The 140426-nt window shown below is 42.3% G+C and overlaps 1 protein-coding gene across 1 annotated transcript; it reads right to left on the minus strand.

Moving 5' to 3' along the window:
- Positions 1–6879: 6879 nt before the first annotated feature.
- On the minus strand, positions 6880–108687 carry LOC114840301 (NLR family CARD domain-containing protein 3-like). The gene is made up of 11 exons (XM_034294927.1): positions 108584–108687; positions 94124–94240; positions 93583–93699; positions 91214–91298; positions 90873–91101; positions 87318–89106; positions 86634–86807; positions 20591–20764; positions 7869–7878; positions 7604–7616; positions 6880–7463 (listed from the first exon to the last, which is right to left on the minus strand). The coding sequence occupies exons 1-11, from the start codon at positions 108664–108666 to the stop codon at positions 6907–6909; spliced, it is 3348 nt and encodes a 1115-aa protein (XP_034150818.1). The 5' UTR covers positions 108667–108687; the 3' UTR covers positions 6880–6906.
- Positions 108688–140426: the final 31739 nt, after the last annotated feature.

Raw genomic sequence — 140426 nt, forward strand, 5'->3', positions numbered from 1 at the left:
AGGAGAGGAGGAGACGCAGAGGAGCAGAAGGAGAGATTAGGAAAGAGAGTGAAAGAGGAAGAGAGGAAGTAAGGAAGACAGGAAGAGAGGAGAGAGGGCAAGGAAAAGAGGAGCAGAAGGGGAAAGGAGTGGGAGACAGAGATAGGAGAAGAACAGAGGGGGAGACGAAGAGATGGAATAGAAGATGAGAGGATGATGGAGAGAGGAGAGGAAGAGAAAGACTGGGGAGGTGAATAAAAGAAGAAAGAGGGAGAGGAGCAGTGGAAGAGAGGAGGAGAGGATAACAGAGAAGAGAGGTGGACATTAGGAGAGGAAGTGAGGATGAGGAGGAGAAAGGGAGAGGAAGAAAAAGGAGAGGAGCAGAAGGAGAGACGTGGAGAGGGACAGGAGAGAAGAGGAGGACACGAAAAGAGAAGAAAAGGAGGAGACAGGAAGAGAGGAGCACAGGGAGAGACAAAATGAGAGGAAGCAAGGAGGGTGAGCAAGGGAGAAAGACAGGAGGGCAAAGAGAGGAGGAGAGGAGATGGGCAAGGGACTGGGGGAGTAAGAGGAGGATAGGAGAGACAGAGGATGAGGAGGAAAGAGGACACAGGAGGAGAGGAAGAGAGAAACAGAGGAGGAAGAGCAAAAATAGCAGAAGGGGGAGAGGAAGTGAGGAAGAGAAGAGGAGAAAAGGAGAGGAGGACAGGAGAGGGAGGTGGAGAGGAGACACTGGATCAGAGGGGACAGGAGAGGGAGGTAGAGAGGAGACACTGGATCAGAGGGGACAGGAGATGGAGGTAGAGAGGAGACACTGGATCAAAGGGGACAGGAGAAGGAGGTAGAAAGGAAACACTGGATCAAAGGGGACAGGAGAGGGAGGTAGAGAGGAGACACTGGATCCGAGGGGACAGGAGAGTGAGGTAGAGAGGAGACACTGGATCAGAGGGGACAGGAGAGGGAGGTAGAGAGGAGACACTGGATCAGAGGAGACAGAGAGGGAGGTAGAGAGGAGACACTGGATCAGAGGGGTCAGGAGAGGGAGGTAGAGAGGAGACACTGGATCAGAGGGGACAGGAGATGGAGGTAGAGAGGAGACACTGGATCAGAGGGGACAGGAGAGGGAGGTAGAGAGGAGACACTGGATCAGAGGGGACAGGAGAGGGAGGTAGAGAGGAGACACTGGATCAGAGGGGACAGGAGAGGGAGGTAGAGAGGAGACAGTGGATCAGAGGGGACAGGAGAGGGAGGTAGAGAGGAGACACTGGATCAGAGGGGACAGGAGAGGGAGGTAGAGAGGAGACACTGGATCAGAGGAGACAGAGACACCCTGAAACACAGGAGAAGATGTGTGTGTGTTTTCTATCCATGTTTCTATCAGGTTCTGTTCACCTGGGGTGCTACATGGTTCTCTTTCTTCATGGTTAGTAGATCAGTTATCTGGAGGAGGTTCACTAAGTTTCTGTTGTTGGACGGTCAACTGTCACATCAATCCAATGGCTTTGGTGGTCTGTGTTTAGTCAAGTATTTACAGCATTCTATCTGTACACACACACACACACACACACACACATTATATATAAAACAATCCTAAATAATATGTTTTAACGAACGAACTGCATTGTGGGATTATTGACGTGCTGTACTCTGCCTGCTGTTACCTACCTGGCTACCTGCCAAACTTTTTCGAATTTACTCGATATAAACTAATTGGTCAAAATTATATTTTAGAGTTTTACCAACGCAACATTTATCTGTTGACCTCTTACCCAACTTTTCTACACCGGGACTCTTTTTGGACATAATTAACAGAACTACTCACCCCTGAACACCTGAGGCTAAGTATCATTACAATGCCTTATCACTGTAATTGTTGTAGCAACAACACGGAGGAGAATGTTCGTCTTAAGTTAAAGATAGCAGAGTTAGAGGCTTGGCTTCTGACGCAAATGCCAGGCAAGGATTATGCTAGTGTAGAAATAGAAAAATCTGCGTCAGTGCCACCAGGTAGAAACGATAGTTTTGTTAGCCCCCAGGCACAGCTCCTGCAGCCGGGCAATAACTTTCTCTTGGTCACTGGGAAGAAATGCCATCAACCAGTTAAACCTGAATCGTTGCTAAAACCAACTGAGACTTTGAACAGGTTTTCCCCACTGGAGTCGGAGTCAAGGCCCGAGCCGTCTTCGGAGGGGAATGATCGGCAGGCATGTTCTACCAGTGGACTTGAAAAACTGAAAACTTTAGTCATTGGCGATTCCATTACCCGCAGTATTAGACTAAAGAATCAGCCGGCGATCGTACATTGTTTACCGGGGGGCAGAGCCACCGACGTAGCCGCAAATCTGGGGTTGGTGCTAGCGAAGTCTAAAACTGGCAAGTATAGAGAGTACAGAGATATTGTTATCCACGTTGGCACCAACGACGTTAGGATGAAACAGTCAGAGGTTACGAAGGAGAACATAGCATCAGCGTGTAAACTAGCTAGAAAGATGTGTCGGCATCGAGTAATTGTCTCTGGCCCCCTCCCAGCTAGGGGTGGTGACGAGCTCTACAGCAGACTTGCACAACTCAATCGCTGGCTGAAAACGGAGTTCTGTCCGTCGCAGGAGGTAGAGTTTGTAGATAACTGGCCTTCTTTTTGGGACTCTCCCAGAAATAGGGCCAGGCCTGATCTGCTGAGGAGCGACGGACTCCATCCTAGCTGGAGTGGTGCTCTTCTTTTGTCTAGGAACATTGACAGGAGTCTCACTCCTATAGCTTTAACATGAGATAGGGTGCAGGTCAGGCTGCAGGCTGTTAGCCAGCCTGCTAGCATAGTGGAGTCTGTCAATAGCATAGCCAGAGTAGTTAGTACAGCTTTACCTATTGTCACTGTGACTTGTTCCAGGCTAAGAAAAGTTAAACAAGGTAGTGCTAACAAAAACAACCTTATTAAGATAAAGCCTTCCTCCACCTCGGTCAAAAATAAAAATAATTGTATCACTTCACATCTCAAAATGGGACTCCTAAATATTAGATCTCTTGCTCCAAAGGCAGTTGCAGTAAATGAATTAATCTCTGATCATAAACTAGATGCTATTGGTTTATGTGAAACGTGGCTAAAGCCTAATAAATTCACTGCCTTAAATGAGGCCTCTCCTCCTGGCTATACTAGTGATCATATCCCTCGTGCGTCCCAAAAAGGATGGGGTGTCGCTAATATTTATGACAGTAAATATAAACTTACTCTCAAACATATCACATAGTTTCATTCTTTCGAAGTTTTACTCATGAAAGTTAACCAGGCCGATAAATCATTTTACATAGCTACTATTTATAGGCCCCCCGGGCCATACACATTGTTCCTCAATGAGTTTCCAGAATTCTTGTCTAACCTTGTAGTCATGGCAGATAGTATTCTAATTTTTGGCGAATTCAATATCCATATGGAAAACCCCAATGATCCTCTTCAAAAAGCCTTTCAAGCCATAATTGACTCAATGGGTTTCATCCAACATGTCTCAGGTCCAACACATTGCCACAATCATACCTTAGATTTAGTCCTGTCACGAGAAATAGATATTGTAGATCTAATAATTTACCCCCAAAATCCTGGATTATCGGATCACTGTCTTATTACATTTACCGTTAAAACAAGAAATCCACTTGCCCCCCAAACAATGAGTTTCAAAAGCCGTACTATAAATTCTCGGACTACAAATAAATTCCTTGATATTCTTACTAGTTCGCTCATTAATGACAGAGTAAATAAATCTGTAAACGATCAAATCGAGGATCTAAACTCAATACTGCGAAATACATTAGACATAGTTGCACCACTAAAAACTAAAGAAATACGCAACAAGAAACTTGCTCCTTGGTACACCGACAATACTAGAGCACTTAAGCAAGCCTCCAGAAAATTGGAGCGAAAGTGGCGCTCCACCAAGTTGGAAGTATTTAGACTAGCCTGGATAGACAGTACACTACAATACCGAAAATCACTCATGTCTGCTCGATCAGCTTATTTCTCCAACCTGATTGAGGCGAACAAAAACAATCCAAAATTTCTCTTTGATACAGTTGCAAAGTTAACAAAAAAGCAAAGCTTAGCAAGTGAAGTGGGTCTTCACTTTAGTTGTAATGAATACTTTGATGAAAAGATTGTCACCATTAGAAAACAAATAACTGAATCCTTAAATAGTTATGGTCCTCAAAATCTCAGTTGCCCAAAAAATTTCCGGAACCTCCATGATCAGGTGTCAATGGGGACACTTGAATTTTTTGATACCGTATCGCTCGACACATTTACAAAATTTGTAATGAGTTCTGAACCCACAAACTCTCAGCTTGACCCGATTCCTACAAAATTACTTAAGGAGTTATTTCCTGTGCTAGGTCAGCCAATGCTGAACATAATAAATTGCTCCCTTTCCTTCGGATGCGTACCAAACTCAATAAAAATTGCGGAAATTAAGCCTCTTCTAAAAAAAATCGAATCTAGATCCCGACATATTGAACAATTATAGGCCAATATCGAACCTCCCGTTCCTCTCAAAAATCTTAGAAAAATGTGTTTCCCAACAACTGAATGCCTTCCTAAAGACAAAAAACAATTATGAAATATTCCAGTCCGGTTTTAGATCCCATCATAGTACTGAGACTGCACTCGTGAAGGTAACAAATGACCTTCTAATGGCCTCAGACAAAGGTTCCGCATCCGTCCTGTTGCTTCTTGATCTTAGTGCTGCTTTTGACTTTATTGATCACTCCCTTCTCTTAGAGAGACTGGAAACCAATATTGGGCTACGTGGACATGTTCTAGCCTGGTTTAAATCTTATTTATCTGAAAGATATCAGTTTGTTAGTGTGGATGGCATATCCTCTGACAAGTCAAAGGTATGCTTTGGAGTTCCTCAAGGCTCGGTTCTGGGCCCATTACTTTTCTCACTATACATGCTCCCTCTGGGCGATGTAATCCGAAATCACAATATTAACTTTCACTGTTATGCTGATGACACACAGATATATATTTCAATGAAGCATGAAAGGCCCCTAAATTAGCTATTTTGGAAGCATGCGTTTCAGATATTAGGAAGTGGATGACAGAGAATTTCTTGCTCTTAAACTCAAATAAAACAGAAATGCTCCTTTTAGGACCCAAAAAACAAAGAGCGTTGTTAGCAGATCTCACTGTGCACCTCGACGGCTGCATGGTCGTATCCCAAAAAACTGTAAAAAACCTTGCCGTTACCCTTGACCCTGACCTCTCCTTTGAAGAACATATAAAATATGTCTCAAGAGTTGCTTATTTTCATCTTCGAAACATTGCAAAAATTAGAAACTTTCTATCAAAAACTGATGCAGAAAAATTAATCCATGCTTTCGTTACTTCTAGATTAGATTACTGCAATGCTCTTCTCTCTGGTTATCCAGACAAATTAATAAATAAACTTCAATTAGTGCTGCACACAGCTGCTAGAATCCTAACTAGACATTGGCTGCCTGTTAGGGTTAGGGCTGATTTTAAGGTTTTACTCTTAACCTATAAATCAATACATGGACTTGCTCCTACTTACCTTGCTGAAATGATCCAGCCATACATACCTACACGTAACCTTAGATCGCAAGATGCAGGCCTTTTAATTGTACCTAGAATTTCTAAACAAACAGTTGGCGGCAGGGCCTTTTCTCATAGAGCTCCACTCCTGTGGAATGATCTGCCAATTAAGGTTAGAAATGCAAACTCAGTGCATACTTTCAAGTGTCTACTAAAAACTCATCTCTACAGCACGGTTTATAATTAGGTGTAGCCTGGCCCGGGGGCGTGAAGGTGACCAGTAGGCTTGATACTGTCCGCCCTTGCTGTCTTGCCAGGTGGGCTCTCGTCGCCACTGGGATGCCCTCCCTCCAATGCCTTTCGGGGGAAGAGTCACTGGCTTGTTGTTGACTCTCTGTTGCGCACTTGTGCAATTAGGCTGTACGCTGCTAGCAATACTCGGCCCTCATTCAGTGGGGTTGCGGTTGGTGGGTGTCCCTTTGGTTGATGCCTGGCAATGTGGTTGGATTGATTTCCTGCCTGTTGGGCCCTGTCCGGGGCCTCCCCCGGGTAGGGCCACAGTGTCACCGGACCCCCCCGTCTCAGTTTCCAAGGTGTTACGCTGCTATATTATTGTGCTGGGGGACATGAGGGATGTACTACTAACTTTTCTCAGTTTCCTCCAGTTTTAAATTTTAGAAGGAGATGAGGTCCTGGTCCACACCTGCGGAGTACCTGGTTTGGGGGGACCGTTGCTGTTCCTGTCCTTGTCCACCTGGTCATACTTCTGACCTAGTCTAAAATCGAATATACTCTGGATTTAGCCCAGAGAAATGTATTTATTATTCCAATTGGACTCTTAATATCTCACTGGTCACCCCTCTGAGCCTGGGTCCTCTCTAGTTTTCTTCCTAAAATTCGACCTTCTTAGGGAGTTTTTCCTAGCCACTGTAATTCAACACTACTGTTGTTTGCTCCTTGGGGTTTAAGGCCGGGTGTCTCTGTAAAGCACTTTGTGACAACTGCTGTTGTAATAAGCGCTTTATAAATACATTTTGATTTTTGATTGATTAAAACACCTTTTTTATTCTGTCAAATCTGGGAGACTGAAATTAATATACAGAAGCAGGAATGTTTTGTCAACAATTAAATAAATAAACATTCTACAGACATCAATGTTTACAACACCAATGATAAACAATAACAACCAGATGAATGATGATGAGGTTTTATAGACCAGTGTGGTGATTTATTCATTGATTAATGACTCTAGTTTACAGGTTAAATCTTCAGTGGTGAATAATCGGGAATATTTACAATCACATGATATATTTACTCACTACTAGAGAGTTATTGTCAGTGTTTTACTACAGTGTCCTACTGAACATGACCATAATTAGAGTGAAACATCATGTTGTGTTTGACACAGGGACCATCTGACACAGAGACACTGAGGAGTCAGAATAATAAACCCCAAACCCTGGATAGAGAGGCTCAGTGAATGTGCTGTTGAATGTGTACAGGTGAGTCAGTGTGTCAGAGGAGACCCTGTAGAAGGACATAGTGCCGGCTGGCCAGTCCAGATACACTCCTACTCTGTGGGAGTCTGAGGAGGTGACAGGTATGCCAGTTGTCTTATTATTGTGACAGACAGAGTAACGTTCATCATAACATGCCAGACTCCAGGACTTGTCATTGTGTCCAAGACAAGAGTCATCACCATATCCTCTCCTGTTGATTCCTTTATATGTCACTCCTATCACAGCCCCTCCCCCACTCCACTCTACCTCCCAGTAACAGCATCCAGACAGACCCTCTCTACACAACACCTGTGACCAGTAGTCAAATCTCTCTGGGTGATCAGGATACGGCTGCTTCTCTCTTCTCCATGTCACCTTTCTGTTCTCCTCAGACAGAGAGAGGAGTCTGTTTACTGTGTTTGAGTCCAGTGTGAGATCACAGACATCTGATGGATGAGACCAAGACACAGTATTACACATCATCATCATTCATATTATACACACACATGCAGAATGAAACAAATATGCACAAACGTACACACACACACACCAGCTGTATTTGTGTTCTGTATAATAAATCACTTACATTTCTTCAGTCCTGATTTCAACCTCCACTCTCCACCATGATCCATACTGTGGAAGAAGCAGAGGAGCAGACTGTCATTCAGTGACACACAACCTGTCTTACACACACACACACACAACCCCCCTCCACAATCACACAAACAACAATTCCCTTTTCCCATCACACACCCAACACAACCCAACGTTTTTGAAAATGTCTAATCATAATTGTTTCTGCAATCACACAAACACACGCACAATATGACTTTTTCATTTTTTTATTAAACATCCTCCATTCTGCCAGAACATGTACACACCACACAACCCCACAATCAAACATAAACACAATACACAACCCCCCAATCGCACACAATACACAACCCCCCAATCACACACAAACACAATACACAACCCCACAATCACACACAAACACAATACACAACCCCACAATCACACACAAACACAATACACACACCCCCAATCACACACAAACACAATACACAACCCCACAATCAAACATAAACACAATACACAACCCCCTAATCACAGACAATACACAACTCCCAATCATACACAAACATAATACACAACCCCCCAATCACACACAAACACCATTCACCCCCCCCCCCCCCCAATCACACACAAACACAATACACAACCCCCCAATCACACACAAACACAATACACAACCCCCCAATCACACACAAACACACCACACAAACCCACAATCATACACAACTCCCAATCATACACAAACACAATACACAACCCCCCAATCATACACAATCACAATACACAACCCCCCAATCATACACAAACACAATACACAACCCCCAATCACACACAAACACAATACCCCGAAAACACACTCACACCTCCTCCCAACATACACCATCTAATAACACCATACTCAACCCCTAATCTAATAACACACCATACACAACCCCTCCTCCAATAACACACCATACACAACCCCTCCTCTAATAACACACCATACACAACCCCTCCTCCAATAACACACAATACACAACCCCTCCTCTAATAACACACCATACACAACCCCTCCTCCAATAACACACCATACACAACCCCTCCTCCAATAACACACCATACACAACCCCTCCTCTAATAACACACCATACACAACCCCTCCTCCAATAACACACCATACACAACCCCTCCTCCAACAACACAACATACACAACCCCTCCTCTAATAACACACCATACACAACCCCTCCTCCAATAACACACCATACATAACCCCTCCTCCAATAACACACCATATTTATTTTTTAAATAGTGAGGTCTGTTCTGGTCATTTCCACCACAGTTCCCACGATGAACAATATGATTTCTGGATTATGAGTTTAGGAAAAATATACAATAAGACATTGTTAGAATTGGGGAAACTTTCCTAATCATTACCAGTTTGGTGTTTAGAGTTTGGATAAGTTTCGGTATAAAGGTTAGGTTATTGAGGATTACGGTAAGGTTAGGTTTAGGTTAGGTCTCAGTTCCCCAAAGGAATAGAAGAACAAGTTTATGTGTGTAAGTGTATGTAAGAGACTAATCACAAAACAACATTCAAAATATAGAAATCCACTGATTACCCCAAAATGTCCCCATAAAAAAACAAAATGCTTGATTAGATACAATTGACACAATAGAGCAAACCTCCCAATCACTGGAATTCATTTCCAATAATGTACATCCGGTTACTCTTCAAATAGTTCATGAGGTTTTAATGTTTGTTCAAAAACAGTGAATAAACTATCCATAATGACTCTGTTGATGGAATTGAGGATAGATGAATGTTTGCTCACAAATTTGCTGCTCTTTCCACACATAAATAATGGTGATCAGATTTTGTATGATCTCTAAAGTCATATGACACAAGGCTTTTTCCAGTTCCAGGATCCTGACTTTGATAGAAAGGAGAACCAGGAACATTGGGAAGGGAAAAGTGACTGCATGTGTCACACTGACAGTGGTCATAAACTGTATTTGTGTTAAAGAGCATTTTGATTTCTACCTTACTTGCCTTAAAGGGTTCTGACTTAAAGGGAGGTAGAGACTTGGTAGTCATAAATAAAAGACAACTGGGGTTTGACCACTAACAGGTGAAGTGAAGAACACTGATAATATATATAAATATATACACCAATCAGCCATAACATTATGACCACTGACAGGTGAAGTGAATAACACTGATAATCTATATAAATATATACACTGATCAGCCATAACATTATGACCACTGACAGGTGAAGTGAATAACACTGATAATCTATATAAACATATATACCGATCAGCCATAACATTATGACCACTGACAGGTGAAGTGAATAACACTGATAATCTATATAAATATATACACCGATCAGCCATAACATTATGACCACTGACAGGTGAAGTGAATAACACTGATAAACTATATAAATATATACACCGATCAGCCATAACATTATGACCACTGACAGGTGAAGTGAATAACACTGATAATCTATATAAATATATACACTGATCAGCCATAACATTATGACCACTGACAGGTGAAGTGAATAACACTGATAATCTATATAAATATATACACCGATCAGCCATAACATTATGACCACTGACAGGTGAAGTGAATAACACTGATAATCTATATAAATATATACACCGATCAGGGATGTTTTGGTGGCAAAATGTGGACCTACACAATATTAGGCAGGTGGTCATTATGTTATGGCTGATGGGTGTATAAAACATGTTGAACTATAACAAAACCAGTTGATAAGTGAACATTCACTGCCAGACAAGGTAAGATACTAAGACAGGCCTGCGTCGGAAGAGAGCAGACATTTTTCTCCTTAGGATGAGTTTGTGTCTGTTATATATCCAACACAATTTAGAGACAATTAACCCTCATGTCGGTACATTTTTGGACCAGATCTGGACGACCTTGGATCCAACTCGGATTGGGTGGTGATTTTACAAAAACGGAATTTCATGAATATAGTAAATGATGAGTTTTCCTCAAATTTATAATTATTGTTCATGTTACACAAAATAATTACAGGTAGGCAGGTCTGTATTTGACACATATTACATGATGCAAAACAACATGACATCTTAATACCACATTACTGATTACTGATAGAGAAAACATCTACAGGACTTACTTGAGTTTCTCCAGTCTCCAGTGTGGATCCTCCAGTCCAGCAGAGAGCAGTCTGACTCCCAAGTCTCCTGGGTGATTGTAGCTCAGATCCAGTTCTTTCAGATGTGAGGGGTTTGACTTCAGAGCTGAGACCAGAGAAGCACAGCCTTCCTTTGTGACCAGACAGCCTGACAGCCTGCACAGAGATTATCATTTATTCACAAAATACTCACATTAACAAAGTCTCTGAACTTTCAAGTACTGAAGGGCAACCAAGGCTTTTTAAGATTGGAAAAAATAAGATAAAATAGTTACTAAAGATTAATTTAGTTATTAAATAGTTTACAATAGTGACATCTACTGATCAGCAATCATCTCAGGTTAGGAGTCAGAATGGGTGGGTTGCCTCCCAGGTAACCATGTATTTTAAACTGTTTATCCATAGTAATGTTTAGGATAAAGTGTCATAGCATATATGAAATGAAACAAATCATTTAGACATTATGTGATAGTGTCTCATGTCACTGCCTGTAACTCATAACCCCAACACTAACACATTATGTTCATAAAATGGTGAATTAGGTGTCGAGGTCAGTGAGTCAAAGCAACTTGGCAACAAAGACAGAACTGGGACCATTTTACAACAAGGTTTAAAAAGGCATGTAATCAAAGATTCAGACATCATTGATCACAAGGTTTTGATGAAGTAACTACCCATTTTGAAACTACATTTTTGAATTCTTTGACTAAATCTAACAACCTAGCCTTTGGTAATTAAATCTCAATTGGAAAGAAGCCACGTTTACAAAAGAAAACTCTTTACAAAACACGATTTCAGCTGCCACTCTGCTATTGTTGATCAGGAGATTGAACTAAACTCTCCAATCAAGGGTTGCTTTGAAATGTCAACCCATTCTACTCCATGTTAAAGGGCTGAGTCTTGTATTGGTGTAATACCATGTGATTGATGATGTACGAAGCCTCGTTTGATCACATGCTTTTTCCAAATCCTCTTGTAAAATACATGCTTCTATGGTTGTTTGGTGCCTGAGACTTTCAAACACCGCCCTCTACTGGTCACCTTATTTAGTCATTTATTTGTTGTTTGCATTATAAGTCCATCGAAGCCCCAGTGGGTAGTGTCACCGACTCTCACTCTGTGACTTGTTATGGTGCCAGATCATGATTAACTTTTTAAAGTTCAAACGATACTGTTTATTGTTTTTAAATATTTTTTTTTTATTTATGTGTATCTTATGACACTCTTGTCTTTATAATGTAAAACATTACAATGGATGCATAATTGTGTTGTCTGGAAAGGCAAGAAGAATATGGATATGAACCAGGCATTTTAATTTCCCTTGGGAAAGCACGTGCCTACCCACTGCATCACAAAATCATGTTGGAATCTGCAGACGATACACTCACCTAAAGGATTATTAGGAACAACATACTAATACTGTGTTTGACCCCCTTTCGCCTTCAGAACTGCCTTAATTATACGTGGCATTGATTCAACAAGGTGCTGAAAGCATTCTTTAGAAATGTTGGCCCATATTGATAGGATAGCATCTTGCAGTTGATGGAGATTTGTGGGATGCACATCCAGGGCACGAAGCTCCCGGTCCACCCCATCCCAAAGATGCTTTATTGGGTTGAAATCTGGTGACTGTGGGGGCCATTTCAGTACAGTGAACTCATTGTCATGTTCAAGAAACCAATTTGAAAGGATTTGAGCTTTGTGACATGGTGCATTATCCTGCTGGAAGTAACCATCAGAGTATGGGTACATGGTGGTCATAAAGGGATGGACATGGTCAGAAACAATGCTCAGGTAGGCCGTGGCATTTAAACGATGCCTAATTGGCACTAAGGGACCTAAAGTGTGCCAAGAAAACATCCCCCACACCATTACACCACCACCACCAGCCTGCACAGTGGTAACAAGGTATAATGGATCCATGTTCTCATTTAATGTTTACGCCAAATTCTTACTCTACCATCTGAATGTCTCAACAGAAATCGAGACTCATCAGACCAGGCAACATTCTTCCAGTCTTCAACTGTCCAATTTTGGTGAGCTCGTGCAAATTGTAGCCTCTTTTTCCTACTTCTGCTGTTGTATCCCATCCGCCTCAAGGTTGTGCGTGTTGCGGCTTCACAAATGCTTTGCTGCATACCTCGGGTGTAACGAGTGGTTATTTCAGTCAAAGTTGCTCTTCTATCAGCTTGAATCAGTCGGCCCATTCTCCTCTGACCTCTAGTATCAACAAGGCATTTTCACCCACAGGACTGCCGCATACTCAATGTTTTTCCCTTTTCACACCATTCTTTGTAAACCCTAGAAATGGTTGTGCGTGAAAATCCCAGTAACTGAGCAGATTGTGAAATACTCAGACCGGCCCGTCTGGTACCAACAACCATACCACGCTCAAAATTGCTTAAATCACCTTTCTTTCCCATTCTGACATTCAGTTTGGAGTTCAGGAGATTGTCTTGACCAGGACCACACCCTTAAATGCATTGAAGCAACTGCCATTTGATTGGTTGATTAGATAATTGCATTAATGAGAAATTGAACAGGTGTTCTTAATAATCCTTTAGGTGAGTGTACATCTATATAAACATTAAACATGTGATTTTTATTCCTGACCAGCAGGTGACACCACTGTGCATTGAGTGTCAAAGCCTTGAGAACAATAAGATTTTGAAAGCCTCAAACACTTCAGAAAGCCTTGGTTGCCCGTAACACTAGATTCAATATAAAATAATACATAGACAACGTATCAAATGTTGAAACTAAGACATGTTATGTTGATGCCAGCAACACATTTCAAAAAGCTGGGCAACAAAAGACTGGAAAAGTTGTGTAAAGAAAAACAAACCTGGTGAAAGAGTATACAACTAATTAGGTTTATTGTCTAATTACATGATTGGGTATAAAAAGAGCATCCCAGAAAGGATGAATCTTTCAGAAGATGGGGAGGGGTTCACCACTCTGTGAAAGACAGTGCAGGCCAATAGTGAAACAATTTAAGAATAATGCTTCTCAACGTTAAATTGCAAAGAGTTAGGTGATTTCATCATCCACAGTACATAACATTATTAAAAGATTGAGAATCCAGAGAAATCTCTGCATATAAAAGGGACAAGGCCGAAACACCAATATTGGATGGCCGTAATCTTCGGACCCTCAGGCTGCACTGCATTAAAAACAGACAGGATTCTGTAGTGGACATCACTGTATGGGCTCAGGAACCAGGGACAGATTATGGATAATTAATTATTTATTATAATTAATTAATAATAATAAATAATATACAGAATTGTCGCATTTCGACAAGGATGGCATTTATCGACAAGTTAATCTAATTTTTAAACTTACAAAAAAATCTGTATTACAGATCGACTCACTTGGCGGCAGTAATGACGGGTTATTTCTTATAGACTAAACAAATCTGTCTAACAGCCAAGTACAGGAAATGATCACGACTAGTGAAAACATACCTGTACATTCTGGAAACATCTGTACCGGCTGAAAGGGTTTTCTCTCCTGCAGGTTTGAAAGTCTACAGACTAATAAACCTTCTCGTCTAGCATGTGGACATGCTAATTCTACTGAACAAGAATAAATTGTCATAATCATATGGACATTGCCTAATGATTCTTTATATTTTTGTTAAGATTTAGCATTCATGGATGCGCTAGCCAGATTTGGTTTATGTTCATTCATTATATATAATTTATTCCTATTAAGATTCCTTCCAAATATATTTGTTTATTCACTGGAACACATCGGTAGGTTTGTTTGATTTAATGCAGACTGAAATGTAACTCTATTAGTCTATTTATTAAGTGTAGTTTCATTTAGAAAGTATAGTTTCAAGGGAATGTATGTATAAAAACAGCTGGCTATATGGTCCAATAATTTTTTTATTTTGTTGTTATGGCCAGAAAACATTGGCACAAAGGCATTAGCTTATGTAAGGTAATTCATACATATCTCTGCGCTAATTCATGGGAGAAAATGCAGGCTTTTTGACAACGTTTATAGTTCATTTGTATTGTAATTAATGTAAAAGCTTTTTATAAAATACTAACGGTTTGCCAGGCCTATGCATTAGGTTATTTGATGCTGTTGTGTTTCCTGAGTAAAAGTATATCTAGCCTAATTGTTTATATTAAAACATTATTGAGATTGTTAACTACATTTTTAAATAAAAGGTTGAATTTATTGTATAACAAATTACAGTAAACATAAATTTTTTAGGGGGTGGGGTCGACAATTCGATAACAAAAGCTGAGGAATTATCAGTAGTGAAAATATTTGTCATGCACATCTCTAATCAAATTATCTTTTATGACCTGTGGATGCTGAGACAAGGCATTATGCTGCATTATGCTGCCTTGTCTCAACATCCACAAAGAAGTTACGGGATGGTCAAAATTAATTAACTAGATTGAGACATATTTTATAAGCATATCTAATCACACTGCTCACTTAATCGAGAAGTGTTTATCTGATACACGTGTGCTTGAGGGTAACACGTTCCACAGCTTTACAACCATGACTGAGATTAGTCAGACACTCTACCACAAGGAGTCGCTAGAGTGCAACATGACAAGGCAGCCCTGTGTGACACCCACCCATCCACCCTGGCAGAACTGAGACAAATTACTCTGTACTATGATGGATCCCTGTGCAGCATCAGTATGATGTAACCAGACAATTCATTAAGAAATGTAACAGAGGGGAAGTTCAAGTCTCTATGAGACAACATGGTAGAATGAAGGGATGTCTTCAATAAGAAAGAGTGTAACTATAAAACAGTGGGAATGAATGGTGGATCAGTGGACATCAGAGGGGTGGAATGAAGATTAGTTCTAATGTGTGATATACTTGGACTAAGTGAAATTATTATTTATTATGTAAGAATATGTTTTTGTTTGTAATGGTGGTCCTGTTAGTTGTGGTGTGTTTCCTTCCAGGTCTGCTGGGATGTCTGACAGGGTTTGGTCTTTACCAGGGATGGAGGCTTGGTCCTGCTGGTAGCTCAGAGCAGGTAGAGGTGGGAAAACAGAAGATGTTTGTACTCCGCTTTTGTTGTGTTGCCCCTCTGTTGTGTTGTTGTCAATTACTCACCTCAGAGTCTCCAGTCTACATTGTGGTTCCTTCAGCAGAGCAGAGAGCTTCTCCACTTCTGTATCCCTCAGGTCATTGGTACTCAGATCCAGTTCTTTCAGGTGTGAGGGGTTTGACTTCAGAGCTAAGACCAGAGAAGCGCAGCCTTCTTCAGTGATTCCACAACCTGACAGTCTGGAAAGAGGTTATCATGATGTCAAACAGAACAACAGTTCAGAATAACATTAGAATATCCTCTATATCAGACCTGGGCAAGATAAGGCCCCCGGGCGATACATCCAAAACATTTAAAATAATAAAACAATAATAATACCTGACGAGGTCCGCAGATTACGTTACTTTATTTACTGTTGCATATTTATTTATTTTCAAACTAAATGTCCTGTGGCACTCCCAGTAATAAGTACAGCAGTATCATATTGTCTGTTTAAAATACCTTTAAGTTGAAAGGTATTTGCATTGCTATGATACATAGGGGTTTTAACCCTTAATGATGCCCGATATGGTGCAGCCGGGGCCCCACCCTGGAGCCAGGCCCGGGGTTGGGGCTCGTTCGCGAGCGCCTTGTGGCCGGGCCTTTCCCCACGGGGTCCGGCCGGGCTCAGCCCGAACGAGCGACGTGGGGCCGCCTTCCTGTGGGCTCACCACCCACAGGAGGGACCATGAGGGGTCGGTGCAGAGAGGATCGGGCGGCAGTCGAAGGCGTGGGCCTAGACAACCCGATCCCTGGACACGGAAACTAGCTCTAGGGATGTGGAACGTCACCTCGCTGGCGGGGAAGGAGCCTGAGATCGTGCATGAGGTTGAGAGGTTCCGACTAGAGGTAGTCGGGATCACCTCTACGCACGGCTTGGGCTCTGGAACCACACTCCTTGAGAGAGGATGGACTCTTCACCACTCTGGAGTTGCCCATGGTGAGAGGCGATGGGCTGGTGTGGGTTTGCTTATAGCCCCCCAGCTCTGCCGCCATGTGTTGGAGTTTACTCGGGTGAACGAGAGGGTCGTTTCCCTGCGCCTACGGGTCAGGGATAGATCTCTCACTGTTGTTTGTGCCTACGGGCCGAATGGCAGTGCAGAGTACCCAACCTTCATGGAGGCTCTGGGAGGGATGCTGGAATGTGCTCCAACTGGGGACTCCATCGTTCTACTGGGGGACTTCAACCAGGGACGTGCGGTCAGGGTAGGCAGGGTAGGCAGTGCTTCACGAAAGGAAATGTTGGCATTACATTTATTAATTCCAAGAGCTTCATTAATTCACCGCATTATTAATTTCATTTATTTTATTCAAAATATGAATTTTTGTAACAAAAATGTTCAGGAATACATATAAAATACTAATTTTGCCTCTCCTAAAAACTATTGTTTCATGCAGGAAGGCTATGGCCATTGAGGCAGAGGTTAGCAGGTTGGCAGATTCTGACAAACCATCCGGCGCCTCAGGAGAGGGAAACAGTGCCCAACCAACGCTGTTTACAATAGAGGTGGGCAGCTGTTGACCTCAACTGGGGGTGTCGTCGGGCGGTGGAAGGAGTACTTCGAGGATCTCCTCAATCCCGCTGTCACGTTTTCCATTGAGGAAGCACGGGATGAAGGCTTAGAGGTGGACTCGTACATCACCCGGGCTGAAGTCACAGAGGTAGTCTAGAAACTCCTCGGTGGCAAGGCACCGGGGGTGGATGAGATCCGCCCTGAGTACCTCAAGTCTCTGGATGTTGTGGGGCTGTCTTGGTTGACACGCCTGTGCAACATTGCGTGGCGGTCGGGAACAGTGCCTCTGGGATGGCAGACCGGGGTGGTGGTCCCTCTTTTTAAGAAGGGGGACCGGAGGGTGTGTTCCATCTATAGGGGGATCATACTTCTCAGCCTCCCCGGGAAATTCTATGCCAGGGTTCTGGAGAGGAAAATACGGCCGATAGTAGAACCTCGGATTCAGGAGGAACAGTGTGGTTTTCGTCCGGGCCGTGGAACACTGGACCAGCTCTATACCCTCTACAGGGTGATGGAGGGTTCATGGGAGTTTGCTCAACCAATCCACATGTGTTTTGTGAATTTGGAGAAGGCATTCGACTGTGTCCCTCGCGGCATCCTGTGGAGAGTGCTTCGGGAATATGGGGTCCTGGGTCCTTTGCAAAGGGCTGTCAGGTCCCTGTACAACCGAAGCAGGAGCTTGGTCCGCATTGCCGGCAGTAAGTCAGACTTGTTCCCAATGCATGCTGGACTCTGGCAGGGCTGCCCTTTGTCGCCGGTTCTGTTAGTAATTATTATGGACAGAATTTCTAGGTGCAGCCAGGGGCCGGAGGGTGTCAGGTTTGGGGACCACACAATTTCGTCTCTGCTGTTTGCGGATGTTGTTGATGGTGTTGGCCCCTTCAAACCAGGTCCTTCAGCATGCACTGGGACGGTTTGCAGCCGAGTGTGAAGCAGTGGGGATGAAAATCAGTACCTCCAAATCCGAGGCCATGGTCCTCAATCGAAAAAGGGTGGCTTGCCCACTTCAGGTTGGTGGAGAGTGCCTGCCTCAAGTGGAGGAGTTTAAGTATCTAGGGGTCTTGTTCACAAGTGAGGGAAGGATGGAACGGGTGATTGACAGACGGATCGGTGCAGCTTCTGCAGTAATGCGGTCGATGTATCGGTCTGTTGTGGTGAAGAAAGAGCTGAGCCGCAAGGCGAAGCTCTCGATTTACCGGTCAATCTACGTTCCTACTCTCACCTATGGTCATGAGCTTTGGGACAAGATCCCGGATACAGGTGGCCGAAATGAGCTTTCTCCGCAGGGTGGCTGGGCAATCCTTTTAGAGATAGGGTGAGAAGCTTGGTCAGGAGCTCAGAGTAGAGCCGCTGCTCCTCCACATCGAGAGGGGTCAGCTGAGGTGGCTTGGGCATCTGTTTCGGGAAGGTGTTCCGGTCCCGTCCCACCAGGAGGAGACCCCAGGGAAGACCTAGGACACGCTGGAGAGACTATGTCTCCCGGCTGGCCTGGGAACGCCTTGGTGTCCCCCTGGAAGAGCTGAAGGAAGTGTCTACGGAGAGGGAAGTCTGGGCATCTCTGCTTAGACTGCTGCCCCCGCGACCCAGTCCCGGATTAGCGGAAGATGATGATGCATAGGTACCAGCACCACAATCCACGTGCGGGAGTTATCATTTGTAAGTACTATACGCAATCGATGGCTGGCTATCTCTGGAAATGAGCCTAAGAAAAGTTGATAACAAAAGCCGGGTATTTAAAAATGTATTGACAGGAAAATATTTATTTGCAGATGTTGCAGGTAAAGAAACTTGCTTCATATGTTATGCTACCGTCACAGTTTTTAAAGAATATAATTTGCAGAGGCATTTTCAGAGCAAGCATGCAGCGAAATACAAAAACGGTTATCCGATGCTACAATTCAACAAGTCCAAGCGCAGATGCAACTTCACTGATGAACATCTTGCAGCAGTACCACACACTGCTTAAACAGAACCGCACACTTCTTAAACAGACCCGCACATTGATTCAACAGAAATGACTCCTGATTTCACCTCACTTGTCAACGCCCATACGAGGCTCTCCTGTTCATTTTGAGTGAGTAGCCCTAAAAGTTGATTTCTTGGGTCTGGGCTGCTGGAATCGCTGTCGTTAAAAGCATGTAGTATACTGTATGAAGTTAGATGACGGCAATTATACCAACATTTGGTTTGAGTGAAAATCTTCAGAAGTGATTTAATAGACTTATGTCTGCCCTAATAACTATTATACCTATATAACTGTTATACACTATACCTTATGTAATGTAGCTTACTCTGTTGAGTGGAAAGTTATGTTTTAAGGCAAATATGTGTTGTAACATTTCTGTTGAGGATTTTTTAGGCCTTTGCCTGCTATAATAACAATTGTTTACAGAAAATTACAGAAAGTTGAAGTAAATTAAGTTCAATTATGAAAACGGTGTTGCATGGAAAATAAATATGCATAAATGTAAAATGCAAGTTTTTAGGCATGTTGGTTAAAAAAGTAATCTGGCCCACGATGCTCTCTGGCATTTTCAGTGTGGCCCCCCAGTGAAAAATATTGCCCACCCCTGATCTATATATTATATCTTGTCATATGTTATGGAAATTTTGAACTAAGGTACATTTGAGAAATGTCTGTCTTTCCATTGGCTAGTATGCAAATCCTTACTTTGATTGTGACACAGGTCTGTATAATATCAGAGGATTATTAGGTACTTTTGACCATGTCCTCCTGCTTGTGGACCGGCTGCGAAAAGGGTGAGATTCAGGGTGCCCAGATTTGTGGAAGTTGATAGATGGATTTGAGGAAGTATGGTAATTAGAAGTTATATTTGGGGTATTTTAGTTATAGCACCTGTTTTGTTCCTTGTCCTGACAACCATTCCCATGCAGCTAACCTGTTGCTGGGTGATTCATGCAGGATGTTAAGCAGCTCTCTGTTGGTGGAATTGGTTTCTGTGCAACTGTCTGCGTGGAATGTGAGAAGGGTGTCTCGTTTGTGTTTGGACAGTAGGGGAATTGGGCCCCTATGTCTCCTTGTACGGCCTGTATTGTAGGTAGGGGAGATTCGGTCCCTGTGGGTTAGCAGTGCGACGACCTCGGATTGAATTCCGGCGATACGGGGGGTCGAACCCTGTTGCCGACAGCTACCTGGTGCAACCCGTTACGTATCCGTGTTGTGGGGCACTCAGGCGTGTTTATTGTTCTGTTGTCAATTGTGTTACTCACCTCAGAGTCTCCAGTCTACAATGTGGGTCCTTCAGCAGAGCAGAGAGCTTCTCCACTCCCGTATCCTTCAGGTCATTGTTACTCAGATCCAGTTCTTTCAGGTGTGAGGGGTTTGACTTCAGAGCTGAGATCAGAGAAGCACAGCCTTCCTCTGTGATTCCACAACCTGACAGTCTGGACAGAGATTATCATGATGTTACAAACAGAACAATAGTTCAGAATAACATTAGAATATCCTATATATATTACATCATTGTCATGTCAACTTTACTTAAGGACATACTTTTAATACTGACATTGCCAATAAATGACACTAGAATGTATAGAAATCCTGTATAGAAAATCATCGATGTTCTCAGTCAATAAATATACAGTACTGTAGTTCCAGGAAGAGTAAGTGTGTGTGTGTGTGTATGTGTGTGTGTGAATGTGTATGTGTGTGTGTGTGTATGTGTGAGGGGAGGAGTAGCAGGAATTATAATAAACAGACAAAGAGGGGTGGATCTATGGACATCAGAGGGTTGAAATGAAGATTAGTTTGAAACGGTTGATAAACCTGGAAAATAGGACTGTAACGATTATTAGACTACCGTATTTCCCCCAAAATAAGGCGCAACGGATTATAAGGCGCATCAAATAGAAGATACTGCAGTCAAACGTTTGACTGGGGTTGCATACTGACTACGGTAGCCGTAATGCTGCAAGCGGTGCGGCATTGTAGTTTACCAGTTGTACTGAAACATTTTATTATTATTAAATAGTTTTTATTGGTTTTTCATACTGAAACATTTTGACAGAGCGCCTTGAGCCCCGTGTACATCCAGTGTGGATCAACTAATTAACCAATTGATCCATATATAAGGCGCTCCGGATTATAAGGCGCACTGTTGTTTTATGAGAAAATTAAAGGCTTTTAAGTGCGCCTTATAGTGCGGAAGATATGGTAAGTCAACTTACTTATCTAGTAAAATCTGTTCTGTTACGGCCTTTGATTAGTCAATTATATTTCCTATTAAAATAAATAGAGTATATTTGGAAACTGAACACAACAATCTCACACATTACCTGAAATATTTCTGATCAAACAGGCAACAGTGAAATATACTTTGACCCAATATGCAGGCGAAAAAATCTAATATATATTCATGCTGGTTTAATTATAGAAGAGCAGTGAACATTTATATTGTACCAGTGAACAGTGGACTGCTGGGAGCTCAGGGCTGGTGGAGGTTCACCCATTGACAACAACAGCTGTTTTTAGTGCCTTTTTGTAGAGCAACCACTTTGTTGTATTATTATAATGTTAAAGATCCATATGTCATAATTACATTTAAAAATAAACTACTCTTACTCACCTCAAAGTCTCCAGTCTACATTGTGGATCCCTCAGCAAAGCAGAGAGTTCAATCACTCCTGAATCCTCTGGCTGATTGTAGCTCAGATACAGTTATTTCAGGTGTGAGGGGTTTGACTTCAGAGCTGAGACCAGAGAAGCACAGCCTTCCTCAGTGATTCCACAACCTGTCATTCTGGAGAGGGATTATCATCATGTTACAAACAGAACAATAATTAAGAATTACTTTAGAATATCCTTTATATATTCAATCTGGTCTCAGGACACTATGTAGACTATTTTACATAAATCCATGGCATCCGATTTCGTATATGATATGTGACGTTACGTTAGATTACATTACAATGTGCCACCAAAACGTATGAACATAACAAAATTATTTAAACGTAATATATCTTACCAACGCTGTTACAACATATCAAATATTACGAGCGTTATTAAAACGTAAAATAACATACGAACGCCAGACAAACTTATGATATTTATAAACGCTATGTAAGCCGATTTTTTTACAAAAAGTTGGACCTGTGTTGGGAACCGGGGACATTTGGATGAGAAGGCAGTCAACCTTCCGACTGCCCCACACTGGATATGTGGAGTTAAGATGAGTAACAGCAACACCAAGGTCCCTAGAATATGTTATAAAAGCATTTTATCGTCAAAGTAAGGTAAAAGTAAGGTATCACAGCACTTGGGTTAAGGTTAGGGTTATGGTTTGGGTTAGGATTACAAAGAAAATCACTTTTAACATATTGATGTTGTGTCACCAACACTTGCCCTTGCTGGTTTCAGGTTCCTTACTGGAGCAGTGAGTAGCGCACCTGTCTGGGATTCGGGAGGTTGCCGGTTGGAAACATGTTTTTTCTGATGTTTTTTCTCCATTCCAAGTCTAACGTAATTTTACTGAACGTAATTTATCTTAAGAAATCCCCTGGATATTGGGTCAAAGTATATTTCACTGTTGCCTGTTTTGATCTGAATAGGCAGCAGTGGCTGGCCCTGATGTCATTGAAGGAACCAGAGAAGATGCCCTTCCTGAATGCTCCGCTTCAGGAGGACGCCCTCTTTGGTGCTTCTGTCACCGAGGCCTTGGTGCGACAGAAGAAGGAGAAGGAGGAGCGTCTCCGTTTGGAGGTCGCAGCCCTGCAGGGGGAGATTGCGGACCTTCTGGAGAAGGGGGCGGTGTCCCTAGTCCCGTTGGGGCAGTGGGAGAGAGGGTTTTACTCCCCATACTTCCATCTTCTCTGACAGGCTGGGGCGCGACGTGCCAGTCGCGCTCGGTCAGGGGTGTGTGGCCTCCTTCGGAGCGCCACATCAACTGGCTGGAGTTAGACACGATCCGGCACGTGTTGCTACACTTCACACCGGCCCTATGGGGAAGGGACGTGCTAGTGTGGTCAGACAACCGCACGACGGTCGCCTACGTGAACAGGCAGGGCGGGGTCAGGTCTCTACCCCTCCACCTGTTGGCGGTGTAGATTTGGGAATGGGCTCACGTGCACCTCAGGTCTCTGAGGGCCCCTTCACATTCCCGGAGAACTCAATGTGGGCGCAGACCTGATGTCCCGGGGGGGGCCCCGGGACGATGAGTGGCGTCTTCACCCCGACATTGTGGCCGAGCTCTGGAGGCGCTTCAGGAGGGTGCGGGTGGACTTGTCCGCGTCCCGGGAGGACGCTCATTGTCCCCTGTGGTACTCTCTTCGAGCGCAGGACAGGCCCCCGTTGGGCATGGACGCGTTGGCTCACCGGCCGTGGCCGAGAGTCCTGTTGTACGCTTTCCCCCCTCTACAGTGCATTCTCCCGGTCATGTCTCGGGTGCGGTCGGAAGGGCTGTCGCTCATCTTGATCGCCCCTTTTCGCCCGGGGGCCCTGTGGTTTGCGGAGGCGGCTCAGCCGATACTCTAGCCGATAGGGTGCCTTTGCCCGCTGGTGTGAGGACAAGGGTGTGGACCCCCTCTGTTGTGACGTCGGCAGTGTCCTGTCGTTCCTGCAGGGTCTCTTTGAGCAGCAATGGTCCCCTGGCACGCTGAAGGTGTACGCGTGTGCCATTTCGGCGTGTCATGAGGGGTTCAATGGCGTGTCTGTGTTTAGTCACCCCTTGGTTAAACGGTTTCTGGCCAGGTCCCGCCGTCTTCGGCGCGGCGGACGTTGCCTCAATGGGATTTAGCGTTGGTTCTGGAGGTACTGTGTGACGCGCCGTTCGAACCTATTGACCAGATACCTTTGAAGATGCTGTTGCTTAAGACGGCCCTTTTGTTGGCCCTGACCTCTGCTAAGCGGGTCAGTGACCTTTGTGCGTTGTCGACGCAGCCTGGCTGTCTTACCATCAATGGTGATGGCAGCAGGGCAGTGTTGCTCCCTAACCCGGAATTTCTGCCCAAGGTGATCAAGGCGTCGTTTCGTTCCATGAAGATGGTCTTGTGGGTGTTCTCTCCCCTTCCCCATGCGAGTGCGAGGGAGGAGAGGTTGCACCGTCTGTGCCCGGTCCGCGCTTTGGCACAGTATGTGCTACGCACGGCCGCGGTGCGGACCGCGCCACAACTCTTTGTGTGTCACGGTGGCCCTAAGGTGGGCCAGCCGTTGTCGAAACAGCGTCTGTCTCATTGGTTGTGTGAGGCGATTGATCTTGCCTATTCGTCACGTGGTGTCCCTACGCCTAGTGGGTTCAGGGCCGACTCCACGTGTGGGGTGGCGGCCTCGGCCGCACTGTTTAAGGGTGTGGGGGTGGAGGACATTTGTGCTGGGTGTGAGTCGGATGGAAGCGGCTCAGTGGTGTGGTGTCCACGACTGGGCCGTCCTGTTTGGTGCTTATCTCTAGGTGAAGTGGGTGCCAGACAGGGAGTACATCGTGGGCTCGCTCGCTTTGCCCTGAACCAATAGGAGCGAAGCCCCTATGGGCAAAGCTTCACGATATAGAACGATGGTTACTTTCGTAACCCCAGTTCTATGAGTGGAGCGTCGCCCATAGGGTTCGGGCCCTGATCTGTCACTGATTGCTTTTCTCGTGAAGAAAGGTATGTCGGGAGGCTGATTGGGGTCTGTGCACTGCTTTTATAGCCATAGGGCAGGTGGCTTAGAGCAATGCTATTTGCATATTTTCAGTGACTGCCTATTGGCAAAGAGGGTAAACCAATAGGAGCGAAGCCCCTATGGGCGACGCTCCACTCATAGAACTGGGGTTACGAAAGTAACCATCGTAATTAAACCCCGCAGCATCCACAAAAGTCAGCTGTTGTATCAAGCGTGGAGTATATCGTTTCGGTTGTAAGTACAAGTTATGCAAATACAAACAAGACATTTGAACTTTTTAAGAATGTGGAAATCAATTTTATGATTGCGCAATCCATTCATTTTTAGCTGTCTTTCATATTGCCTGTTTAAATCTCCGGTTTAGGTTGAGCGGAATTAAACACTGACCGTGTTTGGGTAAACACATTTTTGGACCTCCAAATCTTGGTAAGTAGACTTTTGACATTATTGTTAATCAGCTTTAATTTCCTGTATACGCTTGTTAGTCCTATTTGTATTTAGTCCAAGTGACCAGCATCTGCGTCAGTTGGACTGGTCGGTCAGACTGTGATCTTGCACAATACTTTTTTGTTTAGTCTTGTTCTAAAGTGTTATTAACAATTATGACTATGCATACTGACCCTTGGTACAACAATCTATATTCCAACAGATTGAGGACAGCCGGGTGATGATACAAAGTACATTACCACAATGGGGTCAGTTACGGACACCCTTCCTTGTGGCTGCACAGCGTGAGGGGATTTTTGTTTTGTTTTCTTTCAGGCTTGAAAGCTGAAGGTAATACAGCCAACTCTTCAAAACTGTGCTGTGTGTAAATGTTTGTTTTGAGTTAGAATATTTAAACCTGAAAAGTGGATTGTTATTTACACGTTAAACCAGAGAAATGGCGAAAGATAATGCTAACAACAGACCAGACATGGAACAGCCAACAATCTCTACACATAATCAATCGACCACATCCCAAAGTACAAATGAACCAAACATCTCTTTGTTACACAGCGATGCGCACAAAAATCCTCAGATACAAGGCTTGTTAACCGAGCTTAGTAGCCCCCATTTTTCACACAATCTAGTTGGCACTCCTTCGAGCTCTCTGATGCAAACTCAGTGCAGTGATGGCGATGTTAGAGTTATACAGCGTAATGCGTTTGACAATGTTGAATTACGACAGTTGATCAATTTACAAAATACTGGTGAAGTTGGTGATTTTGGCACATTCTACGCAAGTATTATGGCAGGCTTGGATACTTTGATTGTTAGAGCTTCAGACTTTGTACACGGGCCTGGTGATCGTCTGCAGATTGAGTTGATTGGTGAATCTCTGATAGACCCCGTACATGTGACCATGAGAGCGGATGAATATAATGAACACACGTTTGGTAATTTACTTGAAAGTGTTATGCAGAGTAATGCCGAGATTATGATTGATGAATCACTAGAACTGGTGGTACAAATTGTCAAAAACCGTGAGGGTGGTGCCCCACGACGTAAAGCTCAAACATTGTGGATAGATCAGATTATCAATAAAAAAAGAAGACATTTATATGTGGCTGTGAATAATGATTCTACGTGTTTTTCTGTTTGTTTGATGGGTATGTTGAACCCGCAGTACACATATCCCGAGGCCCTGGTTAGTGGTCGTGAGCTACATAAGGGGGCTGGTTTAGCGTTAGATGAATGTGTGTCATTCACAGATATTGTTCGGTTTGAAGAAATGACAGGGTGTAAAATTGTTGTCTTTCACCGAACACGGGATGGTCACTTTACCAAGTTTCAAAACAGCGAGGAAACCCACCCTAGAACTGTCTTTATGTACTTACACGATAACCATTTCTACGGTATCATGAATCTGAAGGGTTTTCTGGGTGTGTCTTATGTTTGTGACTGGTGCTATACCGGTTTCAACACACGTGGTGATCATGGTTGTAAACATAGCTGTAGTGTCTGTCTTCATGAAGATTGTCATACCCAACCCCGTAACACAAAGCAGTGCCTTGACTGTAAACGGATATGTTATTCAGATTTTTGTTATAGCCAGCATAAACGTTTGAAGCACCACAAAAGTGTGGATCGTTGGGTTAGCAGGTGTGACCAGAAGAAATACTGTGTCGATTGTGGTCGCTATTACAATGTCAGTATTACCAACTATAAAGCACACCGGTGCATTGCTAACATGTGCCCCAATTGTAATGTGGATCTGGCTTTTGAAATGAATCATCAGTGTTTTATAAAACCCTCCAAGCCCGAGGACCCCAGTGAGCGCTACATATTTTATGATTTTGAGACTATTGCCAATCCGGTGAATGGTGTACACACTGCAAATTTTGTGTGTGCAATAAGCTTTGATAACAAGACGTGGTGTTCAGCCGGAGATGGTTGTGTCACTGCTTTTTTTCAAAAGTTTAGGCAACCAAAATATAATGACTACACATTTATAGCACACAACTCTAAAGGTTTCGATGGTTACATCTTGATGCAATACCTTGCTAACAATGGTATTGGCACGACACTTATTGCTAATGGTAGCAAGCTCATGATTTTTACAGACAGCACATTCAATCAGAGATACATTGATAGTCATTGCTTTCTACCTATGAAGCTGTCAGCCTTGCCACGTGCTATGGGTTTTAAGGATTCGAAAAAAGGCTACTTTCCTTACAAGTTTAACATCAAGGAGAATGAGAACTATGTTGGCCCCCATCCGGAACCGCATTACTATGGTGTGAATACCATGATGGCTAAAGAAAAAGATGAGTTTTTGCAATGGTATGCAACTGTTTCCGCAGACCCCTTTGTCATGCAGGATGAAATAAAGGCTTACTGCATGAATGATGTGGTCATCTTGAGAGAGGGTTGTATGCGCTACAGACTCGAGTTCCTAGAGTGTGGTGGTGTTGACCCATTCCGGTCAATTACGATTGCTTCGGCTTGCATGAAAGTCTTTTGCAACAGTTTCCTCACCAAGGACACCATTGCATTGGTCCCCTCAGACAACTACAACCGTTGTCAGAAGACATTCTCAAACAGCTCAATCCAGTGGCTTGAATATGTGGCCTCCGATAAGAATATATCAATACAGCACGCCCTGAACAGGGGTGAAGTGAAAATCGGTGCCTACTACGTTGATGGATATGCTGAACGCGATGGTTTTAGCACGGTCTATGAATTTCTATGTTGTTTCTGGCACGGTCACCCAAAGTGTCATTGTTCGACAAGCATCAATCCAATGACAAAGATTCAGTATGGGTTGATGCACCAGCAATGGTTGACAAAGCTAGAGGCTTTGAAAGAACAACACAATGTACATGTTCAATACATATGGGAGTGTGAGTGGAACCGGCTTAAAAACACATCCGCAGATGTTAAAGCTTTCTTGAAGACCTTTGGTGCTCCAGAGCGCCTTGACCCTCGGGATGCTCTTTTTGGTGGTCGTACTAATGCGATTCATCTGAAGTTTACGGCTCGAGAAGGGGAGACTATTCAGTATAACGATGTCTGTAGTCTTTACCCATTCTGCAACAAGACAAAGACTTATCCGATTGGGCATCCAGACATAATCTTTCGAGATTTCAAACCACTAGACAACTACTTTGGTATTGTTAAGGCTACAGTGTGTCCACCGAAAGGCCTTTATCACCCCGTTTTACCACACAGGGTTGGCGGTAAGCTGTTCTTTCCATTGTGTAGATTATGTGCAGAGTCTGAAAACCAGGTAACTGATTGTTCACATACTGATTCAGAAAGATCTTTAACCGGTACCTGGGTTTCTATTGAGCTGGTTAAGGCTGTTGAGAAAGGTTATCGCATTGTGGAAATATTTGAAGTCTGGGATTTCACCAGGACATCAGATGATCTTTTTGCAGATTACATGAGAACATTCCTGAAGCACAAGCAGGAAGCTAGTGGCTTCCCACCATCTGTGGTTGACGATGAGGATAAAGACCGGTGTATCCGTGAATATCATGAAAAGGAGGGTGTGCAGCTTGACAAGGAAAACATTGTTGTAAACAGTGCTAGGCGATCTTTAGCTAAATTGGCAATGAATAGTCTTTGGGGTAAGATGGGTGAGCGGACTAACCTTATGAACACAATGTTAATTACAGATCCGGAGGAGTTTAGCCACTACCTTTTTTCCAGTGAAATAGATGTTGGTTATTTCTCGTTCATCTCAGACACTGTTGCGATGGTACAGTGGCGTTACACAAAACAGACACCAATCAAACCACGTAACGGCAACATTTTTATTGCCGCGTTCACAACCGCTTATGCTAGACTCGAGTTGTATTCACTCTTGGAGAAGTTGGATAGACGTGTACTCTACACAGACACTGATTCCGTGATCTTTGTCACAAGCCATGGGGATTGGGTCCCCCCACTGGGCCCGTTCTTGGGTGACTTGACCGATGAGTTACCGGATGGTGACAGCATAGCTCAATTTGTTAGTGGTGGGCCAAAGACATATGGTTACAAAACCGTTAAAGGTCTGACCTGTCTCAAAGCAAAAGGCATTACGCTCAACAGCTACAACACAACCATTGTTAATTTGGAGACGCTGACACGACTGGTTGACAACTTTGTACGGGGTGAGGGCGGTGATGATGATCATGTCCTTGCTAATGCAGACACAATTGCTAGAGATAAAAGAACATTCACGTTGAAAAACCGAGTAGTGTCTAAGCGTTTCAGAGTTGTGTACTGCTCCCTGATTACAGCACAAGGCCTTATGGGTACTAAGCCACAGTCTAGGATGGATAGCGGTTTTGACCCGCGACTACAACACCAGTTCAGCTGTGTCATTAGTGGCCCCAGTAACTCTGGTAAAACATATTTTGTGAAGATGTTGTTGGATAATGCAGAGGTTGTATTCTCCAAAGAAATTCAAAATATCGTCTGGGTTTATTCATGTTGGCAACCGCTGTATGACGAACTGTTGAAAGTAAGGGAGATTACTTTTATAGAAGGTCTACCAACATCGCTGTGTGATGACAATCTGCTACCGATTCAGAAAAACAACCTTTTAATTATTGACGATTTAATGAAAAGTGCATCAGAGTTTGGAGATGGAGAGTTTTCACACAATATTCACACCACCGTAACCTGAGTGCAATTTACCTCGTCCAAAACATGTTTGTTAAAGGCAAATCTAGTTGAACTATTAACTTGAACACAAACTACCTCATCTTGTTTAAAAACCCCCGCGACAATCAGCAGATTAGTATTTTAGGCAGACAGATATACCCCGGTCTTTCTCGATTCTTCATGGAGAGTTTTAAAGATGCAACACATCCACCTTTTGGTTATTTACTTATTGACTTTAAAGCTACAACACCAGAAGACTACCGTCTGAGAACAGGGTTATTTTCAGGGGATTGGCCTGTCGTGTACGTTCCTAAGAAAGTTTGATCATGTCTAAACGCATTCGTAGAAATTTACCACTTTTGAAAATGATATTTAAGGCACCGGCAAGTCAACGAAAAGTTATTTTAGAATCAGCATCCACCGACCTCATTCTATCACTCTGTGAAATAGCGCTTAATCTAAGGCGTGGTAATATACCCTTAACCGAGTCGCAGCTCCGAAAAGTAAAGAGACAAAAAGCCAAAATTATATACATGTCTAGAAAGAACACTTCTGTTGCACGGAAAAGAAAAACCATCAACCAATCTGGAGGTTTTCTACTGCCGTTACTAAGCGTTGCAGTTCCATTCTTAACCAGTCTAACTGCATTGAGACAGGGTTAAACAACATGGAGCATGCTCAGAAAATGTTTCTGGTGCCACAACATCAGTTAGAAAAACTGCGAGAATCCAAAACGACTAGCACCGATGTAAGACAGTCTGTTGAGAATGATTTGGACTCATCGATTCGCAATATACTGTTGAAGCCTGATATGGGTTTACATGAGAAAGCTAAAAGATACTCTGCCATTTTACAAAGATTTTTGACTGTTGTGCGCCAGGGGGAGCTTGATACAAACACCCTGACTTTAAGTCTACCCGGGTCTGAGACCGGGTCTGCTGTAGTAAACGTGACTGAGAATAAGCAAACTGTTGACCGAAATGTTGACCTTGTTGATGAAATTTTGGATAATGTGCCTGTGAAGCGTAGAAAGAATGTTGAATATATTCTTGATAGAATGCACAGGTCTAAAGATTTGACTTCATGGAATTCAAATGGTGAATTTGTTTTCAAAGGAGAGATAATCAAGGGCTCGCACCTATTGGATCTTGTTAAAAGTGTGACAGCTACCAATAAAATTGCTGACGATAGAAGACCGTTGGGGTGGGGTGTGTTTTTAGAGGCCATGGCATGTCTCAACATGCCTTTTACAACTATTCCAAATGCGCATGTAAGACGTAAAATCAATTTGTATAAACAAAAGTCTGGTGACACAATGGTTGATTTAGCCACACCACCAGCAACTGGTTTTCAAACAACCAAAGCTTTCTTTGTACCTCATACCACGGACCCCGCAAAATGGCTTCCATTTTAATGTGTTTTTATTTTATTTGTGGTACATTGTATGTTTGTTTTATCTTGAATAAATGTGTAAACATGTGAAAAATTATATGTAAACATTGATGTGGTTTTACAAATGTTTTTATTTTTGAATAATAAAGTTGACATACACGTGATTGGCTTTTCTATTTCTTCAACAACCATGGCACAAATTAAACGTTTCACAAGATTGAGCATGTTGTATGCAATTAAACATTTGCTTATCACGCTTACTCTGGTACATCTTAGCTACAAACTTTGAGACTAGGGCATCATTTTCTCGTAAATCATCAGCATAAAAAGACATAAAATCTTTATAACTCAGACCTTTTGTCATTAGAAAGAGAAAGAACAAACAATGCTGTCCACACGTGGTTGAAACCAGGTCCTGTACTTGTTTTGAACTGTATTCCACATTATCACAGGTTTTCAGAAAGGCCTTGATTGACTTGGGAAAATATGTAAAATCCGGGGGGTTTCCAAAACTGTCATAAAACCTTCCAATGCCATCATCCGTTATGTAAATAGCCAGCCAGTGCTCCCCAGGTCGATTGCTTGGGTGTGTATTAACAATCATCATTGATGCAACATCTCGGACAGGCACCCTAGGTAGTTGGTCACTTGCCAGCACACCATAGAAATGGGTCCTAGATGAAAATTGGTTCACCACACTGGTCAACTCTGCGGTATTCATTTCCACACAGTTCTCCTAATAGTAGTCAACCATGACTTGTCGCCGGTTTGACACTTCGATAATGGAGTCAAAGATTGAATAAACAACTAAATTAATTGTGTGGGGTAGCGGTTGTCTGAACCTCATCTCAAGTCGTACATTCCCTGACTTGATCAAGGATATGTGCTGACCACATTCCTCGTCTGGCGCGCAGTTGAATGCATAAAGGGCATAGCCGTGTAAGAAGTCCGACCTGTCAATAGCCAAGGCTTGGTCCTTTAGGTGTTTTCCTGAAGCTAAGGCCAATTGGTAAAATTCACGCACTGCTGACCCTGTTGTCTAATTTGGTTGGAATGGTTTGCTAGGAAATTGCTGACCATCTACATACATAGCCATAAACTCCAAATTATAATGTTTGAAATTAAATGGATTCTTTGTGTAACTTCCGGTAAAACTGTCATTGTCCACCAATCCGATTACAATACATTTTGGCAGAGGTCCTAAAAATAGGTTTTGCTGGTTACAAACACGACCCCCAGCCGGTAAACTAAATGTCTTCATACACACTCTTTCAATTGGGTACTTGGCATTGGTTGAGAGTAGCGCTTGAGCGTGTCCAAGTTTCACGGCTGGTGAAACAGACACTTTCTTGACAAATAGTGATGCTGATAGTATATGCAAACGATAACGCACATCCCCGACCCCCATAAGGCAGAACTCATCTTTACCGCGCACCATCCTAACCTTTATGTCAACACCGTTTAACATAAGTTTCTCTTGAAAGAAGATATCGCTATGAACAGGGCCGATCATTTCAAATGTTGTGCTATCCGCCAAATAGGCGGCCCTTTTCGTAAGTCCATCGTTCTCGCCTGCAGGGTCCGTAACATCCATGTGACCTGCGGCATCCTTGTAAAACAGCCCAGCTGAAAACTGTGTCTTTAATGTATCACATCCATAATTCAGAATGCTCTCTATAACGGCTCTGTAGGGGTATGTGTTGCTACTCTGGCTAATTTAACGATCACCCAAGGAGACATCCACTTGTGAAAATAGGGTGGCTATCGGATAGTTGATAACCCCAACACATGCTCCGGCATCAATATTAGTTCCGTCCGGTTTAGTGACTTTTACACGTAGGTACAGCAAAGTATTGTTTAGATCAACGTAGTCTTCGCCATTCCCGGCAATAAAGAACTCCAGAGGGGCTGCGTCTGATATTGCTGATAGGGTCGGTATTTCAATGTATGTATTTTTCTCAATAGATGTCTGTGTGAATGGAACTGTGAATAAATCCAACTCTGTCTTCATACATTCGCCAGACATACGGTGTAGGAGTACCATCTTTCTAAAATATATTCTTGATCAGCTTTGTCGTGTTCCCTTTGAGTGTCCTCCGGGGTGAATGTCCTCTTTTAACCTTGGCTCTTGTTTTTGTCTCATTCTTGCGTTTTTTTACTCTTGGGTAGGCTCCGCCTACCAGGTGGTCTCTTTCTAACACCTCGAGACATAACCATCAATCCAGAACCATCTTGCTGTTTTGTTTGTCGTGACATAACACTGTTGACAACATCGCCGACTATATTCCTAGCCGCACTCTTCAGATGTGGTTTTGCTATGGAGAACCCGCGCTTCAACAAAGGTATTGCCATCCGGAAAAGCCCTCGGAAAAGGCCCCCTAGACCGGCCCCATACATTGCTGAGCTACCATGATACCCTGGTAAACCGTTACCGGCCTGTGTTGTGTAGTATTCAACATACCTTTGAGGATCATCATAGAGCTTCTGCGGCTGCATCTTAAACTCTAAAAGATTGTTTGACGGGTCTGAAGTGTAATTTTGCAATCACCTTCCCCACTACAAATGAAACCAGCTGGTTTTGATCCGATTTTACTTCAATACAGATCTCATCAAATTGTCTCTTACTAAGAGGTACGTAGTGTGGCTTGTCGTACGTCACTGTGACAACTTCGTTCTTTCTCCCTGTAATATGTACAGTTCGCAGTAGTGGGACATGACTGTCACCAACACATTGATAATCAATTATATCTGTGTAGATGTATAGGGTGTTAAACCCCGCCAGAATATCTGTGGGGTATGTTCCGTACCATGTGGTGGACCACCGCTCGCCTGGTTTTAACCCCAATATCTGTTCCAGTTTTGCGCAAAATTTCAAACTAAACTGGGGCTCACCTTTTAGAAACACTCTATTTTTAAATTCATCGTACCCCACCGATAAACCATGTGTTTTTATATGACTGTTGAGCTCTATCACTAGTTTTAATATGCTGCTGTAATAACCGGTGTCGAGTTCATATTTCCAAGTTTTGTCGTTTTTCAAGTCATGTAGTTCAAATGCGTTTTCGCCCCGTGTAAAGGTTTTCCACGTATGCGGGTATTGGAACTCTATCAAAGATACTTCCCAATCGCCTTTCAAATCTATACCTTTGGCAAATTTAGTGGTATAGCACGAACTTGTGTTGCTTGGATAGACATGTCTCGATGAGTTACTGGGCAGCGTTATGTAGAAGCCGCCGTCACCCATGCTGATCGCAGTCAATGTAAATGACGTGATCCTGTAAATCCTGGAGTTTTATCCAGTTTCTAAGTCAACCACTTGTTCCGATGGTGTCCAGCTGTTGAATTTCTCAGGCCAACCAAGCCACTTCACAAGACACATTTTCCTCCCTTTCTGTACTTTCTCATTCAAAACTGCTTCCACTTTAAAAGTTTTATCCTTAGCCACGATTATTTTCAGCAATTCCTGTTCATAAAAGGTCCCAACTATCACATCACCATCGTAATCTTTTATTCTATATACAGGAGGTACCCGAGGAATGCATTCTGTTATTGTAAAATATTCATCTGTGTACCCTTTTTCATAGCCTTTTGTAAACGCACCTCTCAGCTTTGAGAGTCTCACAGTATCCCCAACCTGGAACTTGTAGCTTTGATTACCATTTCTCGTTAATGTTGTGCCATACAGGTTCTTGAGAACTAATCTAACATTTTCTTCACAAACGTCAGCAGGCTTCATCTTAATAGACCGATGGTAGCTATGTTTGTACCCACGAACTAAATCTTGAATAACCTCAACATAGCGGTGAGTGTTGGCTGCTGTCAGATACCTCCACATTCGTGATTTAATTGTTTTATTATTAAACCTCTCAACGATACTCACTTTGACATCATTTCCAGTAGCAAAATGTTTTATGTTGTACTTCTTCATCAACATTTCAAAATGTGAATTAAAAAACTCCTTCCCCTTGTCCGTTTGGACTTTTTGTGGTGTTCTTCCTTCTTTTAATATGTCTTCAAATGCTCGCTTTACATCTATAGCGCTTTTATTTCGCAGCACGCCAATCCATGCGTATTTGCTTAATACATCTATGCATGTTAACATAAATTTCATTTTATCGTTTTCCACACTGTAAGCACTCATGTCAACCAAATCCAGCTGAAATTGTGAATTTATATCATGAACAATAACTCTATTTCTTTTAAAATGTATAGCCACAGGCCTGTGTAGCGTGTATGTATCCTGGGCGAGCAGCCAGCCATCGGCCTCACCATTTTTGAGGATCTCCCCGGTTTTTTCCAAGTATGCTCTTTTCAAACCCTCTCTACCCACATAAGCACCAGGGTTTGCCGGGTCATAGTAAATACTTTTCATAACCTGTTCAGACATCGTAGAGTGTTCAAGCAATAATGAGAATGAATACATGTTTAACATTGTTTTATTTGAGTTTTCGAAATTACACAACCAATATATTCAGAAAAGTTACACAAACATTCAGATTTCTCATAGCCTTTGTTTATATACATGTTAACATGAGAACTGAAGCTACCCTGGCCTTAGACAACAGACTCTTTGCTTTCATCACACCATGACCCCGCTGCGTCGCATACAACATCCTCATTAAATTTGTCCATGTACTCTTCCCTGTTCTCACTCAGTCTCTGTGTGATGTTCGGCTCCAACTTGAGCTCGTGCAGAAAGTTCTCGGCGGCCTCGTGAACATCAGTCATCGGTGTGTGAAAACCAGATGTGTTCAAAGCCTTGACCAACACATGTTTCAGTCGCGGTGGTAAAACTGTCGCCACAATGTCATCATAATGGGCCTCAAAAAAATACTCAGGCGGTTCGAGACATGAATGTCTTGTCTGGCTCGGGTCTTCACTTGCGATGCATGCTTTGTGTAGAATAGCCCCAACAACGTTTTCCAGAATCATACCCATTGTTGCTTTGATGATCTTTAAAATTTTTGGTGCAAGTTGTTTGTCCATTTTGTGATAACTCTTGTTAGCATTTGAAAGGTATGTCAGGTTAAGAGGACCTAGTTGATCACCAACCCTGTCAATCCAATGGTAGTTTCTTGTTGGGTATGCCGGTGGAATCGAGCTGTCTGGGTCAGGGGTTCCGTAGAAGGCTTCAGCGTTGTCATCCCAGGCGTCACACAGCCAGTCCTCAGCCTTGGGTTCTTCAATCACCGCTTGGTTGTAATCTTGAGACATGTTTCGTAAATTCTTCCTACTGCTTGAATGTCACCGGCGGTCTGTCGGTTTTTATGCTGTGCTGATGAAGGTGTTGGCTTAAGGCGGGGCTTCTGGGGTCTTAGGTCAGTCGATCAGTCCGCAGTCACAAACTAACGCCGATATTTTCCGAAAATAACTCCAATCTGACAGAGTCATACTCTTTCAGCCCCTCGACAACTTTAAACAGTACATCCACTGTATTATGTGGGCCTTGTTTTGGCCCCAAATAAAACACTTTTCGAAAGGTGCCCCATAAACTGGCATTAAAAACCATTTGATCAGTCACACCAGCCTTAAACACTTGGCCTTCGGGTAATTCATAAAATGCCACCTCCGGTTGCTCTGGGTTGAAGATGTATCCCCCGATCCGACCATCGTCCAATTTCCACTCCTGTGCCACCATATCCGGGTGTAATTGATGGATTTGGGTTAAACTCTGCATCGGTTTCTTCGGGGCTGGCATGTTGATTGCATCTCTGCGGTCCATTTGCAATTTCTTACCAAATCGCTGAGCCACGTTTAAGCTGTTAGCTTTCACTGGTGTTTCACCCAAAACATTGATAGCAGCACAATCCTCCATGTTTTGTAATGTGTAGGTAAGTTCGCTCAGGCAAGACTGAATGACCAACCCCGATGTCGACATGGTTTAAATACACATATCACGCCAGTCAACCCATAAAACATGAAAGGTTAACAACCACCGTTTGTATGCCAGCTGTTGGAACACTTGTCAGAAGATAAAACACCCGGGTTTTATATTTGTCGAACACCATTTGCTGTACACCAAACACCTTACCGCTGACACAACACTTATTTACTGCCTGGGAATTTAACATTCCGGAACCCTAAGCCCCATTTGTTAATCATCAAACATAACCCACCTGTTATAACACTAGTCTGGTTTGCTCATCAGACGTTGTAAAACATCAAACACTGACACATCAATGTAATCATAAATCACAAAGTCACCGGACATGCATACGTCACTCCTGAAGTCCCACCCTAACATACGTCATACCGGAAGTCCCACCCCAACATACGTCATACCGGAAGTCCCACCCTTACATACGTCATACCGGAAGTCCCACCCTAACATACGTCATAACGGAAGTCCCACCCTACAAACCGGATGCCCCGCCCACCTGTCACATCAATATGGAAGTCCCGCCCCCCCCAGGGCCATAAATCACCATTCTGACACATTATACCCTACACTAACTACTGATAAGTAAAATTGTCTAAATATGTGAAAACAATTAATATAATTCCGTTTTGGTCTACACATGGGCTACATCTCTGAAATTGAATTGAAATTGTTAATAATTAACTCACTGTTAATTATTTAAGATATACTACATAAAACTCCTAGGTTGAAGGGCTACTCCTACGGTGTTCTGTATATAGCCCAGGCCCAGCCTATGCATATTAACACTAGAACCGCCAAATGGCTACGCCAATTGGTGTTTGAGTTTGTAATTAAAATAAAACTGCCATTTTGAAAGCTACACCCTCCTTCTTCCATGACTTTTCCTAAATAGGCGTATATTACATTGTTCTGTTGTTGGAATTTTTAACTGACAAACAGAAAACTATATAGTTGTCTCCAGTTTTTTTACCCTATTTTCCGACTTAATCCGCAAACAGGCCACACCACTTAGCGTTGGTACCCGAATGGTAACCCGGCACTAATCACCCCTCATCAAAAGGCAAATTCATCAAATGTAAATCGAAAATGTAAATCTACATTCTTTTAGGAGGGAAAGAGAAACTACATCACACACACATCCTATCTTCTCTCTTTGAATATTCTCTGATTATTTTATTGAAGCCAAATGTCTTAGGCTAAATAATTATTCACAAAACGAAATTCCAACGAAATCTCCTCTTTATCTACTAACTCCTCTCGGTTTTTCGATAACATATTCATGTCACCTAAGTCAATGATCTAGGTGAGTAAAGCTATGCATCGGTGTTGACATCAACCTGATAGCCCCACTACAACCCTGGGAGAGACTTGCAAAGACATGCCGTTCACAGCCTATTCATTACGGACCTCGTCTTTTTCTAATAACTCCTCTCAGTTTTGCAATAACTTATTGATGTCACCTATAGAAAAATATCATATGCCAGTAATCTATGAGACTAGAGCTATGCATTGGCTTTGAAATCACTTTGGACCTTGTCTCTTTCAATGTATTCTTTTAATTTAATTAATTTAAAACAGACAAATTCTGTAATTTGTGATTTTTTAAAATATTTTATATATAGTTTGATGACGACCCAGTAGATGAACTGATGCTCTGGCTGGATGGTGATGCTGTGGAGGAGAATGTCCATGCTAATAGGGATGATTCGTATGCTAATGACGCCAAACGGTGTTCAGCTCTGGGGTTATAGGGGAAAAAAAGGCCTGGCGGTTCTAGTGTTAAAAATAGAAAATAGATTTTTTGCGAATTACTTGCAATGGCATAAAAAGCATATTTGATCTGTGGAAACTTGTAAATAGCCAGGAAACACAACAAATGCTTCCAGCAGTTTAGTGAGAGCAAGTACCACCTTACAAACTGCAGGACAAACAGTATTCTTACTCAGATGTTCAGCATCACAGATGGAATACATGAAATGTCCACTGGCAAAATATCACAAAACAAGCCACACAGTGGCATTAGATACATCTGGCCCTAGAAGCAGGTGTGTCATTAGGACTGGGCGTCCAGGGCTATACTCCCGGATCTTTTGTGAATAGCCCTTTCATAGTACGGGTTTATCAGGAAGTTACACCCGATGTAACCACGTTACTCCTGAAGTTACCTAGATAAGCCTGGTCCCTCTCTTCATAGTAGAGCCCTCTGGTCTGCTGCTCCTGTGGTAGATCACGGAGGTGAGCCTTGGATATTTACAGTATTTGAGTGTTGTCACCTGTGTGTTATTTCTAACTACTGTATCATATTGTGTGTATTATCTTGCGAAAAGTGTCTTCACAAATTTGTGCATAGTATTTTCAAGATATTCCTTGCCCGGTTGATATTCTCGTTGGTTTCTCGTGATTGCAGTCAGACCTCTTATTTTGGTGTTTATTGTCTTTGATTGTAAAGAAACCTTGGCACGGAAATGTTGTTTGATGTCATTTGTTTGACAGACCTGTGTCCCTTGTCCCGAGGACCTCCCCGCGAGTATAAAAGGTGGCGTTGTATAGTTTACATAAATAAAACAGTTAAATGAACATACACCACACACTCTGTCTGTCTTACCACATCTATGACATTTATGAGAAAAAGCAATGGAAAATGGATACTGGTTGTATAAAATGTAACTCATTGTAAATGTTTGACAGAGGTGTTTCATGCTGTAATCGCTTGATCGCAACTCTGTAATTGACAACCTGATGAAGGTGTAAGCCGAAAGGTGTTGTTTTTTCTGATGATCTAGCCAACACATTAAAGGCTTTTAGAGTTTAAATCCACATGAGTGTCTGGAATTAAATGTTTTATAACCCAGTATACATATTTCATTGCTTGTCGTACAACTGCTGCTTTGTTTGACGTCTTGTACAGCGAATGGAGTGTCACAGATTAGACCGATGTGGTTAATAAAACAGATAATGAGCTTTTTAATATGGGGTCTATTATGGGATCTTATTTCTTTCACCTTCCTAGTTCTCTCATGTTCTTTCACATTAATTCACATCTGATTATTACAGATTGTGGGAATCTAAAAAAAATTCAAAGGAAAACCCTAATAAATGCAAAACACTAAAACATTTGTTTGAGTTTATCAGCCTGTGTATGTTTAGAATAATTAATGAGATCAAATGTCTGTTAGCTCCACCTCCTGATGACACAACTGAAAACAGAAGTAAGGTTTCTTTACATGGTTCATTTTGATAAGTCTGAGCAGCATATTTTAATTTTATCTTTAAACTGGAATAGACTTTTCGGAATGATAATTCAAAGATGAAAACAGGGAGTGACCACATGGAGTAAGTAATCACTTTTCTTTTGAAGGACTGCTACTTTAGTTAGACAGTCTGTTTTCAAAGAGAAATTAAATCAGTTTGTCATCAGCAAAATGTAGTTGAAGAGGGAAGTCAAAACAGGAGTTCATTCCATATTTGTTGGTGATGTGACTTTGTTTGTTCAATGGTAATGTGTAATTATATTCAGTTTGTGTCTGAACCAGATATGGTGTGTCTCTGTAGTCTTTACAGTTTAAGTCTTGATGCAGGAAGTGTATTTCCATGATGTGTTTACAGGTTTAAGCAGAGAGAGTAAAGGACTGGACTAAGCCTCTAAAACGAGTCTCTCTGGGTAGAGAGAAAAGGGCACTGCCTCATAAATGAGTCTCTCTGGGTAGAGAGAAAAGGCACTGCCTCAAAAATCAGTCTCTCTGGGTAGAGAGAAAAGGGCACTGCCTCAAAAATGAGTCTCTCTGGGTAGAGAGAAAAGGGCACTGCCTCTAAAATGAGTCTCTCTGGGTAGAGAGAAAAGGCACTGCCTCAAAAATCAGTCTCTCTGGGTAGAGAGAAAAGGGCACTGCCTCAAAAATGAGTCTCTCTGGGTAGAGGGAGGAGATGGGCACAGCCTCTAAAATGAGTCTCTGTGTGGAAAGAGGTGAAGAGGGCCCTGCCTCTAATATGAGCCTGTCTTGTAAACAAAAAAACAAAGCTAAGAGGTCAGATTATAATTTAGGAATGTATGTTATAATAATAATGTTTTGATACTGACACTATAATAATAATCGTATGATATGATATATACACTAAAACAATATTGTGATAATAATAATTAATAGTATGATATCCCTAAGTGAAACAGAGTATTTTTCTTTACCCTGGGGCAATTATTCTAAATAGTTCAGTGGGTCAATAGTCCCCTCTATTATTATATGGATTATTTATCCACTGAGTATTTAACACAGCAGGAAGACATTAACACTATAATGCAATGTTGTATTTCCCCATTTGAGGTCAGAGTTGATAAGAGAAGTAGTATTTGTGTTGTATGTTGTCATTTTCTCCTACAGTTGAAAGCCTTAGGTCATTGGTTGTCTGGGTTAAATAATCATGAATAGTGAATTAAATGAATGGCCTAGTAAATTGAGTACCATTCTAAGAATGTATGTTTCCCATTATAGTAGGTGAGAGATGTAATGTTGGTCTCTGATGTGTTGAAGCCTAATCTATCAGGAGAGACCAGCCTCCTCTGTACCCAGCTTTGTGTCCATGGAGAGTGACTGGTCTATGGGACGACCTATGAAGTTCAAAGAGAGAATCTTTTCAACTGAACACAGGTGAGAACTTGTGGGTCCTGATCAGGAAGTACGCAACAATATCTTTTACTTGGATCCCCATTAGTTGATAACAATATTGTTTACATGTTATGTCATTTAGTAGAAACTCTCATCATATATTCCAGAAGACATTACAACTTATTTCTGAATTCATTCATTTGGATATTTGATCCAAATTAACTAGGAGGCACTGTTCAAAGTTTTCAACTCTGATAACATTATTAACCTACATTAACTATTTATGTTGAATGACTTTAGTAAAAAGGGCCTTTGGTATGTTTTTTTTTTTACAGTACTAGCATAAATTAGCAGAGGACATCTGCTGGGAATGATTTAAGATTATTTCTTCAATTATTTTTAGTCACTTGGGTGCTATTCACACAAGTATGTAGTATTATTTCACCGTTAGTACAGAAAACACACATTTCTAAGCACATCCGACATTGACTGAGTGCAACAAACCAGATCCAATATCAGCGTGCTACATAGAAAGACGTGTTTCACATTGAAATACATGATGTTCATACAATGTAAATGTACACATGTTGAGAGGATTTTCTTAACTACTTTTACATTTCTCGTTGCTTTGGTACTATTATCAACAGTATGGTGCAGTGTTTCAATGCTCTTATTACAAACTGATCATACTTTTAAACCAGTAAATCTTGCATTCAAAACAACGGATTTTGCTTTCATTTGGTTTGTAATCATCTTTCACCACAAGATCAGTGATTCAACCATTATCTTTTTGATGAAATATGTCTTATCCATGAGCTGTAGGAGGGTCACATGCACGTGGGGATGGTGGTCATAGACCTTCCACCTCCATAAGGAAAAGGAGACTATTGGGCAAATCAGGGTCAGGAATCAGGGATTGGCCCAAAACCATTCCTGAGTCACCTCTAAATGGTGGAACCTACCATAAATCACATAAGAGAGGGATATGATATTGTTTGTTTGTGTAAACATGTCTGATTTATGGCTTTAGGGATTGACCTTTGGACTTTGAGTGGTGTGACTGGATGTAAAAGTTGATTATGGCATTAATAATTTGTTGTTTATGTCAAAAAGTTTAAAATGGGTCATTTCCAGACTTCACAGGTGTCTTTTAGGGAGGGGTGGTTTTTATGAGGTTGACCCAGGATGTTTGGGTAATAAAAGTAATTTATGTATATGCTTTCATAGGTGTATGATGTTTTTAAATGTGTTTCTAATCAGAGAAGGGGAAAGGTATGCGGGTCAAGCTGTCTGCTCATGGGTAAGGGAAGGGGGGCTTGTCAAACTGTCTGCTCATGGGTAAGGGAAGGGGGGCTTGTCAAACTGTCTGCTCATGGGTATGGGAAGGGTGGCTGGTCAAACTGTCTGCTCATGGGTAAGGGAAGGGGGGCTGGTCAAACTGTCTGCTCATGGGTAAGGGAAGGGGGGCTGGTCAAGGGGGGTCAGGGTGATGGGTAGGTCAAGGGAAGGGAGGGGTTTGGTGTTAGGGCTCTTTTGGCAGGGTGTGTGTGTGTGTCGTAAATAAGGTGTTTTCTCTTGATCAAAGCTGGACTTTAAGTGTTTCATTTCCATTAGATTTTTAAGATCTTTGCTTCAACTGACTGACAATAAAGTCTTGGGTACTGAGCGATACACTGGTGGTAGTCCTGACTTATGAAGTAGGACGTAGAATGGAGGATAGAAACATGGAAGACTATTCAGAAATATTTGATGCACCAAAGAAGCGCTTCTTCAATCAGTATAGAACTCAAGTGTCGTCCTTTAAGCTGTTGAGGGATTAACACGACTTGCCTGATGGGAATATGCTTGGGTTAATTTTTAGGGTTGATTACCCTGCCTCTAAAGTGAAGCTGTACAGTTTATTTACAGGAACTGAATATACAGATGCAACATTTGGCGTGGAGTACGACTGGGAAGTATTACATCATGTAGTTCAATAGAAAACCAGGTAACTGATTGTTCACATACTGATTCAGAAAGATCTTTAACTGGTACCTGGGTTTCTATTGACCTGCTTAAGGCGGTTGAGAAAGGTTATCGCATTGTGAAAATATTTGAAGTCTGGGATTTCACTTGCCAGTGTGGCAGTGTGGCAATCCCAATCATAACTAGTCTAATCTCATCCAGGAGTGGGTACTGATTTCATGATGTTTAATAAAATGTACTTAGTGCCTCAACATCAGTTGGATAAACTTAAACAACAAGGCCCAGAATGCCTTTGACCTTCAAGACTACGCGTTGTTTTTAGTCCTCTTGGGACTGCAGGATGCGTATTCTGTAATATGGTCACCATCTTCAAACTCATTTGTTAAACCACCCAAATAAATACTCAGAGGGGGTTTCCATTCACCTGCCTTGCTAACATAGACCACAGAGTCTATGTCATGGTAAAGAACGCGCCTCTGCAGCTTGTCCATCAGATTGTACATTTCAAGACGTCCGTAGGCTGTCGTAAAAGCAGCAATCAGTACGTTCACGTTGCCAGGGGATCTAAGGTCATTCTATTTATACCTCCACTGGTACAAATTATTTCTAATCGATTTGAAAAAATGAACTCTGTGAATTGTTCTTTAACAAAGGTTGTTGTCAGCATATTAGTTTCCCCCCCCCCCCCAAAAAAAAGGTTTGAAACACTCCTTTTGGCATTATTTACTTATTTTTTTAGGATCCAAACATTTGCCCTCTTTATGCTAATAATCCTGAATGAAAGTTCTGCTTTTCTGATGTATCAAATAATTAGGTCATGCAATAAAATGCAAATGAATTAATAAAAAATCATACAATATGATTTTCTCAATTGTTTATTTAGATTCCGTCTCTCACAGTTGAAGAGTTCCTATGATAAAAATTACAGACCTCTATATGCTTTGTAAGTAGGAAAACCTGCAAAATCGGAAGTGTATCAAATACTTGTTCTCCCCATTGTAGAAAATAGGGAAAACAGAGGAACACAGAGAAACAGACAGGAAGAACATTCTGTTAGTCATGATCTTTATTATTGGTTTATTTTTATCATTGTTTAACAATGTTTTCCGATACCTTTTACTTATATAACAGCACATTTAACACATTTCCTCAAGCAGAAAGACTTTTATACTCCCAACTCATGTAGCCCCACAGTCTTCTGTAACATTACAGTTGATCTCACAAATGTATCTGTGAGTTCACCAGATTTTCTTGAAGTCTGATCTAGTAAACCGTTTATCTCTTTTAAAGTTATGAGTCAGGTGTCACCAGCTGCTATCATGTAAACAAAGAAACAATTTCCTGCTAATCCTCATCAACAGAGGCTACAACCCTATTGTCACTCCCACTTCTGACCCTCAGAAGTGGGATGAGGGTGAGCTAGTTTCCCAGACAGTGATGTCCAGTATGAGTGGTGGGGTCAGAAGTGGGATGAGGGTGAGCTAGTTTCCCAGACAGTGATGTCCAGTATGAGTGGTGGGGTCAGAAGTGGGATGAGGGTGAGCTAGTTTCCCAGACAGTGATGTCCATTATGAGTGGTGGGGTCAGAAGTGGGATGAGGGTGAGCTAGTTTCCCAGACAGTGATGTCCAGTATGAGTGGTGGGGTCAGAAGTGGGATGAGGGTGAGCTAGTTTCCCAGACAGTGATGTCCAGTATGAGTGGTGGGGTCAGAAGTGGGATGAGGGTGAGCTAGTTTCCCAGACAGTGATGTCCAGTATGAGTGGTGGGGTCAGAAGTGGGATGAGGGTGAGCTAGTTTCCCAGACAATGATGTCCAGTATGAATGGTGGGGTCAGAAGTGGGATGAGGGTGAGCTAGTTTCCCAGACAGTGATGTCCAGTATGAGTGGTGGGGTCAGAAGTGGGATGAGGGTGAGTTAGTTTCCCAGACAGTGATGTCCAGTATGAGTGGTGGGGTCAGAAGTGGGATGAGCGTGAGTTAGTTTCCCAACATTCAAGATGTCCATTATGAGTGGTGGGGTCAGATGTGGGATGAGGGTGAGCTAGTTTCCCAGGCAGTGATGTCCAGTATAAGTGGTGGGGTTAGAAGTGGGATGAGGGTGAGTTAGTTTCCAAGACAGTGATGTCCAGTATGAGTGGTGGGGTCAGAAGTGGGATGAGGGTGAGTTAGTTTCCCAACATTCAAGATGTCCATTATGAGTGGTGGGGTCAGAAGTGGGATGAGGGTGAGCTAGTTTCCCAGACAGTGATGTCCAGTATGAGTGGTGGGGTCAGAAGTGGGATGAGGGTGAGCTAGTTTCCCAGACAGTGATGTCCAGTATGAGTGGTGGGGTCAGAAGTGGGATGAGGGTGAGCTAGTTTCCCAGACAGTGATGTCCAGTATGAGTGGTGGGGTCAGAAGTGGGATGAGGGTGAGCTAGTTTCCCAGACAGTGATGTCCAGTATGAGTGGTGGGGCTACAACAGCAGAAGACCCCATCGGGTACCACTCATCTCCACTACAAATAGGAAAAAGAGGCTAGAATTTGCACGAGCTCACCAAAATTGGACAGTTGAAGACTGGAAGAATGTTGCCTGGTCTGTTGAGTCTCGATTTCTGTTGAGACATTCAGATGGTAGAGTCAGAATTTGGTGTAAACAGAATGAGAACATGGATCCATCATGCCTTGTTACCACTGTGCAGGCTGGTGGTGGTGGTGTAATGGTGTGGGGGATGTTTTCTTGGCACACTTTAGGCCCATTAGTGCCAATTGGGCATCGTTTAAATGCCACGGCCTACCTGAGCATTGTTTCTGACCATGTCCATCCCTTTATGACCACCATGTACCCATCCTCTGATGGCTACTTCCAGCAGGATAATGCACCATGTCACAAAGCTCGAATCATTTCAAATTGGTTTCTTGAACATGACAATGAGTTTACTGTACTGAAATGGCTCCCACAGTTACCAGATCTTAACCCAATAGAGCATCTTTGCGATGTGGTGGAACCAGAGCTTCGTGCCCTGAATGTGCATTCCACAAATCTCCATCAACTGCAAGATGCTATCCTATCAATATGGGCCAACATTTCTAAAGAATGCTTTCAGCACCTTGTTGAATCAATGCCACGTTGAATTAAGGCAGTTCTGAAGGCGAAAGGGGGTCAAACACAGTATTAGTATGGTGTTCCTAATAATCCTTTAGGTGAGTGTATGTCACTCCTATATCAGCCCATCCCCCACTCCACTCTACATCCCAGTAACAGCGTCCAGACAGACCCTCTCTACACAACACCAGTGGCCAGTAGTCAAATCTCTCTGGGTGATCAATATACGACTGCTCCTCTCTCCTCCATGTCACCTTTCTGTTCTCCTCAGACAATTTATGTTTAATGTGTTTGGGTCCAGTCTTAGATCACAGGGATCTAATGGATGAGACCAAGACACAATATTACAAATCATCGTCCGTGATATTATACACATACAGCTCAGGAATAAAGGAAGAGACCACTGCACCGTTTTCTTTCCTTTCCAAACAACTTGAAAAGGAAAGTTTTGAAGAACAGAAGCGTTCATTTTGCAGTGGTCTCGTAATATAAAACCCTTCTGTTCCTCACTCAAAACCTTCCTTTTCGACTTTTTTGGAAAGGAAAGAAAAAGGTGCAGTGGTCGCTTCATTTTTGTGTTTTTTGTGTTTATATACTCCCCTTTCTAACACCTCTGTTTATATACTCCCCTTTCTAACACCTCTGTTTATATACTCCCCTTTCTAACACCTCTGTTTATATACTCCCCTTTCTAACACCTCTGTTTATATACTCCCCTTTCTAACACCTCTGTTTATATACTCCCCTTTCTAACACCTCTGTTTATATAATCCCCTTTCTAACACCTCTGTTTATATACTCCCCTTTCTAACACCTCTGTTTATATACTCCCCTTTCTAACACCTCTGTTTATATACTCCCCTTTCTAACACCTCTGTTTATATACTCCCCTTTCTAACACCTCTGTTTATATACTCCCCTTTCTAACACCTCTGTTTATATAATCCCCTTTCTAACACCTCTGTTTATATAATCCCCTTTCTAACACCTCTGTTTATATACTCCCGCTTCTAAAACCTCTGTTTATGTAACCCCTGTCCCAGTCTAACACCTCTATTTATACCCCCCTCTCTGACTCAAATCCCTTTATTTATATACCCCCTCTCTGACTCAAATCCCTCTATTTATATACCCCCTCTCTGAATCAAATTCCTCTATTTATATACCCCCTCTCTGACTCAAATCCCTCTATTTATATACCCCCTCTCTGAATCAGATCCCTCTATTTATATACCCCCTCTCTGAATCAGATCCCTCTATTTATATACCCCCTCTCTGACTCAAATCCCTCTATTTATATACCCCCTCTCTGACTCAAATCCCTCTATTTATATACCCCCTCTCTGAATCAGATCCCTCTATTTATATACCCCCTCTCTGACTCAAATCCCTCTATTTATATACCCCCTCTCTGAATCAGATCCCTCTATTTATATACCCCCTCTCTGACTCAAATCCCTCTATTTATATACCCCCTCTCTGACTCAAATCCCTCTATTTATATACCCCCTCTCTGACTCAGATCCCTCTATTTATATACCCCCTCTCTGAATCAGATCCCTCTATTTATATACCCCCTTTCTGAATCAGATCCCTCTATTTATATACCCCCTTTCTGAATCAGATCCCTCTATTTATATACCCCCTCTCTGAATCAGATCCCTCTATTTATATACCCCCTTTCTGACTCAAATCCCTCTATTTATATACCCCCTCTCTGAATCAGATCCCTCTATTTATATACCCCCTTTCTGACTCAAATCCCTCTATTTATATACCCCCTCTCTGAATCAGATCCCTCTATTTATATACCCCCTCTCTGAATCAGATCCCTCTATTTATATACCCCCTCTCTGACTCAAATCCCTCTATTTATATACCCCCTCTCTGACTCAAATCCCTCTATTTATATACCCCCTCTCTGACTCAGATCCCTCTATTTATATACCCCCTCTCTGAATCAGATCCCTCTATTTATATACCCCCTTTCTGAATCAGATCCCTCTATTTATATACCCCCTTTCTGAATCAGATCCCTCTATTTATATACCCCCTCTCTGAATCAGATCCCTCTATTTATATACCCCCTTTCTGACTCAAATCCCTCTATTTATATACCCCCTCTCTGAATCAGATCCCTCTATTTATATACCCCCTTTCTGACTCAAATCCCTCTATTTATATACCCCCTCTCTGAATCAGATCCCTCTATTTATATACCCCCTCTCTGAATCAGATCCCTCTATTTATATACCCCCTCTCTGACTCAGATCCCTCTATTTATATACCCCCTCTCTGAATCAGATCCCTCTATTTATATACCCCCTCTCTGAATCAGATCCCTCTATTTATGTGCTCCCTCTCTCTGTCTAACTCCTCTCTCTGTCTAATGTCGTGGAAAACCCAAGTCCACAACGACTAAAACAAAGAGCACTTCAACTCAGAAACTTGTGAATCCAATAGACTTTAATGAAAGATCATACAAGAATGACAGACATTAAAGCCAGGTCCTTCTGCAGATACACCCCCTAACTACTGAGCTCAGGACCGTGGCTTTTATACAAAAACTTCTACCCAGAACGCTATCTGACCATCTTTGGAGAGTCCCCTGAGATGGGGCCCTTTCCCTTGTTCTCTAGTTCTTTCTGCATGTTCTTAATTAAAATGTGCTTACTCTTGACAACTTTATGGTTAATTTTTGGGTCACCCCTCCAGTGAACTTATCACAGTTATAAATGTTCAGGTTTGCAACTGTCCGTGTACAGGACATGTACAGTACTAATCATAGTCATACATTTTCAGGTTTGCAGCTGCCCGTGTACAGGACATGTACAGTACTCATCATATTAGGGAGTCTTCCTGTGGTGCATATCATAGTAAGGGCTCGGCTCACTGTTCAGCTGCGCGTGTGGGCGGACTAGATCATGTAGGGAGTTGCTGCCGGTGTATCTGGGCTTCACATAAGTAACATTTCTTAATGTTTCACAAGTTTAAACTTTACTATGCATAATGATATATTCGTGACATGTGGGATTATAAAATATTTCACAAACTTAACCTTCAACCTACATAATGATATATTCATAATACGTGTGGTTATAAGCATTTTATAGAAATTCCCTCACACTAACTCCTCTCTCTGTCTAACTCCTCTCTCTGTCTAACTCCTCTCTCTGTCTAACTTCTCTCTCTGTCTAACTCCTCTCTCTGTCTAACTCCTCTCTCTGTCTAACTCCTCTCTCTGTCTAACTCCTTTCGCAATGTAGGGCCCAGTGTCAAAAAACTTGGTTTGCGTCCGAGATCGTGGGTCTTCCAGCAGGACAATGACCCCAAACATAATTAAAAAAGCACACATAAATGGATGGCAACAAAGCGCTGGAGAGTTCTGAAGTGGCCAGCAATGCCACGGGTGAGAGGTGTAAGAAGCTTATTGATGGTTATAGGAAGCGATTGATTTCAGTTATTTATTCCAAAGGGTGTGCAACCAAATATTAAGTTAAGGGTGCCAAGAATTTCATCCAGTCCATTTTGGGAGTTTTGTGTGCAATTATGTCCAATTTCCTTTTTTTCCTTATTTTTTTTGTTTTGTTCCAATACACACAAGGGGAATAAACATGTGTATAGCAAAACATGTGTTAATGCAATACCTTTCTGTGAGAAATACTTGATTTTCTGGAAAAATTTCAGGGGTGCCAACGCTTTTGGCCATGACTGTAATCAAACAAAGATTCAACAGCATTGATCACAAGGTTTTTATAATTTGAAGGTGTAACTTCACATTTTGAGACCACAACCTAGCCCATGCTAACTAAATCTCAATTGAAAAGAAGACAGGCTTTCAAAAGAAAACAATTTAAAAAAGAAAATACATAGGAGTCAATTCTTTGCCTTCCAAGATGAAGGATTAACCTGGCATAGGTCTAACTCTGTCCAGCCTAAGTCAACTATCCACTTAAATGACAATGAAGAACATCTATTATATGACTTTGAGTGTCCTGAAATAGAGCTATATACAGTATATCACAAAAGTGAGTACACCCCTCACATTTTTGTAAATATTTGAGTATATCTTTTCATGTGACAACACTGAAGAAATGACACTTTGCTACAATGTGAAGTAGTGAGTGTACAGCTTGTATAACAGTGTAAATTTGCTGTCCCCTCAAAATAACTCAACACACAGCCATTATTGTCTAAACTGCTGGCAACAAAAGTGAGTACACCCCTAAGTGAAAATGTCCAAATTGGGCCCAATGAGCCATGTTCCCTCCCTGGTGTCAAGTGACTCGTTAGTGTTACAAGGTCTCAGGTGTGAATGGGGAGCAGGTGTGTTAAATTTGGTGTTATCGCTCTCACATTCCCTCATACTGGTCACTGGAAGTTCAACATGGCACCTCATCGCAAAGAACTCTCTGAGGATCTGAAAAAAAAAAATTTGCTCTACGGAAAAATGGCCTAGGCTATAAGAAGATTGCCAAGACCCTGAAACAGTTTGCTGAAGACCAGCAGACTAAGGACATGGATTACTGGAACCATGTCCTGTGGTCTGATGAGACCAAGATAAACTGATTTGGTTCAGATGATGTCAAGCGTGTGTGGCGGCAACCAGGTGAGGAGTACAAAGACAAGTGTGTCTTGCCTATAGTCAAGCATGGTGGTGGGAGTGTCATGGTCTGGGGAGCTACAGTTCATTGAGGGAACCATGAATGCCAACATGTACTGTGAAGCAGAGCATGATCCCCTCCCTTCTGAGACTGGACCGCAGGGCAGTATTCCAACATGATAATTACCCTAAACACACCTCCAAGACGACCACTGCCTTGATAAAGAAGCTGAGGGTAAAGGTGATGGACTGGCCAAGCATGTCTCCACACCTAAACCCTACTGAGCATCTATGGGGCATCCTCAAACAGAAGGTGGAGGAGCGCAAGTTCTCTAACATCCACCAGCTCTGTGATGCCAGGAGGTACGTTACCGGGGCCAGGGTCGTTCTTGAGTGCTGCTCTTACGTCCTCCTCCACCTTCCAGGTGATGGTACCGATGACGCACTGGCTGGGGAGGACGGTGTCAGGGGTTCGGGAAACAACCTCCTCCTTGTCGTAAACCCGGGATAGGGCGTCGGGTTTCCCGTTCTTGGAACCGGGCCTGAAGGTTATGGAAAAGGAAAAACGTGCAAAAAACAATGCCCACCTGGCTTGACGGGAGTTGAGGCGTTTTGCCGTCCTGATGTATTCCAGATTCTTGTGATCCGTCCAAACAATGAAGGGGTGTTCAGCCCCCTCCAGCCAGTGACGCCATTCCTCTAATGCAGCCTTGACTGCCAGCAACTCCCGGTTACCGACATCATAGTTCCTCTCCGCAGGTGACAACCTGGTGGACAAAAAGGCACAGGGATGCACCTTACCATCCATAGCGGAGCGTTGGGACAGCACTGCCCCGATACCAGTCTCTGATGCGTCGACCTCAACGATGAATTGTCTGGTGGGATCGGGTTGGGCCAGAATGGGCGCAGAGGTGAAACGCCTCTTTAAGTCCTGGAAAGCAGTGTCTGCCGCAGGCGTCCAGATGAAAGGACGGAGTGTTGAGGTAAGCGCTGTCAGGGGAGAAGCCACTTGTCCGAAGTTACGGATGAACCTCCTATAAAAATTAGCGAAACCCAGAAAGGACTGGAGTTGCTTACGGGTCTCCGGGGTTGGCCAATTTAGGACAGCAGTGACTTTGGTGTTGTCCATCTTGATCTTGCCCTCCTCAACGATGAAGCCCAAAAAGGAGGTGGAACGGGTGTGAAAAAGGCACTTCTCCGCCTTGACATACAACCGGTTCTCCTGTAGGCGTTGTAACACCTGTCTAACATGATGGACATGGGTGGCTAGGTCGGGAGAAAAAATAAGAATGTCATCCAGATATACAAACACAAACAATCCAAGAAAATCCCGCAAGACATTGTTAATAAACTGTTGAAAAATAGCAGGGGCGTTGGTGAGGCCAAACGGCATAACGAGGTACTCGAAATGACCCAAAGGGGTGTTAAAACCTGTTAGCCACTCGTCACCCTCCTTCATCCGTATAAGGTGGTAGGAGTTCCTTAGATCCAGCTTGGTGAAGATGACATGGAGTAGAATGTCCGGTATAGTGGATTATGGCAGGAAATGTTGTGCGTGGCCTGGAGGAGGGCCCTGAGGTATCGTGGTTCGCTAGGGTGGTCCCTACGTCCTGCGAGCCCAGTAGTTTCCCGGTCTAACAGGACAAGATGATAAAAAATGACTGGATTCCCCACAATATAAACAGTTCTTATTTTCCATGCGCCTCCTCCTTTCAGCCTCGGTAAGGTGAGACCGGCCGAGTTGCATGGGTTCCGGCTCGAGTACAGTGGAGTGAGGTTTAGACAGCGTTAGGTTGGTGCTCCCAGCGCTCTGATAAACACCGGCTGAGAGAACGGGTGGATGGGAGCGGCTCTCCGTCTGTCGTCTCTCGCTCTTGCGTTCTCTCATGCGGTTGTCGACCCGGATAGCCAGATCAATGAGGGCGTCTAAGGAGTTCGGCTCAGGGTAGGATACCAACCTGTCTTTAATGGCATCCGACAGCCCATTTTGGAACGCTGCCTGAAGTGCTTCAATATCCCAGCCGCTCTCTACCGCTAGAATACGGAAGGAGATCGAGAAGTCTGCAACGCTGTTAGCTCCCTGTTTGATGTTCAACAAACGTCTGGAAGCCTGTTTACCAACAGTGGAGTGGTCAAATACTTTCTTCATCTCCGTAGTGAATGAGGCGTATGACTCAACTCCTAGCTCCAACTTCTCCCAAACGGCTGCAGCCCACCTCAATGCCTCTCCTCCGAGCAGGCTGACAACGAAGGCAATCTTAGACCGCTCTGTGGCGTAGGTACGGGGCTGCTGATCGAAAACCAGGCCACATTGCAACAAAAAGGTGCGACAGCCCTCCACATCCCCTTCATACCTTGCAGGAGGAGATACCCAGGGTTCACGGACAACGTCAAGTCGGGGTGAGGGTTGAGCAGGAGTGACTGGTGCTGGAGGAGCGGGAACGATAGGAGCGGGTGTGCTATAATGCTGTCTCATTGAAGCCAGGTCGGTCGACAGGTCCTGGAGTGTCGATATGATCTCCTGGAGGGCAGTACTATGAGAACCCAATAGTGCCCCTTGGTGGGACACGGCTTGACGTACGGCGTCCATCTCCACTGGATCCATCAGGCCGGATTATTCTGTCACGACCCGGGACTCAGGACAGAGGTAGGATCCAGAAGCAGATACAGACACCGGGGTAAAAGGACAATGATGATGGTTGTAGCAGTGGGAGATGACAGTGGAGATACGTGAGAATTACGTAGGCGGGTATGAATGTATTGTTGGAGGGTGGATAGTGGGTAGCAGAGGTACGAAGTCCGGGAGGCAAGAATGGTCGAATAGTCAGGCAGGGTTCGGTTAACAGAGCGGGGAGTCAGTCCAGGCGAAGGTCGATAACGGGAAGGCAGAAAGGTGGTTGGGAGGGAGGTACAGGACGGGTCTCGGAACAAGGGGCTGGAAACGAACGGGGGAAAAAACACGGTGAGCAGAAGATAACAAAAACAGGATACTCGGGAAATAGGGTAGCTTGCTTAATTAGGTAGAGAACACTGTAATAATTACGTGGCTGTACAATAATCCGGCAGGGACTGAAAGCAGAACTCTCCTATTTATAGGGAGAGTGGCAATCAGCCCCCCAGGTGTGTAGACTGGTGCAGGTGCTCAGGATCAGTGGTGATTATGGGTGCCTTCGTGGAGTGCTGGGAACAAGGAGACTGGTACCTGGGGAGATGTAATGACAGACACACTGCTCAGGAGGGCTGAGTCCTGACACTAATTTTCTTAAAGAATTTTGGATTGCGTAGATATTCAGCATAGTGACAGTCACACCACATATGGACCCATTCACCAAAATAAATCTCCCCTCTCTATCCGTCATTTCTCAATGTAAACAAAACTGCAGCCAACTGTGCAACAATATTGTCTTCTCCCCAAACCATGAGATGAAAAATACACTTGGCTGGCCCATGACCTTTTAAGTTTCATATGTTCAGAATCTGATAGGTGGCTTTCTAGTATAAAGGCTATAGTACATTTAAGATGTTTAAGCTCATTGAGAATTTATTTCCTTTTTATGGGGTTATGTAAGCCCTTAACATTATAGCTAATTACTCTTATGCTGTCCATTAACGCTTACGTATGCAAACCATTTATCACACATTGCAGTTCTATATGATCTTGGGGCTCATTGTTATGTAACTATATCAGGGACGTGCGGTCAGGGTAGGCAGGGTAGGCATCACCAAAGGAAATGTTGACATTACATTTATTAATTCACCGCATTATTAATTGCATTTATTTTATTCCAAATATAATTTTTTTTAACAGAAATGTTCAGGAATACATATAATATACTCATTTTGCTGCTCCTAAAAACCATTGTTTCATGCAGGAAATTCAAGGCTATGGCCATTGAGGCAGAGGTTAGCAGTGCCTCTTTGGTCCATAGAACGTAGTTAAGTAGTCAGTTCTCATGCTGACTTGAATTATCAACATTGAGGCAGAGACCGAGCTTGCTTCATGTCACGGGATCCACTCGCTCTCAATCTGCACTCCCGATAATTAGCAATAGCTTCTAGCGGCACCTAGCGTTGGCTGTCAACATAGTTCAACGGCTGTGAACCGTTAGATATTATGGATATGAATTACTGTAAAAGATTTTCAACATTTTCCTATGAAGAAAAAAGAGCTGTGGTCACTTACGGGAAACCAACACCTGCCCTACATGATCTTATCCAACAGAAGGGTTAAAATGCTGTTTTGTAGTTCTCTTTTTTTAATCCTGGTGCGCCGTCGCCAGACGCTCATTGCGTGTCGGTGTGTGCGCCTAGCGCAGTTTGTAGGAGCGAATAAGCTGTTTTTGTACTTTAAAGCTGTACTGCTGACACAATGTTTTCTGACCGTAGCCTATTCAAATCCTGGTGCGCCGTCACCAGACCAATAGTGTGTGTGTGTGGCTGTCTGTTGCGCGTTTGTGCATTTTGAAGGAGTGACTAGGCTGCTTGTCGGTTCGCTGACGCCGCGCCGCCTCCCTCTCTTACCGCACAAAACATTTGTTTGTTGTATAAGTCATAAGAGAGACGTGTCCATTAATTTGATTATTAGATTTGATTGTGCATTAGCCTCACATATGACTGCCTTTGCTGTATGCAGGCACCAGGCAGCGATGTGATGATGCCTGATATGAACTTGGGTTGCTGCATTAACTGAATGAATATATGAACATTGATAGGTCACAGCCTACCCATGACAAGATTTCACTGCACGTTACTGAACTATATACATAATAACATTCTGCATCCAGACTTTCAATTTGTTCACCCATAAACGTACGGATGGACAAATATTCTTTATCCTCCACTGATGAGAATGTAGCACCATTGCCTTTACACCCGTAAAGTCATCCGACAACATAGGAACCACAGGTCTCTCCTCACCGAAGGCAAGCTTCACTTTTTGCAGTTCTGTTATTTCACAGTCCAATTAATCTATATCGTCTGGAGTGTAATTGTAGAAAGGTTAGCCTTTAAAGTTATTAAGCTCTCTAATAAAGTAGCGCGCCAAGTTATCGATACCCCCTGAATGGTCACATCAGCATTATTTATACTTCAAATACGCCTAAAAAGTGGAGGCGTTAAGTTTGCCAAGCAAGTGTGCCATTGGTCCAATTTATGTTCTATACCTTATATGTATAAATGCAGCACAAGCGTCATCTTGCCCTTTGTGGTTTCTGTCTTGTGTCTATTCTTAATTCAGCCCTGTCCAGACTATGTGTGTGTGTTGTTAATCTGTTTCCTGTATGTCAAAGACAGACATGCTAAATCTTTCTCTGCCCAGCAACAGCCTAAATAAGATTTCCTGTTCTTCTACTTGCAACTTTCAGTTTCAGCTCATGCTACAGACACTTTATATTTTGCTTCATTGCTCACAACAGTTCAACAGCTTATACATTCAGTGTATCCACACAGCGCACTGACTTTTGCTTGCAGGGCACTAATTGAATCCTCCGCCGAGGAAACCCGTTCTTGAGCCTGTGTGATGCACCTGTGGCATTCATGTATGTTCGCCTGAACATCCTTGATAGCCGTTAACACACCACTAATTTCTATATGAAAGTCATGTTGGAGGGATTTAATGGCTTGCATAATATCGGCGCTGGTTACGTCGTTCACCTGCGCGCTGTCTGTGTCCAACGACATTGCGTCTCCTTCACTGTGTTCAGGTTTTGAGACACTGTCCTCGCCAGCTTGAAAGTCCAGAGAGTTGAGCGATTTCTCCTGCCTGTTCTTTGACTTTGATGATCCCCTGGGCATGTTTAACTTATAATGACATTAGATTGACTTTAAGTAGGTATAGAATAGCAGTTGGGCGGTTTTGCAGCAATTATCTGAAGTTCAGCGACGGAGCGGGGAAAAGTGAACTCTTCAATATATCTCCATCTCAAGAAGATGTCAAACCAGCTTTATTTATTGCTTTGTTCGCTATCTGCCTAAGCATTGTTAGAACACAACTGCTAGGACAGAATAAATACTGTACACCTTTTCTGAAATTACATGTATATGGCAGTTTTGTTTATTTCCCTATTAAGCTACTGACATTTCATTGTGCTTTTTAGCTTTTGATAAACGTCTGACTGAAGAGAATGGCAAGCTGAGGGCACAGCTGACTCTACAATCAGGTAAAAACAAGACTATAGTTGCGCTAGCATGTTGTCTTCATGAAACATTTCATTTGTCTTGAATGTCATGAAATTCTCAAAATCATGTCAGACCATTTAAGTACAATATCTGTTTACTGTATTACAAGAGCCATAAGGAAGAATCCTTCCAACCAGGATGCCACTGATGAGGCTGTCCAGAACCAGGTCCCTAGGTACCAGAAAGGCTGACCATGCAGGTGGGTGAAGACGTCGCCGCAGTGGATATGAATCTCCTGCACAACCAATATTGCTGCTAAGCTGCAGTACTGTATTTTATTTTTTATTTAGCTGCTGCTATGTACAGGGTTATATAATCACATTATCCTCTTAATATATGTAAAGCTGAGTGTGAATGTTCTTAATTCTGACTAGTTATGGAGTGCTGTGCCACAATTCATAAGCTTATTGCACTGATGTATCTACAATATTCAATAACTATTGATTGCTGCTAAGTCATACTTATGTATATTACTGTCATTCTAGCCCTATTTTGTATTGTATTATGTTTCTTTTGTACTTTTTCACATTAAAATTATTAATTTTACTATATTTGTTGCTGGACACGTTTTCTTGCACTATTTGATTTTGTAAAAATGTTATTTCAATTCATTTGCACATGTTTATTTTGTATCCTTGCTCTATATGTTGTGGAAATGGCAGTACAAATGGTCAGGAATGTTCAAGATGCTACCTGCTGAGGGGCAGAATAGACATTTTTTAAGTTGGATAGACATTAGGCCTGTATCAAAATGTTATACTCCCTCTCAGCATTGGGTGTGTAAGATAAATAAAAATATGCACTGAAAAGTTTTTATAAAAGTCTTAAACTTAATAGATTGAAAACTTTACTAAATAAGCTTAAATCAACATATAAATAGCAACCTTTTTACCCAAATAATGCTGGTTCTATTGGCATTTCAAATCTGAAGCCTGCGTTGTACCATTGAAGCCTCAACTAATATGTCATGGTACGGTGAGCAGCAGCGCCACCGTTCCATACACCCTCAGTTCCCGTCAGATACAAACGCATCCCTGTTTCGTGTCACGTCCTTCATCATTCACACCAGGGGCCTGTTGCACAAAAGTAGAATGAAGAAATCCAGGATAACTGAAAAAGTGCAGTGCAGCGCCAGCTGCAGACTTCCCCCCCAGCTGAGGAAATGGCCCTTGATTTGAACCAAGGAAGGCCTGTGATGGAAGGATCTGTATGTAACAGGATCCAGACGCAGTACAGTATGACAGCCAGCCTGGCAACATAGTAAGTATGGGCTAATGGAAATCTGAATTATGCACAATTCCTGCTGTGCTAATCAATGGGTGGTGTACAGAATTCACAAACTGTAAGATGTCGGTATACATGACATCTGAACAAGCAAATAGAGCTGGCAGATGCACAGATTTCTGTAAGTAAAAGGACTCTCCAGGATCTGGACCTTGGTATAGAAATCAAGAATAGAACACTGAGGAAAATCCAGAAACTAGAAAAATAAGTGACTTCAATCCACACTGTTTTTCTTTCTCTCTCCCAAGCTCCAAACTGACAAGGGACAGCACTAAAATAAAAAGCTTAAGAAGCATTGTGGTGTTCCTTGTGTGATGAATGTACACTACACTATGCAAAGTTATTAGTTCAGTGAGGTGAGATGAAAATTGAGGTTATGAAACCAAAGTAAGCTACTATAATATTGAATAAAACATTAGGCCTAATTAAGGAGTAATACAAACAATCCTTTATTGGAGAAGGACAAGACAATGAAATCACTCATCTGAAATAATGTATTGGTCTCTGACCAGCCTGCCATTAATGTCATCTGGGAATATAGCTGCATTGTGCCACTCAATCTCCGGTGCCACTGCTGGACCCCTTTCCTTCCTCAGACAGGCAATATTGTGTTGGACCGTGCAGGCTACAGTAATGTCACAGGCCCTTTCTGGGGTGACCCTCAGGTGGTGGAGACACTGAAATCGTGACTTGAGAAGGCAAAATGGCATCTCAATTCAGGCCCTTGTTCTTGCATGGGCAAGATTGTATCCTTGCTGTGCTGCTGTCTGAGGGTCTGCAAGGGGAGTGAGAAGTTATGTCTCACAGGCATAACCCTTGTCTCCCAGCAGAACGGCAGAGAATTCACCTGAGAATACAAAATGTAATCATTACAACTACAAAATTAAAACCTTTGATGCAATTGTGTTTATCAGTGAAATGTGTGTGGCCTACCTTGTGATAGTCGCTGGGAAATGGTACTGGACCTAAAAACTCGGGAGTCATGGATGGACCCAGGCCACTTTGCCTCCACATTGGTAATGATGCAGGCAGCATCACAGATCATCTGAAACAATGCAATGTTTCCTATTCAGTATACATGTCATGCACAGAATACATTTGGGCTAGTTGACAGTAACTAAATCATTTTTACCTGAACATTGATACTGTGGAAGGATTTTCTGTTGACACAATCTCCCTCGTGGGCCCCTGAGGGGCGTTTAATGTGGATCTGTGTGCAGTCCAGCGCACCAATGACATTAGGGAAAGCTGTAACACAAAATAGTCTGAGTATATCCTGTGACTGTTGTAATGTAACACGTTTTTGTAATCTGTAATTCATGTTACCTGCAATCTTGTAGAAATCTCTTTGATGAAGCACATTCTTCTGTGGCCGCTTCTAAAAAACGCAGTGCCACACACTAACGGATTCCATCTCCAGTAAATCGATACCTCTCATGCAGGTACTCGTCGGGAAAAGCTAAAGGGTCTGATCTGTCCCGAAACACCCTCTCACGTTTGAAAGCAAGTCTAAATATCAGCGCTTCTTCATCCAAAACGTCATTCAGAAATGGGCATGCCATGGTGCAGGGAGAAACACAGGTGAATGGGACTTTATATATTGCCCTCATCACTGACTTAATTGAAATCCCCGTTGCAAATTCATTAACCATTACAAACCATCTAAACTGCAATAGTAGGATTTAAATCAAACTCGTCACAGCAATAGTGACAAGTAATGCATGTTAATAACAATAAAGCAGAACACATTTAGAAGACAACGGAACAACTGTTAAAGACGTTTATTTCGGATCGGAGCAGCAGCTGATTTAACACATAAGACTCCAGGATTAATCTTAGCCTGGCTGTTAGCCTGCTCTGGAGCAGGCTAGCTGCAAAGAATAAATCTCCATGGTAACTTGGCTGAGTTTAATTCAGCCTGCTTTTGTGCAACCAAGTCAAAGCTAAATTAATCCAGGATAAGTTGGATATCCCGGCTTAAACCCTTATCCTGGTTTTGTGCAACAGGCCCCCGAAGATACTTTCGCTATTATAATGAATTATTTTGATGCAGGGCATACATACGACGTGGTAGTTGATATGTTGTCAACCAATCACAACATCAGGATGAGTATACGCACTTTGAAGTCACGTTTGAGAGAAGCAGGGTTGTACAGAAGCAAAAACTATTCACAACTGGATGAGGTGAGACGTGCCATCCTTACACAGCTGCATGGACCAGGGCAAATATTCGGTTATCGGACTATGTGGCAAGTACAGCAAAAACACAAGCTACGTATTAAACGACACACAGTGATGAGACTGCTGAAGCAACTAAATCCACAAGGAACGGATGCGAGACACTACAGACCATGGGACTGAAAATGGCACCATGGCTGCAATACAGTGTACCCTCAGACACGAGCATACAGACTGCGGCCGCATGTAAGTGTAATTGTGTTACAGAAAAAAGTGTTCATCTGCCAGTGATTTCAGTCAAATAAAAAAGTATTTCAGCAGGTAAAACAGTCTGGGTGGGCTCTAAACTTTCCCAAATGAATATAAAATAGTAGATGGTAATCACGTTAATGTCATGCCTGATCACGCAATAAACTGCTAATTCGATTGAATTAGGTAACAATAAAGTTTCAAAAAGACCTTTCAAAAAGGTCCAATAAGTATTTGCTGTTACCACGGACATATAGTTATGTATATTTGCATTTTATCATCCTGATAAAAGCAGCTAGCCACATAAAACTGGACTATGTAGCTGTAATAGGTTGTGCCCGTGGACTGAAATCACTTTTTAGCACAACAGACCGCATAGAAATATCTTCCTGTTATGTGTTAATCATTTTGTCTGACAGCGCTCACTCTCCTTGTGTTTCTGAGATCTCAGGTAGCCTAATTAACAGGTGCTGCCCTCTGCTGCAGTCATATCCACTCATGCATTATTGAGGGGTCATGCAGTGCCTTTCCACCTATGCATTCACACTATCAGATTTATTTTGCTGATATTCCCAGCAGCAACATTAATGTGTTTTGTTGTAGCCTACTTTACTTTATATAGTTATTCAATAGTTATAATATTGTGCTCTTGTGTAAAATAAGTAGCCTAACTTTCAATTGTATTCCTAGGGCTAAATTTTGGATGGACCTGTTTGGAGACCTGAGAGACTCTGTACACTTTAATGGCATCCACGAACATCAGGACTTAATGAGATTCTGCTTCAGTAATGTTCTGCAAAAAGACCTGGATGAGAGCACAGACCTCTGGAATAAGCTCAGGATTAGACCCTCCAGACTTGCATCATGTCCTGGGGGAATTCCAGACAAACTCTATCTCTTACCTCACAGGTAACTCTCATATCAACTGACAAGGAATTGACTATATCCATTCTTACAAAAATATATAATGTGTATTAAATTATATTATTGGAAATACATTTGGATTTGGAGTCATGTTTTCCCTTTATGATGAATTATTGTGTCACTATGCAGGTTTGGTTCAAGCTACTGTGGATTGGCAATTGAAGACAGGGAACTGGATACGTTTCCAGAGTCAAGGCAAACTCTTCATTCATGCAGTGATCCAGACATCCAGGATTATCTTCAACAGACTGTTGAGCAAAATGGATTACAGCAGCCACATGATTGGGAGTCAGCCTCAGAACTATATGTCACCTTGAAAGAAATAGCTGGCCTATAAATATGGTCTACTGCAGCCCACTCTTAAAGGCCAGATGTTAAAGGAAAACATTCTCAAATGTGGCTTAGCTGTTTATTGAGTATCATGTTTGGCAAGTGGAGTTCAGTATATGCAGTGTCATTCCAGAGTGGAGACATACATTAAACTCAGATGTAACTCCCAAACTATATTTGTTTATTTTCTGATTCACCATCGAGTTAACTGTGTGTCAATTGTAGGTCTGAACAACCAAAGAAACGTGGTTCTTTTCAAGAGGTATTGTTTACAAGCTTGTTTGCAAGCACAACATGTTATACACTGTTTCAAATGTGAAACTACCTACATTTTAGCTGAGTACATTGTTGTCTTAAAGACACTATAGGTCTCAAGGAAAGGGAGCTTTAGCGTATTTGCACAGGTGTTTGACATAGGGAATGGTGTTGCACAGGTGTTTGACATAGGGAATGGTGTTGCACAGGTGTTTGACATATGGAATGGTGTTGCACAGGTGTTTGACATAGGGAATGGTTTTGCACAGGTGTTTGACATAGGGAATGGTGTTGCACAGTTGTTTGACATAGGGAATGGTGTTGCACAGGTGTTTGACATAGGGAATGGTGTTGCACAGGTGTTTGACATAGGGAATGGTGTTGCACAGGTGTTTGACATAGGGAATGGTGTTGCACAGGTGTTTGACATAGGGAATGGTGTTGCACAGGTGTTTGACATAGGGAATGGTGTTGCACAGGTGTTTGACATAGGGAATGGTGTTTCCCAGGTGTTTGACATAGGGAATGGTGTTGCACAGGTGTTTGACATAGGGAATGGTGTTGCACAGGTGTTTGACATAGGGAATGGTGTTGCACAGGTGTTTGACATAGGGAATGGTGAATTTGGTAATGACTTGATGCATGGTAGTGGTGTTATTCCAGCAGGTGGAAGTGATGCGAGTGGTGTTAGACTGGAGTGCCCAGTATAGTAACATCTCACTGAATGACGTTCTGCTGACGGGCCCGACCTCAAAAACACATTAATAGGGGTCTTGCTGTGTTTCCGGGAGGAAAGGATTGCCATCACAGAGGACATTGAGCAAATGTTTTACTGTTTCAAGGTAAAGGAAGATCACCGCAACTATCTTCCCTTCCTGTGGCACAAAGAAAACTGCCCTGAAGAGGAGATAATTGATCACCGGATGACTGTACATGTTTTTGGAAACAGTCCGTCACCAGCTGTCGCCATATATGGATTGAGACGCACAGCAGAGCGTGGCGAGGCAGAGCATGGCACAGACGCTTCAGAATTTGTGCTCCACAACTTTTATGCTGAGGATGGCATTACATCTGTTCCCAGTGAAGAGGAAGCTGTTGACCTCTTAAAATGCACACAGGAAATGCTGGCAGAGGCAAACCTGAAACTCCACAAGATGGCCTCAAATAGCGCCACAGTCATGGAGGCCTTTCCACCAGAGGACAGAGCAAAGGACTTCAAAGATCTGGATTTGAATGCTGATCCGCTGCCTCTCCAGGTCAGTCTTGGTGTCAGCTGGAACCTTAAAAACGACTGTTTCACATTCAAAGTGTTGAAAGAGGTGAATCCGTTCAGACGAAGAGGAGCCCTGGCCACTGTCAATGGTCTGGAGGACCCTGTGGGGTTTTTTCCCTCCCATCACTATGCATGGAAAGGCCCTGGTGAGAGAATTCACATCAATGAAGAAAGAATGGGACACGCCTCTCCCATCACTATGCATGGAAAGGCCCTGGTGAGAGAATTCACATCAATGAAGCAAGAATGGGACACGCCTCTCCCAGCAGACAAAAGGGCACAATGGGAAGCAATGACTACATCTCTTACTGACCTTAAACACGTACATATCGCAAGACAGTATGTTCCAGTCTTTCTGTCTTTTCAGACGTGTCTATTCTGGCCAATCGCTGCTGTTGCATATCTGAGAGTCATAGACTCAGACGGACAATGTCATGTGGGGTTTGTGATGAGCCAATCTAAGCTGGCTTCATTTCCTGCTCACACTTTCCCACAGCTGGAGATGTGTGACTCAGTGGCTGTTGAACTCATGGAGCTAATAAGGGAAGAGTTGGACACAGAGCTGCGCATCAAGTTCTACACAGACAGCCGTGTAGTACTCGGCTACATTCACAACACCACAAGGAGATTTCACATGTATGTGGCCAACAGAGTAACACGCATAAGTAACACGCATTGGCAACCTTAATGGCAAATCACACTCTGGGCTCAGACAGATGCCAGCGTTTTTCAAGCTGGAAATCCCTTGTGAAAGCTTTTGTTATACTTACCCATGTCTCAAAGTCACTCTCTCAATCCTCACGCACAGAGACCTGTAGAAAACGCCATTACTGCACAAGGCCTTGCACATCAGATCAACGTAACTTTTTTCGGGTGGTACTTCTACTTTTACTTGAGTAGTTTTTTCGGGTGGTACTTCTACTTTTACTTGAGTAGTTTTTTCGGGTGGTACTTCTACTTTTACTTGAGTAGTTTTTTCGGGGTGGTACTTCTACTTTTACTTGAGTAGTTTTTTCGGGTGGTACTTCTACTTTTACTTGAGTAGTTTTTTCGGGTGGTACTTCTACTTTTACTTGAGTAGTTTTTTCGGGTGGTACTTCTACTTTTACTTGAGTAGTTTTTTCGGGTGGTACTTCTACTTTTACTTGAGTAGTTTTTTCGGGTGGTACTTCTACTTTTACTTGAGTACATTTTGAGACCAGTAACTGTACTTTTACTTGAGGACAGATTTTCAGTACTCTACCCACCCCTGATTGCAGCATTAGATAGTCTTGTTCATGAGGTTAAGGACCTGGTCTTCCTTACACAACCTCAATCTCATCCCACTCAATCTCTTCTCACTGTAATGTTGGTTACAAGCTGATATATACATTGAAGGGTGTGTTTACCTAACAAAGATCAGGTTTCCAAGACAGTAACCCCCATGCCAAATGGTCAGTGTAAAACATTCCTGTGGTTATCAGAGCACAACCTACAGAGAGATAATCTAAACAGAGAGGTTTCTGTTGTTCTCATTATCTAGGCACATTAACTTACATTCATATTGTAATTGTTAATGCTCAGATTCCACAGTTGAAATAAAAGGCCCTCGACCACGTCTCCAAACGTTATCAGTTTCTGTGTCTTTTCTGTGTCCTGCTACAGAGCCCAATACCCACAAAACCAGGTTGAAACCAAACTACACTTCCTGTGTAAAACATGTGCATATTCCACCGAAACTTGATCTGTTACTTAGATTTAGATCATTGTTTTTTGTACCTGATTTGGCAATGAGCACGTTTGTTTCCCATGAAAGTAAAGACTTTTGAATTGAATAGAAGAGCAGAGAGGAAGAACAGAGGAAGAGAGAAGGGGAGTTGAAGGAAGAAAGAAAGAAAGGGGGAGAAAAGGAGAGGAAGAAAAGAAGAGAGGAACAAGGTGATACAAGAAGAGAGGAGAGGTGGGCGTTGTGAGAGGGAGAGAAAAGGAGAGGAGGAGAGAAGGGGGAGGACAGGAAGTGAGAAGGGGGAGAGCAGGGGAGAGGGACAGGGAGAAGAGAGGTGGAAAGGAGGTATGGAGAAGAATAGAAACAGAGCGGAGATGAAATGAGGAAGAAAGAGGGAGAGAAGGATGGGAGAGGCAGAGAGGATGAGGAGGAAAGAGAAGACAGGAAGAGAGTGGGAGAGGAAGAGTAGAAGACTAGAGGAGAGGAGGAAGAGAGGAGAGGGAGTAAGGTGTAATTTAAGAGAAAATAAAGACAGGATGAGAGGGAGACACCAGAGGAGGATAGGGGAGTTGAAGAGAGGAGGAGAAGTGAAGAAGATGAGAGGGAGGGAGGAGATGAGGAGAGGGGCAGAAGAAAAGGGGAGTAGGGAAAGAAGAGGAGAGGAAAAGAGGAGATGAGATGAGGAAATGGGGAGAGGAAACGAGGAATATATAAGTACAGGAAGAGGAGTAGAGGGAGAGAGGAGGAAATGGGGAGAGGAGGACAAAGAAGGAAACGAGAAAGATACTAAGGAAGGAGAGAGGGTGACAAAGAAAGGAGAAGATGAAGAGAGGAGCAGAGGGGGAGAAGAAAAAGGAGAAGGGAAGTTGAAGAAAGGAGGAAAGGGGGAGAGTAGGAGAGGAAGAAAGGAAGTGAAGAGGGGAGAAAGAGGAGGAAAGGAGAGGAAGAGAGATTGAGAAAGGAGAGGTGGACATTGGGAGAGGGAGGAGGGGGGAAGGAGGATGAGACGGAGAGGAGCAGGAGAGGGGGAAAGAGGGAGTGGAAGAGGAAGAGAGGAAGTAAGGAAGACAGGAAAAGAGGAGAGAGGACAAGGAAAAGAAGAGCAGAAGGGGAGAGGAGTGGGAGACAGAGATAGGAGAAGAACAGAGGGGGAGACGAAGAGATGGAATAGAAGATGAGAGGATGATGGAGAGAGGAGAGGAAGAGAAAGACTGAGGAGGTGAATAAAAGAAGAAAGAGGGAGAGGAGCAGTGGAAGAGAGGAGGAGAGGGTAACAGAGAGGAGAGGTGGACATTAGGAGAGGAAGTGAGGATGAGGAGGAGAAAGGGAGAGGAAGAAAAAGGAGAGGAGCAGAAGGAGAGACGTGGAGACGGACTGGAGAGAAGAGGAGGAGAAGAAAAGAGAAGACGAGGGGGAGACAGGAAGAGAGGAGCATAGGGAGAGACGAAATGAGAGGAAGCAAGGAGGGAGAGCAAGGGAGAAAGACAGGGAGGCAAAGAGAGGAGGAGAGGAGATGGGCAAGGGAGTGGGAGAATAAGAGGAGGATAGGAGAGACAGAGAGGATGAATAGGAAAGAAGAGACACGAGGAGAGGAAGTGAGAAACAGAGGAGGAAGAACAAAAATAGCAGAAAGGGGAGAGGAAGTGAGGAAGAGAAGAGGAAGAGAAAAGGAGAGGGGGACAGGAGGGAGGTAGAGAAGAGACACTGGATCAGAGGGGACAGGAGAGGGAGGTAGAGAGGAGACACTGGATCAGAGGGGACAGGAGAGGGAGGTAGAGAGGAGACACTGGATCAGAGGGGACAGGAGAGGGAGGTAGAGAGGAGACACTGGATCAGAGGGGACAGGAGAGGGAGGTAGAGAGGAGACACTGGATCAGAGGGGACAGAGACACCCTGAAACACAGGAGAAGATGTGTGTGTGTGTGTGTTTTCTATCCATGTTTCTATCAGGTTCTGTTCACCTGGTGTGCTACATGGTTCTCTTTCTTCATGGTTAGTAGATCAGTTGACAGGAGGAGGTTCACTAAGTTTCTGTTGTTGGACAATCAACTGTCACATCAATCCAATGGCTTTGGTGGTCTGTGCTTAGTAAACTATTTACAGCATTCTATCTGTCCACACACACACACACACACACACACACACTATATATAAAACACAATCCAAAACACATTTAAGTAAATGTTTTAAAACACTTTTTATTCTGTCAAATCTGGGACACAGGAATGTTTTGTCAACAATTAAATAAATAAACATTCTAAAGACATCAATGTTTACAAACACCAATGATAAACAATAACAACCAGATGAATGATTTCTAAATGTGAAGGTTTTATAGACCAGTGTGGTGATTCATTCTATTTGAATTAAGTAAAAACAGCAACAACTTTATTTTGTCTTATCAGACAGAGGAAGAAATTCAAGACATTTAATATTTTTTAAACAATATTTAAGAACTATTTGTTAAACATATTTCCTTTCTCACAAACAAGATTTTTCAGTTTCCCCAAGTAGGCTTTTTTCCCCCTATTGGTAAATTTTATCCCTTCAGTCTTTCTCTCCACATGTTGAACACAATGTGTGTGTGTGCTTTCTGCAGATGTATTTATTGCATTCTACACAAATGGTGCTTGTTTTACTGTCATGTCGAGGGGTGCAGAGCTGGCATCTTTTCCGTTTCTTGCCACTGCCTTTATCCACTGGATCCATTTCTGGTTGATTGGAGGCATGTCTTGATGGTCCAGCTAGAATTTTCTGGACGGCAGATGCAGCTGCTGTCAATCGAGGAGGCCGGACTCTCCTCTGGTTCTTGGGAGTGATGAGAGCTTTGCTGAGCTCCTCTAGGAAAAGCCAGCGTCGGTACAATTTGACATCATTTCATTGCTGGTTGATTTCAGTCCACAGGACATATCTGTGGACTGAAATCAGACACATCCAAGCAGACACATCCACAATGTTGTAGAAAATCACCAAAGGCCAGCGGGTAGTCATGCGCGGACACCTATATGTTGCTGTGACTTCATTCAAATTGTCAACTCCTCCTTTGGTGGAATTGTAGTCTAGTATGATTTGTGGATTGATGTCCTCTCTTGCGCTCAGCGATGCATCTTTGTGCATTGTGCTCATTAGAAGAACATACTTCTTTGGGCAGTATGAAACAACGCATTTTCAGAGAAAGCTAATTTAGAGGAATGATCCGATCCAGTGGCTTCCAGTTCTCTTGAAACACACGGCTCCCCTCCAAGTTGGTCATGTCCAGTACAATCTTCTCTATTGCTAGAGGTAAAAAGAACTCAAAAGCTGATTGTATGTCATGGACTCGATTGACAGCAAATTGTGTAGGCCCTGGAACCATTTTTATTACATTGGAAGCTGAGAGTCTACCTTGACCTCGTTGTGGTGACGGTGACCATTCAATATGACCATCTTTAGACTTCCATATCTTCCCTTCTCTTGATGGTTGTTGCATGCTCTCTCACTCATCTGATGGTGGGGATGGTACGGCAGACTCCTCCTCTGAATCCTCTTCACTGAAGACAAAATCTGGATCATCAACTGCATTGTCCTCTATTTCTGAAATGTCCTCTGTCTCTGAAACCTCTTCTTTTTCATTGTCACAATCCAGAATATATGATACGACTTCATTGATTGAAAATCTTTTGGAGCTCATTTTTGAGTGTCTGTGTCAGTGACCTGCCGCTCTCACACTGAGGAGAAGCTTGGGAACACCCAAACACAATTCTAAAAGTGCCACCGGGACCAATCAAAACAAAAGAAATCAAAGAATTTTTTTATTTTGCACCTGTGCAAATATATATACACATGAAAGCCTCCGGGTCAAAATGACCCACAACATCATGTTTGTATACAAAATCTACACAGACATTCCACAACACATCAGTGTGTCCACAATTTGCAGTTATGTTCATGACCCTAAATGAGGAAAAGTCATGTAATTTCATGGCGAAAAATAGTGGTTAACTAGTATTTTAGACAACGCAAAAGTGGAAATGGGTCAAATTGACCCACAACATAATAGGAGGGTTAATCAGGAATATTTACAATCGTATGATATATTTACTCACTAATAGAGAGTTATTGTCAATGTTTTAATATGGTGTCCTACTGAACATGGCCATGATTAGAGTGAAACATCATGTTGTGTTTGACACAGGGACCATCTGACACAGAGACACTGAGGAGTCAGAATAAACCCCAAACCCTGGATAGAGGCGCTCAGTGAATGTGGTGTTGAATGTGTACAGGTGGGTCAGTGTGTCAGAGGAGACCCTGTAGAAGGACAGAGTGCCAGCTGGCCAGTCCAGATACACTCCTACTCTGTGGGAGCCTAAGGAGGTGACAGGTATGTCAGTTGTCTTCTTATTGTGCCAGACAGAGTAACCTTCATTATAACAGTCCAGACTCCAGGACTTGTCATTGTATCCAAGACAACAGTCATCACCTCTTCCTCTCCTGTTGATTGCTTTATATGTCACTCCTATCTCAGCCCCTCCCCCACTCCACTCTACCTCCCAGTAACAGCGTCCAGACAGACCCTCTCTACACAACACCTGTGTCCAGACCTCAAATCTCTCTGGGTGATCAGGATATGGCTGCTCCTTTCTCCTCCATGTCACCTTTCTGTTCTCCTCAGACAGAGAGAGGTTTCTGTTTACTGTGTTTGGGTCCAGTGTGAGATCACAGACATCTGATGGATGAGACCAAGACACAATATGACACATCATCCTCATTCATATTATACACACAAATGCAGAATGAAACAAATATGCACAAAGTTACACACATACATACACACACACAGGCATACACACACACACACACACACACACACACACACACACACACACACACACACACACACACACACACACCAGTTGTATATTTCTGTTCTGTATAATAAATCACATACATTTCTTCAGTCCTGATTTCAACCTCCACTCTCCACCATGATCCATACTGTGGAAAAAGCAGAGGAGCAGACTGTCATTCAGTGACACACAACCTGTCTTACACACAAACACACACACACACCACACAACCCCCGTCCCCAATCACACAAACATCAATTCTCTTTTCCCATCACACACATCCAACACAACCCAACCCTACCCCCCCCCCCCCCCCCCCCCACACACACACACACAAACTCTCCCCCATCATAAACAAACCATGCCAGGGTTAGACGACAAATCAAATCAGGATCTAAATTGCGATCTAGACTCAGACTTGTTACAGAAAAAAAATGATAATATGTAAGTAGAGTAACGGTTCCATTCACCAGTGTGAATTGGTTTCCAACGTTCCCCAAAAACAGCCGTTCATAAAAAGATGATTGTTCACTAGTCAGGGTTCGTTGTTATTGAATGAAAGCTAAGTCTGTGTTGGAGATCTTACATTATATTTTACCCCTTTATTGTATGAAACAACACAGAAGAGTCAGTCTCAGAATGTACAATTAGACCACCTGGAAAGTGGACAACTGACACTGATTGACATCTACTTTAAACTAAATGCAAACATGCTTCATACAGGAGAAAAAGTCACTCAAGGCTTGATTACATTTTGCACACAAGTGTTTGAAAATCGCAAATCCTAATTGTTACTGCAATCACAAACACACACACACACACACACACACACACACACATAATCCATATAACTTCTTCGTTTTTTATTAAACACAGCATACACAACCCCTCCTCTAATAACACACCATACACAACCCCTCCTCCAATCACACACCATACACAACCCCTCCTCCAATAACACACCATACACAACCCCTCCTCCAATCACACACCATACACAACCCCTCCTCCAATCACACACCATACACAACCCCTCCTCCAATAACACACCATACACATCCTCTCCTCTAATAACACACAATACACAACCCCTCCTCTAATAACACACCATACACAACCCCTCCTCTAATAACACACCATACACAACCCCTCCTCCAATAACACACCATACACAACCCCTCCTCTAATAACACACCACACACCGATCAGCCTTACAAATCCAATACAGCTCACCATTCAAATAACACCATGCCTACAGTAAAGCATGGAGGTGGTAATATCATGTTATGGGGTTGTTTCTCTGCAGCAGGGACTGGAGCACTTGTCAGGATAGAAGGAAAAATGGATGGGGCAAAATACTCTCAAATTCTTGATGAAAATCTGCTGTTCTCTGCCAGAAAGTTGTCAGTGGGTAAATACAGCTGAATGTAACAAAAACTGTGTCTGTCTTCATTTCAGGCTGCAAAGCAACCAAATGTGATTATTTCAAAGGGGGGTGATTCTTTTCTATAAATCAGCCATAACATTATGACCACTGACAGGTGAAGTGAATAACACTGATAATCTCATTATCATGGCACCTGTCAGTAGTTGATGTGTTGGAAGGATGAGAAATGGGCAAGCGAAGGATCTGAGCGACTTTGACAAGGTGATGAATAGACGACTGGGTCAGAGCATCTCCAAAACTGGAGCCCTTCCCGGTCTGCAGTGGTCATTACATATCGAAAGAGGTGCAAGGAAGGAAAAGCGGTGAATCGATGACAGGGTCATGGGCAGCCAAGACTCATTGATGCACGTGGGGAGTGAAGGCTGGCCTGTGTGGTCTGATCCAACAGACCAGTTACTGTAGCTCAAATTGCTGAAAAAGTTAATGCTGGTACTGATAGAATGGTCTAGTGGAGTCCATGCCTCGACGGGTCAGGGCTGTTTTGGCGGCAAAATGTGGACCTACATAATAATAGGCAGGTGGTCATAAAGTTATTTAACTATAACAAAACCATTTGATAAGTTAACATTCACTTCCAGACAAGTTCAAATAATTTGACGGGCCTCCATCGGATGAGAACAGACATTTTTCTCTTTAGGATGAGTTTGTGTCTGTTACATATCCAACACAATTTAGAGACAATTAACCCTCATGTCGGTAAATATTTGGACCGGATATGGACGACCTTGGATCAGACTCGGATTGGGTGGTGATTTTACAAAAACTGAATTTCATGAATACAGTAAATAATGTTTTCCTAAAATTTACAATAATTGTTCCTGCTACACAAAATGATTACAGGTAGGCAGGTCTGTATTAGACACATATTACATAATGTAAAACAACATGACAACTTAATACCACATTACTGATTACTGATTAAGGGGAAAAAATACAGGACTCCTCTCCTTGAACTGCCACCTTAACGTGGTTGAGGGGTTTGAGCACCTGAGTGACCCTAGGAGCTATGTTGTCTGGGGCTATATGCCCCTGGTAGGGTCTCCCAAGGCAAACAGGTCGTAGGCGACGGGTCAGACTAAGAGCGGTTCAAAAACCCCTTAATGATGAAAACAATCTTGTGTTCTGTGACGTCGCCCGGTATGGCGCAGCCGGGGCCCCACCCTGGAGCCAGGCCCGGGGTTGGGGCTCGTTCGCGAGCGCCTGGTGGCCGGGCCTTTCCCCATGGGGCCCGGCTGGGCCCAGCCCGAACGAGCGACATGGGGCCTCCCTCCCGTGGGCTCACCATCCACAGGAGGGACCATAAGGGGCCGGTGCAGAGAGGATAGGGCGGCAGTCGAAGGCAGGGGCCTAGACAACCCGATCCCTGGACACAGAAACTAGCTCTAGGGACGTGGAATGTCACCTCGCTGGAGGGGAAGGAGCCTGAGATCGTGCATGAGGTTGAGAGGTTCCGACTAGAGGTAGTCGGGATCACCTCTACGCACAGCTTGGGCTCTGGAACCACACTCCTTGAGAGAGGATGGACTCTTCACCACTCTGGAGTTGCCCATGGTGAGAGGCGGCGGCTGGTGTGGGTTTGCTTATAGCTCCCCAGCTCTGCCGCCATGTGTTGGAGTTTACCCCGGTGAACGAGAGGGTCGTTTCCCTGCGCCTACGGGTCGGGGATAGGTCTCTCACTGTTGTTTGTGCCTACGGGCCGAACGGCAGTGCAGAGTACCCAACCTTCTTGGAGTCTCTGGGAGGGGTGCTGGAAAGTGCTCAGACTGGGGACTCTATCGTTCTACTGGGGGACTTCAACGCCCACGTGGGCAACGACAGTGACACCTGGAGGGGCGTGATTGGGAGGAACGGCCCGCCTGATCTGAACCCGAGCGGTGTTCAGTTATTGGACTTCTGTGCTAGTCACGGTTTGTCCATAACGAACACAATGTTCAAGCATAAGGGTGTCCATCAGTGCAACGTGGCACCAGGACACCCTAGGCCGCAGGTCGATGATCGACTTTGTTGTCGATTCATCCGACCTGCGGCCATATGTCTTGGACACTCGGGTGAAGAGAGGGGCGGAGCTGTCAACTGATCACCACCTGGTTGTGAGTTGGATCCGATGGCGGGGGAGGAAGCTGGACAGACTCGGCAGGCCCAAGCGTACTGTAAGGGTCTGCTGGGAACGTCTGGCCAAGTCTCCTGTCAGAGAGATCTTCGGCAGAGCTTCGACTGGATCCCGAGGGAGGCTGGAGATATTGAGTCCGAGTGGACCATGATCTCCACCCCCATTGTCGAAGCGGCCGCTCGGAGCTGTGGCCGTAAGGTCTCCGGTGCTTGTCGAGGCGGCAATCCACGAACCCGGTGGTGGACACCGGAAGTAAGGGATGCTGTCAAGCTGAAGAAGGAGTCCTATCAGGCCTGATTGGCTTGTGGGACACCTGAGGCAGCTGACGGGTACCGACAGGCCAAGCGGACTGCAGCCCAGGTGGTTGTGGAGGCAAAAACTCGGGCCTGGGAGGAGTTCGGTGAGGCCATGGAGAAGGACTATCGGCTGGCCTCGAAGAGATTCTGGCAAACCCTCCGGCGCCTCAGGAGAGGGAAACAGTGCCCTACCAACGCTGTTTACAGTAGAGGTGGGCAGCTGTTGACCTCAACTGGGGATGTCGTTGGGCGGTGGAAGGAGTACTTCGAGGATCTCCTCAATCCCGCCGTCACGTCTTCCATTGAGGAAGCAGAGGATGAGGGCTCAGAGGTGGACTCGTCCATCACCCGGGCTGAAGTCACAGAGGTGGTTAAGAAACACTTCGATGGCAAGGCACCGGGGGTGGATCAGATCCGCCCTGAGTACCTCAAGTCTCTGGATGTTGTGGGGCTGTCTTGGCTGACACGCCTGTGCAACATCGCGTGGCAGTCAGGGACAGTGCCTCTGGGATGGCAGACCGGGGTGGTGGTCCCTCTTTTTAAGAAGGGGGACCGGAGGGACCAGCTCTTTTTAAGGGGGACCGGAGGGACCAGCTCTATACCCTCTACAGGGTGATGGAGGGTTCATGGGAGTTTGCCCAACCAATCCACATGTGTTTTGTGGATTTGGAGAAGGCATTCGACTGTGTCCCTCGCGGCATCCTGTGGAGGGTGCTTGGGGAATATGGGGTCCTGGGTCCTTTGCTAAGGGCTGTCAGGTCCCTGTACAACCGAAGCAGGAGCTTGGTCCGCATTGCCGGCAGTAAGTCAGACTTGTTCCCAGTGCATGTTGGACTCCGGCAGGGCTGCCCTTTGTCACCGGTTCTGTTCGTAATTTTTATGGACAGAATTTCTAGGCGCAGCCAGGGGCCGGAGGGTGTCAGGTTTGGGGACCACACGATTTCGTCTTTGCTCTTTGCGGATGATGTTGTCTTGTTGGCCCCTTCAAGCCAGGACCTTCAGCATGCACTTGGACGGTTTGCAGCCGAGTGTGAAGCGGTGGGGATGAAAATCAGTACCTCCAAATCCGAGGCCATGGTCCTCAGTCGGCAAAAAAGGGTGGCTTGCCCACTTCAGGTTGGTGGAGAGTGCCTGCCTCAAGTGGAGGAGTTTAAAAATCTAAGGGTCCTGTTCACGAGTGAGGGAAGAATGGAACGGGAGATTGACAGATGGATCGGTGCAGCTTCTGCAGTAATGCGGTCGATGTATCGGTCTGTCGTGGTGAAGAAAGAGCTGAGCAGCAAGGCGAAGCTCTCGATTTACCAGTCAATCTATGTTCCTACTCTCACCTATGGTCATGAGGTTTGGGTCATGACCGAAAGGACAAGATCCCGGATACAGGCGGCCGAAATGAGCTTTCTCCGCAGGGTGGCCGGGCGATCCCTTAGAGATAGGGTGAGAAGCTCGGTCACCCAGGAGGATAACAGACTAGAGCCGCTGCTCCTCCACATCGAGAGGGGTCAGCTGAGGTGCCTTGGGCATCTGTTCCGGATCCTTCTGTAACGCCTTCCTGGGAAGGTGTTCCGGTCCTGTCCCACCGAGAGGAGACCCCGGGGAAGACCTAGGACACGCTGGAGGGACTATGTCTCCCGGCTGGCCTGGGAACGCCTCAGTGTCCCCCCGGAAGAGCTGGAGGAAGTGTCTGGGGAGAGGGAAGTCTGGGCATCCCTGCTTAGACTGCTGCCCCCGCGACCCGGCCCCGGATAAGGGGAAGATGATGGAATGGAATGGAAAATACAGGACTTACTTGAGTTTCTCCAGTCTCCAGTGTGGATCCTCCAGTCCAGCAGAGAGCAGTGTGACTCCCAAGTCTCCTGGGTGATTGTAGCTCAGATCCAGTTCTTTCAGGTGTGAGGGGTTTGACTTCAGAGCTGAGACCAGAGAAGCACAGCCTTCCTCTGTGACCAGACAAAATGACAGCCTGCACAGAGAATATCATGTCACAAACAGAAAAATAGTTCAGAATAACATTAGAATATCCTCTATATATTACATCATTGTCATGTCAACTTTACATAAGGACATACTTTTAAAACAGAAATTGTAATACATGACACTAGAATGAACTTCCTGCATAGAAAATCAATAATGTTCTCAGTCAATAAATAAATTATAGATGTAAGAAATGTATTGTGTGTATGTGTTTGTGTGTGTGACAGGAGGAGTAGCAGGAATTTAATAAACAGACAAAGAGGGGTGGATCTGTGGACATCAGAGTGCTGAAATGAAAAAATGAAGTTTAGTTCATTAGAATGGTTGATAAACCTGAAAATTGGTACTGCAACGATAATTAAAGAAGTCAACTAACTTATCTAGAAAAATCTGTTCTGTTTTGGCCGTTGATTACTCATTATATTGCCTATTATCCTACAAACAGTATGTTTGGAGACTCTGAAAACAACAATCTCACACATTATTTGAAAAATAATGAGCCTATTCAGGGAACCAATACACAGGTGCAACCTTGTGAAGCTGTGGAACAAGTAAAGAAAAACCTAAAGCATTAATGTGCAAATCATTTAAACCCCTATATTCAATTAGTGATGAGACGCATAAAGACGAAACTCTGAAACTTCAAACCGGTTTGTTGGAAGCGAGAAGGACGAGGCTTGTATCCGAGGAACAGGATCACATGACAGATGACGTTTGAATGTTCAGACGTCCCTCAACCATTTAATAGGGTTTTTAAAGACATGGCCATTTCCAAACTGCTTTGAAACAGTGGTTCTTTAACCTCTCCTGGGTCCCTGACCGGTCCATGTATTAGATGGAGCCCTGATCTGACTGTCCTGGGTCCATAGCCTGACCATGTATTAGATGTAGCCCTGATCTGGCTCTCCTGGGTCCTTGGCCGGTCCATGTATTAGATGTAGCCCTGATCTCACTCTCCTGGGTCCTCAAGGCCGGTCCATATATTAGATGGAGCCCTGATCTGACTCTCCTGGGTCCATGGCCTGACCATGTATTAGATGTAGCCCTGATCTGGCTCTCCTGGGTCCTTGGCCGGTCCATGTATTTGATGTAGCCCTGACCTGACTCTCCTGGGTCCTCGAGGCTGGTCCATATATTAGATGGAGCCCTGATCTGACTCTCCTGGGTCCATGGCCTGTCCATGTATTAGATGTAGCCCTGATCTGGCTCTCCTGGGTCCTTGGCCGGTCCATGTATTTGATGTAGCCCTGACCTGACTCTCCTGGGTCCTAGAGGCTGGTCCATATATTAGATGGAGCCCTGATCTGACTCTCCTGGGTCCATGGCCTGTCCATGTATTAGATGTAGCCCTGATCTGGCTCTCCTGAATCAAGCAACCAAGGGCTTGATAATTAGTTAACTAGGTGGTTCAGGTGCGTTAGCTCTGGAAAACATCTAATACATGGAACGGCTGGGGAGGCCAGAGGAGAGGTTTGAGAAACACTGCTTTAAAACATCACTGACATTTTACTAGATATTTACTTGGAAAAAAAATAAGAGACCACTGAACCTTTTTTTTCCTTTCACAAAAAGTTTAAAAGAAAAGTTTTGAGTGAGGAACAGAAGTATTCAATTTGTAGTGATCTCCTTCTGTACAGGTTCTGGAGAAACATATGCTGCCATCCACATCTTTTTCAGGGAAGGCCTTGCTTATTTCAGCAAGACAATGCCAAAACACATTCTGCATATTTTACAACAGCATGTCTCTGTAGTAAAGGAGTCCAGGTGCTAAATGGGCCTGACTGCAGTCCAGACCTGTCACCTATTGAAAACGTGGTGCAAAAAAAAAATACAACAAAAGAGACCCTGAACTGTTGGGCAGCTTAAATCCTATATCAACCAAAAAAGGGAAAACACTTAACTTTCAAAACAACAGCAGTTGGTCTCCTCAGTTCCCAAAGACTTACAGAGGATTGTTAAAAGAAGAGGTGATGCAAACATGCCCATGCCCCAACTTTTTAAACGTGTTGTTGCCATCAAATTCAAAATGGGCATGTATTTTTCCAAAAACAATAACATTTCTACGTTTCAACATTGTATATGTTGTCGTTGTACGATTTTCAATTAAATACAGGGATAAATGATTTGCACGTCAGTGCATTACGTTTAGATTTGCATTTTACACAGCATCTCAACACAGGACAAGAAGCGCATAGCAGGAGTGAAACATTACTTTTATTTGGTCTCACAGACAAACATACAAAAGAACCGGCATCACCAAGAACTAAAATAAACATAGCGTAAACAATAATCCACACAGTGTGGAAACGACTGAACTTAAATAGGATCCCCAAATAGAGGCAACGCAGGCCAGCTTCATCTAATTGGGACAAACAAAAGCAAAACACAGATATTGCAAGAGGCACCCCTTCTGCCAGGCCCTGACTATCACCCCGACCAACATAGAGATGGCTAGGGGCACCCTAGACAGGCTATTACTTTTATTGCGGTACTGTTAGAATGTTCTTGAAATTTTCAAAAAGTAGTGATACACATGCTGAAATCATTTCCAAGTGTTATATTTACAACCAACAAGCAAATACAATTAGCAGCACTATGCACCTTTTGTATGCATTAAAATAATATGAACATTAAGAGGTAAATGTTTCCCTATTTGATTTGCTTACTTTAAGTTGTGTTCATTAAAATGTAAGTTGTAATGATGACAACCTAAAGTAAGGAAATCAAAGGTGCACACAGAAGCAATACAAGTAAAGCAATGCATGTGTGAACAAATCCAATGTGCAGAAGTTTACATTAAAATAATCAACACTAAATATGGAAAATACGTGAAGAAATCCAATGAACAGCACTGATTGTACGTCCGTTCTCTCCTTCATAAAGAAATAAGAAGATTCTGGCCTAACACGTTGTTCACTTGAGATAAAAATGTACAATAAAAATGTCAGCATATTTACTTTTTTCGGTTTAACTTACCTTCCATTCGTCACAATGTAGCGGGTGGTGTTCATGATGACTCAAGAGATGTGAAGTGCTTTTTTACCGATTTGTTTTGCATGTTCTGTAGACAGGGTGACCACTGACCCTCTTTGATTAAGTTTCCCTCAGAACTCGTGTAAAACCCAAAATCTCCTGAGTGCTGTCACTGCCTTCGGCCATGTTTTCACCCAAAACAAAACCCATATTGCGTGCTGCGCCTGCGTCAGACTGTCGCTAACATTGGTTGATGCTGGACAGTATTTAGCGAGAGATTTTCAAAGCGCTGTAATAAAACACGGTTTTAATTATAATTTTAATTTGAAACTGTAATACTAATCATTGGGAATTTTACCGTGGTTTAACGTGAAACCGGTAATAGTTTCATCCCAAGTATGAGATATACTAATCTGGCTATATACACTGCTCAAAAAAATGAAGGGAACATGTTATCATCACAGTATAACACCAAGTCAATTAAACGTCAGGGATATCAGTCTGTCCAGTTAGGAAGCATAAGATATTGTGAATCAATGTTACCTGTTTTGGTCCAAATGAAAGTGAGAGAGAACAGCAAGACAACCCCAAATAAGGGAATGGTTTTGCAGCTGGTGTCCACAGACAATTACTTTTCTTATCCTTCCTGACTGATTCTTCTCTAGTTTAGCATTTTGCTAGTGTCCTTGTCACTACTGGTAGTATGAGGCGGTACCTGCAGCCCATTCAGGTTACACAGGTAGTTCAGCTCCTCCAGGATGGCACATCCAAACGTGTCGTCACAAGGTTGCTGTGTCTCCGAGTACATTCTCAGGAGCATGGAGGAGATACCAGGATACAAGAGAAAAGCTGGACAGGGCCCTACAAGGTCATCAACCCAGAATCAGGAACAGTTTCTGCTGCATTGTTTGAGGAGGAACAGGAGGAGCACTACCAGAGTCATACAAAATGACCTCCAGCGTGCTATTGGTGTGCACATTTCTGACCAAACTGTCAGAAACAGACTCCAGGAGGGTGGCATGAGGGCCCGACGTCCTCTAGTGGGACCTGTGCTCACAGCCCAGCACCATGCAGCTCGATTGGCATTCGCCAGAGAACACCAGAATTGGTAGGTCCACTATTGGCATCTCGTTCTCACTCAGATGACAGCAGGTTCACACTGAGCACATGACAGAGTCTGTAGACGCTGTGGTGAACATTATGCTGCTTGCAACATCATCCAGCATGACCAGTTTGACGTTGGGTCAGTAATGATCTGGGGAGGCATATCCTTGGAGGGTCACACAGACCTCCACATGCCAGCCAACGGTATCCTGACACCGGGATGATATCCTCAGAACCATTGTCAGACCTTATGCTGGTGCAGTGGGCCCTGGGTTCCTCCTGCTGCAGGACAATGCCTGGCCTCATGTGGCTAGAGTATGTAGGCAGTTCCTAGATGACGAAGGTATTGATGCCCTTGACTGGCCCTCAGGTTCCCCAGACCTGAATTCAATTGAACCTCAGGGACGTTATGTATCAGTGCATCTGACGCTGCCAAGTAGCACCACAGAGAGTCCAGGAGCTCACTGATGACTTGATCCAGGTCTGGGAGGAGATCCCCAGGACACCATACACCATCTCCTCAGGAGCATGCCCAGACGTTATCAGGAGTGCATACAGGCATGTGGGGCCATACACCCTACTGAGTTACATTATGAGTTGCTGTGATGAAATTCATGCAAGTTGGAACAGCCTGTGATTTCAACTGTTTACTTTGATTTAGGTGAGTTTGAATCGGTAGGTGATTTTGACCGTTGTTACATCATTGACCTATTGTGACCACATAGACCGTGAGTCATGTTTTTTCTTTTTCGATTATTCAAATAATCTCGTATTAATGCATAGAATAATCAATTATCAAAATGATTTAAATGTTCCCTAAACTTTTTCAGCAGTGTAGTATGCAAGTATGTGATTTGAGATTAAGACATAATACTTTTGGCTAAAATGTTTGAGTTTTTCTGCCAGTTTTTAGATAAGGCAGAGAACAAATAGTCGAATTGTCGACATTAATTGAGTAGTTGATCTAATTTTTGAAAATTACGAAAAAACTGTATTACCGATTGACTCACTTGGTGACAGTAATGTCAGGTGATTTCTTATAGACTAAACTAATCAGGCTTACAGCCAAGTACAGGAATTGACCACGGCTAGTGAAAGCATACCAGTCCTGGAAACATCTGTACCAGCTAAAATGTTTTTCTCGGCTGCAGGCTTGAAAGTCTACAGACTACGTAAACCTACTTGTCTACTCCCGGAGCACGTGGACATGCAAATTCACCTGAACAAGAATACATTATCATAATTATATGGACATTGCCTAATGATTCTTTACATTTTTGTTAAGAGCTAGCATTTACGGATGCGCTAGCCAAAATTTGTTTGGCTTTTGTTAATTAATTTTATATAATTTATTCCTATTAAGCTTCCTTAAAGATATTTCTTTATTCACTGGAACACATCGGTAGGTTTGTTTGATTTAATGCAGATTGAAACGTAACTCTTTTGCAGTTTTTCTCAAATGCTAAAACACAAAAGCCAATCCTCTAAACCAAATGACCAGTTGTCTAAACACATTTACTAAATCTAGCCATCATTTTCCAACATCATAAACACATTTAACATGAAGACACAATTCACAAAACACAATCCTCCGTTCTCATAAATCTTAACACATTTTTCCTTGCTAAAACACAAGTTGCAAAAGAACTCTGCTCATATTCTCAAATGAAAGCTCATGTGATGCAAAATGCTTGCCACAGTCAGCAATATTTGAACACAATGAACACACCTGGCGTCATTCATTACACACAACGACTCAAAACTGAAGACACTTGTTGCTAATGCTGTGACCACATGTATAAAAGCAAGTTCAGAGTGCACAGTTTGCTGAAGATTCCAAACAAACACAATGGATGAAGGCAGAGTCAGGGGAAGAGGAATTCGAGTCAGAGGAGGGAGAAGAGCTGGCCATGGAAGAAGAGGAGCAGGCCAACGAGGAAGAGGAGTTTAAATCAGAGGAGGAAGAGGAGCAGGCCAACAAGGGAGAGGAGGAGGCCAACAAGGGAGAGGAGTAGGTCCAGGAGGGAGAGCAAGACAACCTTGCACCATCATTACGGACGAGATGCGAGCAACAGTCATTGACCATGTCATTGTCCATGGCATGACAATGGCTGAAGCAGGACTAAGAGTCCGTCCAAACCTGAGTAGGTTCACCGTGGCCACCATTATCAGGGCATTCAGACAACACAACAGGTATTGTACCATATTGCTTTCTTTGTCACAATACAATTTTACCAGCCTGTGAAAATAGTCTATTGGTTTCAAATCAGTTGTTACTGTATTGTAAAACATGTCAATTGACAACACATGTTTCTTTCTTTAGAGTTGACAGAATGCCACATAGAGGTGGGAGGGTTGCCATATCTACAGCGGCACAAGAAACCCTCATTGTGGATATGGTTCGTGACAACAACCTCATCAGACTCCGGGAGATCAGAGACAAAGTCATTGCTGATAATGTCAACTTTGAGAGCATTGATGATGTCAGCTTGGCCACAATAGACAGAGTTCTCCGGCGTCAAAAGATGCGGATGAAACAGGTCTATAGGGTTCCCTTTGAGCGCAACTCTGCGCGACACAAAGACCTACGTTACGAGTATGTGCAAGTAAGTATACATCCATCTTCACAGTACAGTTAGTGGACATACTGTGTTGCTCAGTGGCCTACATTACTTCTGGACAATACTGTGCTACCTGATTGACTGTTGTTCTGAACACCTGTGCACTTTCACATGTTCACAGAGGATATTACAGTTGGATGCGATGGCCAGACCTCATGAGTACCTCTTCCTGGATGAGGCTGGCTTCAACCTGCAGAAACGAAGGCAAAGAGGCCGTAACATCATTGGCCAAAGAGCCATCACTGAGGTTCCTGGCCAACGGGGGGGTAATATTACTCTTTGTGCGGCCATGGGTTTGGAGGGGCTTGTCCACCGGCATGCTGTCCTTGGGTCTTACAACACCCAAAGTCTCCTCACCTTCCTAGAGGAGCTAAAAGACATCCTCCTGGACCGCCAACAACACCATCCTGGGCCCGCACATCACATTTATGTGATCATTTGGGACAATGTACGCTTCCCCAGAACAAACCAAATCAGAGAGTGGTTCACCACCAACAGTAACCACTTTTTAAACGTCTGTCTGCCACCCTACTCCCCTTTCCTGAACCCTATAGAGGAGTTCTTCTCATCGTGGAGATGGAAGGTTTATGACAGACAACCATGCACTAGAGAGAACCTCCTAAGGGCAATAGAGCTGGCCTGTGTTGACATCCCAGTGGAGGCCTTCCAAGGATGGATTCGCCATTCCAGGGCGTTTTTCCCGCGGTGCCTGGCAAGAGACAATATAGCCTGCGATGTGGATGAGGTGATGTGGCCCGATGCAGCTCAGCGACAAGATGACGCACAGTGATTGTGGTGTGTGTGTGTGTGGTGTGAATAAAGTAAATAAAACAACTTCACACCATGATCATGTTTTCAAGAGTATTGTTGTGTGCAATAGATTCTGTTTTTGCATTGAGTTGTGTTACAGTAGTGTACATGCAGCATTTACTATAGATTTATACTCTTCATATGAAACTCACAAATCTAAATGCCTAATCCTCTGCAGGGATCTAAGAAGATCCATTACAGTAAAGTTTCTAAAAATATGCATTGGCAGTTATGAAACAAAGAACCTTCTCACAAATTGAGCATTGTGTTTTCAATTGTTTTGCTGTAGTGTGTAATGATGTGTATAGTGTTTACATTTTTGAAAGCTTCGAGCTGCTCTTTTGGTGTGAAAGTTTGAGTTTTGAAGTGAGAAGGTGTGGTTGTGTTTATGTAGCTTTAGAAAAGGGTGTTGTGTTTAGACATTGGGGAAAATGGAGGAAACGTTTGTGAAATGTGTTTTAGCATTTGAGAAAAACTGTAACATTAAACATGTGATATTTATTCCTGACCAGCAGGTGACACTGTGCAATGAGTGTCAAAGCCTTGAGAAAATGAACTGATTTTCAAACCATTTTGATGAATGCCTCAAACACTTCAGAAAGCCTTGGTTGCCCGTAACACTAGATTCAATAGAAAATAATACAAAGACAACATATCAAATGTTGAAACTCAGACATGTTATGTTGATGCCAGCAACACGTTTCAAAAAGCTGGGTCAGAGGCAACAAAAGACTGGAAACGTTGTGTAATGAAAAACAAACCTGGTGAAAGAGCATACAACTAATTAGGTTTATTGTTTTATTACATGATTTGGTATAAAATGAGCATCCCAGAGAGGATGAGTCTTTCAGAAGATGGGGAGGGGTTAATCACTCTGTGAAACAATTTAAGAATAATGCTTCTCAACATTAAATTGGAAAGAGTTTGGGGATCTCATTATACAAAGTACATAACATTATTAGAAGGTTGAGAATCTAGAGAAATCTCTGCATATAAAAGGGACAAGGCTGAACACCAATATTGGATGGCCGTAATCTTTGGGCCCTCAGGCGGCACTGCATTAAAAACAGACAGGATTCTGTAGTGGACATCACTGCATTAAAAACAGACAGGATTCTGTAGTGGACATCACTGCATTAAAAACAGACAGGATTCAGTAGTGGACATCACTGCATGGGCTCAAGAACCAGGGCCGGATTATGGACCAGGCAAATGGGGCCTCTGCCCAGGGGCCTCTGACAGTTAGGGACCTCGGCTTACAAGGCACCCTGATGGCCAATAATGGTCAGAGGCCCCTGGGACAATATACTGTGAATGCACAATGTAGATAGATATACCCATAGTGCTTTAATATGTGGACGCTTCAGCCCAACAAGTGTCCCCTGACTACCAGGGCTCCACCTCAACCAATTCCAGGGCCCCCCAGCTCCACCTCAACTCTTACCAGGGCCACTAACTACCAGCATGTGTTTGACATTTGATCTACTTGATATTATGTATTGTATATATATATTAGATACTGTATTTTTTAGTGTGAGCCAATAATAATAATAAATAATATACAGAATTGTCGACATTTCGACAAGGATAGCATTTATCGACAAATTAATCTAAACGTACAAAAAAAAATATATTACCAATTGACTCACTTAGTTGCAGGAATGATGGGTTATTTATTATAGACTAAACAAATCTGTCTAACAGCCAAGTACAGGAAATGATCACAGCTAGTGAAAACATACCTGTACATCCTGGCAACATCTGTACTGGCTGAAAGGGTTTTTGTCCTGCTGGCTTGAAAGTCTACAGACTAATAAACCTACTCGTCTACTCCCGGAGTACGTGGACATGCTAATTCTACTGAACAAGAATAAATTATCATAATGATATGGACATTGCCTAATGATTCTTTATATTTTTGTTAAGATTTAGAGATTTAGCATTTATGGATGCGCTAGCCAGATTTGGTTTATGTTAATTAATTTTATATAATTGTAATAAATGTAATTAATGTAAAAGCTTGTAACAATAAAGTAATTTATTTCAAATTAGGTTATTGGATGCTGTTGTGGCAATTCTGAATCTGAATGTTTCCAGAGTAAAAGTATATCTAGCCTAATTGTTTATGTTAAAACGTTATTGAGGTTGTTAACTACATTTTGAAATAAAACTTTGAATTTATTGTATAACATATTACAGTGGACATCAGAGGGCTGGAATGAAGATTAGTTCTAATGTGTGATGGACTTGGACTAACAGAAATTAATATTTATTATGTAAGAATATGTTTATGTTTGTAATGGTGGTCCTGTAAGTTGTGGTGTGTTTTTCCTTCCAGGCCTGCTGTGATGTCTGACATGGTTTGGTCTTTACCAGGGATGGAGGCTTGGACTTTCTGGCAGCTCAGAACAGGTGGAGGTGGAAACACAGGAGATGTTTGTATTCCCCTTTTGTTGTGTTGCACCTCTGTTGTGTTGTTGTCATGTTTATTGTTCTGTTGTCAATTGTGTTACTCACCTCAGAGTCTCCAGTCTACATTGTGGGTCCTTCAGCAGAGCAGAGAGCTTCTCCACTCCCATATCCTTCAGGTCATTGTTACTCAGATCCAGTTCTTTCAGGTGTGAGGGGTTTGACTTCAGAGCTGAGACCAGGGAAGCACAGCCTTCCTCAGTGATTCCACAACCTGACAGGCTGGAGAGAGAATATCATGATGTTACAAACAAAACAATAGTTCAGAATAACATTAGAATATCCTCTATATATTACATCACTGTCATGTCAACTCTACTTAAGGGCGTACTGTTAAAACTGACATTGCCTATATATATGACACACGAATGTAACCTCTTATCAGTGGCGTTGTTAAGCCTGGGCGTCTGGGTCTATAGCCGCATGTCTTTTATGAATAGCCCTGTATCTCAAATTGACCAAAGAAAATAATAATAAATAAATAGCCCCATATCTATTCATGTATAATTCTGATGCATTATGACAATGTAGACGTGTAGACTGCTAGTGTGGACATTCAAAACCCTGTACTTCCTGTCTGGGGGGGGGTGGAGCCCCGAATGTATAGTGACACCCAGCGACGCCTCTGCCGCCAATTTAGAAAGTCATCAGTGCTGTCATGTCAGTAAATATACTGTAGATGTAAAAAGAGGGTTTGTGTGTGAGGGGGATAATTTGCATGACTGTACTTACAGAGCAGTTCTGCAGGTTTTGATCACTGGCAACAACCACAGAAGACCTTCCTCTGATGTGGAGTATTTCTTCAGGTCAAACACATCAATCTCCTCTTCTGAAGTCAGTAACACAAAGACCAGAGCTGACCACTGTGCAGGTGACAGTTCTTCTCTGGAGAGACGTCCTGATCTCAGGTATCTTTGGATCTCCTCCACTAGAGAATGGTCATTCAGTTCATTCAGACAGTGGAACAGATTGATGCACCTCTCTGAAGAGGGATTCTCCCTGATCTTCTTCTTGATGTACTTGACTGTTTCTTCATGGCTCTGTGAGCTGCTTCTGGTCTTTGTCAGTAGACCTTGTAAATGCTTCTGATTTGACTCCAGTGAGAGACCCAGAAGGAAGCGAAGGAAAAGGTCCAGGTGTCCAGTCTTACTCTGTAAGGCTTCATCCACAGCAGTCTTGTGAAAATCTATTTCAGGTATTTTCCTGAACTTAATTGTTAAGCAGTTTGATTGTTGTTCATCCATTAGATTCTTATTGTTGTTTTTGAATGAGAGAAACACATAGACAGCAGCTAGAAACTCCTGAATACTCAGATGGACAAAGCAGAACACCTTGACCTGGTTCAGCCCACATTCCTCTTTAAAGATCTGTGTACAGACTCCTGAGTACACTGATGCTTCATTGATATCAATGCCACACTCTTTCAGGTCTTCTTCATAGAAAATCAGATAGCCTTTCTGTAGCTGTTGAAAAGCCAGTTTTCCCATTGTCAGAATGCTCTCTTCATTCCAATGTGGATCTGTCTCTTTTTTCCCATCATACTTTACATTCCTGTGTGTGGACTGAAACACAAGGAAGTGTGAGTACATGTCTGTTAGGGTCTTGGGGAGCTCTACTTCATCATCTGCAGTCAACATGAACTCAAAGATTGTAGCAACGATCCAACAGAAGACTGGTATGTGACACATGATGTGGAGGCTCCTTGATGTCTTTATGTGTGAGATGATTCTGCTGGCCAGGTCCTCATCACTGAATCTCTTCCTGAAGTACTCCTCTTTCTGTGGGTCATTAAACCCTCTCACCTCTGTCACCAGGTCAACACACCCTGAAGGGATCTGATTGGCTGCTGCAGGTCTGGTAGTTATCCAGAGGAGAGCAGAAGGAAGCAGATTTCCCTTGATGAGGTTTGTCAGCAGCACATCCACTGAGGTTGACTCTGTGACATCATAACAGCTCTTGTTGTTCTGGAGGTCAAGGGGCAGTCGGCACTCATCCAGACCATCAAAGATGAACACAACTTTGTATTTGTTGTAGTTAGTGATTCTTGCTTTATTGGTTTTAACTGAGAAATGATTGATGAGTTGAATCAAACTGAGTTTATCCCCTTTCATTAAATTCAACTCCCTAAAAGGGAGGGGAAATACAAATTGGACATCCTGATTGGCTTTTCCTTCAGCCCAGTCCAGAATGAACTTCTGCACAGAGACAGTTTTTCCAATTCCAGCAACACCCTTTGTCAGCACAGTTCTGATAGGTTTGTCTTGTCCAGGTGTGGGTTTGAAGATGTCATTACATTTGATTGCTGTCTCTGGTCTTGTTTGTTTCCTGGTTGTTGTCTCAATCTGTCTCACCTCGTGTTCATTATTGACTCCTCCACTTCCACCCTCTGTGATGTAGAGCTCTGTGTAGATCTTATTGAGAAGTGTTGGGTTCCCTTGTTTAGCGATACCCTCAAATAAGCACTGACACTTCTTCTTCAGGTTAGATTTGAGATCATGTTGGTAAATCACTGCAAGCTCATCTGAAATAAATAACCCCAATTATATTAATTATGTTTCTATACATTATTACAGCATTTTATACATTCATAAATAACACAGAGAATATGAATGTTCCTTTAAATGTCAAAATGTGATACTGTGATATTTATCATGATTACTGAAATATTTATATTAATTTAGATATTCTTAAACTTATGTAAAAACACAAAGGTTATGGGAAAACCCATCAAAATAGATTAATAAAATATGAAAACAACTAGTTTTCTTACAACACAAGGGTTTATTTCAACAGACAGTCATATTGGACTGGTACAACATGAATAAATAAAGATCATGTTTACAGAACAGGACATGTTGTACTGGTGGTACAGAAGACCTGACAACCCTGTACAACTATTTAGAGTTCCAGACAGGCAGCAAACTGGGGATCAGAACTGCCATTTGTACAAGCATTTACATTAATTGCACATCTATACATCCCCCTTGTACATTATACGTATATACTTAATACTTACATTATACTTAATACTTATATTATACTTAGTACTTATATCATACTTAATACTTACATTATACTTAATACTTATATTATACTTAGTACTTATATTATACTTAATACTTACATTATACTTAATACTTATATTATACTTAATACTTGTACATTTTCTACCCTCTTCTATTTGCACTTCTGGTTAGATGATACTACATTTTGTTGTACTGTACTTGTTGTACTGTTCAATGACAATGAAGTTGAATTTACACTGAAGAGCCAGAAAAACTGGTCCAGGCGAGCCCATTCAAAATACATAGCAACGTCAGCCATGCACGTCATTGGTTGTGTCTGCCAGTGCATTTATAAAGAGATAGACATCTGTAGAAGCATCTAGAGCTGTTTCCACATGTTTCCAAGTTATCATGATTTACGCTATTTTCAACATGGATTAATAGGTGGAGCTTGTGAGTTGGGTCATAGCATTTCAGGGGTAAAGGAGAAGTTTGGATTTTCACACACTACCATTTAAAGGGTGTACTGTGAATACAAGAATTCTGGCCAAACATCTAACTGACGACAGCAGTATGGCCATAAAAAGACTGTGGGAGAACGTGACCAGCGTCAACTAGCAAGAATTGTTTCACGTGATAGATCTGCAACACTGCCTCAAATAAAATCTGCATTCAATGCTGGGCCCTCAACAAACATCAGCATGAGGACTGTGCAACGTTCCCTCATGGATACAGGTGCTCCTGTGGGAGACCTACCAAGTATTAGACTGGTGTACCAGGTTTTCTGGCACTAAAGTTTTTCTTAGGATATGCCCCTAAGTTTAGTCTCTACAGTAGAGGAATACCTCAAACAGGGCCAATCACAAGTATTGGCTTTTTAGACACAGTACTTAATCAACACTAAAAAAACAAATGATCGCATGGACACAGACTGCAAACTAACTTTGCTTCCGCAAAGGGAATCTGAACGCTTTTCACTAGAAGAATCTGGTGTTTCAGCCTTTGTAAAGGCGCCTATTGTATTTCTTGGCAGTGCATACATCATTTGAGATTTGTTTTATTGATTTAATCTCAAATCTAGTGAAAAGTAATTTAAACATTTGATATTGCTCAACATGTTATTGCGAACATTTTGTCAATATATCATGAACACAAAATTGTAAGATAGGTATCTGTCTCTCATCTCTTTCCTTCTACAACACAGAAGAGGTTGCTATATCTTGTCTCAATGTCACTATAATATCATTTGGAACATTCAACAGTAAAGTCAGACAACTCTTACTTTTCTCCAGTGTGTCAGCAAGATCCTTCTGGTTCATGTTCCTCAGGACATGCAGTGTGATCTTCAGAGCTCCCTCTTTGGCACTGCTCTCCTGCTTCTCATCTTCAGGGTCCACACCTTCCTCATCCTCCCTCTGACTCTTAAATTCTTCTGGGAGATCTGAACTCAGCATTGTCTTAAACCTCTTTAACTCTTTCTTCACAAACATCATGATATTCTGTTCAAGTAACTGGAAGAAAGTGACTTAATTATCAGAACCATATTAACAAATACATGAAAGATTGACAGATTAACTTTACTTCAGGTATACAAAAACAAATGTACATAACAGGACCACATACACTGAATATAGAGGACAGGTCTGTTTGATGACTCTGGACAGATTGACCAATGAGAATCTCTGAGTCTGATCTCTCCTGTTGGTCTCTGTAGACAAAACATGACATTACATCTACACTTCCAGAGTTTGTACAGACTCACACACAGTTTTGTGCTTCCAATATCAGGAGTAACAATGTTTTTACAAATAACAATTAATAAATGCTACAATAATCCAACATTGACTATTGTAGCTCTGTAATAGAAATATGTGGGCTCTTAAAACCATTTAACTCACAGTCAAAAACCACAACAAACAAAGTTCATCATAAACCTCGAACTGGATATAGTATTGTGAGAAGATGAAGGGAGTCAGGGCTTGAAGATTGTTATTTATGAAGAATTTAACTGGTTCTCTGGTTCTTTTTTCAATATAATCTCAATATAACCTCTGTCATTTGTCAAGGCCACACTACAATTACTTAAAGTTACTAAAAGCCATTTGTAAAAAAGGCCATGGTAGTCATCTCCTAATCTGAATAGATATTTTTTAAATGTATTATTTCTGACATAAACATATTACATGTACATTGTTTCCCCGTGTGTGTGTGATACCGATAGCCGACGTTAGCTTCAAAGCTAACATGTATTTATAATTTAATTAAACAATAAAAACGCACTCACAAAATAACAATTATATCATACATATAGTCTGCATAGCTTGATGTTTCATACCGTATGTTTTATGAATTCTTCACCTTCTTTATAATTTTTTGTATAATGTTTATCTGGTTCCTCAGTCTTTATTCAACTACTAGAGTAAGTGTCTCCCTCTGCTGGCCGATACAAGACCAACACCTCTTGTAAATTACTAAGAATATACAGCACTTCATGTTTTCCCACATTACTGGTTGATAACACAGGGAACCCAAAACGGGCTTATGACCTATAAATGAACAAATGGCCATAATGTTGAATATGTATCAATAACATAAACCAAAATATTTGACCTTTGTGGGTTTATTAATATAATGCATTGTACCAGATTAATTTAATGCATCTTCATAAATATGGTAACATACTTTTTGTTTTTCATCTTAATTATTGATTACCATGGTACAATGTATAATGTAGGTTAACCATTTCCATGATCTATATCTATACAATGGTATAAATGATGTAATAGCATGGTGTTTTTAATGGTAGGACCATCATATTTTAAGTCAAACAGCATGATATATTTACATAATTCAGACTCATCCATGTTATCAGTGGAAGTACCTTAGTAGGACCAAATGTTTTCCATATTTATAAGGGTAGACTTTCATAGTAAAAGTTTTATAAAACAGGAAACTGTTTATGAATAATAAAAACAACACTATGAGAGATGTAAAAACATGAAAGTGTAATCTTCTGATGTGTTGTAAGTCATCATATAAATGTTTTTTAATGTATGTAGCTATATTTCAAAACTTCTGTTGGCTATGCCGATATTAGGGGGTTCTATGCTACATTGTAAAGATTTGGTTTTGCCTGTAATGTCTTTTTGTTAAATGTTTAATCCAAAAAACCCAACTTTGTTTAATCCTAAAAGCATCAGATTATGGGTTTTACTAAACATTCATATAATTAGAGACAATCAGAGGTATGTATGTATTATTATGTATGTATTATATGCTGCCATTAAAGATACTAACGACCCTCTTCCTCCCAAACCACCAGGAGGACACCAACAAGACAATGACTCCACCAGGTCACAGCGGTTGGGTTTCAGTTGTGGATTTCTCACCTGCTCTCATCACCCTTGTCTTTTTATTAATAAAACACCCTCCAGGACCTTGAACAATTGTTTTGTGTCCGTTCCCCATTATTATAAACCCTCTGTCTGTATAAAAGCAGTGTTGTGACAGACTGTGTTACTACACCTTTTCAAGCACTATATGGACAGTATTGTACTGTAGGAAGTGGTTTATTGGTATCATAATGGTGAGAAAACGCCCATTAACAAAGCCACAACAGAATCAGAAGACCAGTTTCTGAGACTCAACTGCTTGTGTGACAGGCATCTCACAGGACAACAGCTACAAGCACAGCTAAACACTGGTCAAAGTAAGTCTCAGTTTCATTCAAATGGCCCTTTTAAACCAAATTCATTATACCTAATTTGTTAATGTAGATTAATACTGTTATCAAGTTTCACAAAAGGGATACATAAAAAAAATCTAATATCTAAATGAATGAATTCAGAAATGAGTTATATTGTCTTTATGTACATTATGATGAGAGCTACTACTTAATGACATAAAATGTAAATATTTATGACATCAACTAATGGGTATCCAGATAAGAGATAGTTTTGTTTACTCACTGATCATGACCCACAAGTTCTTACCTTTGTTCCGTAGAAAAGTCTCCCTCCTTGAATCCTATAGGTTGTTCCATAGACCAGTCACTCTTCATGGACACACAGCTGGGTACAGATGAGGCTCGTCTCTCCTGATAGATTAGGCTTCAACACAACAGAAACTAACATTAACTCACCTATCTACTCTGAGATGGGAAACATACATTCTGAGAATGGTATTTTATTTTTAAATTAATTTAGTAGGCCATTTACTTTAATCACAATTCATTATTATTTAACCCGGACAACCAATGACTTGGTCATAGGTTTTCAATTTCAGGAGAAAAGGACGACACACAACACAAATATTACTTCACTTATCAACTCTACCCTCTGACGGGGAAACATAACATTGTTTTTACAGTATTAAACTGCAAGTGGTCTATATAACACAGAGTGATTTAACTGGACCATGTAGAGACTATTCAGAAATGCTCTGTGGTTCAATAGTCAATACTGGGCATCAATAGAGGGGACTAATGACCCACTGAGCTATTTTGAATAGTCACCTCAGGGTACAAGTTCCTACCTTTGTTCCGTAGAAAAGTCTCTCTCTTTGAACTGTATAGGTGGTTCCATAGACCAGTCACTCTTCATGGACACACAGCTTGGTACAGGAAAGGCTGGTCTCCTCTGATAGATTAGGCTTAAAAAACATCAGAGACCAACATTATATCTCTCATCTACCATGAGATGAGAAAAACATACATTCTTAGAATGGTATTCCATTTCAAAAATAATTTAGGCCATTTATTGTATTCACTATTCATGATTATTTAACCCGAACAGCCAATGACCTGAAAATCTTTCAATTTCAGGAGAAAAAGACAACACACAATACAAATATTACGTCAATGGTCAACTCTGACCTCAGACGGGGAAACATAACATTGTTATTATAGTGTTAACCTCTTCCTGCAGTTTATTTCAGACACTTTGATACTACTATGGTGCAGTGTTTTAAAACTCTCAGTACAAGGCTGTAAAGGTCCCAGCCAGATGGGACTGTTCCGATCCGTGTTTTCTGTGTGTCCTTGGTTTGTCATGTCCTTTTTTGGTCTTTTCTGTTCTTGTTTCAGTTCATCAGTTTATTTCTTTCACCTGTGTTTAGCCCCCACCTGATTCTGTTCTCCTGGTTAGTCTGTGTAATTAGTTCAGCCATTTTCCTGGTCAGTCATTGTTGTTCATGTCACATTTCATGGGCCAGTATCATTGTTATGTTTTGTAGTGCACGGCACTCTGATTTTGTTTTCATTAAAAGCTCTTTAAACCCTGTGCTTTCCTCCATCTCCAGGGATCATGACAGAATGACCCAAAGCAATGGAGGCAGCAGAGGAGGACGGTATGGGAACTCCTGGGATGGCCAGATTCTGATTCTGAGGAGGAGGACCCCTACCATTAACGGTTGGAGTGTTGGCCAGCCCAGTGGCCGCTCCTCATTCTGCTCTTTCTATGCTCGCCTTGAGAACATCATCCCTGGTATGGATACTCAAATGGACCAGGACGTCTGCCCTTTCCAAATGACCAGGTCAGACGTCTGTAAAGCCCTAAAAAGGATTAACCCCCGAAAGGCTCCTGGACCAGACAACATCTCAGGCTGTGTTCTCAAGGTCTGTGCAGACAAACTGGCTGATATCTTTACTGATATCTTCAACCTATTGCTATGTCAGTCAGAGTCCCCACCTGCTTCAAAAAGTCTCAGCAAAAAGTCCTCTGCATGAATGACTACTGCCCTGTAGCACTCAGACCAATCATCATGAAGTGCTTTGAGCGGCTAGTTAAAACACACATCACAGACTCCATGCCTGTAACACTTGACCCACTGCAGTTTGCCTACAGACATAACAGATCTACAGAGGATGCCATTATTCTGACACTCCACTCTGCACTCTCTCATCTGGACAAGAGGAACACACATGTGAGAATGCTGTTCATTGACTATAGCTCATCCTTCAACACCGCTGTGCCCCACAAGCTGGCGGTGAAGCTCAGGGATCTGGGTCTCGACCCCTCTATGTGCAGATGGATCCTGAACTTCCTGACGGGCAGACCCCAGGTGGTGTGGATGGGCAACACCACTTCCTCGTCACTGACTCTCAGTACTGGCTCCTTCCAGGGCTGTGTGTTGAGCCCGCTCATGTACTCTCTCTTCACCCACGACTGCCTGGCAACCCACGTCTCCAACACCATCGTTAAGTTTGCTGACGACACCACCATCATAGGCCTGATCTCTGACAACGACAAGTCAGCCTATAGCGACGAAGGAAGGTCACTGACTTTATGGTGTCAGGAAAACAACCTCCAGCTCAATACCAGCAAAACGAAGGTGATTATTGTTGACTACAGGAAGCAGCGGCGGGGAGACCACGCTTCCATACACATCAGTGGGTCTGCAGTAGAGAGAGTTCACAACATCCGGTTCCTTGGTGTCAACATCAGTGATGACTTGACCTGGTCTCATCACTCTAACATCTTGGTGAAGGAGGCCTGGAAACGGCTCTTCTTACGCCGATTAAGGAGATTTGGCGTGGATTCCAGGATACTCTCCAACTTCTACAGATGCCCTATCGAGAGTATCCTGTCCGGCTGTGTCACCGCCTGGTATGGCAGCTGCACCGCCCTCGACCGTAAAGCACTTCAGAGGGTGATTAAAACAGCAGAGAGCATCACAAGGTCTGACCTGCCATCCCTGCAGGATCTCTACACAGAGAGGTGTAGGAGGAGGAGCAAACGGATCATTACAGATCCCAGCCACCCATGCCACGCACTGTTTACCAAGCTGCCGTCAGGTATCAATCAAACTTATCAATCAAATTTATTCATGAAGCCCTTTTTAGAACAGCAGTTGTCACAAAGTGCTTTACAGAGACACCCGGCCTTAAACCCCAAGGAGCAAACAACAGTAGTGTTGAATTTCAGTGGCTAGGAAAAACTCCCTAAGAAGGTCGAATTTTAGGAAGAAACCTAGAGAGGACCCAGGCTCAGAGGGGTGACCAGTCATCTTCTGGCTGTGCCGGGTGAGCTAATAAGAGTCCAATTGGAATAATAAGTACATTTCTCTGGGCAAAATCCAGAGTCTATTTGATTTTAGACTACGTCAGAAGTATGACCAGGTGGACAAGGATAGGGACAGCAACGGGCCCCCCAAACCAGGTAATCCGCAGGTGTGGACCAGGACCTCATCTCCTCCAAAATGTTAAAACTGGAGGAGACTGAGAAAAGTTAGTAGTACATCCCTCATATCCCCCAGCACAATAATATAGCAGCGTAACAACTTGGAACTGAGACGGGGGGGTCCGGTGACACTGTGGCCCTACCCGGGGGAGGCCCCGGACAGGGCCCAACAGGCAGGAAATCAATCCAACCACATTGCCAGGCATCAACCAAAGGGACACCCACCAACCGCAACCCCCCTGAATGAGGGCCGAGTATTGCTAGCAGCGTACAGCCAAATTGTACAAGTGCGCAACAGAGAGTCAACAACAAGCCAGTGACTCTTCCCCCGAAAGGCATTGGAGAGAGGGCATCCCAGTGGCGACGAGAGCCCACCTGGCAAGACAGCAAGGGTGGACAGTATCAAGCCTACTGGTCATCTTCATGCCCCCGGGCCAGGCTACACCTAATTATAAACCGTGCTGTAGAGATGAGTTTTTAGTAGACACTTGAAAGTTTGCACTGAGTTTGCATTTCTAACCTTAATTGGCAGATCATTCCACAGGAGTGGAGCTCTATGAGAAAAGGCCCTGCCACCAACTGTTTGTTTAGAAATTCTAGGTACAATTAAAAGGCCTACATCTTGCGTTCTAAGGTTACGTGTAGATATGTATGGCTGGATCATTTCAGCAAGGTAAGTAGAAGCAAGTCCATGTATTGATTTATAGGTTAAGAGTAAAACCTTAAAATCAGCCCTAACCCTAACAGGCAGCCAATGTAAGGATGCCAGGACAGGAGTAATGTGTTAAGAAATTGTTGTTCTAGTTAGGATTCTAGCAGCCGTGTGCAGCACTAATTGAAGTTTATTTATTCATTTGTCTGGATAACCAGAGAGAAGAGCATTGCAGTAATCTAATCTAGAAGTAACGAAAGCATGGATTAATTTTTCTGCACCAGTTTTTGATAGAAAGTTTCTAATTTTTGCAATGTTTCGAAGATGAAAATAAGCAACTTTTGAGACATATTTTATATGTTCTTCAAAGGTGAGGTCAGAGTCAAGGATAACGCCAAGGTTTCTTAAATTTTTTTGGGATACGACCATGCAGCCATCGAGGTTCACAGTGAGATCTGCTAACAACGCTCCTTGTTTTTTGAGTCCTAAAAGGAGCATTTCTGTTTTATTTGAGTTTAAGAGCAAGACATTCTCTGTCATTAACTTCCTAATATCTGAAACACATGCCTCCAAAATAGCTAATTTAGGGGCTTCTCCATGCTTCATTGAAATATATAACTGTGTGTCATCAGCTTAACAGTGAAAGTTAAAATTGTGATTTCGGATTACATCGCCCAGAGGGAGCATATATAGTGAGAACAATAATAGGCCCAGAACCGAGCCTTGAGGAACTCCAAAGCATACCTTTGACTTGTCAGAGGATATGCCATCCACACTAACGAACTGATATCTTTCAGATAAATAAGATTTAAACCAGGCTAGAACATGTCCACGTAGCCCAATGTGGGTTTCCAGTCTCTCTAAGAGAAGGGAGTGATCAATAATGTCAAAAGCAGCACTAAGATCAAGAAGCAACAGGACGGATGCGGAACCTTTGTCTGAGGCCATTAGAAGGTCATTTGTTACCTTCACAAGTGCAGTCTCAGTACTATGATGGGATCTAAAACCGGACTGGAGTATTTCATAAATGTTTTTTGTCTTTAGGAAGGCATTCAGTTTTCTAAGATTTTTGAGAGGAACGGGAGGTTCGATATTGGCCTATAATTGTTTAATATGTCGGGATCTAGATTAGAATTAAGAGGCTTAATTTCCGCAATTTTTAGTGAGTTTGGTACGCATCCAGAGGAAAGGGAGCAATTTATTATGTTCAGCATTGGCTGACCTAGCACAGGAAATAACTCCTTAAGTAATTTTGTAGGAATCGGGTCTAGCTGAGAGTTAGTGGGTTTAGAACTCATTACAAATTTTGTAAATGTGTCGAGCGATACGGTATCAAAAAATTCAAGTGTCCCCATTGACACCTGGTCAGGGAGGTTCAGGAAATTTTTTGGACAACTGAGATTTTGAGGACCATAACTATTTAAGGAGTCATTTATTTGTTTTCTAATGGTGACAATCTTTTCATCAAAGTAGTTCATGTATTCATTACAACTAAAAGTGAAGACCCACTTCGCTTGCTAAGCTTTTCTTTTTTGTTAACTTTGCAACTGCATCAAAGAGAAATTTTGGATTGTTTTTGTTCACCTCAATCAGGTTGGAGAAATAAGCTGATCAAGCAGACGTGAGTGATTTTCGGTATTGTAGTGTACTGTCTATCCAGGCTAGTCTGAATACTTCCAACTTGGTGGAGCGTCACTTTCGCTCCAATTTTCTGGAGGATTGCTTAAGTGCTCTAGTATTGTCTGTGTACCAGGGAGCAAGTTTCTTGTTGCGTATTTCTTTAGTTTTTAGTGGTGCAACTGTGTCTAATGTATTTCGCAGTATTGAGTTTAGATCCTCGATTTGATCGTTTACAGATTTATTTACTCTGTCGTTAATGAGCGAACTTGAGAGAATATCAAGGAATTCATTTGTAGTCCGAGAATTTATAGTACGGCTTTTGAAACTCATTGTTTGGGGGGCAAGTGGATTTCTTGTTTTAACGGTAAATGTAATAAGACAGTGATCCAATAATCCAGGCTTTTGGGGGTAAATTATTAGATCTACAATATCTATTTCTCGTGACAGGACTAAATCTAAGGTATGATTGTGGCAATGTGTTGGACCTGAGACATGTTGGATGAAACCCATTGAGTCAATTATGGCTTCAAAGGCTTTTTGAAGAGGATCATTGGAGTTTTCCATATGAATATTGAAATCGCCAAAAATTTGAATACTATCTGTCATGACTACAAGGTTAGACAAGAATTCTGGAAACTCATTGAGGAACAATGTGTATGGCCCGGGGGGCCTATAAATAGTAGCTATGCAAAATGATTTATCGGCCTGGTTAACTTTCATGAGTAAAACTTCGAAAGAATGAAACTCTGTGATATGTTTGAGAGTAAGTTTATATTTACTGTCATAAATATTAGCAACACCCCCTCCTTTTCGGGACGCACGAGGGATATGATCACTAGTATAACCAGGAGGAGAGGCCTCATTTAAGGCAGTGAATTCATTAGGCTTTAGCCACGTTTCACATAACCCAATAGCATCTAGTTTATGATCAGAGATTATTTCATTTACTGCAACTGCCTTTGGAGCAAGGGATCTAATATTTAGGAGTCCAATTTTGAGATGCGAAGTGATACAATAATTTTTATTTTTGACCGAGGTGGACGAAGGCTTTATCTTAATAAGGTTGTTTTTGTTAACACTACCTTTAACATTTTTCAGCCTGGAACGAGTCACAGTGGCAATACGTAGTTTAACTCATGTTAAAGCTATAGGAGTGAGACTCCTGTCAATGTTCCTAGATAAAAGAAGAGCACCACTCCAGCTAGGATGGAGTCCGTCGCTCCTCAGCAGATCAGGCCTGGCCCTATTTCTGGGAGAGTCCCAAAAAGAAGGCCAGTTATCTACAAACTCTACCTCCTGCGACGGGCAGAACTCCGTTTTCAGCCAGCGATTGAGTTGCGCAAGTCTGCTGTAGAGCTCGTCACCACCCCTAGCTGGGAGGGGGCCAGAGACAATTACTCGATGCCGTCACATCTTTCTAGCTAGTTTACACGCTGATGCTATGTTCTGCTTCGTAACCTCTGACTGTTTCATCCTAACATCGTTGGTGCCAACGTGAATAACAATATCTCTGTACTCTCTATACTTGCCAGTTTTAGACTTCGCTAGCACCAACCCCAGATTTGCGGCTACATCGGTGGCTCTGCCCCTTGGTAAACAATGTAAGATCGCCGGCTGATTCTTTAGTCTAATACTGCGTGTAATGGAATCGCCGATGACTAAGGTTTTTAGTTTTTCAAGGCCACCGGTACAACATGCCTGCCGATCATTCCCCTCCGAAGACGGCTCAGGCCTTGATTCCGACTCCAGTGGGGAAAACCTGTTCAAAGTCTCAGTTGGATTTAGCAACGATTCAGGTTTAACTGGTCGACGGCATTTCTTCCCAGTGACCAAGAGAAAGTTATTGCCCGGCTGCAGGAGCTGTGCCGGGGGGCTAACAAAACTATCGTTTCTACCTGGTGGCACTGACGCAGATTTTTCTATTTCTACACTAGCATAATCCTTGCCTGACATTTGCGTCAGAAGCTGAGCCTCCAACTCTGCTATCTTTAACTTAAGACGAACATTCTCCTCCGTGTTGTTGCTGCAACAATTACAGTGATAAGGTATTGTAATGATATTTAGCCTCGGGTGTTCAGGTGTGAGTAGTTCTGTTAATTATGTCCAAAAATAGTCCCGGTGTAGAAAAGTTGGGTAAGAGGTCAACAGATAAATATTGCGTTGGTAAAACTCTTTTGAATTTTGACCAATTAGTTTATGTAGAGTAAATTCAAAAAAGTTTGGCAGGTAGCCAGGTAGGTAACAGCAAGCAGAGTACAGCACGTCAACCAAGGTACAGGAGTACAGGTAGAAGGTACAGGAGTATTCAGTCCAAAACTAACAGGCTACAGGACAGTTTCTTTCCTCAGGCTGTAAGGCTGCTCAATTCAGGGACCCCTCTTCCCTTCCATCCATAGTCCCATGTACACCTGTCACTTTATATCATGTACACCTGTCACTTTATATCATGTACACCTGTCACTTTATATCATGTACACCTGTCACTTTATATCATGTACACCTGTCACTTTATATCATGTACACCTGTCACTTTATATCATGTACACCTGTCACTTTATATCATGTACACCTGTCACTTTATATCATGTACACCTGTCACTTTATATCATGAACACCTGTCACTTTATATCATGTACACCTGTCACTTTATATCATGTACACCTGTCACTTTATATCATGTACACCTGTCACTTTATATCATGTACACCTGTCACTTTATATCATGTACACCTGTCACTTTATATCATGTACACCTGTCACTTTATATCATGTACACCTGTCACTTTATATCATGTACACCTGTCACTTTATATCATGTATACCTGTCACTTTATATCATGATCACCTGTCACTTTATATCATGTACACCTGTCACTTTATATCATGTACACCTGTCACTTTATATCATGTACACCTGTCACTTTATATCATGTACACCTGTCACTTTATATCATGTACACCTGTCACTTTATATCATGTACACCTGTCACTTTATATCATGTATACCTGTCACTTTATATCATGATCACCTGTCACTTTATATCATGTACACCTGTCACTTTATATCATGTACACCTGTCACTTTATATCATGTACACCTGTCACTTTATATCATGTACACCTGTCACTTTATATCATGTACACCTGTCACTTTATATCAGGCACTCCTGTCACTTTATATCATGTACACCTGTCACTTTATATCATGTACACCTGTCACTTTATATCATGTACACCTGTCACTTTATATCAGGCACTCCTGTCACTTTATATCATGTACACCTGTCACTTTATATCATGTACACCTGTCACTTTATATCATGTACACCTGTCACTTTATATCATGCACACCTGTCACTTTATATCATGTACACCTGTCACTTTATATCATGTACACCTGTCACTTTATATCATGTACACCTGTCACTTTATATCATGTACACCTGTCACTTTATATCATGTACACCTGTCACTTTATATCATGTACACCTGTCACTTTATATCATGATCACCTGTCACTTTATATCATGTACACCTGTCACTTTATATCATGTACACCTGTCACTTTATATCATGTACACCTGTCACTTTATATCATGTACACCTGTCACTTTATATCATGTACACCTGTCACTTTATATCAGGCACTCCTGTCACTTTATATCATGTACACCTGTCACTTTATATCATGTACACCTGTCACTTTATATCATGTACACCTGTCACTTTATATCAGGCACTCCTGTCACTTTATATCATGTACACCTGTCACTTTATATCATGTACACCTGTCACTTTATATCATGTACACCTGTCACTTTATATCATGCACACCTGTCACTTTATATCATGTACACCTGTCACTTTATATCATGTACACCTGTCACTTTATATCATGTACACCTGTCATTTTATATCATGTACACCTGTAAATTTATATCATGTACAGCTGTCACTTTATATCATGTACACCTGTCACTTTATATCATGTACACCTGTCACTTTATATCATGTACACCTGTCACTTTATATCATGCACACCTGTCACTTCATATCATGCACACCTGTCACTTTATATCATGTACACCTGTCACTTTATATCATGTACACCTGTCACTTTATATCATGTATACCTGTCACTTTATATTATGTACACCTGTCACTTTATATCATGTACACCTGTCACTTCATATCATGTACACCTGTCACTTTATATCATGTACACCTGTCACTTTATATCATGTACACCTGTCACTTTATATCATGTATACCTGTCACTTTATATCATGTACACCTGTCACTTTTACATTGCACTACGGTTGTCCAGTTGTATAGTTATTATTATTGATGTGTGTTTTTTGTATAGTGTTATTATTATCTTATTTTTATATTATACTTACTGTAACTTTATTAACTTTTAACTGCACTTTGGGAGTAGGAATACCAAGCATTGCCATAACTTGTTATTGCAAATGACAAATAAACCTTTTGAACTTGAATAACCAGCCCCATCGACGTTGTCTAAATGCTACACTTTTTGAAAAGTTAGTGGTGCTTGAAGTCATCAGTAGTTAGAGACCCCTGCAATGTAGGCCACAGGGCGCACACACTCATTCAATACACTCCCGCTCTCACACACACACACTCTCATTCAATACACTCCCTCTCACACACACACACTCTCATTCAATACACTCCCTCTCACACACACACACACACACACACACACACTCCCTCTCACACACACACTCCCTCTCACACACACACACACACACCCTCTCACACACACACACACACACACTCATTCAATACACGCCCTCTCTCACACACACACACTTTCATTCAATACATTCCCTCTCACACACACACACACACACACTCATTCAATACACTCTCTCTCTCTCTCTCTCTCTCTCTCTCACACACACACACACTCATTCAATACACTCCCTCTCACACTCACACACACACACACTCATTCAATACACTTGATTCTCTATTGTAGGATTCTCTATTATAGGATTCTCTATTGTAGGATTCTCTGTTGGAGTTTAAGTAAAAGTTCTTACTACACTGTTATGTGTTTGTGTCCTCTATACCTATATCCTGAGGCTCTTAATAGATTATATGGTTGGAGTTGGGTTAATACACCTTGAAAAGTTCTGTTCCTAATTACGTTTCTGGCTACATTTAAAATCAAAACATACAGATAATTTAATAATTGTTGGAAAAAAGTGCTAAAATGTTTGTATTCAACTTTCAAATAGGTGTCCAATTATTAATAACCCAGCTAACAAGGAACGTAACTAAGACATTTGTGATGTTCCCTTAAGGTCTAATACAGGTACTGAAGGTCACAGCCTGTTCCGGACATTCTAGGTACATTCATAATGTTCCCTTAAGGTCTTTCAGGGGTACTGAATGTCACAGACTTTTCAGGGCATTACAGTTATATTCATAATGTTCCCCTAAGGTCTTTCAGAGGTACTGAATGTCACATACTTTTCTGGACATTACAAGTAAATTCATAACGTTCCCTTAAGTTCTTTCAGATGGACTGAATGTCACAGCCTTTTCAGGGCATTACAGTTACATTAATAACGTTCCCTTAAGGTCTTATAGAGGTAATGAAGATCACAGCCTGTTCCGGACGTTCTAGGTACATTCATAACGTTCCCCTAAGGTCTTTCAGAGGTATTGATTGTCACAGCCTTTTCAGGATGTTACACCAGCTAACAAAATTACGTTCTAAGACATGACCTCAAAGTAATTTTAGTCTCCACAAAGTCACGGTTACGTACTTGTGAAACGTCGCCTGTATGTACCTGTGGTGTCAGTTGATGAAAGTTACATCCAAGTCTATTCAGGACGTAGAAATGTGGGGGCCTCTGAAAGGCCTATTGACGTTATTTTGTAACATTATAAAAGTTGCCTGAACGTGTACATGATTACGTTCCCTATTGGTACTGTAAGTAACGTAATTAGCATTACTTAAAATTATGTTGCCAATTACGTTCCTCGACATGACCTCAACGTCCCAGCTAATAAAATGATGTTCCGGAATGTGACCTCAACGTTATTTTAGTCTACACAAAGTCACGGTTACGTACCTGTGGTGTCAGCTGACGAAAGTTATGTCCCAAATCAATTCAGGACGTAGAAATGTGGGGGCCTCTGAAAGGCCTAATGACGTTATTTAGTAACATTATAAAAGTTGCCTAAACGTGCACATGATTACGTTCCCTATTGGTACTGTAAATAATGTTATGAGGATTACTTAAAATGATGTTGCCAATTATGTTCCCAAACGTGACCTCAACGGTTTTGTAATCTCCACAAAGTCATGGTTACGTACTTGTGAAACGTCGTCAGTATGTACCTGTGGTGTCGGCTGACAAAAGTTACGTCCCAAGTCTATTCAGGACGCAGAAATGTGGGGGCAACTGAAAGGCCTAATGACGTTATTTAGTAACGTTATAATAGTTGCCTGAACATACACACAATTATGTGCCCAATTGGTACTGTAAGTAACGTTATGAGGATGACTTAAAAAAACGTTTTCATGAAGTACATAACTGAGACATTTGTAACATTCCTTTAAGGTTTTACAAAGGTACTGAATGTCACAGCCTGTTCAGGATTAGAAAAGTTAGCTGGGAAATAAACAGTTGATTGCTAAATGATTGTACCCTAATTGAAGTAGCTTGTTAGTAGGATCATGATTTTGCCTACCATTGAATGAATGACTGCCTGACACAAAATGTATTATTATATTTATGATTAATTACTTAGAAACTAGTTGTTATGAATAAAGGTGCCATCAGTTGAATTCTTATGAATGACTTGTTTTTCAGTGAGTCAGTGTTGCTGAAGCAAAGTAGGTAACTAAATTAGGATACAATTATGAGTCATTAGCAAACTATTAATTTAACATAAAATTGTTGGTTACTTAAAAACTAACATTCATCTGTGTGATCACAGGGATATGTGAATATTCGATCTGTTAACTGTTTGCTTATGTCAGATTTATCACATGATTAGTTTGGCCGAGAAAAGCTGTTGCTATCAAACATTGTCTACTTAATCAACTGAGTCAGCGTACTGGTGAAGGGATAGATAAAATAGACTGATAGATGGAATCCATTGAGTCAGTGTACTAGTGAAAGTATAGATCCAAAAGATGGAAGATTTGCGAAGTGATTTCATACTCCCTTGTATTTTTAATATACAAAAATACAGTAGTTTATTTTGATACGGTACATGGTGTGGCTGCTGTATTTTGCAGTTTTTTATACACTTAAAATTTAGGTATTTGGTATCCTATTTTAGGATACATTTTGATCTTTGCCCATCACTGGTGTTAGAAATGTTTTACAGAACACGAAACCAGCCAAGCCTATTTCAGCCGGCCCAAAATAAAAAGCATTGATCGTTGTCACTCTCCTGAGATTCTAACCTGGATCACCCATGTGAAAGGATGTGTCTTTAACCACTACGCCAACAAGCTATACTTCTGCCAAGTGTCGGTATAGCCTCTTGACATTACATAATTCTGTCATGCATTAACATCATGTCAGGTTTGAATATTTTTAGACACCATTAACCATTTTGTTAAACTGAGTAACATTTCTTAAGTTTACCTACACCACAAATAGTATCAAGGAATTGTATGACTTTTGCCACTGGCCGTTTTTAAAGCTTAGTAGCCAGTAATATGTTGCTAGATGTCATTAAGCATTGTGTTAAACTGAGTAAAGTTTCTTATTAAGTTTAACAGCTTATTAACCAGTAATAGGCTTACCAGTATCTATTAACTTCCTAGGAATAGTCATAAGAGTTGAGCAACTGCTAGCGAGACTGAAGATGAACTTTTCCCTGTCAATGCTATTTCATTTCATGCCACAAAAACATTAGTTTTTCTTTCATTTGTGAATGACATTGATACAATAACTATAGGTGACGATAACTGACTTTCTCGTCAAGTGAAAAGACGAGAGAATTGTGGAAACCCCAACTCTTTTACTGCCCAAGGGGTTTTGATAAAGCCTATATTATTACCCCCAAATTCATGCACAAATGGGTACCTTTGGAAATCCACAAGAAACAGTCGCAATGTAACTGTAAACAATTTTTGTTTATGCTTACTATAATGTAGCTATTGAATGTAGTAGCCAGCTAAGTTTCTGTCTATCCTGACCCAAAAAGCATGCACGGATCCTGACCCAAAAAGCATGCAAATCTACAAGAAACAATCGCAATATAACCGTAAACAGTTTGATTTTAGGCTTATTATACTGTAGATACTGAAGGTTATAGCAGGAGAAGTTTTTGTCTATCCAGAACAAATTTAAATGCATACTTTATTTTGACTGTGAGGAGATTCGATTGCAAAACCTATAGTTTACAGGTCCACTTCTCTAACCACTACGCTATTTAACTCGGTCAGGCGGTTAGAGACATTTGCTTTCCTAGGCCGGCTTCGCTTACGCGGTCTGGCAAAAATGTATTTGAAATGTATTAATTCGTAAAATGTGTGTGTTGTGTGTGGGTGGGTGTACCCAGGTGTGTGTCCCCAGGTGTGTCAGGAAACAATTGACTCACACTTGCACATATTCCCAGGCCACCGTAGTACAGCTTGGGTTGGCTTTGACTAAAACACCAATTGGGATTCATCATTTTTGGGCATTCAAAGTTCAAGTTCATGTCATCAGTTAGTCCAAGACCAAATAATGTAAGGCACATGCTTCAAAATGACTACACACAGTAATATGTTTCCACCATGTTGTCCAGGCACATGGACAGTTGTTCATTGGCAGATTATATTGTGCCGACACTATTGATTACTGGCCCCAATAGTAGCCTACATTATCTACAAAGATGTACCAGTTGTGGTTACTACTATATAATGACAGCAATCCTGTCCTTTTGACAGTATTGAACATAAACAATGCAGTTGTCTTTTGTGGCTCACACTACCAATACCAAGGTTCTGGGTCTGAATCCCATAGAGGTTACATACTAATCTATTGCCTCAGGGAGGTGATTCTTTACATTTCCATCTGAACATAGCAGAACAAAACCACTTAAAATACATACAGTATATCAATCAAGCAAAGTAAAAATGTTTTTTAAGATTATCTGTTGAGTTTGTGTTTTTTGTACTAGGAGTTGTGAATTATTACCACATACTTAATAGTACCAATACTGAATAGTACCAAAGCATCTGAAAAAAATTGTAACACAGAGTGATGTAACTGAACCATATTCAGAAAAGCTCAGTGGGTCAATAGTTGATACTGGGCATCAATAGAGGAGACTGATGACCCACTGAGCTTTTTACATACTCACCCCAGGGTAGAGAAAAGCACTATGTGTCAATTAGCCCACTGCAGGATATCATAACATTAATATTACAATGTTATTATAATAACCTCACAATATTGTTATAGTGTTAATCATTTTCATATCAAAAAAGTATTATTATAGTGTTAATATCTGAACATTATTATTATTATTATAACATTCTTGAAATTATAATCTGACCTTTTAGCTTTGGGTTCATGTTTACCAAAGAGACTCATTTTAGAGTCAGGGCTCTCTTCACCTCTCTCCCCAGGGAGACTCATTTTAGAGGCAGTGCCCTTCTCTTTCTCCCCAGATAAATACATTTTGGAGGATTAGTCCATTCCTCTCCCCTCTCTTTAAACCTGTAAACAGAAAAAAACATTTCCATGATCAAGACTTAAACTGTAAAGATTACAGAGACAAACTATCTGGATCCGACACAAACAAGAAAATACACATCAATAACAAACAGGGACTGATCCTGTTAATAATGACACATTACCTTGAACAAACAAATACACATCAATAACAAACAGGGACTGATCCTGTTAATAATGACACATTACCTTGAACAATCAAAAAAAAAATGATAATGATTTATATAATAACCTCCATCTTTTCCAGTTTGAAGATTAAATGAAAATGTGCTGCTCCATCAGATCAACATGGATCCTGTACAGACTTTACTTTTATTTCATCTGTTACCTGGACAGTCCTCCACACCAGGAGGTGGAGCTAACAGACATTTCATCTCATTACATTTGTTAAACATACACAGTCTGTAAATGAAAGTTTTTACTTATGGGGCTATAAATAAGTCTATAAAACCAGTGACTCTGTGTCCCCAGAACCATGATTGAAGAACAATGTCCTACTATGTTGTAGTGTGGTCCTGGCCTACTGATAAAGCTTCATGACTGTGGAAAGATGTGTGTGGTATCAGAGTCAAATGTTAGTGATTAATCTGTTAATTATCCCGGACTAGACAGAGACACAGGGTATAAAAACAGGCAGATACAAGAGAAAACCTGAGAAGGCTGTTACATCTATGAACACAGCTATTAGACTGTTAAAACATCTAGCAAACAGAGATGGTATGAAGTATCACTACCAAGAAACAGAAACTGGGAACAAGCCCTTTTCCACAGCCAAGTAAATGTTCTGTTCAATATCCTATGTAAATAACCTATTTGAAGTTACACAATGGAAATACACTTCATCACATTTTATAGGAATTAAGCAACAACTGCTAGTACAGACCAGAGCCTCCCTGATAGAAGGCTGGTGCCCTGTTCTCTCTAGTTCTCTGTCTCATAAACAACCCAGAGACAACACACAGAATATCAACATGACTATAACAGACCAAATGATCAGTAGACAGTCTATACCACTGAAGGACAGACACACAGAATATCAACATGACTATAACAGACCTAATGATCAGTAGACAGTCTATACCACTGAAGGACAGACACATACACAGAATATCAACATGACTATAACAGACCTAATGATCAGTAGACAGTCTATACCACTGAAGGACAGACACACAGAATATCAACATGACTATAACAGACCTAATGATCAGTACACAGTCTATACAACTGAAAGACAGACACATGTTACTGTATACTAGATATTATAGGACAAGGGGTGTTGGGGGTAGACCCCTTTTGTAGCATCAGTAAATGGAAAATCAAAAACATCTATTAATGATCATAATTGCATGCTAATAAAACACTGACTGCAGTATTAATAAAAAAGTATTCAATTAGGTTTAGTGATCAACAACATCACTAGTCTGTGAATGAGGAACTACAGTTGTTTTTTACTCAACATTTCCTGAAGTTTAATTTACTTAACTTCTGAACACTGCTTATGTGCTATTGGCTATACTATTATTATTACAGACATTCTGTAATTTTCAATTAACAACAATAGAAAAACTATCATGTTCTTTGTTGTTTTCATTCTGCTGTATACAGTATGCACTGAGTAAATTACTTAAAACTTTCAAATACAAAAGGACCATCAAAGCTTGATGATCACATCATTACTATTGGAACCTATAGGTTTTTATTACTCCTCCTCAGTTCAAAATCATTACTTCAGATGACTGACTATGTGATATTAATGTCCATAACCATGAATGTCTAGTACTCACCATGAAGTATGTATTTTCCCTGTTCACCTGCTCTGTGTGTTACTGTGTGTTCCATCCTGTCCCTCTGATATCTGTGTCTGACAGTAAACATGTACAGTCATGTAACAGACAGGAACACAGTTTGTACCTGGTTGGACCGGTTGTTGTAGTAGGACACATTCTGATGAGAAACCACTTTCTTGTCCTCTGGTAGGTAACCTCCCAGATAACAAAAATCATGCGGCCCAGATCTGGCCCAGATCCTTCATAAGTTCTGGGCCAGATCTGTAAAACGGACCTGGGCCGGTGTCCTTTAGCACAACGGGCCAATGCCGGTGCGGATCCGGTTTTCACATCTGGGCCGGCACTGGCCCAGCTCCAGAACGGATGAGAATTATTTTATAGTCATTTGGCCCAAAGGTGGGCCAGATACTGGATCCGAATCTCCAAGATACTCTGGGCCACATATGGACTGGCACTGGGCCAGCTCCATTTATTAGTTCTGGCCCGGATTCACACCACCTGTGGCCTCATAATACCACAAAACAAACCATATACAAAAATACGGATTTCTTTTCAGTTAAAGGGATAGTTAAACATTCTTTAGATGTTGTGCATGATTCAGCTTGTGCTATGGGTCCTAGAAATAGAAATCAGTGAAGGTATACCATTTCTGTCTGAGAAGCCAAAGGGTTACTGGGATAGTTTCAACCACAGAACTTATGGCAGGCGCTAATGCCCATGCACTGTTACAATTATTGGATGGAAGTCTGCTACTAACAGTTACTTTCATTCTCAATTAATCTGTTGATTTTTGTTTCTATTAACTGACTGGTCTATATAATGTATAACAAATATTATGACTTGTATTTCCCAAGGTACACTAAAGCTGATGATACACGGAGCAACTTTTAGAGCAATCGTACTGGGCAACTTTGCAGTCAATGGTAATGAGTAAATATTACTACCGTAATCCCCTTCCCCCACCATCTTAAGACTTCTTGTTTTGATAGAACAGATGAGTGACACATTTAAAATTTTATTTAAAATACACATTTAAAATGTTATTTAAAATGTCATGTCATGTCATGTCATGTCATCTTCTTCCGCTTATCCGGGGCCGGGTCGCGGGGGCAGCAGTCTAAGCAGGGATGCCCAGACTTCCCTCTCCCCAGACACTTCCTCTAGCTCTTCCGGGGGGACACCGAGGCGTTCCCAGGCCAGCCGGGAGACATAGTCCCTCCAGCGAGTCCTAGGTCTTCCCCGGGGTCTCCTCCCGGTGGGACGGGACCGGAACACCTTCCCAGGAAGGCGTTCCGGAGGCATCCGAAAAAGATGCCCAAGCCACCTCAGCTGACCCCTCTCGATGTGGAGGAGCAGCGGCTCTACTCTGAGCTCCTCCCGGGTGACCGAGCTTCTCACCCTATCTCTAAGGGATCGCCCGGCCACCCTGCGGAGAAAGCTCATTTCGGCCGCCTGTATCCGGGATCTTGTCCTTTCGGTAATGACCCAAAGCTCATGACCATAGGTGAGAGTAGGAACGTAGATTGACTGGTAAATCGAGAGCTTCGCCTTGCGGCTCAGCTCTTTCTTCACCACGACAGACCGATACATCGACTGCATTACTGCAGAAGCTGCACCGATCCGTCTGTCAATCTCCCGTTCCATCCTTCCCTCACTCGTGAACAAGACCCCTAGATACTTAAACTCCTCCACTTGAGGCAGGCACTCTCCACCAACCTGAAGCGGGCAAGCCACCCTTTTCCGACTGAGGACCATGGCCTCTGATTTGGAGGTACTGATTCTCATCCCCACCGCTTCACACTCGGCTGCAAACCGTCCCAGCGCATGCTGAAGGTCCTGGTTAGAAGGGGCCAACACGACAACATCATCTGCAAAAAGCAGAGACGAAATTGTGTGGTCCCCAAACCTGACACCCTCCGGCCCCTGGCTGCGCCTAGAAATTCTGTCCATAAAAATTACGAACAGAACCGGTGACAAAGGGCAGCCCTGCCGGAGTCCAACATGCACTGGGAACAAGTCTGACTTACTGCCGGCAATGCAGACCAAGCTCCTGCTTCGGTTGTACAGGGACCTGACAGCCCTTAGCAAAGGACCCAGGACCCCATATTCCCCAAGCACCCTCCACAAGATGCCGCGAGGTACACAGTCGAATGCCTTTTCCAAATCCACAAAACACATGTGGATTGGTTGGGCAAACTCCCATGAACCCTCCAACACCCCGTAGAGGGTATAGAGCTGGTCCAGTGTTCCACGGCCCGGACGAAAACCACACTGTTCCTCCTGAATCCGAGGTTCTACTATCGGCCGTATTCTCCTCTCCAGTACCCTGGCATAGACTTTCCCGGGGAGGCTGAGAAGTGTGATCCCCCTATAGTTGGAACACACCCTCCGGTCCCCCTTCTTAAAAAGAGGGACCACCACACCGGTCTGCCATCCCAGAGGCACTGTCCCCGACCGCCACGCGATGTTGCACAGGCGTGTCAACCAAGACAGCCCCACAACATCCAGAGACTTGAGGTACTCAGGGCGGATCTCATCCACCCCCGGTGCCTTGCCACCGAGGAGTTTCTTGACCACCTCAGTGACTTCAGCCCGGGTGATGGACGAGTCCACCTCTGAGCCCTCATCCTCTGCTTCCTCAATGGAAGAAGTGACAGAGGGATTGAGGAGATCCTCGAAGTATTCCTTCCACCGCCCGACGACATCCTCAGTTGAGGTCAACAGCTGCCCACCTCTACTGTAAACAGCGTTGGTAGGGCACTGTTTCCCTCTCCTGAGGCGCCGGATGGTTTGCCAGAATCTCTTCGAGGCCAGCCGATAGTCCTTCTCCATGGCCTCACCGAACTCCTCCCAGGCCCGAGTTTTTGCCTCCACAACCACCCGGGCTGCAGCCCGCTTGGCCTGTCGGTACCCGTCAGCTGCGTCAGGAGTCCCACAAGCCAACCAGGCCTGATAGGACTCCTTCTTCAGCTTGACGGCATCCCTTACTTCCGGTGTCCACCACCGGGTTCGGGGATTGCCGCCTCGACAGGCACCGGAGACCTTACGGCCACAGCTCCGAGCGGCCGCTTCGACAATGGCGGTGGAGAACATGGTCCACTCGGACTCAATATCTCCAACCTCCCTCGGGATCCAGTCGAAGCTCTGCCGGAGGTGGGAGTTAAAGATCTCTCTGACAGGAGACTCGGCCAGACGTTCCCAGCAGACCCTTACAGTTCGCTTGGGCCTGCCGAGTCTGTCCAGCTTTCTCCCCCGCCATCGGATCCAACTCACCACCAGGTGGTGATCAGTTGACAGCTCCGCCCCTCTCTTCACCCGAGTGTCCAAGACATACGGCCGCAGGTCAGATGAGACGACAACAAAGTCGATCATCGACCTGCGGCCTAGGGTGTCCTGGTGCCACGTGCACTGATGGACACCCTTATGCTTGAACATGGTGTTCGTTATGGACAAACTGTGACTAGCACAGAAGTCCAATAACTGAACACCACTCGGGTTCAGATCAGGGGGGCCGTTCCTCCCAATCACGCCCCTCCAGGTGTCACTGTCGTTGCCCACGTGGGCGTTGAAGTCCCCCAGTAGAACAATAGAGTCCCCAGTCGGAGCACTTTCCAGCACCCCTCCCAGAGACTCCAAGAAGGTCGGGTACTCTGCACTGCGGTTCGGCCCGTAGGCACAAACAACAGTGAGAGACCTATCCCCGACCCGTAGGCGCAGGGAAACGACCCTCTCGTTCACCGGGGTAAACTCCAACACATGGCGGCAGAGCTGGGGAGCTATAAGCAAACCCACACCAGCCCGCCGCCTCTCACCATGGGCAACTCCAGAGTGGTGAAGAGTCCATCCTCTCTCAAGGAGTGTGGTTCCAGAGCCCAAGCCGTGCGTAGAGGTGATCCCGACTACCTCTAATCGGAACCTCTCAACCTCACGCACTAGCTCAGGCTCCTTCCCCGCCAGCGAGGTGACATTCCACGTCCCTAGAGCTAGTTTCTGTGTCCAGAGATCGGGTTGTCTAGGCCCCTGCCTTCGACTGCCGCCCGATCCTCTTCGCACCGGCCCCTTATGGTCCCTCCTGTGGGTGGTGAGCCCACGGGAGGGCGGCCCCACGTCACCCGTTCGGGCTGAGCCCGGCCGGGCCCCATCGGGGAAGGCCCGGCCACCAGGCGCTCGCATACGAGCCCCAACCCCGGGCCTGGCTCCAGGGTGGGGCCCCGGCTGCGCCATACCGGGCGACGTCATGGTACTCATTATGTTGTTCTTCATTAAGGGGGGTTTGAACCGCTCTTAGTCTGACCCGTCGCCTAAGACCTGTTTGCCTTGGGAGACCCTACCAGGGGCATATAGCCCCAGACAACATAGCTCCTAGGGTCACTCGGGTACTCAAACCCCTCCACCACGTTAAGGTGGCAGTTATTTAAAATGTCTGAGATAAAAAGACAGGACAGAAACACATTTTACAGCTCATTTCTGTCTTTAACAACTGTAGGAATAAGAAACTTCTTGTAGGAACAACTACAGGACAACTGTAGGAATAAGAAACTTCTTTACAACCACATACCTATGACACAGGTGTTCTTTTTTTTGTTCTTTTTTAAATTAAAGCAGAAAAAAAAGCTAAAGCCAGCAGAGAAACGAGATTCTACTATCACTACCAAGAAACAGAAACTGGGAACAAGCCCTTTTCCACAGCCAAGTAAATGTTCTGTTCAATATCCTATGTAAATAACCTATTTGAAGTTACACAATGGAAATACACTTCATCACATTTTATAGGAATTAAGCAACAACTGCTAGTACAGACCAGAGCCTCCCTGATAGAAGGCTGGTGCCCTGTTCTCTCTAGTTCTCTGTCTCATAAACAACCCAGAGACAACACACAGAATATCAACATGACTATAACAGACCAAATGATCAGTAGACAGTCTATACCACTGAAGGACAGACACACAGAATATCAACATGACTATAACAGACCTAATGATCAGTAGACAGTCTATACCACTGAAGGACAGACACATACACAGAATATCAACATGACTATAACAGACCTAATGATCAGTAGACAGTCTATACCACTGAAGGACAGACACACAGAATATCAACATGACTATAACAGACCTAATGATCAGTACACAGTCTATACAACTGAAAGACAGACACATGTTACTGTATACTAGATATTATAGGACAAGGGGTGTTGGGGGTAGACCCCTTTTGTAGCATCAGTAAATGGAAAATCAAAAACATCTATTAATGATCATAATTGCATGCTAATAAAACACTGACTGCAGTATTAATAAAAAAGTATTCAATTAGGTTTAGTGATCAACAACATCACTAGTCTGTGAATGAGGAACTACAGTTGTTTTTTACTCAACATTTCCTGAAGTTTAATTTACTTAACTTCTGAACACTGCTTATGTGCTATTGGCTATACTATTATTATTACAGACATTCTGTAATTTTCAATTAACAACAATAGAAAAACTATCATGTTCTTTGTTGTTTTCATTCTGCTGTATACAGTATGCACTGAGTAAATTACTTAAAACTTTCAAATACAAAAGGACCATCAAAGCTTGATGATCACATCATTACTATTGGAACCTATAGGTTTTTATTACTCCTCCTCAGTTCAAAATCATTACTTCAGATGACTGACTATGTGATATTAATGTCCATAACCATGAATGTCTAGTACTCACCATGAAGTATGTATTTTCCCTGTTCACCTGCTCTGTGTGTTACTGTGTGTTCCATCCTGTCCCTCTGATATCTGTGTCTGACAGTAAACATGTACAGTCATGTAACAGACAGGAACACAGTTTGTACCTGGTTGGACCGGTTGTTGTAGTAGGACACATTCTGATGAGAAACCACTTTCTTGTCCTCTGGTAGGTAACCTCCCAGATAACAAAAATCATGCGGCCCAGATCTGGCCCAGATCCTTCATAAGTTCTGGGCCAGATCTGTAAAACGGACCTGGGCCGGTGTCCTTTAGCACAACGGGCCAATGCCGGTGCGGATCCGGTTTTCACATCTGGGCCGGCACTGGCCCAGCTCCAGAACGGATGAGAATTATTTTATAGTCATTTGGCCCAAAGGTGGGCCAGATACTGGATCCGAATCTCCAAGATACTCTGGGCCACATATGGACTGGCACTGGGCCAGCTCCATTTATTAGTTCTGGCCCGGATTCACACCACCTGTGGCCTCATAATACCACAAAACAAACCATATACAAAAATACGGATTTCTTTTCAGTTAAAGGGATAGTTAAACATTCTTTAGATGTTGTGCATGATTCAGCTTGTGCTATGGGTCCTAGAAATAGAAATCAGTGAAGGTATACCATTTCTGTCTGAGAAGCCAAAGGGTTACTGGGATAGTTTCAACCACAGAACTTATGGCAGGCGCTAATGCCCATGCACTGTTACAATTATTGGATGGAAGTCTGCTACTAACAGTTACTTTCATTCTCAATTAATCTGTTGATTTTTGTTTCTATTAACTGACTGGTCTATATAATGTATAACAAATATTATGACTTGTATTTCCCAAGGTACACTAAAGCTGATGATACACGGAGCAACTTTTAGAGCAATCGTACTGGGCAACTTTGCAGTCAATGGTAATGAGTAAATATTACTACCGTAATCCCCTTCCCCCACCATCTTAAGACTTCTTGTTTTGATAGAACAGATGAGTGACACATTTAAAATTTTATTTAAAATACACATTTAAAATGTTATTTAAAATGTCTGAGATAAAAAGACAGGACAGAAACACATTTTACAGCTCATTTCTGTCTTTAACGACTGTAGGAATAAGAAACTTCTTGTAGGAACAACTACAGGACAACTGTAGGAATAAGAAACTTCTTTACAACCACATACCTATGACACAGGTGTTCTTTTTTTTGTTCTTTTTTAAATTAAAGCAGAAAAAAAAGCTAAAGCCAGCAGAGAAACGAGATTCTACAGCCTAAACACACAAGATGTAACGTTTTAATTAGCGATAAGTTTGTCTTAATAGATAATACCTGCCAGCCATTTAGATTTTAACCATTTTCCATGACCATGGTATAAATAACAAAGGTTTTATAGCCAAAATACAATATCCAACTCTAGTCATACGAAACCCAGAAAAGACTGCAAAATGTTCATACGTGTTCTTTGGTGGCTTTACAGGAAACATTGATGAGGCAAGTGAAGTGGGAATGCCACAACTCTCACATAACACCAAAAAAATCATCAGTGGTGGAAGAGTGGGGGATGGCCGATGCGTTCATTTCTGCAAAGTATAAAAGAATGTTCAGTTAAAAAAGATCAGTGATGCTGTTTTTAAATGCTACATTGCTTGTCAGCACCCAGTCACATATGTGCTCTGATTAATTTGGCTTTTACTTAACAAGGGCTCGAACAATTCAATTTAGTATTGAATTGAATACTAAATTGCATCCATGCAAAGCTTCGTTTAATCCATATAACTATATAGACACTGTTTTGCATGGACATTTATTACTGTCGCACATCGCGCTTATGCTGTGAACACAACGTAATTATGATGGCGCTGTTTGCAAAGTGGAGGAAGAGAGAGAAAATAGGGAGGGGAGAAGAAGAAAGTGTCTAAAGTATGGGATTATTTCAAACTAAAAGAAAACAACTCAGTAATGTTGCAGTCCGTCCACCGTAAAACAAAATGTATGTCGCCTCGGCAACATCCCGACGGCACCTGATCAGAAAGCACCCAGTGTTCTGCCAGCGGACCACAGCCCCGCCAGCAAGCAAGTCTCTTACCACGGTTAATGAATGGCCTCTCTGGCCATGGCACGTTCTTTGCGGCCACCTCCACGGTCAGAGGCCAGGTTGAACCAGCGGATGGCGTGCTGGTTAATCTCGTTGTCCGATGCACTGCTAGCAGCTTGGTTCTTCCGTACAGCCTCTGTTAAGAGAGAAAGTCAATTGGTTGATGAGCCGTCATTAACAGAAATTCTGAAAATTACCTCTAAGTCAAGCCAATAACCCACTGTTTTGAGAAATGCTTTATTAACTGCTATCCAGAGTCAGCTGCTATTTGGGCTACTGTCTTGTCCACTCGTAGGTAACCTAAGGTCTTGTCCTTTGATAGGTAACTTACTGTCTTGTCCTCTGGTAGGAAACCTACTGTCTTGTCAACTGTTATGGAAATGTCTTTTTCCTGTGTTCTATTGTTAATAAATGTATTAGTTAAAGATAGTCAATAGCAGAGGAGTAAAAAGTAGAAACGAAAATAACTCTGCTGTGTTCACCAGTTTTGGGAAGTTCCTAAGGAAGTGCTAAATGACAAAGTAAACAGAGTTCATTAGAGAGTTTGATTAGATAATACAGCTTGGGAAAATATTAAGAGACAACTCCTAATTCTTCTTAAATCAGAATCTATACATGTATGGCAGCCATTCCATTCCAGTGTGTTAAATTCCAACACAGGCACACCTCATTTTACTTAATGAGATACTTGACCTAATCGAACAAATTAATGACTGTATTGAAGAGGGGAAATGTGGTGTTGGCATTTTCTTGGACCTATCAAAAGCATTTGATACCATTGATTTTGATATCTTATTGCACAAATTGCATCATTATGGTATCAGAGGTTTAGCACTAGAATGGTTCAGAAGTTATCTATATGAGAGAAAACAGTATGTCTATGTCAATGATTGTAACTCTTCTTGTAAGCTTATAACTGTTGGGGCCCCCAGGGCTCTATCTTGGGGCCACTCTTATTTATCTTATATATAAATGATTTTGTAAAGTCATCTAAAATATTTCATAAAATCATCTTTGCGGACGATACTAATTTGTTTACATCACATAGTAACCCTATTATTCTTCAAAATATAGTTAACTTAGAATTAATCAAAGTTGACACTTGGTTTAAATGCAATAAACTGTCATTAAATACTAGCAAAACAAACTACATATTATTTAAATCGACCAAGAAAAAACTATTTAAAAACACTGATCTTTGCTTGATTAAAATAAATGATCAATTGATAAAAAGAGTGTTTTCTACTAAGTTCCTGGGGGTCCTCATTGATGATTCTCTTACTTTTAAATGTCATATTGATCATCTTGTTAACAAACTCTCAAAGTATGTCGGCTTGTTTTATAAGATCAGACATTTTCTCCCTCTGTCTGCTCTTCTTGTGTTGTACAAAACTCTGTTTGAACCACATCTTAACTATTGTAATGTGATATGGTGTAACACCTTCATAAGTTATCTTAAAAAACTTATATCATTACAAAAGAAAGCCATACGGGCTCTTTCCTGGTCAGAGATAAATTCCTCTTCATACCCTATATTTTTTCGATTTAAGTTATTAAGAGTAGTTGAGCTAAATAAATATCATAATGCTTGCCTTATCTTCCAAATTGTAAATAATCTGAACTCTAGATTAAATAGTCTCATTCCTATCTATAGCCCCCAGCACACATACCAAACGAGAACTAAATCACTAATATTTGGTAAATATCGCAGATATTTGCGCACTAGTATGAGTATTGTATGTAGGGGGCCTCAGATTTGGAACGGGATTGATGATGACCTTAAGGTGCTGCCCTCTATCTCCAATTTTAAAAAACAACTAAAAAAATATTATTTATCAACTTATATTTAATATATAACTGCTTTCTCATGGACTACTGGGATGTAATGAGCATGAATGTATGTGTATGTACAGTATGTTTTGTGCATTTTGTCTTGTGAGTTTTGTCATCATCGCCTGGTAACTGATGGTGACCATGTTGATGGTGATCTTTATTGTACCACATTTCTTTAGTAAAATTACGGGCCCCCACCCATAAGCTTCTCTAGCTTCTTTGGGGGACCCATTCATTATACCCATGTGATTTTGTTGCAACGATTGTATTATTATATTGCTTTTGGTATTTGTGAATAAACTTCGAATTGAATTGAAAAAATTAGGTGATTACCTGAACTAAATCTAATGTAATGAGGAAAAGTATAAAAACCACTGTTGTGGTGTTGTGGAACTTTTTGAACTAAGATACAATTGAGAAATGTATGTCTTTCTATTACGTGGTAAGTAAATATTATACTTTGATTATGACACACGTCTGTATATTATCAGAGGATAATTAGGTACTCTGACCATGTTTATCTGCTTAAACCAAGAAAGGTATTAGTCCTTTGTTCCTTAGGAAGTAAGGTCAATTTGGCCCCTTTAAGTAAATACAACAGTAAACATTATGTCAGGAAGTATAAGGTGGGGGGACAGCCCACCCTTTGTGTAAAACCTATGTGACACAAGACAGATGGGCAGCATCTTACCACACCCATTTTAACTGTAATAAATATGGACTGTTCATGTTTCAACTTCAGAGACTCCTCAGATGGTTATTCTGTAAGTGTTTGACCTGTCACTCTATTTGCAAATAAACGTTTAATTGTGCCAAGATAAATTAGTCTCTGTACTTACTCCTTTAAAAGTTCTGATCAATGAAATTACCATCACACTTTGGGGGCTCGTCCTTGATAACTTAACCTGGTGTCTCAAAATCATATTCTAGCGGGTCAACTGTGCACGACCGGAGGCTAGGTCTCTGGAGCCTGAATCCTCCCTGCTCGTGGACTGGCTGTGAAAGGGGTGAGAGTCAGGGCGCCCTGCTTAAATGATATTCGGGATTCATCAGTACAGGCTGAAATTTAGAACTCAGGAGGTAAGTACACAATACAGGCAATCAATCAATCAAATGTATTTATGAAGCCCTTTTTACATCAGCAGATGTCTCAAAGTGCTTTTTCAAAACACCTGGCCTTAAACCCCAAGGAGCAAACAACAATAGTGTTGAATTTCAGTGGCTAGGAAAAACTCCCTAAGAATGGCTAAATTTAGGAAGAAACCTAGAGAGGATCCAGGCTCAAAGGTGTGACCAGAACATATTAAGATTACAAATGTAATAATTAATTAATGCATGTGGGCTGAGTTTAGAGTCTATTTAAACTTAGTCCAGGTTCAGATGCATGACGTAATGGACAAGGAAAGAGACAACACGGGGGAGGGGGAGGTGTCAGCACAGTGTCAGCTGAAATCGTCAGGCATCATCTTGATCTGCAACACAACCAGGAGAACTCTTGACAGGGACAGCAACGGGTCCCCCAAGCCAGCTACACTGCAGATGTGGGCCAGGACGTTATGTTCTCCTAAGTTAAAAACAGGAGGATACAGGGAAAATTCAGAAAATGCATTCCTCATATCAACAAGGATTAATATGGGAGAAGGACAACTTAGTGGAAAAGGAGAACTGGCCCAACTCCCCCAGCACAATAATATAGCAGCGTAAGATCTTGGGACCGAGACGGGGGTCCAGTGACACTGTGGCCCTATCTGGGGGAGGCCCTGAACAGGGCCCAATCCACCCACATTGCCAACCATCAACCAAACTATGATGGGGTCTGAAATGATGGGGTCTGAAACCTGGTACACATCCGGAGGAAAGGGAGCAATTTGAAGTTGAAGTCAGCCTTTGGTTGAAACTGTTAACAGTACGGTGGTTGAACCACTGTAGAAAACACTGGTGTAAGGAATATCTTGCGAAAGGGCTGAGGAGCTTATTAACGCATGCTGGGCACGTTAATCGAGGTGATGGCATGACAACCCCATGGTGTTTGCTGTGGATCCATCGTTTTTGCCACGCTTAGGTTTGCTGGGTTTAATGGTGGTTAATTTTTGACGGCCCTTCGTACTTGGAATTGACTGGCAAGAATAACTTAATTGTGGTGTTTGGACATGTGAACAACTGTATCTTCAGGAGTTATTAGGTTTTCTGGTTAATGGCGTTTCAATTCGGTGACTGATGCATGGCCTACCGGGCAGATTGGAGGAATATGGAAGAGGTAACGTATGGAAGTTGCAGAATGTATGATATAAAGTTGTTTGGAAAGAGTAGGCTACGGTATGTAGAAAGTGGTGACTGATGGAGAGTTTAGGGAAGTTTGTGTGGGGTTTATTGATCTCCGTGTTGAAGTTATTTTCGCTCAGGTTGGATGGATCGTCCCGCTGACCGCCTCCACCCTCCCACAGTTTTCCGCCCCAGCTGATCGCTGGGACTCCTATGAGTTTTGCGAGGTCCCACTCAGTGACACTGCATTGACCCTAAAATCGACATAGCCAACCCCGCTGGTGACCGATATAGCCCCCAACTCATTTCGCTCCATGGACCCAGGAAAGCCAGATCAGGGCTACATCTAATACATGGACCTGCCAGGGACCCAGGAGAGTCAGATTAGGGCTCCATCTAATACATGGACCGGCCAAGAGGCCCCTGGAGAGCCAGATCAGGGCTCCATCTAATACATGGGACGGCCCTTGGAGGCCCAAGGAGAGTCAGATCAGGTCTTCATCTAAAACATGGACCGGCCTGGGACCCAGGAGAGTCAGATCAGGGCTCCATCTAATACATGGACCGGGGAGACCCCAGGAGAGGTTAGAGAACCACTGTTTCAAAGCAGATCAGAAAGGGCCATGTCTTTAAAAACCCTATTAAATGGTTGAGGGACGTCCGAAGATTCAAACGTTATCTGTCATGTGATCTTGTTGCTCAGATACTAGCCTGGGTCTTCTCGCTTCCAACAAACCGGGTTGAAATTTCAGAGTATCGGCTTTATGCGTTCCATCAACAATTGAATATAGGGTTTTAAATTATTTTATTAATGAATTAGGTTTTTCTTTAAGTTTTACATAGCTTCACAACTTTTTTTGAAACAGGGTTGTACAGATAAACACCTACTCCCCAAATAAATTGATTTAGTTCAACTTTCAGGTGACTAAGACTTTTACACTGTACTGTATATTCCTATTAAAGGCACCTTCCCGAATGTCATAATAAATGTAAAAAGATTGATTTATATTTAGACCATTGCACAACCACATATCTATACATCTATAGATCTACTGGTTGGGACACTGAAAGACCTAGAATAGATTTTCTTCATTGTCATTTAAGTGGATAGTTGACTTAGGCTGGACAGAGTTAGACCGACGCCAGGTTAATCTTTCGTCTTGGAAGGTAAAGAATTGGACTCCTGTGTATTTTCTTGTTTGTAAATAGTTTTCTTTTGAAAATGGTTTTTGTAAACTTGGTAAATGTGAGTAGTTTGTGAACTAATGATCTACTCTCTACAGGCTGTCAGGCTGTCTGGTCACTGAAGAAGGCTGTGCTTCTCTGGTCTCAGCTCTGAAGTCAAACCCCTCACATATGAAAGAGTTGGATCTAAGTAACAATCACCCAGGAGACTTGGGAGTCAGACTGCTCTCTGCTGGACTGGAGGATCCACACTGGAGACTGGAGAAACTCAAGTAAGTCCTGTAGATGTTTTCTGAATCAGTGATATGGTATTAAGTTGTCATGTTGTTTTGCATTATGCAATATGTGTCAAACACAGACCTGCCTTCCTGTAATTATTTTGTGTAGCATTAATAATAATTGTAAATTTGAGGAAAACACATTATTTACTGTATTCATGAAATTTAGTTTTCGAAAAATCACTATCCAATCTCTAAATTCTGTTGTATATATAACAGACATAAATTAATCATACAGAGAAAAATGTCTGCTCTCTTCCGACGCAGGCCTGTCTTATTGGTTTACCTTGTCTGGCAGTGAATGTTAACTTATCAATTGGGTTTGTTATAGTTCAACATGTTTTATAGACCCATCAGCCATAAGATTATGACCACTTGCCAATTATAGTGTAGTTCCACATTTTGCCTCCAAAACAGCCCTGGTCGCTGTATATATTTATATAGATTATCAGTGTTATTCACTTCACCTGTCAGTGGTCATAATAATATGGCTGATCGGTGTATATATTTATATAGATTATCAGTGTTATTCACTTCACCTGTTAGTGGTCAAACCCCAGTTGTCTTTTATTTATGACCAAGTCTCTACCTCCCTTTAAGTCTGAACCCTTTAAGGCAAGTAAGGTAGAAATCAAAATGCTCTTTAACACAAATACAGTTTATGATCACTGTCACTCAGGGTGACACATGGAGTCACTTTTCCTTCCCAATGTTCCTGCTTCTCCTTTCCATCAAAGTCAGGATCCTGGAACTGGAAAAAGCCTTGTGTCATATGACTTTAGAGATCATACAAAATCTGATCACCATTATGTATGTGTGGAAAGAGCAGCAAATTTGTGAGCAAACATTAATCTATCCTCAATTCCACCAACACAGTCAATATGGATAGTTTGTTCACTGTTTTAGGAACAAACATTAAATCCTCATGATTGAACTATTTGAAGAGTAACTGGATGTACATTATTAGAGATGTGTTCCAGTGATTGGGAGGTTTACTCTTTGTTTCAATTGTATCTAATCAAGCATGTTATTTTCATGGGGGAATTTTTTTATTGGGACATTTTGGGGTAATCAGTGGATTTCTATATTTTGAAGGTTGCTTTGTGTTTAGTCTATTACATACACATGACTAGGATATACCTAAAGGTTTCCCCAATACTAACACCCTTATTGTATATTTTTCCTAAACTCATAATCCATAAGTCACATTATTTACTGTGGGAACTGTGGTTGAAATATACAGAACAGGCTCCACAACTTTAAAAATAAAAATGGTGTGTTTATTGGAGGAGGGGTTGTGTATGGTGTGTTATTGGAGGAGGGGTTGTGTATGGTGTGTTATTAGAGGAGGGGTTGTGTATGGTGTGTTATTGGAGGAGGGGTTGTGTATGGTGTGTTATTAGAGGTGGGGTTGTGTATGGTGTGTTATTGGAGGAGGGGATGTGTATGGTGTGTTATTGGAGGAGGGGTTGTGTATGGTGTGTTATTGGAGGAGGGGTTGTGTATGGTGTGTTATTAGAGGAGGGGTTGTGTATGGTGTGTTATTGGAGGAGGGGTTGTGTATGGTGTGTTATTAGAGGAGGGGTTGTGTATGGTGTGTTATTGGAGGAGGGGTTGTGTATGGTGTGTTATTAGAGGAGGGGTTGTGTATTGTGTGTTATTAGAGGAGAGGTTGTGTGTGGTGTGTTATTGGAGGAGGGGTTGTGTATGGTGTGTTATTGGAGGAGGGGTTGTGTATGGTGTGTTATTAGAGGAGGGGTTGTGTATGGTGTGTTATTGGAGGAGGGGTTGTGTATGGTGTGTTATTAGAGGAGGGGTTGTGTATTGTGTGTTATTAGAGGAGAGGTTGTGTGTGGTGTGTTATTGGAGGAGGGGTTGTGTATGGTGTGTTATTGGAGGAGGGGTTGTGTATGGTGTGTTATTGGAGGAGGGGTTGTGTATGGTGTGTTATTAGAGGACGGGTTGTGTATGGTGTGTTATTGGATGAGGGGTTGTGTATGGTGTGTTATTAGAGGAGGGGTTGTGTATTGTGTGTTATTAGAGGAGAGGTTGTGTGTGGTGTGTTATTGGAGGAGGGGTTGTGTATGGTGTGTTATTGGATGAGGGTTTGTGTATGGTGTGTTATTGGAGGAGGGGTTGTGTATGGTGTGTTATTGGAGGAGGGGTTGTGTATGGTGTGTTATTGGATGAGGGGTTGTGTATGGTGTGTTATTAGAGGAGGGGTTGTGTATTGTGTGTTATTAGAGGAGAGGTTGTGTGTGGTGTGTTATTGGAGGAGGGGTTGTGTATGGTGTGTTATTGGATGAGGGTTTGTGTATGGTGTGTTATTGGAGGAGGGGTTGTGTATGGTGTGTTATTGGAGGAGGGGTTGTGTATGGTGTGTTATTAGAGGACGGGTTGTGTATGGTGTGTTATTGGATGAGGGGTTGTGTATGGTGTGTTATTAGAGGAGGGGTTGTGTATTGTGTGTTATTAGAGGAGAGGTTGTGTGTGGTGTGTTATTGGAGGAGGGGTTGTGTATGGTGTGTTATTGGATGAGGGGTTGTGTATGGTGTGTTATTGGAGGAGGGGTTGTGTATGGTGTGTTATTAGAGGAGGGGTTGTGAATGGTGTGTTATTGGAGGAGGGGTTGTGTATGGTGTGTTATTAGAGGAGGGGTTGTGAATGGTGTGTTATTGGAGGAGGGGATGTGTATGGTGTGTTATTGGAGGAGGGGTTGTGTATGGTGTGTTATTGGAGGAGGGGTTGTGTATGGTGTGTTATTGGAGGAGGGGTTGTGTATGGTGTGTTATTAGAGGACGGGTTGTGTATGGTGTGTTATTGGAGGAGGGGTTGTGTATGGTGTGTTATTGGAGGAGGGGTTGTGTATGGTGTGTTATTGGAGGAGGGGTTGTGTATGGTGTGTTATTAGAGGAGGGGTTGTGTATGGTGTGTTATTGGATGAGGGGTTGTGTATGGTGTGTTATTAGAGGAGGGGTTGTGTATTGTGTGTTATTAGAGGAGAGGTTGTGTGTGGTGTGTTATTGGAGGAGGGGTTGTGTATGGTGTGTTATTGGATGAGGGTTTGTGTATGGTGTGTTATTGGAGGAGGGGTTGTGTATGGTGTGTTATTGGAGGAGGGGTTGTGTATGGTGTGTTATTGGATGAGGGGTTGTGTATGGTGTGTTATTGGAGGAGGGGTTGTGTATGGTGTGTTATTAGAGGAGAGGTTGTGTGTGGTGTGTTATTGGAGGAGGGGTTGTGTATGGTGTGTTATTGGATGAGGGTTTGTGTATGGTGTGTTATTGGAGGAGGGGTTGTGTATGGTGTGTTATTGGAGGAGGGGTTGTGTATGGTGTGTTATTAGAGGACGGGTTGTGTATGGTGTGTTATTGGATGAGGGGTTGTGTATGGTGTGTTATTAGAGGAGGGGTTGTGTATTGTGTGTTATTAGAGGAGAGGTTGTGTGTGGTGTGTTATTGGAGGAGGGGTTGTGTATGGTGTGTTATTGGATGAGGGGTTGTGTATGGTGTGTTATTGGAGGAGGGGTTGTGTATGGTGTGTTATTAGAGGAGGGGTTGTGAATGGTGTGTTATTGGAGGAGGGGTTGTGTATGGTGTGTTATTAGAGGAGGGGTTGTGAATGGTGTGTTATTGGAGGAGGGGATGTGTATGGTGTGTTATTGGAGGAGGGGTTGTGTATGGTGTGTTATTGGAGGAGGGGTTGTGTATGGTGTGTTATTGGAGGAGGGGTTGTGTTTGGTGTGTTATTAGAGGAGGGGTTGTGTATGGTGTGTTATTGGAGGAGGGGTTGTGTATGGTGTGTTATTGGAGGAGGGGTTGTGTATGGTGTGTTATTGGATGAGGGGTTGTGTATGGATTGTTATTGGAGGAGGGGTTGTGTATGGTGTGTTATTAGAGGAGGGGTTGTGTATGGTGTGTTATTAGAGGAGGTGTTGTGTATGGTGTGTTATTAGAGGAGGGGTTGTGAATGGTGTGTTATTGGAGGAGGGGTTGTGTATGGTGTGTTATTAGAGGAGGGGTTGTGAATGGTGTGTTATTGGAGGAGGGGATGTGTATGGTGTGTTATTAGAGGAGGGGTTGTGTTTGGTGTGTTATTAGAGGAGGGGTTGTGTATGGTGTGTTATTAGAGGACGGGTTGTGTATGGTGTGTTATTGGAGGAGGGGTTTTGTATGGTGTATGTTGGGAGGTGTTTTCGGGCTATTGTATATAGCGTTTGTGTGTGATTGGGGTGTTGTGTGGTGTGTTTGTCTGTGATTGGGGGGTTGTATATTATGTTTATGTGTGATTGGGGGGTTGTGTATTGTGTTTGTCTTTCCTTTCCTCCTCTTGCTCCCCTCTTCACTTACTTTCTTCCTCTCCTGCTCTCCCCCTTTCCTCCTTTCTTCAACTTCTCCTCTGCTTTTCTCTTCTCACCCTCTGTGCCTTTCTTCCTCTCCTCTCTTACTCTTTCCTTTCTTTGTCACCCCCTCTCTTTAGTGACTTCCTCATTTCCTAAAACTTTCCGCCAGTCCCACTGTCCTGCATAATAACTGTAAAAAAATTTTTTTATAAGGAAGGCTTGGTGTCCTGTAATTATTTCACCCAATAGATTTGGGATCTCGTCAATATTGGATTTACTGTCTAATTTTTTGTTGGTCAGTGTGATCTGAAGGAAGAAACATGCTCTTATGTCCCCATACATTTGACAGGATGTCAGGAAGTGTAGTTTGGTTTCAACCTGGTTTTGTGGGTATTGAAAAGACACAGAAACAGTGACGTTTGGAGACGTGGTCAAAGGCCTTTTTTTCCCAACCAAAACCAAGGAGTCAGTCTACAGTCTAGAACATGGAAAACAAATACTGTTGGCACTTCTTTACATGTTCCCTACTTCTCTCCTCTCTTTCTCTCTTGTCTTTCAGGGGCTCCTCAGAAGGGCTCAGTCTTCAGATTCCACTGTGCTTCCATCTGTCAGACGTACAAACACAGAAAGGTTCTCACAGTCAGTTATGGCTCTTTTCCACTGCATGGTAGCAGCTCAACTCGTCTCTACACGCCTCGCCTCGGTTGGTTTGCCACTGTAGATAGTACCCTGTACCCGCCCATAGTGACATCACTGGAAAACTGCCATGACTCCACCTCCAACACGACACACGGGAACAACAATTGAGATATCGTACAACTACACTTGATAGTGGCGAAAAGCCTTCATTTGCCAACGAACATAATACCTGCAGTGAACAGAAACATCTACTGAATGAACTCCATCCTTTTTCTTTCAAATCGACAAACTTTGAATGTAAAGTGGCAAATCAAAAGTAAACTACATCTGGATAACATGGTCACAGACCCAGTTTGAAAAACAGTGAAAAAGTAGAATAGAATTATCGCCCTGCAGTATAAAAGATGACTTCACTGCAATGTTCTGTTAGATTAAAGTGTATACACCTTACAACTCAACACCAACACATTTAAAACAACCTACATAACATTCTCCTATAAAACAACCTATCTCCATTAAAAGGTATAAATAATTATTAATTGCCAGCTATAATACCACGCCGACTGACTCAAGAGTAGCCTACTGTACACAAGGCAGTGTTTATACTGGTAGTAGCCTACTGTACACAAGGCAGTGTTTATACTGGTAGTAGCCTACTGTACACAAGGCAGCGTTTATACTGGTAGTAGCCTACTGTACACAAGGCAGCGTTTATACTGGTAGTAGCCTACTGTACACAAGGCAGCGTTTATACTGGTTATAGCCTACTGTACACAAGGCAGTGTTTATACTGGTAGTAGCCTACTGTACACAAGGCAGTGTTTATACTGGTAGTAGCCTACTGTACACAAGGCAGCGTTTTTACTGGTAGTAGCCTACTGTACACAAGGCAGCGTTTATACTGGTAGTAGCCTACTGTACACAAGGCAGCGTTTTTACTGGTAGTAGCCTACTGTACACAAGGCAGTGTTTATACTGGTAGTAGCCTACTGTACACAAGGCAGCGTTTATACTGGTAGTAGCCTACTGTACACAAGGCAGCGTTTATACTGGTAGTAGCCTACTGTACACAAGGCAGTGTTTATACTGGTAGTAGCCTACTGTGCACAAGGCAGCGTTTTTACTGGTAGTAGCCTACTGTACACAAGGCAGCGTTTATACTGGTAGTAGCCTACTGTACACAAGGCAGCGTTTATACTGGTAGTAGCCTACTGTACACAAGGCAACGTTTATACTGGTAGTAGCCTACTGTACACAAGGCAACGTTTATACTGGTAGTAGCCTACTGTACACAAGGCAGCGTTTATACTGGAAGTAGCCTACTGTACACAAGGCAGCGTTTATACTGGTAGTAGCCTACTGTACACAAGGCAGCGTTTATACTGGTAGTAGCCTACTGTACACAAGGCAGCGTTTATACTGGTAGTAGCCTACTGTACACAAGGCAGCGTTTATACTGGTAGTAGCCTACTGTACACAAGGCAGCGTTTATACTGGTAGTAGCCTACTGTACACAAGGCAGCGTTTATACTGGTAATAGCCTACTGTACACAAGGCAGCGTTTATACTGGTAGTAGCCTACTGTACACAAGGCAGCGTTTATACTGGTAGTAGCCTACTGTACACAAGGCAGCGTTTATACTGGTAGTAGCCTACTGTACACAAGGCAGCGTTTATACTGGTAATAGCCTACTGTACACAAGGCAGTGTTTATACTGGTAGTAGCCTACTGTACACAAGGCAGTGTTTATACTGGTAGTAGCCTACTGTACACAAGGCAGTGTTTATACTGGTAGTAGCCTACTGTACACAAGGCAGCGTTTATACTGGTAGTAGCCTACTGTACACAAGGCAGCGTTTATACTGGTAGTAGTGAGGAAGCACCTGTGAGCAGTAACTTTGGTCTCTTGCTTACTCTCGCTCTTGCTTACTGCTCCGTGCTTTGCTCTATCGCTTTTATATTCTTATACTTTATTTCCTTTTACCACCTAATTTTAAACTCAGCAAATCAGCACAGTGCTCAAACGCTTGGATTGTGACTACTTTTTTATACAACCAGTCTCCCACAGAAAGCTTACATTCCGGGAAAAGGAACTCTTAAGGATAAGAGAAAATGCTTCTTCTGGAATCGACTTGCTGTACTAACTGCCACAAACTTTTACAAAGGATTGCAGTTCTTGAAACAAAGTTATTTGTGGGATCACCAAGCCAGACGGAACACACAACAGAGCTCCATCATGGACACCCTCAGCACACAGCCGGTGAGTCCCATGAATCTAATGCTCCTCAACAGACCATACTGAGTGTAGAGAAACAAGCCGATCGACTTACACATCGATGGAATAAACAGGGAGCGAAACCTAAAGGCACTCGAGACATCAGACTGTCACGAGTATCACATATTGCCGCAGTAGCATCCTCTACCCCAAATACGGCTCTGACAAGGATTGCAAACACTGGTCTCCTATCACCGCCTATACATCTTGAGAACAGATTTGATGTATTATTGAATGAGGAATCCCCAAACTTGAAGAATGTGTTTGAACATAGACTGAATCAGCCAGTAGCTAACTCTAAAGCTAACAGGCGCTCAAGGTTGAGCAGACAGCGGCATTCAGCTCAGAGCACAGCTGAGCCCAGGACTCTGATAGTGGGTGACTCCATAATCAAAAACATTAGTAGCAGGGATACAACTACATGCTGCCTTCCACAAGCAACAACTTCTGATGTAAACAGGGAACTTTAGAACATTCTGATGAAACATAAGACTGCAAATAGACTCGTCATTCATGTGGGGAAGAATGACATTCATAAAGAGCAGTCAGAACTCCTAAAGAAGGATTTCAATTAACTTTTTGAAACACTTAAAAGACTGACAGTTCAAACTTTCATCAGTGGACCACTCCCAGCAAGAGGAACAAACAGGTTTTCACGCTTGCTTGGGCTTAATACATGGCTGCAAAAAACCTGCAATATAAAAGGAGTGAACTTCATTGACAACTTCAATCTTCCACACAACCAGAATGGCACATACACATCTGGACACAGTATGAATGACCACAGGACTTCACTTCAGCACCTAAATGGACATGCGGTGAACGGATTATACAAGGACAATGATAACACCACTCAGCCACAACAACCCTTGCTCATGGACACAATCTCAGCTGAGCCCTGCCCACCAAGGTTTGCCAACTTACTAGATGTCACAGACATATCACAGCCACAGATTACACCTGAGAAAAAGACCCTCTCACCACATACTTTATCTCTTTCTCCAGCATCTCCTCATCTATGCTTCCCAGAGAAAATGGAGAAACTGGTGTGTGCTGGAACCATATTATCCCACTCTTTTGCAAGCCCCCAGATACCGGTCAAAAAACGGCTGGCTCCTCAACCACCAAAGCCGGCGGGCCCAGCTCCCCCTCCTTCTGTTCGAGGTGTACCAAAAACAACTGATACCAGCTCTCAGTGATATGTGTCGGGTCCCCGCTGTGACAACAGCAACTTTATCAAATGTTTACAGAACAAGCGGGAACCCAATGTGCCTGTATCTTTCTCTATTGCTGTTCTATTACATGATAGAAAGTCTAAGGCCTTCAAAAGCCGCACAGCAAACCCATCTAATCTAGTGCCTATTGCACGTCAAACTAAAATTACTGTGGGGACAAAAAGTAAGACTGTTAAGTTAGCACTTTTAAACATCCGCTCACTTAAAAATAAATCACTTCTAGTCAACGAATTAATAACTAGATACAACCTGGATTTTATGTTTCTAAATGAAACTTGGCTAGAAGACAACTGCAGTGCAACAATTCTCAATGAAGCATCCCCTCCTAATTTTAATTTTATGAGTGTCTGCAGATCAATGATGAGAGGTGGGGGAGTAGCTGCTCTTTTTAAAGATGTCTATCAATGTAAGCAAATATCATTTGGGAACTACCAGTCTTTTGAATATCTGGGTATTGTGTTAAAAGGTGCTCCTCGCATTTTACTTATCACTATTTACCGACCTCCTAAATACTCTCCAGCCTTTACTGAGGACTTTACAGAACTGTTATCATTAGTTTCCTCAGAGTTTGACTGTTTTGCTATTGCTGGAGATTTTAACATTCACATAGATAATGCAGAAAACAATATGGCAAAAGAAATCAAAACAGTTTTAATAACTTTTGATCTGACTCAGCATGTACATGGACCCACACACTATCATGGACACACTCTAGATTTACTTATCAGCAAGGGTATAAATATTTCATCAATTATTATTAAGGATGTAGCACTGTCTGATCATTTCTGTATTTTCTTTGATATATTGATCTCTCCTGCCATTGAAGTTAGATCTGTGTCTGTCAAGAAGAGATGCTTAAATGAGAACACTAGTATACTATTTATGAAGGCCATATCTTTAACACCAAGCATATCTGCTGACTCTGTTGATTTTCTCCTTGATTCTTTTAACTCAAAGGTTAAAAGTGTAATTGATGATATTGCTCCTGTGAAAGTCAGGAAGAATGGTAGACAAAAAGCACCTTGGAGAAACTCGACAGCAGTGCAAAATATGAAAAGACAATGCAGAAAAGCAGAGCGCATGTGGCGAAAGACAAAACTTGTAGTCCATTACAACATCTACAAAGACACCATCCATGCTTTCAACATGGAATTAGGCAAAGCTAGACAGATTTTTTTCTCAAATATTATAAACAGAAATCTAAATAATACTCGCATTCTTTTCGCTACTGTCGATAGACTAACAAATCCCCCAAGCCAGATTCCCAGTGAAATGCTCTCAGACAGCAAGTGCAGTGAGTTTGCGTTCTATTTCTCTGAGAAAATCAATAATATCAGAAAGGTGATCAGCACATCCTCGAGTAGTGCTGGGGTCAGACAGATCCAACCACAACCTGAGAAAGTGGTTACTATGTCTGATTTCGAAGAAATTGATTGCAAAGTTTTGGAAGAAACTGTTCAACACCTTAAAACATCAACATGTGCCCTTGACGCACTTCCCACATCTTTTTTCAAAAGTGTGTTAAACTGTTTAGAAGTAGATCTCATAAAAGTGGTAAATGCCTCACTTCTCTCTGGAAGTTACCCAAACTCCCTGAAAACTGGTGTGGTCAAACCCCTCCTGAAAAAGAGCAATCTGGATAAGACCATATTAAACAACTATAGACCGATCTCAAATCTTCCTTTCATAGGCAAGATCATTGAAAAAGTTGTCTTCAATCAGCTGAACAAATTCTTAAGCTCAAACGGATACTTTGACAATTTTCAATCTGGTTTCCGACCGCATCACAGCACAGAGACAGCGCTCATTAAGATAATAAACGATATTCGCTTAAATACTGACTCAGGCAAATTATCAGTGTTGATACTACTCGATCTCAGTGCTGCATTTGACACTGTCGATCACAACATACTTCTAGACAGGCTGGAAAACTGGGTGGGGCTCTCTGGGATAGTCCTAAAATGGTTCAGGTCATACTTAGAAGCAAGAGGGTATTATGTGAGTATAGGAGACCATAGGTCTGAGTGGACGTCCATGACATGCGGAGTTCCTCAAGGCTCAATTCTTGCGCCACTCCTATTCAACCTGTACATGCTCCCAATGAGCCAAATAATGAGAAAGAACCAAATCTCTTATCACAGCTATGCAGATGACACACAGATCTACTTAGCCCTATCGCCAAACGATTACAGCCCAATTGACTCCCTGCTCCAATGCATTGATGAAATAAATAGTTGGATGTGCCAAAACTTTCTTCAGTTAAACAAAGATAAAACTGAAGTTATTGCGTTTGGAAATAAAGATGAAGTTCTCAAGGTGAACGCGTACCTTCACTCTAAAGGTCAAACAACTAAAAATCAAGTCAGGAATCTCGGTGTGTCTCTAGAGTCAGACCTTAACTTCAGTAGTCATGTCAAAGCAATAACTAAATCAGCATACTATCATCTGAAAAATATTGCAAGAATTAGATGCTTTGTTTCTAGTCAAGACTAGTGCATGCTTTCATCACCAGCAGGGTGGATTATTGTAATGGACTCCTCACTGGCCTTCCCAAAAAGACCATAAGACAGTTGCAGCTCGTACAGAACGCCGCGGCCAGGATTCTCAGCAGAACCAGAAAATATGATCATATCACACCAGTCCTCAGGTCTTTACACTGGCTGCCAGTTACATATAGGATCGATTTTAAAGTATTACTACTGGTATATAAATCGTTCAAAGGCCTAGGACCTCAATACATTGCAGATATGCTCAATGAATATAAACCCAAACGAACACTCAGATCATTAGGATCACATCAGCTAGAAATACCAAGGGTTCACTCTAAGCAAGGAGAGTCTGCTTTTAGCTATTTTGCCAGTCGCAGCTGGAACCAGCTTCCAGAAGAGATCAGATGTGCTCCTACAGTAGTCACATTCAAATCCAGACTCAAAACACATCTATTTTACTTTGCATTTAATGAATGAGCACTGTGCCACTGTCCGTCCGACTGTTTTCACTGTCCTTTATTTTATTATATTTTTTATTCTAAACTGTATTTGACTTTATATTCTTAACGGTTTTAATTTTTCTTATTTCTTCACTGTTCTGTATTTGATTTTATATTCTTAATGGTTTTTATTCTTTCTTATTTCTGTAACAGTACCTCTGTCAAATGGATATTTATGTAAAGCACTTTGAATGACCATTGTGTATGAAATGTGCTATATAAATAAAATTGCCTTGCCTTGCCTTGCCTTGCCTTATACCAAAACTTAACCAAGCCCTAAATACCTAACCTGTAATGCCAAGGCTTATTGATAGTGTTATCATATACGTATTATTGTACATTTTCTCAAATCCATAATCCAGAAACACTATGGGATTTGTGGTGGAAATGTGCACAACAGGCCCAACCATTTTAAAAATAAAAATGGTGTGTTACTGGAGGAGGGGTTATTTATGGTGTGTTATTGGAGGAGTGGTTGTTAATGGTGTGTTATTGGAGGAGGGGTTGTTTATGGTGTGTTATTGGAGGAGGGGTTGTATATGGTGTGTTATTGGAGGAGGGGTTGTGTATGGTGTGTTATTAGAGGGGGGGTTGTGTATGGTGTGTTACTGGACGAGGGGTTGTGAATGGTGTGTTATTAGAGGAGGGGTTGTGTATGGTGTGTTATTAGAGGAGGGGTTGTGTATGGTGTGTTATTAGAGGAGGGGTTGTGTATGGTGTGTTATTAGAGGAGGGGTTGTGTATGGTGTGTGATGGGAGAAGGGGGGGTTGTGTGGTTGATTATGTTGCAGGTATTTAAGGTGTGTGTGTGTGTGTGTGTGTGTGTGTGTGTGTAAGACAAGGTTGTGTGTCCCTGAATGACCTCTGCTTCTTCCACAGTATGGATCATGGTGGAGAGTGGAGGTTAAAATCAGGACTGAAGAAATGTAAGTGATTTATTATACAGAACACATATACAACTGGTGTTTGTGTGTGTGTGTGTGTGTGTGTGTGTTTGTGTGTGTGTGTTTGTGTGTACATGTCTGTGTGTCTAAGTTTTGTGCATATTTGTTTCATTCTGCATGTGTGTGTATATAATATGAATGATGATGATGTGTAATAATTGTGTCTTGGTTTCATCCATCAGATGTCTGTGATCTCACACTGGACCCAAACACAGTATACAGAAAGGTGACAAGGAGGAGAGTGGAGCAGCTGTATCCTGATCACCTAGAGTGATTTGAGGACTGGTCACAGGTGTTGTGTAGAGAGGGTCTGTCTGGATGCTGTTACTGGGAGGTAGAGTGGAGTGGGAGAGGGGCTGGGATAGGAGTGACATATAAAGGAATCAACAGGAGAGGATATGGTGATGACTGTTGTCTTGGATACAATGACAAGTCCTGTAGTCTGGAATGTGTTGATGATGACCGTTACTCTGTCAGGCACAATAAGAAGACAACTGTCCTACCTGTCACCTCCTCAGACCCCCACAGAGTAGGAGTGTATCTGGACTGGCCAGCCGGCACTCTGTCCTTCTACAGGGTCTCCTCTGACACACTGACCCACCTGTACACATTCAACACCACATTAACTGAGCCCCTCTATCCAGGGTTTGGGGTATATTCTGACTCCTCAGTGTCTCTGTGTCAGATGGTCCCTGTGTCAAACACAACATGATGTTTCACTCTAATCATGGTCATGTTCAATAGGACGCCATAGTAAATCACTGACAATAACTCTTTAGTAGTGAACAAATATATCATATGATATGAAAATATTCCTGATTAAACACCACTGAAGATGTAACCTGTAAACTATAAAGTTAGAATATCATTGAAAAGTTGATTTATTTCAGTAATTCCATTCAAAAAGTGAAACTTGTATAATGTATACATTCATTCCACACAGACTGAAATATTTCAATTGTTTATTTCTTTTAATTTTGATGATTATAACTGACAACTAATGAAAACCCCAAATACAGTATCTCAGAAAATTTGAATATTGTGAAAAGGTTCAATATTGAAGACACCTGGTGCCACACTCTAATCAGCTAATTAACTCAAAACACCTGGAAACACCTCTCAGTCTAGTTCTGTAGGAAACACAATCATGGGGAAGACTGCTGACTTGACAGCTGTCCAAAAGACAGAATCCACGTTGCTTGAATCCAGTGTAAAGTTTCCACAGTCAGTGATGGTTTGGGGTGCCATGTCATCTGCTGGTGTTGGTCCACTGTGTTTTCTGACGTCCAAGCCATCTACCAGGAAGTTTTAGAGCACTTCATGCTTCCTGCTGCTGACCAACTTTATGGAGATGCAGATTTCATTTTCCAACAGGACTTGGCACCTGCACACAGTGCCAAAGGTACCAGTACCTGGCTTAAAAACCATGGTATCCCTGTTCTTAATTGGCCAGCAAACTGGCCTGACCTTAACCCTATAGAAAATCTATAGGGTATTGTGAAGAGGAAGATGCGATATGCCAGACCCAACAATGCAGAAGAGCTGAAGGCAACTATCAGAGGAACCTGGGCTCTCATAACACCTGAGTAGTGCCACAGACTGTTCGACTCCATGCCACACCGCATTGCTGCAGTAATTCAGGCAATTACTGCAGGAGCCCCAACTAAGGAGCCCCAACTAAGTATTGAGTTCTGTACTTTTGTATTGGTCTTAAGTAATATATCAAATTTTCTGAGATACTGAATATGGGATTTTAATTAATTGTCAGTTATAATCATCACAATTAAAATAAATTAACATTTGAAATATATCAGTCTGTGTGCAATGAATATAATATACAAGTTTCACTTTTTGAATGGAATTACTGAAATAAATCAACTTTTTGATGATATTCTAATTTTATGACCAGCACCTGTATACAGCTCCAGAAATAAGTCAGAGACAACTGCATCTTTTTGTTTCCTTTCCAAAAAAGTTGAAGAGGACAGTTTTGAGTGAGGAACAGAAGCGTTCAATTTGCAGTGGTATCTTAATTTTAACCCAAAATGTATATTTTAACCCAAAACTTTAACCCTTCTGTTATCTAGGGGCAGCACATGGGTGGTTTTCCACATCTTAGGAATGATCCCAGCAGGCTTGGGGAGTAACGGATTGCAAGGTAACTTATAACTGTTATGGATTACATTTAAATAGTAACCTACTCAACCCTGACCATCAGAGATAAATAGTGCAGCCTGAACCAACCAAACTGGGTCAAGTTCCTCAGCCGCTGTGGCTTTCCCAGTGTTGATAGCTAGCAATGACTTAGCTAGCAATGACTTATTTTCCTGTATAAAGAACATAAATACAATTTTAGTACAGTCAAATGAACTAAAGTACAACATAAATGGTTCCAAAATAAACAATTTAAATGTGCTGTTTTTTGCTTGGGTGTATTGCATTCTTAGCATGTTTCGGATTGTGAAAAACTGTAAATCAGCTGACTATTGGGGAGGGATCTATCTGATTCTGGGCCTGTATAAAGCACAGTAGCACTTTCTTAGCCACTCTCAGACTGCATCAGTTTAATCTAACACGCAGGTAAGTAATGCAATTAATGTATATTATTTAAAACTTTCGGTCCATGATTAGATGCTTTTACTATTAATTAACCAACGTAATTAATCTATTCCATTTGAAATTACACTCGTATTGTGCATGAAAAGCGGATTTTACAAAACTTTCCAAAGTTTTCCAAAAAAGAAAAATGTTTAGGTATGTTCTGCATTTCTTATTTTTGTATGCAAACAACAAAGAACAACTGGGCAAGCCTAGTTTGGCTGGGCCGCAAGTAGAAGTGATTTGTGGTGAACAAGGGTGAGTTTTGAAGAACAGCTATTTATGGGCCACTGCCAGCTTTGTTGTGAGTGGTCAATACAATGTTCCTGTGCTAATCCCAAACCTAGTGTATGCCATTTGCGTATCAAAAATGTAAATTTAACATGCTAAATTAGAAACCAATAACAGTACAAGGCTATCTAATGGCTATACAGTACTGTGGTGGAAATTAAGGTTCACTGAGAAAATCTTCTTGATGTGGAATCTGAGCATTAACAATTACAATATGAATGTACATTTCATTGGAAGTGCATGTGCCTAGATAATGAGAACAACAGAAACCTCTCTGTTTAGATTATCTCTCTGTAACAGAAACCTCTCTGTTTATCTCTCTGTAGGAATGTTTATGATGGCCATATGGCATGGGGGTTGACTTCTAAAGACATGGTCTTAGTTAGAAATGCCCTTAATGTATAGGCTAGCTGGTAACCAACATTACAGTGAGAAGATAATGGAACGTTCACCGTATGACATCTGTGCTGCAATTTTCCAATAAACATGAGCGAACTTCTCCCTCGATTTGATACAGGTTCTACATTATTTGACCACTATACGAAACCGCCGATTTCTAACATTGAGGTAAGACAGAGGCAATTTCTCCAATACAGAAGAGAAATGTATTGAATACTTGCAAGCTGAGGCACACAAATACAAGACCAGTGAAATCTCTGAGGCACAGCTCAGAAGATTTCCTCTAAATAGCCATAAGGGCATGTGAAGACACTACCCAGAAGCACACTACTCTAAAATAGGGATGACTCAATACCACTTGTTCATGTCCGATACCGATACAGATATTGCAACCTTGAGTATCTGCCGATACCAATCCGTAGTCTTTTCCCCATTCTTACACAATTGTATATCCTTGGATGCATTTAGCTTAACCTAGCCATTCAAACAACATCATGCTCAAACTGGGAAATACTCTACTTCCTTAATAAAATAAATGCACAGCCCACAACATATATCCAGTATTATGCAATGCAATACTGGTGCGTCTTTCTGTTTCAACTTTTTCCACTTTTAGCAGCATTTCTGATTGGTCAGCACTATTCAAGCATACAAAATAAAATTTAAAGTGCATCTTCATGAAAAAATTTCAATCAGAATATGTGAAATAACAGAGGAATTATAATTCCAGTGTAAAATACTGGATATGAACAACACTCAATGTAGCCTATACACAGACCTTAACATAACAAAATC

The sequence above is a fragment of the Esox lucius genome, chromosome 11 (assembly GCF_011004845.1).
Source record: "Esox lucius isolate fEsoLuc1 chromosome 11, fEsoLuc1.pri, whole genome shotgun sequence".
Taxonomy (NCBI): Eukaryota; Metazoa; Chordata; class Actinopteri; order Esociformes; family Esocidae; genus Esox; species Esox lucius.

Coding starts and splice junctions, on each gene's coding strand:
- LOC114840301 (XM_034294927.1), bottom strand. CDS start 108,666: ATGAGTCTCCCTGGGGAGAGAGGTGAAGAGAGCCCTGACTCTAAAATG. Junction 86,808..87,317: donor AAAACCTGCAGAACTGCTCT/GTAAGTACAGTC, acceptor TTCTCTCTCCAG/CCTGTCAGGTTGTGGAATCA. Junction 20,765..86,633: donor TGTAGACTGGAGACTCTGAG/GTGAGTAACACA, acceptor ATCTCTGTCCAG/ACTGTCAGGTTGTGGAATCA.